The 144,179-nt window shown below is 42.8% G+C and overlaps 2 protein-coding genes across 2 annotated transcripts; both read right to left on the reverse strand.

The window, feature by feature from the left end:
- Positions 1-56,980: 56,980 nt before the first annotated feature.
- CDC5L (cell division cycle 5 like) lies at positions 56,981-102,172 on the reverse strand. The gene is made up of 16 exons (XM_063115926.1): positions 102,072-102,172; positions 97,801-97,904; positions 96,507-96,668; positions 96,068-96,195; positions 95,619-95,718; positions 95,222-95,440; positions 91,693-91,837; positions 90,698-90,886; positions 88,790-88,938; positions 85,828-85,990; positions 82,555-82,719; positions 80,380-80,460; positions 79,584-79,829; positions 78,715-78,912; positions 58,731-58,943; positions 56,981-57,927 (listed from the first exon to the last, which is right to left on the reverse strand). The coding sequence occupies exons 1-16, from the start codon at positions 102,114-102,116 to the stop codon at positions 57,823-57,825; spliced, it is 2,412 nt and encodes an 803-aa protein (XP_062971996.1). The 5' UTR covers positions 102,117-102,172; the 3' UTR covers positions 56,981-57,822.
- A 6,765-nt stretch (positions 102,173-108,937) lies between these two features.
- Positions 108,938-117,617, reverse strand: LOC134391931 (zinc finger protein 808-like). The gene is made up of 4 exons (XM_063115853.1): positions 117,535-117,617; positions 114,786-115,388; positions 110,807-113,374; positions 108,938-108,972 (listed from the first exon to the last, which is right to left on the reverse strand). The coding sequence occupies exons 1-4, from the start codon at positions 117,590-117,592 to the stop codon at positions 108,938-108,940; spliced, it is 3,264 nt and encodes a 1,087-aa protein (XP_062971923.1). The 5' UTR covers positions 117,593-117,617.
- Between the last annotated feature and the right edge of the window lie 26,562 nt (positions 117,618-144,179).

The raw sequence follows: 144,179 nt of genomic DNA on the forward strand, positions 1-144,179 counted from the left end.
AATGATTTTGAGGGAATTTGGAAAAAGTTCTTAGTATTTGTGTTTTCTAAGGGAAGCGGGAAACCACCAACAGAAGAAACTATGAGTTTCTGGAAACAGGAATGAGATCCCGAGGTGGGGGGTGCACTTTTATGTTCAGCATGAATATGTTTAATAGACTAAATTTGAATATATGATACAAATGCTATTTTATGTTTATGTATTATGTTTCTTTATTTTTGTTAACTGTTGTAAAAGTTAATAAAAAGAATTTTAAAAAAATGCCATAAAGACACCCCTCCTGTGATTTATGACTGGTTAGCTCTGCCGTAGACTGATTAATTGGTTTGTCAGGAAAATAATTCTATTGTTGGCTGTTTTGATGCTGTTGCTTCTCACCTTATGATTATTTTATGAAGTTGGGGGATACAAATGGACATAATAAATACATAATAAGTAATACCATTCTAGAAGAAGCATGCTCTACGGAAATGCAAGAGGAACAAATTAAGTGTCAAACTAGATACAATGCAAACATCTGTAACTCCCAATATCTTTTTCTTTATGTAAATGCACCTGCAGAGGAGTGGGGCAAATTTGGTTCAGGGCCACAATACTGGGAGAGTGAAACTTTCCACCCACTGATAGAATTCTGCCCCTGAAGCTTCTGTGGGGGTGATAGAATACAGTACAGGTACAATATAGATATTCTCTCTCTCACCCCCAGCTAATAGCCACTTGGGGGGAGGAGATTTCCATGAGGGAATCCTTTCCCTTCAGAAATGTAAGAAGTTGAAGTCCCCCAGCATCACCTTCTTGAACCAAACCTCCTGAGGCAACTGGAGCCACCACAATACTGTGCCTCTTAGGTCCATCCTGGTGGGGTGGTCCAGAAAGATACAATAGTTAGTTGAGAGATACTGCAGGATGGCACTCAGCCCTTTGGTCTACTGTTAAAACTATTCCACCAGGGTGTCAAGGCAATTTCAGTGCCAGCAGTACATGCCAAATGTTCGCATTAGAGCTGTTCAAGAAAAATGGCAATCAATATCTACTTGAAGTTAGTTTCTACCACCACTGCTGCAAGGTGGTTCAACTACAAAACTCACTAGCAAGCAATATAATAAATCACACTAAGGCTATATGCTCCAGGCACAGCATTTATGATGAGTTAATCCCAGACAATTGGCCTCAGTACACATTGGCAGAACTCCAACTGGCAGAACTCAGTACACATTGGCACAGGACTGCAGGTTAAACTCACATGACCACCAGGCATAGTTGAAAGGTTTATGAGCATAAAGAAATCCTAACAAACAGTGGAAGAGGGGGACATGATCCATACCTTCAGTTATTAAACCATCCGTCCACACTCTCATTAGTAGTATCCATGGAGATGCAATTGATGCTGGCTTTGTAATCATGTCAGCAACAGCTCAAAACTTTCCTATTTGCCCAGGCATTTTAAGTTGATTACCCTGTCTTATTGTATTTTTGTATGGTTGTATTTATTTTATTGTTTTTATTACATTTTTGGTAGTATGGCCATTTTTGTTTCATGTATTGGTCACTACCCTGTTATCTTTTGCATCAGGACAGTTTACAAATATCCAAATAAGTAAATAAATAAATAGTGCTTACAATAATAGGAAACATTCTAAATAAGGGGCATTGTTAGGTATTCAAAAGAGCGGAGGCACATGCTATTTGCATTTGCTAATTTATGTACGTATATGGAGATTTAGGAATAATTCCTAAGCCCGAAGGAAATTCCACAGAAGGCAAAGCACTGCGACCTGCTCCTCTACTTTGCTCTGGTCCAGAGTGGTGTTCACCAAACAGTTATGGGTGGTGGCAGTGGGAGGCCCAAGTGCCCTGGAGCCGAGCAGAGTGGAAGCAGCACCACACCGGCCCATGTTTGCACTGAGTGAGCACTGGGTTTGTAAGCAACAAGGAAAGGCCTGATAGAGCAGCTACCAGCCCTTCCCTTCTACCTCCTCTTTTGCCACCGCCTTTGACAGCGCGCCATTTCTCCCGCCAGCAGGAGTGAAAAGGCATCGCTTGGTTGGGAGCCTCTTTGCCTGGAACCATGCTTCGACGAGGCCAGGAGGAGGGGCCCTGAAGGCTAATGTCGCCTTGTAAATCTCTCCTCCAGCAAGTGGCAGCACAAAGCCCCACCAATGCAGGGGCTTGAGGAGTGTCTCCTCATTGCCCCGCTCCCATCAGCTGCAACAGTCCTCCTGTGGTCAGGCAAGCCGAACGAGGAGCAGGGCGTCAGTGTCTTCAGTGTTTAAGAAATAAATGAATAAAAATAATGTCACGACAGTAAATGTCAGTAAATGTTCGCCTTAAATAAAAATAATCAGAATCCCTGGGTACACATCCTAATGAATTGTGCTGCACATGCCTATGAATATATGTCAGCTTCCTATGTTCCTATGCACGAGACATCCTGATGCAAGTGTGAGTAGTCATTGCCAGCAATGTGCTCCTGCTTATTGTTTCTTGTTTGCCAAGGAAATGTGTTGTATCCAAGGCATAGTGCCTTTTCACCCTAAGCTCAACCCAGCCTCTAGGCCCTCCATCTTTCTCAATAATAATAATAATAATAATAATAATAATAATAATAATAATAATAATTTTATTTGTTACCTGCCTCTCCCTCTGGATTGAGGAGGGGTACAACACAAATAAAACCACCATAAAGCCCTGCAGCAGGCCTGCATTTAGGGGCCTGCCAGAGCACTGAATATAACCCTGATTAATAAACTAACACATGTGTGGAGCCTAAAGCAGTCAGTACGGTTCAACATTTCAAATACCCCTTTTCATTCTGATCTGATATGCCATCATTTGTCATCACAAACATTTCAGATTCCACTTCGGTAAGCAAGAACTATAGGAAGAACTAGTGTTTGCTTCCTTAGACCTGTAATATATATAATACGATATGTGACTTGGAAGAAAAGTAGTATTAAAAGTGCAATGTACAGTGTCTACATACTCTCCAAATCATACACATTCAAGTGTAAACATTCCATAGTCATAAGTAGCTGCTGACATTATTTCATGGGTAAAGACAAATAAGCAACTGACTTGAAAAAATATAAATGGAAGAAAAAGTGTGCCTCTCACTGGCTTCTGTCAGCTCCACCCCAGCTGAAAAAGCAACTGCAATAGCGTATGGGAGAAGAAAAATCTAGTAAACAAGACAAAACATATCTAATTGGAAACAGGTCCCAGACAGTGCTATAAGATGGAAGGTAACCAAAAGAATGGGACAGTTTGAGAGATTTTTAAAACAGTAAAAATCTGGGCAAAAGCCCAAGGGGGTTGAATAAAAACATCAGTTCGCTTACAAAAGTAAATAGTGAAGGAAGAGAGAAAGAAGTAAAGGAAAAACAGATGCAAACCCAGACAGTGGATAAGTGGAGTAAAGAAAAGGAAGCCCAAAATGACAAGAGAGAGAGAAAAACTACAATTATTTTAAAATTGTAATATATGTAAAATTGAAAGAAAAATGGCCACCTGGGCCAAAATGGTACACGGCACGGTCCCCATTGGAATTCCACATGGAATTCTTATGGGCTCAGATTTACCACCATATTCACACATGCAAATAATGCCACACTAGCTGACACGCTATATATTGCACAGCTACTTTTAAACTTTCCCCCCTTCCTCCTCCTCCTCCTCCTCCTCCTCCTCCTTTTTTCTTCTTCAAGGGGGTGAGAGGGCAGTTGCAGAAAAGGAGTGGATTCATTGGCTGAGCCTTGAGAATGTTTGTCTGCTCCATCCCTTCTACACAGGTATTTAAGCCTTCAGGCTCCAGTTTATGCTAAGATTTATCATGTGTGACAAACCAACAATAGGGAGTGGCAAGGTGGTTTGATATTTCTGATCTCTCAGTTTCAAGACTATAAGTGGAAGACCTGGAATTAATAAATACTCAATACATCCAGACTTTGATGATTCACAGTATGAAGGGTAGAAAGTTTATATTAATGTTTACATTTATCCAGCAAAGCTGTTTTTATGGAATAGTCTGGACTGGCTTCTGGAAAATATCTCATTATGCTAGCCTGGTACTGATCACCTAATATTTGGAGATTTTAATGCTCTTATAGACATGGGTTTGAAATCTGAGGGAAGCCAATTTTCTATCTGCATTGAGGACATTTTCTTCTGGGCCATTGCTCATTAGATCATAGAATCATAGAATAGCAGAGTTGGAAGGGGCCTACAGGGCCATTGAGTCCAATCCCTTGCGCAGTGCAGGAATCCACCCTCAAGCATCCCTGACAGATGCTTGTCCAGCTGCCTCTTGAATGCCTCTAGAGTGGGAGAGCCCACAACCTTAAATTCTAGTGGTTGGGAACTACTGAAGATCCTCTAGAAACATAAATTAATGGGTGTGCATGAAAGCCATCTTGATAAATCTGATAGATACTTATATTTATTTACACTATTTGAGCTCTAAGGGTGGAAGTATGGTAGAATATATTTTTAATGATACACCTATTTGTTTATTAGATATTGATTCTAAATTTTATTCTAGATTCTTATTAAACAGTTTATTAGACTGGGCAGAGGCTAATCAGATAATCCATTCAGAACAAGCTATCATTAGGAAGTGATTCAGTATAATAGATCAGTGCTTTATTTTGCAGCATCTAATTCAGAAGTCAATCTATGATTCCTAGAATTCTATTTTTGCTGCTTTTGTTGATCTTCAGTTTGGTAAACAGGCAAATTGCAAGCCACAAGGAGACTTCTTATTTTAATTGAAGCGTTTTATACCCATACAAGTATGCTGGTATGTACGGCATGTTATAATGACCTGCAAAGACCAGTCATGAGCATGCTTTAAAATGCTTGTCTGGAGATGCTTTTTGGGCACTGACAGAAAAGATCACAATTCTCAGGGAGGTAAGACAGCAATGTTCGTTAACACCTTTTAAATTCAGTTTTCTACATTAATAGCTACATTAATAGCTCTCTTCTCCCTCCTTTCTCTCCCCTGCACCCCCCAGCACTAAGTAAGATCTCTATTCTATTATACACAGACAACATGGTCTTGTTATCCCTTACACAGATAGGAATTCGTAGATTATTGAAAAAGCTGGGAACATATTGTATAACAAAATTTCACAAAATTAATTCAGATAAAACTAAAATTATGGTGTTTGCCGAAAGACCCCCAAAACATAAATGGTTCCTGGATAATCACTGTATTGCACAATGCTCATCACATTGGGTGAACATTTCTCAGAGGATCTGCTCTGGAAGGCACATAAACAGACCTTTATCCAAGTTGCTGCTAGACTGGCAAACATTTGTTATAACTTCTTCAAAACTAAGGGAGGCCAGTTCATGTACCCAGCATTGAAAATATTTGAGCAGAAGATCTTAGCACAAATTCTGTATGGTGCAGAAATTTGGGTGTGGGTAAAACATGTATCTGGAGGTTATGCAGGAGAAATTGCTAAGAGGCATTCTAGCACCTCCTCCTACCATGCCACCTGCTCTTGGTCATGCTGAAGTGGGGCAGCCCACAATGTCTGCCAGAGCAAACAAGGCCATTTTCTTTCATCTGAAAACATTGATCAACATGGCTGACCACTGATCAACCAAACTTTGCTGTTTAGAATGCAAGAACAGCAGCCATTGGTATTCTTTCTGTTGTCTCACTTGCAATAGTCCTGCGTTAAGTGGATGAACCCATTTGGCTAAAGAGCAGGGCGGAGGAAGCCTTCACAGAATGAAAACATTCTGTGTGAACTGAACCAAATTGTGTGAACTGCAAACCTGTACATTTACTTGGGAGTAAGTCCCACTGAAATCAATGCACCTTGATTATTATTATGCCACCACATAGCCGAAGCTTTCTGGGCGGTTTACAATAATTAAAACATTAAACATGAAAATCTATATACAAAATTTAAAAGCATAAAACATAAAAATAGACAACATATAAAGACAATATATATTTAAAAACAACTTTAAACTGTCAACCAGGCCTAAAGTTAGATCTGGGGTCAATTAAAAACTCAACATCTGCTGTTAAATGCCTGGGAGAAGAAAAAGGTCTTGACATGGCACTGAAAAGATAGCAATATTGGTGCCAGGCAGGCCTCATTGGAGAGATCATTCCATAATTGGGGGGGGGGGGGGGGCGGGCACTGCTGAGAAGGCCCTCTCCCTTGTTGCCATCCTCCGAGCTTATGAGTAGACATGTATAGGATTGCACTGTTAGGCTATACTATTACGTGTGGAATAACTCCTATTATATACAGCGGGACATATTTCTACATAACCATGTATTGGATCAGGCTACCCAATGGACCCAGTGGCTATTTTTGTCCCAGTTGCTTTCAACTAGCTGTAGCTGCATCAGGGTCAAAGGGTAATGTAATATACACTCTGGTGAATGTAAAATTCTCTTTAAAATAATTTTTAATTAAAATAAATTAATCGTTTTTTTCTAGATAAAAAACCTCCAGTAACTCCATACACATTTCAAATATTTCTACACTGCCCTGCATCGAAAAATTATTCCAGGGCAGTTAAAAGCAAACAATAACAATAAACAATCACAGATGTGTAAGAGAAATCAATATTAAATTGGCATTTTCAATAGAATAGTGGAAGTTTTTCTACACTCCCTTCACCAGCCTTGAACGGGGTTTTGTTCTAAAAGTATATTGCTGATATAAGCAATTAACATTATTTGTTAGGAACAGAATCTGAAGGAGCCATTCTGTGAAAAGGAAAGTTGGAATTTTCTTATAACTTATGGAGCCAAGCGGTCATGTGGTCTACTCAGAAACAGACCTCACAGAAGTGTATGCATCAATTTAGGTTCTTTTAGAAACTGGTTGTGTCTGCTACAAATCATACCCATAGCACTCCCTATTGTCCTTAGCGTGCATAACGGCTGGCCGGTCAGAGGCAGTGGCATTAGGGAATGCATAGAACCCTGCTAGCCAACCCTCAGCTGTGCACCTCTGCTAGGCTGCTGAGGCATCCCCCTTCCTCTATAACCAACCAGCTCTTGATGCCTGCCCGGGAGAACCCCCTCGCATTTAATTGCTGATCAGCACCCCCCATTCCACGCCACCCACCAGTTGCATCTCCAGAATTAAAGGCAAAAAATGAATCTCCAGGTTGCCGGTTCACACTACAGCACTCTGTACTTTCACTGCAGCACCCTTCACTCATGAAATACAACCCCACTGTGAAAGACGATTTCTTTTTAAGCATCCATTTTCTGTAGCAGCTCTCTTGAGTTGATTAGCTTTGTGAGAGGACAAGAGATGAAGGCATCCGACCACCTGAAGGGAGTTGGGGACCTGGCTTGTCTCTTGTAGTTCTGGTTGACTCTGGCGTTAAGGTCATAAAATACCCAGTTCTGTGGGAGGGAGTGGGGGTTGCTTTCAGCTGGGGCTGTGTGAAAAGTGTCACCTCTTCTTTTGAGGAGGGTCAAGGGGGAGCGCGGGAGAAAGGCACAGTGGGAGTGTATAACTTGGGGTGGGGCATTGTGCCACTGGTCTTTGCCTGCCTCAGGCAAGGAGGTGTTCATGTCCAGCATAGCTTATGAGAAAGTCCGTACTAAGGTATGCACAGGTTTTTACTTTAAGTCAGTATTGGGTTTCCAACGGTCTCGTACTTGCATTCATTTGTTTGTAACAATTCGGTTTTGTCCATCTTCTCCTCAGTTCTAGAATCCTCTTCCTTGACAGCTAAATATAACAGACAAGGAATTGCAGGTAGCCATGTTGGAGCCTGTAGAAGGATTCCAAAAGCAACAATTGTGTAATATCTTTTATTAGGAGAAACTAAAATGTCACAAAGTAGTGAGCAGACTTTGTTTCCCAGAACTACTAAAATTGCTGGTTTTGTCTGGAGTTGCAGCACATATTTCCTGAAGCAGCTGAGCTGACTTCCTTCTACACTGGGAATGCCAATGACAGATATACTAATCAGTGAACTGAACACTGATGCAGCCAATTCTCTTACTGCTATCACTATGCTTCAGACAGACTGTACGTCATGTACATTCATTTCATTGAATATTCATTCCTTGCCTTATTTCTTTAAGACACACACACAATCAACTTATAACGTTTGAAAAACTGGTCTAGAAAGGGCGGGAGGAATGGCCTTGTGACATCAAAGGAAGTCAGCCAATCAGTTCTTCACAATTAGGAAGAAGGGGTTTCCTCAGAGCATGATCATAGAATCATAGAATCATAGAATAGCAGAGTTGGAAGGGGCCTACAAGGCCATTGAGTCCAACCCCCTGCTCAATGCAGGAATCCACCCTAAAGCATCCCTGACAGATGCTTGTCCAGCTGCCTCTTGAAGGCCTCTAGTGTGGGAGAGCCCACAACCTCCCTAGGTAACTGATTCCATTGTCGCACTGCTCTAACAGTCAGGAAGTTTTTTCTTGATGTCCAGCTGGAATCTGGCTTCCTTTAACTTGAGCTCGTTATTCCGTGTCCTGCACTCTGGGAGGATTGAGAAGAGATCCTGGCCCTCCTCTGTGTGACAACCTTTTAAGTGTTTGAAGAGTGCTATCATGTCTCCCTTCAATCTTCTCTTCTTAATTACATCTGAACAATACATGAAGAGAGCCCTTCCACCCACCACCCACATCATGTACATCTGGAGACACTCATTGTTTAAATATTTGGAAGCATCAGTTTATTCAGTGCAGAACATAAATAATTAATAGAACATTAACGTTATTCGGTAATTGAGGGGGGAAAGCCGTTTCCTATTTAGTTCAGATGGCCTCTCACATATTTCTGAATAGATGTGGAAAAAACGCTGGAATGTTAAGTTGCATAGCTGAAAACTCAGCTCCCTCTTAAACAGGGTCCAAACTAGTTATGAGACCAGGGTAGCTGTCCATGAAATAAAGCGATGTTGACGTTCTGCTTATAAACACTTTCAGCAGATGTTTGGTGTTTCTGACACGGCCAGACATGGCCTGCTCATCTTTAAACTCCGCTGGAGGCTACACACTGCACTGATCTTCGTGGAAGCTGAATGCAACAGCTGCCACCGCTCGATGTCCCGTTTTGGAGGACATCCCCGGGTGTTGCTGTGATGTTTACAACTTTTCAGAGTGAAATGGCAGGTGGTTTCTCAATCAGGCAGGAGTTAACAAGTGGTTCTAAATCTGGACGACTGGATCTCTTCATATTTCCTCTTCTTAAAAAAATGCTGTGGAGGGTAGCTGCATTCGATTAGGGCTGGGCCACTGGAGAAGTGGTATTAATTGTTTCCGTTGTATTTCCCCAATTTAAACCCCCCTTTCAAGTTGATATTTGCCCCACTGGGGAAACCTTAGGCCAATCTACATGGGCAATACAATGTGGGGGGAGAGCATATCAGGGTCGTTAGGGGCACATGACGCAGCAAACCCATACCTTACCTCTCAAAATGGCGCATTTTCGCAAAGTCTTTTTAGTGCATCTATTTTCCTTAAACGCAGCTCCAGCACGATTCCACTGCAATGTACCCCGTTCCCTCAAATTCAATTCTATATACTGGGAATGCCGAGGGGGGTGTCTGCAAACTGGTCAAATGGTGGGGCCCTCCCTCCCCTATTTTTTTTCCTCCCACTGGCTGTAGCCACTTTGGACAAAGGCTTCTTTTCCCACTTAGTACTAGTAACACTTAACTTTCCTTCTTCCCTGTTTATTTTTGCTTTTGCACTATTACTCAGGGCATGGCTAGACGACTGTTTATCTTGGTGATCACTCCGGGATCATCCCTGTGCATCCACATGATGCACAGGGATCCTGGGGGCAGGGATGGATGATCCCTTCCTTGCCTCGGGGTAACGGGCACCACTTTTGTCCCTCAGAATGATCCTGAGACCGCAGGACATGTGGGCACCCATCCTGGTTTTGTCTGAGCTCCTCGTGAGTAACAGTGAGGAGCCGGGAGCCAGGCACAGAGCTCCTCAGGAGCTCCGTGCCCATCGGGGGAGGGGGGAGGGGAGCACGAGTTGGTTTTTTAAAAACAACAACAACACACACCTCACTGTTTGCACTAGAGCACTAGAGTGTTCATCTTGAATAAAATTTAAAAAAACAAACTGGCGGGCATGACGTCCTTTGTCCTCCCAGGACGTCGCGTACCATGTGTAGACTGGGGTGAGGATTTCGCGATCACCATATCGCAAGATCCTCCCCCCTCCCTCCCTCTACACCGGGCTGGTGTAGACATGCCCTCAGTCACACTGCTTTAGTACTTTGGGGCAAGTTAGAGCTGGACTGCCATTTCTATGGAGAAGAGAGGCTTCAATGTCGCTACTTCACAGTCCTGTAATAGCACTATAGTGCAATAGCACACTGGTATGATTGAGTTGCACTGAGGCAGAAATGCCATCTTCAGCATTGCAATGAGTAAGGGCTCCATCACACCAGAGATTTATTGCACACTCCCCATGCCTAGTATGCGGTTCTGCATACCCTAGAAAGGGTATAGGGTGCCCAGGCAGTTAAATTATATTATAAATGTCTCCCAGTATATTTATTTATTTTACTTTACGTGCTCCCCAAGCCTGGATCCTTGTCGAATGTACATGTGAAAGTAATGTAAATATATTTGCAAACATCAGTTGGTCATACTCAGTTGTTACATTTTTAAGTGTCCATCATAGATGTATACCTACAACACCTGATGGATGAAATGGCTGTAAGAAACAGGTGTGTGCCACTAAGGCCTATGGACGTTTATCATTCTGCCCATTTGCTCGGGAAGCGCCTTTTCAAGCCCATTGCTTCTCATGGCCTCTTCCAAAGGAAGGGAAGATGTGCACTGGGCAGGGGGGAAAAGCAAGAAAAGCTGCCCAAGCCATTTCCCATCTCAAGCAGCAGCTGAAGCTCCTCTGCCTTTGCGGTCTGCACTCTGGGATTTGTCTGTGGGAAGCCTGCAGGGGTGTTGCAACCTGCCAGGGCCAATAAACATCACTTCCAGGAGCAGAGTTGCTCTGAGCCAGCAATATGAAAAGCAGGGGGAAGAAAATGAGCAGCAAAATGTGAAGTTAATAAAAATACTTTATCCAATCAGGCTTTCAAAGCGGAGCGAGCCCAGCCCCAGCCTGGAAGCAGCAGCCCAGAGGCCCTCTGATTTTTCACTCCACTTAATGATCTAATGGCTTGCAGAGGTTCTTCATGCAGCTTTTATGACTCGCAGATTTACCCTTTTTCATTTGCAAGTTCAACTGTGGTGTCTGAGCAGCTCCAACACTCCCGGGATTGTCGAAACCTTATGGCTGCTGCTCTCATTCTAGCACCAAGCTCTGAACGAACATTTATGAATTCTTAGCTTCCAGCCTTGTTCATGCGCACACGCACACGCACACGCGCACACACACACACACACACACACACACACACACACTGTACTGCCTTCCCTCACTGCCTTCAATTCAAAGAGGTGATTTTCTCTTTCTAGGGTGGCCACACATATGAATTGCCAAAAAAGAGGAAAAGCATAACCAAAAAAGATGACAAAAGGGGACACCAATTTACATAAGCTATGCATATGCATGCAAATTTATAAATAATTGGTGTAATTGAAATAAAACCAGGTTTTATCCTGGTTGTGCTTTTTATACTGTTTTTTGTATTTGTGTTTTTAGATTGTTGGTTGTTTTATTATGTTCTTCATGGTTTTAATTTTTGTGAACCGCCCAGAGAGCTTCAGCTATTGGGCGGTATAAAAATGTAATAAATAAATAAATAAATAGCAAAACTCCTCACAATATTGTGGAAAACTGTGTTCCTGCTCAGTCTGTTGTCCAGGCATAGTTGATGATGGGCAACTTCAGGCCCAGCCGTTCCTTCTGATGGTTCTTTCTCTTTAAGATGGACTTGGATTGGACATCACCTCAAAAAAAGGATGCCTTCAAAATTGAGAACAATCCTTTGGCAGCCTTTAAATAAAGGGCTGTCCTCTGTAAAAGAGGTCACGTGATTTCAAGTTCTGCATATCTGAGTGACTGCTGCTTCTTTGCTGCGTTGCAATCTTTAAGATCAGTTGAGTATCTCCTTGGTTGTTCCACCTCCACACTATAAATTGAGGGTATGTACAGAGGGCTCCTGCATGGCCCAGTTCACCCTACTGGTGGATCACTCTTGCCACCAGCTGCATCGCTGGGTTGTTTAGCATTATGTCTGAGCTCAGACCTCTGGCTTGCCTCTCTCCCGACAAGTCAGACAGACAGCCCTACAACAAACCATGGGGCTGTAAATATCTCACTATTCACAATTGTACAAGTTCTAGCTCCAAGAAGTTTTCTTTTTTCTGCCAAAATTCAGAATTATACAAGTTTTATTCATCCGTCCAATTTATTTTAGAATATTTAGATACTGCTTCTCATTTTAAAAACCCTGAAGTGATTTACAAGAAATTAGAAAACAATACGTCATAATGTACCATGAAGCACCTGACAAGGGCAGATGCCCTTCCATTGGCTAGCTATCCGAATCAGGCCCCGTATGCAATGCAGCCCCGTAAAGGGAAAACTGTGACACTTGTACCAACTCCCCTGAAAACAATGACTGTACTTGAAGACTCTCACTTACAAAGAAGTGCCCATCAGGAGTGGGGGGTGGGGAGGGGGGTCAGTTTCCCCCCCTTACCTTTAGCGCTGGAGCACGAGTGAGCTCCTCTTCTCCTTTTTTGAAAAATGGCCACAACGTCCTTCCAGAACTTTGCACGTCCGCCTAGACACCCAGGGAGGAGCGCGGAAGACGATAAGTCCACAATCCTCCCCCTACACCCTTGTGGTATAGACATGCCCATAGTAAAAATGTATGTGGGGATCACTCCTGGACCTGGAGCAGAGTTGCCAGTAAGTATGATTAGCTTGAGTAAATCACCCATGAAGTGCCAATTTACCTACCTGCAGTCTACATCATGAAGAAGGAAAAGAAAGGAACCTCTCGTGCAAGCACTTGAGTCATTGCTGACTCCTAGAGGGACATGTGCTTTCGCTGACATTTTCTTGGCAGACTTTGCAGCGGGGTGGTTTGCCATTGCCTTCCCCAGTCGCGGTTACCTTTCCCCTAGGTAGCTGGGTACTCATTTTACCGACCTCGGAAGGATGGAAGGCTGAGTCGACCTGAGCCGGCTGCCTGACATCCAACTTCCGCTGGGATCGAACTCAGGTCGTGGAGAGAGTTTCAGTTGCAGTAACTGCCGCTTACCACTCTGTGCCACATGAGGCTCTTACATCATGAAGAAGGGGCCTCTTCTATGAAATCCTTCCATATATTTACTTCACAGTCTTTCATTCCTTCCTTTCCTCTGGTCTGAGTATGTGCCAAGAATGGCGTCAGCACAGGGTATTTTTCTGGCGATTGATGACTAGTTAGAGTTAATAATGTTTTAACAATGTATAATATGTTCTTAATTCAGTTTTATGTATTTTATATTTACTGTTGTTCCCCACCTTGATCAAAATGGAAAGGCGGGTAAGAAATAACTTTTAATTTTTTTATTATTATTATTATTATTATTATTATTATTATTATTATTATTATTATTATTATCATCAGTGTGAGCCATTAGCCCTCCCCCAAGATGGTGGTTAATTTTATTTATTTATTTATTTATTTATTTATTAAACTGATATACCGCTCCCATAGCCAGGGCTCTCTGGGCGGTTTACAGCATTTATCCCCAGCATTTATCCCTACGTCATTATTGCTGCAGTGAAAAAAATGATAAATGTTTCTCAAACTTCTATGTATACACATGCTGGAAAGGGACAGACCCTATTTTCAGTCAAAGCCATTGATAAAGATAATTCCAGCAAGTACATCATGCCAAGTCTCCTCACTCAATGACTTTCAGGTGAATGCATGAACTGACTCTTTGGAAACTGTTGCGGCAGAAGTGATATGAGCTCACCTACGGTGTTTGAAATACGACTGCTTTTTCATATCTGCATCACTTGATAAGAGCAGTCACTGTTTTTGAAGCTGTTCTATGAAAATGCAAATAAGTCAGTCAAGTGATGAATAATCCGAGTGATGTGTGAATTCAGCCATAATAATAATAATAATAATAATAATAATAATAATAATAAAAATAAATTTATTTATTTCTTACCCGCCTCTCCCTTTGGATCGAGGCAGGGAACAACATTAGTACAGGAATCAACACATCTTAAAAATTCTTGATTCTGGTTAAATTATAGGCAATTAGAACAGTGGACTAAAAAGTGGGTAAGAGATAATGGAGATTGTAGAGAATTAACAAAGTTTGAGGAACTAATAGTTAAGAAAGATAATGAAAGGGAGAAAAGAACAGTGTTAAAAGGGTTGATGAGTGAAATATATAGAATATTGGTGGAGAAAGGGACGGTGGATAATTCGGGTAAAATGGTTTGGGAGACAGATTTGAAGGTACAAATAGGACAACAGGGTTGGGAGGGATTATGGAAACAAAGAGCGTTGAGAAATATGTCAGTAAGAATAAAAGAGAATTATTTTAAAATTGTATGGAGGTGGTACCTAACTCCGGTTAGATTGAATAAGATAAACAATCAGCAATCAGAAAATTGTTGGAGAGGTTGTGGGGTTAAAGGAACGTATTTGCATATGTGGTGGGAATGTAACTATGTTCAGAAATTGTGGAAGATGGTGTTTTTGGAGATTGAAGAAATTGTGGAAATGAAGATAGAACGAACACCAAAAGTTGCATTGCTGTCACTATTTGAAGAAGACTTTAAATGTAAAAAGGAAATTAAGGAACTGATAACGAATTTGTTGACTGCAGCAAGATTGATTGTAGCTAGGAACTGGAAGATTCAAGGGGAATATTCTATTGAAGAATGGTATAAAGAAGTATGGGATATAGCTATTAATGATAAATTAACAAGTAATATTAAATGGAGAAGAGGTATAGCTAAATCAAATGATTTTGAAGGAATTTGGAAACAGTTCCTAATATTTGTGTTTTCTAAAGGAAGTGGGAAACCACCAGCAGAAGAAAGTATGAGATTCTGGAATCAGGAATGAGATCCGGAGGTGGGGGGTGCACTTGTATGTTAATTTTGATTATGTTATATAGATAAGATATTATGTATTCAATATTCAACATTATGCAGTATGTTGTTGTTGTTGTTTTTTATGTGAAATGTAAATGTGTATGTTTAAGTAATGTAGAAAAATAAATATATATATATATAAAAAAAAAAAATTCTTGATTCTACATTGATCTGGGTAGGCCTGCCGGAAAAGGCTAGTCTTCAAAGCTGCCTTAAAATCACAGAGAGAGTTAATTTCACGAACCTCCTCCGGCAGGCCATTCCATAATCCAGGGGCGACAGAAGAAAAGGTCCTCTGGGAAACTGATGTCAGTCTAGTCTTGGCTGACTGAAGTAAGTTCTCTGTGTGACTGTGCAGGGAGAAAAATCGCACCATATAACGAAAGCGCTAAAAAGAGGCAAGCTCTTGTGCTTCAGGAATCATATAAAAGTTGTTTTTTGGTTTATATCCAAATGTGCTCTGCTCAACATTTCGGACTGCTTGTCCTTCGTCAGGAGCTATAATAATTTTAAAATTATTATTTAAAATAATTTTAAAATGGGCTAATACCCTTTCTTGAATCTACCCAAATGATGGAACATATGATATTTTTTGTATTTGTACAGTTGTGGTCTGGACTTAATATAACTAATTACTATGGTATGCGTTTAGCATAAGATATGCTCTTTGTAAATCATATATTCCATTGTTTGGGTAGATTCAAGAAAGGGTATTAGCCCATTTTAAAGTGTAAAGCAACGGTTGTGCAAACAAAAAACACATACCTGACTTTGGGATAGAAATATTTAGTTATTGGCAATAACAAACTGTAATATCCACTCTGTGGTACTGACAAGGCAAAATAGCTAGAAATATTCTGTGTATTAGTCTGGAATTCCTTTTTGCATTTTCATTAACAGCAAATGTGAATATAAGAACAGGCAAGACATATAGTTTTGGCTAAAGGAATGTAATTTAATTTTCTAGTGTTGTTCCTGTTTCTATTATAACTTGTACATTTTAAAATTATTATAGCTCCTGACAAAGGACAAGCAGTCCGAAACGTTGAGCAGAGCACGTTTGGATATAAACTAATAAAACAACTTTTATATGATTCCTGAAGCACCAGAGCTTGCCTCTTTTTAGCGCTGAAGTAAGTTCTCCCCAGAGGACCTGAGTGTGCGGGGCAGACTGTATGGGAGAAGGCGATCCCGCAGGTAACCTGGACCCAAACCATTCAGGGCTTTAAAGGTAATGACCAACACTTTGTACTTTGCCCGGAAACTAATTGGCAGCCAGTGGAGTGATTTTAATGTTGGGGTAATATGCTCACCCCTAAGTGTACTGGTGACCAACCTGGCAGCCATATTGAAGTTTCTGAACTAGATACAATGGTAGCCTTATGTACAGCACATTGCAGAAGTCAAGCCTTGAGATTACCAGCGCGTGCACAACCATCTTTAGGTCTTCTGACTCTAAAAAGGGCGCAACTGGCGTATCAGCTGAAGCTGATAGTAGGCACTCCTGGCTGTTGCGTCTATCTGGGCTGTCATTTGGAGCGACGGATCCAGGAGCACCCCCAAACTGCAAACACAGTCTTTCAGGGGGAGTGTAGCCCTATTCAGAACTGGTTTACACACCTCCAAACCTAGGTCAGAGCCCTTGACAGCAAGCAACTCTGTTTTGTCTAGATTCAGCTTCAGTTTGTTTTTCCTCAACCAGCCCATTACCGCCTCCAAGCATTCATTCAGAGGAGACACACTATCCTTAGCTGATGCTGTTATTGAAGGCATAGAAAAATATATTTGTGTGTCATCGGCATACTGATAGCACCCCACCCCATGCCTCCGGATGATCTCTCCCAGCGGTTTCATGTAGATGTTAAACAGCATTGGGGATAGGATGGCGTCTTGTGGTACGCCATACAACAGCTCCTTTTTAGCACTGCCTGTCAATCTATTCAGATAACAACGTGGCAGATGTTTTATGGAGTCTCTTTCATGAATTGAATTACAACAAGCATTTCTAATATTAACAGTGATTTATACTGTATATTTCATACATTAGCAATATTTAAGATTTTGACATTTTATATGGAATCACAAGACTCTGAAATGTCGTCAGCCGTAATCTAATTGATATCCTATGTTGTTGTTGTTGTTATTATATTGATTGATTGATTTCTATTCTGCCCCATAGTCAAAACTCTCTGGTCAGTTTACAAAAGAAATGTTGAAGCAGGAATTTTCTTGGTCTTAGGTAGGACTAGCTCCATGTTTTTGTAGTCATTTGAGCAAGAAATATGCAGTGCCTTCCTGCCCCCCACCCAAGAAAGAGCAGGAGGGGATCTACACTAGTATATGAAACATTGTTTTTACAGTCATTGAACGTTTTGTTTTTGAACGATTTAAAACATAGCAGTTTTTAAAACGTTTACTTACTTTTCTCTTTCCATGGGAATGCATTCCTTTTGGCCACACTAAGAAAAGAAATCCATTTGTTCTTTTCCCCGTCTGCCAGTTTCCCCTCCCACTTCCTCTTCTCTCCGAGAATCCTCCACTTACAAACAATCCAGCAAGCAGCCTCCCAAAAGTGAAACTAAAAATGTCTGCAAAAAAGAGGCTTGAAAGAAAAAAATGGCTCCAACTTTGGGCGCAGAAATTACATAAACATGCCCCCCCGGAATGCAATTGGCTAATTAAGAACTACAGGAAACCCATTTAATACAATGAAATCGACCACATTATACCAAATAGAACAACTTATTTCAGAGAAGTTCAAACTAAAAACCGGAGAACAGACACCAATAAAACATCACAAACTGAATGTCATGTGGCAAAATACTACCAAACGCACACTTAAAAATGGTAAGACACGTTCTAACTTGACTAGTGTAAATCCCCTCCAGGTCACCAAAGGGCCCCTCTGCCACTAAGAGCACAGTGCTATCATCACTTCTGCAGTCCTTCCTTCATCCACTCTGCTGGTCCCAGGTACAGAGACAGCAGCACAGACAGTGAAGCAGAGATCATACATTGTCTAGGGCTTGGAGAACCCTTGGAACACCCCGTGGCTGCTGCCCAACCCTCACAGCTGCTGGCAGCAGCCTTGTCTGTTCTCTGTTTGCCTAACTACTTCTTAAGACAAATTCAAATTAGCATCTTGTTTGTGTTCCGCCAAGGTATGATGGCTTATGAGCTCACCACCTGATGATGCCGTCATCTTTTCAGAAAGAAAGACTAGCCAGTGCCATCTAACACACACACTATGGGGACAGCAGTCAACACCTTACAATTGGGTGGGTAGGAAATGATACTACAGTCAACATGTCCAAGAACACGAATTCTCCAGTTCCCTATAAAATGTGTTTCATTGACTATTGCAAGCTATTGCATATTCATAGGAATGGGTGATACTTCTATCTTTCCTCCAATTATTGTCCTGCTTAGAAATTTCTTACAAGATTGTGAATGAGGAAATCATCTTTAAATGTAATGAGTGATTCTCCATAGCTTCAAAACAGCATTGCTTTGATTTCAGCCCTGTAGTGCTAATAGCGGTCCAGCTTACAACATGCAGAGTTTAGGTACTTTCTTGTTTTTTTTTTATTTTTAGGGCTCTTCATATGCAAGGCTTTCTCCAGGTATGGCAGATTTGTGAGTTCCAAATGTATTCATGTCACCAAACAGGGATTGTCCATCTGCTGCTCAGTGTGCACTTATGTTTTCTCTCCTGTGCTGGCTGCCAACTCTTAACAGACTGATCAAAATGGCATAAAACAAGATTAGTATCCAAAGATCAGATGGAATTCCCTGGTGTCAGCCTTTAAGAGTTTCAGGTGGGGGATAAAGAAAAGCTTGTAACCCTATCCCTTATGATGTCCAAATTGTTATGTTGCATAGGAAATCTCCTTTCTCTCTTATAGCCCCCAGCGGACTTTCACTGATGAGTGAATGGGCCATCTGTTTAATTTCATGATTAACATATGTGGTGTATGGCCACAAACACTTTCCTCTCACTGCTGTCTGGCTGCCCATATCTAAGCAGAGCTGATTTCCATCCAAGCACAACAGCACGGCCCAATTAATAAAGGGGGAACGTTGTGATAATGATAAGTTCCACAGTTCCGCATGTGTGGCTCCCTGAAGCCTGTTGTGACTTGGGATAATGGCTAGTTTCAAACACACATCTTAAACTTATTTACACAAAGCTAAGCTATATTAAAGCTTAGCTGATGAGACTTCAAAGTGCCTTTCACCCAAGCTCTGGGCCCGGACAGTGGCAGAGTGGCCATGGGTGGCTCTGTCATGAGACAACGTGGGAGGGTTCCCCCAGGCAATAGATGGCCTTAGATTTGGGTGCTATTAAAGTTGCCCGTTATTTAATGTATTACATACTTACCATGGCAATTCCTTGGGCCAATGTTTTTTGGGCCAGCTTTGACAGAGTCATGGCATAGCACTTTGTGCACCTAATTCTATCCTAAGCACTTAAATGATGGGTTTGGGTAGTTTTAGGACTACACTCTTACATCTGCCAATTAATTTATGAAAACTATGAAGCTTTTGAGTTTCATGGTATTGAGATTTTATCCATCATCCAGCTGGCCTGTCTGTTTGTCTCTAGCAAACACATCACAAACAGAGACTATTACTATTAATTATATTTATTTATATAGCACCATCAATGTTCATGGTGGAGTCAGCTCATTATCCCTCTAGCAGTACAATGGATTTCAACTGCATTTCAAAAAAACCCAGAAGCTTACCAGGTATCACTCAGTAACAGGATCAGTAATGGCACCATGTTTCTCTGAAAACTTGGCCATCCTGGCCCAACAGGCAACTGCAGGAGAATGATGGGTGTGTTCTAGAATGCACTCTGAGTTCATACATGGGACCATGAGGCCCAACACGTTTGGTCAATGCTCCAAGAGGAGTGCATATTTGTCCAAGAATGTGTCCCATTATCCTTTTAAGCTCGTAGGGTTTAAATGTGCAGCAAATGAGCAGTCCCCAGTCGGTCACTGAACATTAGAAGTGTCTGTCAACCTAAATGAAATTGCCCACCCCCGGGCTAGAGGGATATCCTCTGGTTGAACATAAAATGGCTGCAGCTACATTGAAGTTCACACTGGCACAACTAGCTGGTGTGTGATACTCTCCCAGCTGCAAGGTAAAAAGCATAATCATTGTAGTTTTTGGTTTTGGTTTAAAAGAGTACTAGCATAATAACAACGGACACTCGCACAGACACCTTAGCAACACTATCAACACCCACCAATCACAACGTTGTTCCAGATGATGCCCATAAATTGAATCCTTTCTAATCTGGGTTCAGGCTGGGATTTGGGACATAATGAGCCTTTGCACCTTGGTGGATGACCTCCATTGGGAAAGAGGCACAGAGGGAGTGTCCCTGTTGGTTCAATTACACCCCTGTTGGTTCAATACTATTGACAATGTCATCCTTCTAGGGCATTCAACTAGTATGGGGCATGGGGGACACTATGCTGTAGTGATTCCAATCACATCTGTCTGAGTTTTCCCAGAAAGTGGTGTTGGGAGACTATTGCTCAGGCCCATGGCCACTGACCTGTGGGGTTCCACGGGACTCTGTTTTCTCCTCTATGCTTTTCAACATCAACAGGAATCTACTGGGAGATGTCATCTAGAGTGTTGGGGTCGGGTAAATATCACTATGCTGATAATACCCACCCCTAACTCTCTTCGTCAATTGATGCTGAGGCGGCTGTGGAAGTCCTAGAACCTTGTCTGAGTGCAGTGTTGGACTGGATGGAGGTCAACAAGTTGAGGCTCAATCCAGACAGGACAGAGATTCTGTTGGTCAGTAAGCAAGGTAATCTAGGATTGTCAGTACAGTCTGTTCTGGATAGGGTTGCACTCCCTCTAAAGGATCAGGTTCACAGCTCGGGGTGCACAACAGCCACCCAATCCAGCATTGCTCCTGAAGGGTTGGGTGGCTGACATGGCTAAGAGCACCTTTGACCATTTTTGACTGGTGGCCACTTGTGTCCATTCATGGAGAAGGTAGATCTGGCCACAATGCTGATGCCTTAATAACTCCCTGTTTAGATTACTGCAAGACACTCTACATGGGGCTCCCCTTAAAGAGTGTTTGGAAACTGCAACTACTGAAAAATGCAGAAAGCCATTGCTTTTTGGTGCATGCTTTGTTGACCAAATTACGTTAGTCATGCATCAACTGCACTGGCTGGCAATTTATCTCTGGGCACAATTTAAGGTGTTGGTGCCAACCTATAGAGCCCTAAAAGTTTTGGGGCCAAGATATCGGAAAGACCACCTCTTCCCTTATGAACCCTACCCATAGATTAATATCTGCTTTGGAGGCCTTTCTGTATGTCCCACAACCAGGAAAGACTAGTTTGGTGGGGACAGCAGAGAAGTCCTTTTCTTTGGTGGCATTCAACTATGGAACTCTCTCCCTGAAGAAATTAAACTGGCTCCTTCTTTGTTAAGTTTTAGCTGAAGTGTTAAAACTTTGTGTGTGTGTGTGTGTATGTGTGTTCCATTTGGCTTGTGTTAGCTTGCTTTTTGTTTTAAGAGTGTTTTTCTTCTGCTCTTAAGTTTTCTGTTTTACAGTTTTAACTTGTAAGTTTCCTTTGCAGGGGGCTCTTTCTGGGCTTAAAGGTGACTCATAAATAACAATACGTGCACGTGTGCCCTCCCCCACCCCAGAAGAAAACAAACATTTAACCTGTGCAATTCTCCCTCCTACAAGCAAAGACCCAACCAGGCTGCATAGAAGTCTTTCAACTACTGTGGGGCTCCCCACATTGGATGGGACGTAGCCAATATATGGAGCAGGTGTGGGAAACACGTGGCTCATGGGCTGCAGACACAACCCATATTTTCTGCAGCCCCACCATCCTCCAAGCTGCTGCCGCCACATTGCTGCCGAATTTTGGCAGTACAGTGGTGAAAAAAAGCTGCATTTAACTTTAAAACGAAGCATGAGGAAAACCTGTGCCTTGTTCTAATGCAAATTTGTGCTCTTCTGGGGCTTCCGAGAGATTGATTACGCATGCCTTGTTTCAAAAGGGGAAGGGCCTGGGTTGTTTTGCCTCTGCCAAACTTCAGTGGCAATTTGGCAGCAATTTTGGAGGCAGTGGGTGTGGAGCACTGGAAGTTCCCCACCCCTGGTTTAGAGGCAAGAGTTCAAATTCCCTAACAGTAGAACAGCTGCTTTGCTGGGGGAACATGCAGGGTGCATGTTCAACCAACTCCTTACCCTAATGGGGAGGAGGCGTGGATGGAGCGGCAGTGATATTCTCCTGCAGAAGGGTTCAAGTGCCCCTAATGGGAACAACATTGATGTGATGGGAACAAGCTCTTTACAAGGCGGAGGGAAAGGTGCTACTTGGACAAGCAACCCTGGAAGGAAGCGACATCAGCAAGCCCACAGGAAGAAACGTTGTGAGCAGCCCAGTAGCACAGTGGAGAAGAGCCAGTTGGACTAGGGCCTTAAGGTGCTGGACTAGGGCCTTAGCTAGATGGGGCGAAATCCTGGGGTGATCCCCAGGATCATCCCTGTGTGTTCACATGATGCACAGGGGATCCTGGGATCAGGGAGGGATGATCTCTTCCTTGCCCCGGGATCTCGCCTTGCCCTTTGAGCCTGCTTTTCCATGGTCTCGGGCTGATCCCGAGACCATGGACCGTGTATGCAGGTGTTGTGATTTGTCCAGGCTCCTCACAGTTACTCTGCACCCATTGGGGGTGGGGTGGGGGGAGTGGGGAAAGTATTTTTTAAAACAACAACACCACACCTACCTTTGAGCAGTCTTCCTGGTCAATTTTCTTGTATGTTTCAGCTGTCAAAGGAAAATGACCAGGCAGGACGGCATATAGGCTAATTTGCAAACAGTTGTGAGGGACCGGGGAGAGAAATAATAGTATGAGAAAGGTGGAACCCATTCACACAATTCATAAACACTGAAAATGGGGCACTGAGGCAACTGTACATGCTGCCCATTGGCTATAGAGCCAGGTTTAAGGTTTGGTACTAGTGTACAAAGCCTAAACAACTTGGGACCAGATATTTGAGAGAGAGCGTTCTCCTTTACAAACCTGCCTGGTCACTGAAGTTATCCGAGGGCCTGCTCCTGGCGGATCACATGGACCTATGGCCCAATTGGAGACCACCTGGAGAAGAGCCTTTAGTGTGGTGGCTCCGTCCTCTGGAACTCCCTGCCTCTGGAGCTCAGGCAGGCGCCAACACAGTGTTGTTGGTGGCACCTCCTGAAAACAGCTCTTTTACAGGAAGCCTTCCTTGGCAGAACAGCCATGGCACTCTGCTTATTTATTTTTTAAGTAATAATTATAATATTGTTATAATTAGAGTGGGAAGAAAATCTGCTCAGTGTCCTCTACCCTCTTTTAACAGTTCCCTGAATCTCCAGCTAGTCCAGAAATGGGAGTTATTAAGTCCTCAACTTCCCCTGCCCCCCTCACGTTTTGCACATCCTTTTTGGAGCAATTACTGCTGTTGTGCAAATTTCCCCTCCCTTTACTTCCCAGCCTTTAAATTTGCATAAATATTCCTGATAGTTATTTTTTTTCCCTTAGATCCACTTATTCTGTTCACTCCCCCACCCACCCATATTTTTGATGCTTTGGACTTGCGCTAATGGCGCCTTCGTTTCTCTTACTATTATTTCTCTCCCGATTCTTCACAACTGTGTGCAAATTAGCTTATATGGGGTCCTGTCTTGTCAATGTTACCTACTCCACTTCAGTGCTCCCTTTGACAAGTGAAATATACAAGGAAATTAACCAGGAAAGGCTACACATAGCAGTCAGCTGAATCCGCATTCTTGCACATTTGTGAAAGACTGACTTTTTAAAAAAAAGAGTCCATTTGCACAGTTTGTGTGTTTGTGCAATGGAAGGGTTGCAAATAGGAGATAATGTCTTCTGGACCCACCTCCCCCTAAAATTTTGTGCGATCTTCCTGCCTGTGAATGAGGTAGGGGGATTGTACAATATAAATCTCTTCTGGAAGCACCCATAAATTCTGCTCCACACTTTTTGGAAGGAAGGTGGGATCTTGCTTTTTCTGAATCCACTGCATGGACAACCAGAAGGATGTTAGTGTTTTCACTGTCTCAGCAACAATAACACTGTCTTTCTACTCTTGCAATAATACTTTGTCCAAACAACTTTTTATAATCTTGTCCAATCTCAAACTTTTTCATGCCAAGAAGACTCATTTAAGACTTTAAATATTTACTCCCTAATCCACTTCTGTTCCATTCTGAACGATGAAAACCAATCTGGAGTGAAATGGACACACCTGATAACAGGAGGGCATGTGGAATTGGGTGAAATTCGAACTGGTAGTGGATTTTTCCATGGAAATGCATTGCTTGGAATGGGGGCAAAATGGTAATAAAGTTCTTCCTATGGACCAGTATACTTGAGAAACTGCACAAAGCATTCAAAATGTTTTCCTTGAAGTAATACTGATATTCAAATAATTATTGGGCTTCCTAAAGTGCAAAATCTACAAAGTCCTAGGAGCAGCAGCTAGACTATAAGGAGGAAATGCTGGTCTCATACACATAAAGGAGCAATATATGCTTCCTGATCAGTTTCCTGGCATGTGAGCAGTGGGCACACGTCGTTAAGTGTTTGCAAACTGACAGCAACTAATCACTTACAGAACCCTCTAGTCCATCTGAAAAGAATGTGCCAAGAAAGCTCACATCCAGGGTTTCACAGACACTTCCTCAGTGCCAGAGGATGATCTTGGAACATCTGTTTCAGCTCTGCACATGAAAGAACCATAAGCGCATTAGCTTGCATATTCAGTCATCCTATCTCCAAGGGGAATCTGCTTGTCAACTGACAAACTTATCTGCAGGATGTAATCATCTGTACGGCAGCAGGTACTTGGCAAGCATTCTTGTGATGATGATCTTGGCATCGTCAACTTGCCTCGTAGAATCAACTGAGAGTGGGAAGGGAGGGATTACACGGGGCAGGGCTGCACAATTACTTTGGATCCAATTTGAATCCCAAACAAATCAGAGGTGCTTTGTAGCAAGAGGCAATCGAAGCAGGGCAGGACTGGATGGAAATGAACTGCTTGGGAAACAAAGTTCATTTGTATTTTAAAAGCTCTGTGTGTGGGGGGGGGGGGTAAGGGAAGGATCCTTTGCCTATCTCTAACTTAGTAATAATTTCCAACTGAACTCTGCAGCCTTTGACTTAAAAGGAAGATTCCAGCAGTAGTGTGCGTTTGTGTGTGCATTAGAAAGAGCATGAGAGCATGTGCAGGCCTATATATCAATGGAATAATGCCTGGTGTTGCCTAGGGCTATGCTCTGCTTCGCTTCGGTTTGGAGAAGCGATAGCGGAGCGCCCTGATTCACCTCCGACAAAGGTGGAGACGGATCCGGTTGGGGGGGGTTGCGGATCGAGGCGAAGCAGTTCACCTCGATCCAGAGCACCAGATGCAGGTAAGTGGGGGGAAGGGGGACTCACCTGGCGCTGCCGACGCAGTCCATGCAGCGACGGCTATGGAGCCAAGTAAGAAGGGAGGGGGGCTTACCTGTGTCCGTCACGGTCCATCTCGGGATTCAATTGAGGCCCGGGCTTCAAGCTGGAACAGGCCGCGGCCTTCTCTTCTGGCTTGAAGCCGGGGCCTGAATTGAAGCCCGTGACGGACTGCGATAGACACAGGTAAGGGGGCGGGGGGGGAGTTGGGCTTATCGACCCCCATTTTGTCCCCCCTTCCCCACTTACCTGCCTCCGCCATCTGCCACGGAGGCAAGTAAGTAGGGAAGAGGGGCAAAGTCCCAATCCGCTCCTCCAGATCTTGCTCCGTGGAGCAGAGCGGGGGACGGGCGGATCGGCCTGAAGCAGTTCGGGCCCAATCCAGAAGTTCCAGATCGGGCCACAAAGCGGTTCAGGGGCGTCTGTGCACAACCATAGTGTTGCCTGTAGGCTTGCAGTTCTAAGGCTGCTGTTAATTGGTTCTCTTCCTTTCATGCCCTGATCTTCCAACGAAATGATTTGAGAGGGACATTGGGATCATTTAGCTTCCATGACTCTTAAATACCCTCACCTTTGTGTTAGTAAAAGAGAGGCTTGTCTGCCTGTCCCATTTTAGCAAAGGGAAGGAGAAGAGATTTTTACAATCAATGAAGCTGGTGTGCCTTGCCTTCTTCTTCTGTGTGTGGCACAACTACCATAACTGTTCTAAAAAAATTGCAAAGCATGTCCCTATGGTGACTTCTGAATCTGCATTTGCTGTGACCTTATGCCAATTGGGCATAAATATAATTATTAAAAGAAACCTCAAATATTGGTTTAGGGGATATTGGATAACTCCTGAACCGCTGCACAAATCCATGCATGTTTTGCAGCAAAATTGCAAAAGGGCTGCATGCTGTGCAGGTGCCAGGGCAACAAATGTTTTCTTTTTTAATGCTCTGGCTTTAAAGGTGCCTGGCACAAAAATCCTTGGAACCCTCAGAAGGGGCTCCCATCGTCCTTGAAAAGTTAATTCAATTTTTTTAAAAAATATAAGGCACTGGATTTCACATTTATTTACATGGGAATATCACAAATGAAGTTGCCTTTATGAAACAAAGCAAGTCTGTAAAGTGGCAAAGAAACTAAGCACTATACATGTGTGAGGCAAGAAAACGAAGTAGCTTCTCAAACGAATGCAACCAGGCAATGACCAGATACATTTTTTCCCCATTTGGGTGCTTCTTCAGATGTTAACTTAAGGCTGCTCAGTATGGCCACAACATTATATATCTATGTTTTCATTTAGACCAGAGGCCAAGTGCCTACTCCGAGGGAAGCTCGGAGGATGGCAACAAGGGAGAGGGCCTTTTCGGTGGTGGGCCCCCGACTGTGGAATGATCTCCCCGATGAGGCTCGCCTGGCGCCAACATTGTTATCTTTCAGGCGCCAGGTCAAGACTTTTCTCTTCTCCCAGGCATTTAATGGCATTGAACAATGCTAAGATTGTTTTTAATGGACCCCAGAATTGTTGTTTTAATACTGTTTTGTTGTCTTTATGTCTCTGATGGTTTTTAAATTTTGTATACTTTTAATGTTTACTGTTTTTAGCTTTTGTAAACAGCCCAGAGAGCTTCGGCTGTGGGGTGGTATGTAAATGTAATAAATAAATAAATAAATAAATAAATAAAATAAGACATAATTTCTTAAATGAGATGGGCAGAGTCTCACATCTGCCTGGAGGTCTTTTCTTTCGACTGACCTTTAACGATTGCCTCAAATGGAAGGTTCAGCTTAAGCCCTGTTTGGGGAACTGAGAGGAGGACGGGGCTGGCATGCTGGCTCAAAGCACCCTGTTAGTACTTTTTGTGTGCTCCAGGCGTTATTACTGAAAGTCTCTGTTAAGCAACGCTCCCTTTTACATGCAGAGGAATTAAGATACGGCACAGCTTTGAGTCAAATAAAATCACAAACAACATGAAAATTGGCTACATGGTTTGTAGAAGAAATGTATGCCCTTCATTTGCCAACTTCTCCCCTTTCCAGATTAGTTTTTTTTAAAAAAAGCATATGTGAATTGTGCAAACCGCTCCCCCGTTATCCTTTCGCACGAATTGAAAGATGTGGACAAAGGGAAACCTTAGAATTCTCTGTTAATTTGCTTTAAATAAATCATAAAGTATTACTGCAGTTTGAGTATTGAGCCTCATATCTTGAGGTCTCTCAAATATCCAGCAATTATACTGCTTCCTGTCATGCAGTCCCACATTTAAATGCAATGCAGATCAGTCGGAAATACGAAGATCGTAGGAGGCCAGGAGCCACTGAAGAGCCATTCTCAATAGGAGCCAAAGTTGAGCCAATCATGAAGAAAGCTGAAGGCCCTGCTCCAAGGGTGAATTTGGGTCACAGCTTAGGGCAACAAATTCTAGACAAATGTTTCCCAAGTTATGTTTCTCCCAGGGTCTGATTTCACCAGCTTTACTCTAATGACTAGTGGGAGAAAGGGAAATGTCTCCCACTATGGTGCTCTTATCAAAGGTACTGCTGCCCCCGAGCTACAGTTCACTATGAGCCTTTCTACATGAGGCTTTTATTGTGCGCTCTGCTTCCTCTCTCAGGGTAGTCTGCAGGTCATGTATATAACATCGTCATCCTCCAGAGCCCCTCTTGTGCTTTGCAAGCATTGTCATGCCTCCCCCTCCCCAACAGGGAAAGTCTAGTATTTTTTCTCAATTGCATTTTTCAACCCTTGTGTAATTGCACAATTCTGCTATACTGCAGCATCACCTAGTGGTTGTATAATGGAACATATTGAAAACACACACAAACACACACACACACACACACACGGACAAAAACATGTGTAAAGGAGCTGATTTTAATCTGGAAAAGAATCCAGAAGCAGAAGCCTCGGTAAAGGTGTGGTTAAGAGCCTCATGCAGAAAAGCCCTATGTGAAAGCCCAGTGCCAGCATGACGTCACTTCACAATGCTGGAAAAGACAGTCAATCTAATGCGTGGTGGATGGAGAAGGGAGGGTCAAGCTGTGGGGGGGGGGTCGACTGAAGACAAACGAAAGCTAAAAGCTTAGATCTTGTGTGATATCAGTAATAACTGATTTGTTTTCTTAGGCTTACAACCCTTCATTTCTCACCACGTGATAACACAGCATTGTGCTTGAACTGGCCGAAAAGTTATGTTTGTGTTGTTTGCTCTCAGAATGCAGATTCACACATTCAAATAATGAACTGATGAACAAAGTTGTGTGAATAACACTTAGTGTTACTCAGTTGGCCACACAGGAAGGATACAAAAATAGCCGCAAATCTAGTTAGTGAAGTTAAGACAAGTCTACTTGCCTTTTTCCCTATCATGGAAAACTGGGCTGAAGGAAAACATTTTCTCTCAAAACAATGGCACATGGTTACACATATAGCCAAGAACGGTTGCATGCCTTCGTGCACCATCTGGTGGCTTGTGTTGTAGCACTGTGTCCTATCTTTATTGTAAGCAGCAGGCTCATTCATAAATGTCATTTCCTTCCTCCACCACTAAGCACAATTTCTTCATTATGACCCATACTCACTCTCAAAAACAAACCAACAACACTCTTTGTATCACTACATTGAAAGTATGGAAGAGCAGATACACCAGATACATATGTACCCAGAAAGAAGTACAGTTTCAAATTCCTTTAGTTTTCAAAACTGGACATTCTCTCGGAGGAGTTGATGTTTTGAGAGTTTTAATACTTCCTGATTTCTGCTGAGCAAGCAATGTTGCAATAACAGATTTCACACAATGGGCTGGCATGTTCAATTCAAAGACTAGCCAAAAACCCAGAGTATACAGACAGCATGAAAAGCCTACTCCTCCTCCTCCTCTTGCTAGGAAATGCCTGGAATAAAATAATTTAAAGTACATAGGGTGGGCTGTACTGATATTTCTTTTGATAGACCAGCATCTTATTCCATATCTTTGCATCTCTTCTGCAAATTACAACATTAAGCAGATTGATGTTGCATTTCACACACTCACACACATCATATTAGCTGTGCCAGTGTTGTCGTTTCTTTCCTATTGTTACCACCAAAGTATTCTTTGCAAAGTATTCCTGCATTGAGCAGGGGGTTGGACTCGATGGCCTTGTAGGCCCCTTCCAACTCTGCGATTCTATGATTCTATGAAATAAGCCCAGATTGCTTGATGTTTTCTCTCCATTCTTCTTCTGACGCATTTGGTCCTGCTGGCTGCCCGCTCGTAGGCATCACGTTTGAATAAGATGAAAGAAGGCAAAATCCAATTCATGTAAGATTAAAAATACAATCAAGGATCCTTGAACAGGAATATACTCTCTGCCATTTGGGCCTACATGCATTAGGTTTTTCAGGTTTTCACACTATTCAAACTTGACATCCATGCAAGATTATTTGCAGGACAGGCAAGCCTGATAGCCAGGCAGGGGTGATCTTGCTCCCTTGATCAGGCATTGGGAGAAAGCTGGCAAGAAAATAATGAATTATGCCATAGACTTTCAACACACTTTGATGCAGGTCAGCTAAATCTGCATTTTGAATGAAAGCTTGGGAACGGCCAGGAGATGTGGGTAATAAGGTTTTTGCTCTGGAGAAATGTAACTAGTTAATAGAACTGAACTACAAAACCTATCATTAGTGCACATAGTTATGAAGTGTGTAAACTGAGAGGGGGCCCAACCCTTTCCTGCTGCCTACTTGTGTTTATTTTAATATGATGTGGCAATTAATGTCTACATGCATGTGCCCTTCAAAAGAGATGCACAATGTTTGCATTTTCTATGCGGGTGTCTGTACTGAAAGCTATTTCAGGAGTCAGTGTGCCTACGGGCGATGCTCACAGAACTGTTCAAAGGGCTGCTCTTGGATCCATTCAAGATTACACGGCAAACAAGCATACAACTACACCACCACCACCACCACCACAACAACAACAACAGCAACGGGTGTGGGGAACATAGCTCAGTGGTAGAGATACTGACCTGAAAGCAGGAGGTCCCAGGTTCAATCCATGAGGAGGGGGCATGGCTCAGTGGTAGAGATACTGACCTGAAAGCAGGAGGTCCCAGGTTCAATCCATGAGGAGGGGGCATGGCTCAGTGGTAGAGATACTGACCTGAAAGCAGGAGGTCCCAGGTTCAATCCATGAGGAGGGGGCATGGCTCAGTGGTAGAGATACTGACCTGAAAGCAGGAGGTCCCAGGTTCAATCCATGAGGAGGGGGCATGGCTCAGTGGTAGAGATACTGACCTGAAAGCAGGAGGTCCCAGGTTCAATCCATGAGGAGGGGGCATGGCTCAGTGGTAGAGATACTGACCTGAAAGCAGAAGGTCCCAGGTTCAATCCATGAGGAGGGGGCATGGCTCAGTGGTAGAGATACTGACCTGAAAGCAGAAGGTCCCAGGTTCAATCCATGAGGAGGGGGCATGGCTCAGTGGTAGAGATACTGACCTGAAAGCAGGAGGTCCCAGGTTCAATCCATGAGGAGGGGGCATGGCTCAGTGGTAGAGATACTGACCTGAAAGCAGGAGGTCCCAGGTTCAATCCATGAGGAGGGGGCATGGCCCAGTGGTAGAGATACTGACCTGAAAGCAGGAGGTCCCAGGTTCAATCCATGAGGAGGGGGCATGGCTCAGTGGTAGAGATACTGACCTGAAAGCAGGAGGTCCCAGGTTCAATCCATGAGGAGGGGGCATGGCTCAGTGGTAGAGATACTGACCTGAAAGCAGGAGGTCCCAAGTTCAATCCATGAGGAGGGGGCATGGCTCAGTGGTAGAGATACTGACCTGAAAGCAGGAGGTCCCAGGTTCAATCCATGAGGAGGGGGCATGGCTCAGTGGTAGAGATACTGACCTGAAAGCAGGAGGTCCCAGGTTCAATCCATGAGGAGGGGGCATGGCTCAGTGGTAGAGATACTGACCTGAAAGAAGGAGGTCCCAGGTTCAATCCATGAAAAGGGGGCATGGCTCAGTGGTAGAGATGCTGACCTGAAAGCAGGAGGTCCCAGGTTCAATCCATGAGGAGGGGGCATGGCTCAGTGGTAGAGATACTGACCTGAAAGCAGGAGGTCCCAGGTTCAATCCATGAGGAGGGGGCATGGCTGAGTGGTAGAGATACTGACCTGAAAGCAGAAGGTCCCAGGTTCAATTCCCGGCATCTCCAGGTAGAGCTTGGAAGGGATCCTGGCTGAAACCCTGGAAAGCTGCTGCCAGTCAGTATTGATGGTCCTGCTCTAGATGGACCAAGGGTCTGACTCCGTATAAGGCAGCTTCCCAGGTTCCTATGTTGAAGGACTGGGTAGCAGGTGGTGGGAAAGGCCCTGCCTAGCTGAGCCAGCAGTACTTGGCTTGAGAGACAAACCTGGAATAAAAAAGCTTCCCAAGAACTCAAGAACAAACGCAACCCTCCCCCAACATTTGAAGAGCTTGCATTCGAAGAGCATTTGTCCTGGTTACTTTTATAGTAATCTGAGACGTGGGTGCTTTTGAGCAATATAACCACTAGATGTGGAAGCACCTTCCCTCTGTAAATAGCACCCCTGTGTAAATACAACAGAGTCCTTCATTCCGTGGAACTCAGTGTAGAAAACCATCAGCTTCAGCTGCCCCAGGATCTGGAAATAAATTGTTCTTGTCACATTGTGTTCTGGGTTACCACTTAGCTGATTCCCACAGATATTACCACACCCTATCAACCTATAATATTCCGAGCATTTCCATCTGCCACCAAACGTTTGGGATCCGTGTGTTAAGAGTCAGAGCCCCTCCCCCTCCACACATACACCCCATTCTCTTATTCCTAATGCTTGAAAAACAAAGGACACCACGGTCCTTGTCAGGCATGTGGATCATCCAGAGGTTGACTGTAGGCTAAAACAGCTTTAGCTGTGTGCTAAATGTGGAGAAGGGCTGAGCCAACAGGGCAAGGGACATCAACAGCAAGGAAAACCTACCCTACAACAGAAACATCAGCTTTGTGTTTCGTTTTGTTTTTTTAAAGTAGGATGCTTAAACCTGTCATGGGGCTCATCTACACCAAGCAGGATATTCCACTATGAAAGCGGTATATAAAAGGCAGGAGCCACACGACAGCTTTATAGCAGTATTGAAGTGCACTGACAACTATTGGGACCCATTGAGACATACCATATACCGCTTTCATACTGCTATATCCTGCTTGGTGCGGCTCCTGCCTTTTATATACTGCTTTCATAGTGGAATATCCTGCTTGGTGTGGATAGCCCATGGTCTCCTAGATGATCTGTGTGCCTCACATGACCAGCATAGGCAGGGAAATATACCTGCTTTTCCTAGACTCTGGCAGCCAGCTAGGTCTGTTTACTTGAAAGAAGGTCCAATAGAGTTCAGTGGGATTTAGACTGCAATCCTAATCCTATCACCGACTAGGCCACCCAGGGAAAGGAGTCTTTTGTTAATAGGAGCCCTGTGCATAGGACTATCCTGTGGAGGCGGAGCAGGGCCATGCCTCCTAGCCTCACCTCCAGGGATGTCTGCTTGCATCCTTGTGAACACACAGAGCAGCTTCATGTGACCAGAGGCCCAATTGCATGGAGGGCATACACCTCAGTAACCACTCATACATAGGCGGACACCCCTTTGCAGACACTGCTTTGCAGACAATGTACAGGCATTCCGAAACATGGAACTGGCAATGCCACTGCAGCCACTTACCCATGTGTATGGTTTTCATGGGAGTAACTTCTTAAAAGAGCTAGACTCTTTCCTCTGGGTGATCTAAACCAAGAACATCCCAAGACCAGTGTGATGTTCAGCTGCCTATTATGCATTAAATGTAAATATTTGTCAAGTTATTGGTTATATTAGGCATAACGTTCCAGAAAGTAACTCAATGTACTTACAATTTGTAGTCACAGGTTGGATTCGTAAGGATTCATTTTTGAATCCTTACGAATTCCCCTCTCTAAGTACTGCATGGATTCATTTTTTGAATGCCTAAGTGCTGATTGGATGGTGGAGGGGGAGTGGTATGATTCTGTGAAGTGAAGGGTAGAAGTGGGGTAGAGAGAGTGAATAGTTGGGTCTGTTCGCGTAAGTATCTGGCAATTTGGGATAAGAAGGAGCCACTTTGCACAATTTTACTGTATGTCTATACAATTATTATTATTATTATTATTTATTTATATAGCACCATCAATGTACATGGTGCTGTACAGATAACACAGTACATAGCAAGACCCTGCCGCGTAGGCTTACAATCTAATAAGTTGTAGTAAACAATAAAGAGGGAAGGAGAATGCAAACAGGCACAGGGAAGTGTAAACAGGCACAGGGTAGGGCAAAACCAACAGTGTAAAGTCAGAACAAACTCAATATTTGAAGGCTATAGGGAAAAGAAAAGTTTTGAGCTGAGTCTTAAAAGCAGTGATTGAGTTTGTAGTTCTCAAGTGTTCTGGAAGAGCGTTCCAGGCGTAAGGGGCAGCAGAAGAAAAAGGACGAAGCCGAGTAAGGGAAGTGGAGGTCCTTGGGCAGGCGAGAAGCATGGCATCAGAGGAGCGGAGAGCCCGAGCGGGGCGATAGTGTGAGATGAGAGAGGAGAGATAGGCAGGGGCTAGGCAGTGAAGAGCTTTGAAGGTCAGTAGGAGAAGTTTATATTGGATTCTGAAGTGAATTGGAAGCCAATGAAGAGATTTCAGAAGTGGAGTGACATGGTCGGAGCGGCGGGCCAAGAAGATGATCTTAGCGGCAGAGTGGTGGACAGAGACCAGCGGACTGATGTGAGACGAAGGAAGGCCAGAGAGAAGAAGGTTGCAGTAGTCCAACCGAGAGATAACCAGTGCGTGAACGAGAGTCTTGGCAGAAGAGACAGACAAAAATGGTCGAATCCTGGCAATATTATACAGGAAGAAACGACAGGATTTAGCTACTGCCTCGATGTGAGGAGTAAAGGAGAGCGAGGAGTCAAGTATAAAGCCAAGACTACGAGCTTCCTTGACCGGAGTAAGCGTGACATCGTTGACAGTAAGGGAGAATGAGAGGTGAGGAGAAGGTTTAGGAGGAAAAACTAGCAATTCAGTCTTTGCCATGTTAAGTTTCAAACGACGATGAAGCAGCCAGGCTGAGATATCTGAAAGACATGCCGAGATACAATCGTGAACATCAGGAGAAAGATCCGGAGATGAAAGATATAATTGTGTATCATCGGCATACAGGTGATATTGGAGGCCGTGAGATTGAATGAGCTTGCCCAAGGGCAGCATGTATAGAGAGAACAACAACGGGCCAAGCACCGAGCCTTGCGGAACCCCAACTGAAAGGGGAAAAGAGGAGGACGAGCTGCCGTTAGCCGACACGCTGAAAGAGCGACCCTCTAGATAGGAGGCGAACCAGTTATAGAGAGAGCCACAGAGTCCAAGGTCGTGGAGGGAATCTAAGAGAAGATCGTGATCAACCGTGTCAAAGGCTGCGGTTAGATCAAGGAGAATAAGAACAGAATAATGGCCTTTAGACTTGGCAGTAAGAAGATCATTGGTGATCTTGGTAAGGGCTGTTTCAGTGGAATGTAAAGGACGGAAGCCAGATTGAAAGGGATCCAGAGCAGAGTTATTAGAGAGAAAGTCAAGACAACGAGAGTAGACCAGATGTTCCAGGATCTTTGAGACAAAGGGCAAGAGGGAGACAGGTCGGTAGTTAGACAGGGATAGTCGATCAAGAGTGGGTTTTTTGAGAATGGGAGAGACTGTAGCATGTTTAAAAGCAGAAGGAAATGAACCAGAGGACAGAGAAAAATTAATGATGTGAAGCAAGGACGGGAGGATAGCGGGGATAAGATTAATAAAGACGCGAGAGGGAATCGGATCACGGGAACAAGTGGAAGGCTTCGATGAGCGCAGTATTTTAGACAGTTCATCAGCTGAGACCGAAGGGAATGCCGAGAGAGTTGAAGGAGGAACTGACAGGTGAGGGACAGGAGCTGGAAGCGGAGCAGAGTTGGCTAGATCGGAGCGTATAGTTTGGATTTTAGCATTGAAGAAAGAGGCAAAGTCGTTGGCAGACAGGGACCCCCCCCCAAAAAAACCCAATTAGAAATCAATATGGTGGCTATTTTTCAAAATGGTGGACTCTATCTTAAAAATGGCGTAGATAAGCAGTTGAGGTGTCTTTTAAAAAAAATTGGTCAAAAAATTCAATGGTACTATTTTAAAGTAGGTATTTTAATAAATTTGCTTAAAAATAAAATAATAAAAACTTTTTTATTGTAAAATTTCTTCACTAATCAAACATTTAACAGCCCCATCCAATGTTTAAAATATCTCAATATTTTTTTTAATAGGGGGGAAACAACCAAAAATATGAACTAGTAACTGTTATTACAGTATTCCTCATTTCTAAATTTAATGTGTAACATTGGTATATATTGAAGTATTCGTAAATTAAACTACATTTAAGATGGCATGAGGGTCTCCTCTCCTCTTCAGGAAGTCTGTGTGAGGGGGTGGGGGACAGAGAAAGCCAATCCAAACTCCTCAACTGGGAGGGTGGGGAGCAAGAAGAGAAAGGTGCCAGGTGCCTGAGGAACTGGGGGAAGGTTGGTAGCTCCCTCCCTCCAAGTGCTGGGGGACCCTCACAAGCAGGCTTCCCCCCCCCAACACACACACACATGGTGGTGCATCCTAGCACCAGCTCGCAGAGAGGGATGTGGACTTGGGGGCAGGGGAGAGCACAGGGGCTGGGACCTCTGAGCCCCCCCTTTTTCCCCTCATCACTTTGCTCAATGGCAGCACCCACGCAACCACCACCACCCCTCTCTCTTCTTCTCTTCTTCCCCCAACCCCCCCCCCCAGCAGCTGGCACTTTTCTGGGCTGGCAAAGGCCACCTCGTGCGCAAAGGAGCAGGGAGCGCATGTGTGCTTTCGCCAGCCAGAGATGGGTGGGCGAGCGGGGAATGAGGGGTTGGCTGGCAAGGAGAAAGGTAATTTCTAGGTACTGATGGGCTAACGTCTTGATTGAATGACTGGCATATGAAGGGTGCCTCCCACGTGTGGATGTTCCTGCACTGCAGTACAAAAAATAAATCGCTGTTGCTGCTGCAGTGTGACGCTCTATACCTAGATTTGAATCGATGAAAATTCGGGTTTATATTTAATGAGGAGCAATCTTGTTGTCGTATAGACGAGAGCCTAGAGAAGGACCCAAAGCTGCTAGTGCTATTGATGTCGCTCTAGTATAAACCAACACTTGCAGACTATCAATAGCACTTGCTAGTGCAATGGGAATTTTGGTGCTGCAAACAAGGCATACTTGGAAGCCAAACCCTGACAACGACGACAACAACGACAACGACAACAACAACTCGCATCTAGTTTGCTCTTTCAAGGAATGGACAAGAAAGGAGCAGCTCTGAACTTCTGGGTTGGCCGGGGGTGGGGGGCTTGCTTCTGGTCCTTGATTTCCTTACTTCCATTAACAATGGAGGCCCAGTATTGGGCAAAAGGCGGGATACAAATAAATATAATAATAATAATGTGCAGGGCTGGACCTCTGACCATAACTACTATTGGGGCTCCTTAGAAAGAGATGGTCTGCACAGGATGTGGGTCATTGGATGGAAAGCTGAGCACCAGCACCTGGACTTCAGTGCAGAAACAAACTTGCAGACAATGTTAATTAGTTGGTTATGTGCCATCAAGTCCCTGTTTGCGCATGGAACACAGTTGCCACGCCTCTCTTACCCTACTTTCAGCTTCCTTTGGAAGGTGGAATAAATATCTAGAGAAGTATGGATCCTTCTGGAATTAATGAGCTTAATTAGTGAATGTTATCTGGAATCTGCATAACAGCTACATTAGCACAATCATGTCTTCCTAGTGTCTGAAAATTCTTGCCCCCAAAGGACTATTTTAGTCACTGTGCTCAAACTTGGGTGCCGTTTCAGTCTTCCTTTAAAAAAACACCAATGCTGCTTCCCAGCTGTCCCTTCCTTTGTTCTCTAACACACTGGGAATATTGAGCAATGATAAAAGCAACGACTCAAATCACCTTGTCGAGTTGTAAGAGACTTTAAACAGCTGGCATGATAAAATACCCACATTTCCCTTGACAAATCTGAGCCACACCAGTAGCTTTTAGGAAAGTGATTCATGCTGAGGTAATAACTGAATGGGTTAGAAGGGAGGAGGGAAAGGGGCAGAGTTTGAGGGACCTTGGGACTTCCCATGTTTCACTCAAATCACTAAAGATAAATTTAGCCAGGAAGCTATTATCACACAGGTGCACACAGTCAACATCAGACATCTAGGAAAAATAACCAACCGAAATAGCAAGAGCAGAGTTCATGATACGTTTGGAGACCAGGCCTGCTGGAGGTGTAATCAAAGATTTTCAAAGCACAATACACATTGACTCCCTGGTTTTAATCTGACAGGGGAATCTTATTTCCTGTCAAATGGAATTCTAAACATTCATTTTCATTAGCAGACAATTCTGCACTTCCTGCAAGCTTATTAATGGGACAATTCAGCTAGCGCTCAGGTTCAATATGCCTCTAAGTCAGCGATGGCAGGGATGTGCAAAATTCCTTTTTACTTATAACCGTGTATGTGTTATAGCAGAGAGACAACCTAAGGATCATAATGATCACATTTGGTATCAATGTTCATACATTAATTTTGAACTATTTAGTTTATAATGTTTGTTTGAGGGAAGAGTTGACCGTTAAAAATAACTAAACCTATGTACAACAGACATTTTCATTATCCAGTCAGAAGTAAATTTCATTGAGTTCAATGGGGCTTATTCCCAGGTAAGTGGCTCTACAACTTCAGCCTAAATTTGTTTGTTCTATACTTCAGTCTCTTGTGACATCATTTTATAAAGTTTCTAGAAGCACAGAAGAACTGGCAGTTTTCGTTGTCTCTAGTCTCCAGTATCCTGAAGCAAACAGGAATGAAGGACTAAGGGCATCACCAGAAGGGGGTAAATCACGTTTCCCTACCGTCATTTTTCTGTCCCACAATAGGGACAAGCAGCTTCCTCTTTCTTCACACAGGGAAGAAAGAGGAAGCAAACGACGACCGCGTGGTCCGGTTCAGTGGGCGTTTTTATCCCGCGGCTTCTCCTGCACAGCAGGAAGTGGTGGCACATTTTGCTACAGCCCCAAAAGTCAGATTTTCCAGGTCTTTTTTTTTTGTGACGGGAAAATGAGCAGAAGGAGCGGGAGATGAAAAGGACCTGTGAAAATCCGTGAGTGCCCAATAATGAGCATGCTATAAAACATGCGTCTGATGAAGCTCTATAGCAGTGTTGCCAGGTTAGCCAATCCATGAAAAGTGTTCCATCTATCTGGGAAAGAAAAACACACACACAAAGAATCTACGAACGAATTGAGCTGGCCTGACATTGGGGCTACTTCCTGCCAATCATAATCACTGCATGAAAAATCTTGTCCTTAGTTGCAATTTATTCAACACTCTCTGAACACTAAAGTTGTTCAGTTTATGGAGACCTACTCACCTACCTTCCTGCCTCTCATCCATCTCATACAGAAATCTTGATTGTCATTTCAATGTGAAGAATCATTTATTTTTATTTTACTTATGACATTTTTCTGTCATTGAACTCAAGGTGGCACATGCATGGTCTCTTCCCATTTATACACTGACCTGCTTAGTTCACCATGATTCCTGCATAAGGGGTATGGACACACTGAAGAAGTCCTGCATCTGAAGTGCACGTAGTCCTGTTTTCTGGGCCCCATGATCTTCATGCACCATTGGTACATGATACCATCTACCATTTCCAATTGAATGGGCCAATTGAAAATGGTGGCTGGAGAACAGTCTTTGCTGCGCACCAGTGTATGTAAATATAATGCAGAGAAAGGAAAAAAATATTCAGTACACAAGCACTGTAAAGATATTCCTTGAATTGTTTGTTCCTCCAGCAGAACTGTTCTGACCTCTATAACAGGAAAACATTTTAAAGTGACCCCATATTTAAGCCCTAAGCACGTGTTACTTCTTTTCCAACTAACTCGAAGGTTATGTGATTCTTAGCTACTGGTAGTGTCTGCCAAAAAGCTTTCAGGGAATTTCCTCACCATGTTACAAATTTTATGAGTCATATGAAAAACTGGGAAATGATTCAACCAGCTGCCTTGTGTTGACTTGAAGATTTTTACAACACCTTTGTGCCTCATGGGAGTCAACAGAATGTGTTATTGTAACATCAGATGGTCTTGCTACAAGGATGCTTTCTGCTACAAAATAGCTGGCAATAATGTCATAAGGCAAAAACAAATGAACAACTAACACACTTTTCTTTCATAATTACTGGATGTAGTTGGACATCAAGATGCAGATGTGGATATGCTGGCTATATGAACTGGCCTGTAGCAGTAGCTCCCAACTCTAAGCATGCCCAAAATTGCACAACAGGTCAAAGCTGGTGTTCTTGGACTCACATCTGCTAAAGGAGTAAACCAACTTTTGAGGGTCATAGAACCCCTCTTCAGGACAACAGATCATGAATCAAGATTCAAACATAAAAACAGGCAATAAAAATGATTAATATATATTAATTGGCTATTGGGTGGTATAAAAATGTAATAAATAAATAAATAAATAATAACTATATCACATGGCTAAGTGAGACCCTAGGTCAAAGTCTGAGAAGCAAGATACCTAGCAGATCACCTTCCCTTATAGATGCCCAGGCAACATTTAAGATTTTCTCAGGAGGTTTTGCTGGTCATTCCAAAACGAACAGAATGTCGACATTCAGTGGGCCTCCTCTGTCATGACACCCGCCCTCTGGAAAACCAGGGGTCGTGCTGTTTGGGAGGTGGGAAATGTAGCATTCTTTAAATGCCTCCTGAAAACACAGCTTTTCACACCAGGGCTAAAACTGCTGCTGGGTTTATTTTGGTTTTACATGATATTTTTTAAACTTTTAAAGCTTTATATGTTTTGATCTGTTGTATTTTATGGTTCTAATTATGAACTGCCCAAAGAGCCTCAGCTATTGGGCAGTATAAAAATGTAATAAATAAAAACAAATGAATGATAAATGAATGCATTTGTCATGACTAATTTAAGTCAAAACTAATTTCAGTGAGTCTACTCTATGGCTAAGTTTAGATCCAACTCATATTGACATAAAAACTAGAGTGTCCATTTCCTCTGACACACACACACCTAGAAAAAGTAAAGGGGTGCACAAGGCAGGGAGGGGGGAGTGGCCAGATGCCCCCAGTAAAGAACTCCATTTACCCCCATGCAAGCAGCACGTAGACACTTTCCCAACCCTCTAGACTTGTCAGCTTCAAAGAACACCGATTGAGTTAATCCCATCAAATCCAGACCTCACATATAGGGGAAAGGTTAAGTGCAGGTATGCAGGTCAAAGGATATCTGAGAGCAGGTATTTCACACTGATGGCAGCGGCCAGATGTCCCGTCCCCCCACAGCTCCAGCGCCACCTACCTTCAGGTAAACATCGCTTAATTGCCAGGACAACACCATAGGTCAGTTTCATTTCAGTTCCAAACCTATTTATTTATTTATTTATTTATTACATTTTTATACCGCCCAATAGCCGAAGCTCTCTGGGTGGTTCACAAAAATTAAAACCACAGTAAAACACCCAACAGGTTAAAACACAATTACGAAATACAGTATAAAAAGCGCAACCAGGATAAAACCACACAGCAAAGTTGATATAAGATTAAGATACAGAGTTAAAACAGTAAAATTTAAATTTAAGTTAAAATTAAGTGTTAAAATACTGAGTGAATAAAAAGGTCTTCAGCTGGCGACGAAAGCAGTACAGTGTAGGCGCCAGGCGGACCTCTCTGGGGAGCTCGTTCCACAACCAGGGTGCCACAGCGGAGAAAGCCCTCCTCCTAGTAGCCACCTGCCTCACTTCCTTTGGCAGGGGCTCACGGAGAAGGCCCCCTGTAGATGATCTTAAGGTCCGGGTAGGTACATATGGGAGGAGGCGTTCCTTCAGATAACCTGGCCCCAAACCGTTTAGGGCTTTAAATGTCAATACCAGCACTTTGAATTGGGCCCGGACCTGGACTGGCAGCCAATGAAGCTGGAAAAGGACTGGCGTGATGTGATCTCGTCGGCCAGTCCCTGTTAATAACCTTGCTGCCCTGTTTTGCACCAGTTGAAGCTTCCGGACCGTTTTCAAAGGCAGCCCCACGTATAACGCATTGCAGTAATCCAAGTAATCCAACCTAGGACTGACCCCTAGCCACATCACCAATAAGAGAAGGGCTACAGGCGCAAAGCACACCTGGGAAAGCACATGGCAATAGCGGCCGAGTAATTTCAGCTGCAATTCCCCTCTCTAAGTACTGCATGGAAGTATATAAGCTACTGTCTTCCTCAGCACAGGGTGACTCTGAATTAACAGTGTGAGCTAGAAGAGTCACCTTATTCTTGAGAGTAAACGTTTGGAGCCCAACACCTCGTCTGTGATCTTTCACGAGTGTCTCAATATTGGACTTTGGCACACTCGGATTTTGCATAATTTATGCAACAATATTCTTTTTTAAAAAGTTGGGAAGCCCACCTGAACCACAAGCAGTGGGGCAAAGTTGACACTTGAGCCAGCATTCCATTTGCAGACGTGTACCTGTAAGGCAAAGATGGTTCACATCATTAGTGAAGAACCCATTGTAACGTTTATTAAAAGCACTGTTCCTAGGATTACTTTTATCCCAACTTTTCACTGTTAAGTAAATGCCCAAAGCAGCTAGACTCAGGCTTTCAGCCTGTAAGAGTTACATATGTATGAGTCAAACACCAAAGAGCAGGGTTAAGGTGATTTTAAAAAGCCTCTCTTGCCTTTTTCTTGCTTTGAGGGTGTTTATTTTTCCATTTTTTTCACAAAGCATAAGTAAACATGGCCAATTCTTCTGCTGGAAATAAGAACTTCACTGGCTAACCAATACAGATGGCATGCACAGTCACAGATAATTATATAAATGGAGTAGCCAGTATGCAACAGGAACACACAGGAATACATACTTGCAAAATTTAAATTCCCCCCCCCCCACCCCCCAAAAAACACCCCATTTTGTTAATAGGGCTGAGATAAACTTGCTCCAAAAGAGGCATGAATGGCATATTGGTCTGTCTTTTTGGGGAAAGGCATGAAAATATTTCAGTAGAGAGGACAGCTTGTATTTCAATGACTTGGACTCATTTGTGCCTGCAAAGTTCAAAAGGATTAAGAGTTTTGGAGAACATTTGAAAGAAGGCTGCTGTGTTTTTGCCTGTGAAAGGCATTTCGCTTGAAGAGACAGACATCTGACGCCTCATATAAGCTCATCAATGAGAAGGGAAGGATTTTAATACCTCTGCCGGTACATATACAATTAAAGAAGATCAGGCTTTTAAATTGGCGAAGAACTTTGTTTTACTAATTGCACACAATACCATGGAAAACTTCCTTCTTGCTGTCATACACCAATCACAAACTTGGCTTCCCATGGAAACACAAAACTCTGTCCAATCAACAGGTTTTAGAATATAATAATTGTTAAAATCCTCTCCTCCCCATTCACCAATCACTTGGTGAATATACCAGACCATTATGACTACATTCCAGGGTGTGTGTTTTTTTTAAAGGAAAGGGGTTGATTTAGTTGGTAGAGGAAGTAATAGCAAATAGTTTAATCAAAACCACCACCATCCTGGGCAATTAAGAATAATTTTCTCATTATGAACTATAAGATGCAGTATAATGAATGTTCAGTCATATGGCAGCTACAAAACCCCATGAAGCCAATGGAACTGAACAGCACTTTCCATTGCTGAGAAATGCTGGCATTAATATATCTAACCTCATTCTGCCTGGTTCTGGCAAACTTTTTAAAAAGGCCTCCCCATGGCTAAGCTCTCTTCCTGCCAAAAATATGGGTTGGAAGGAAGAGCCCGGGCACTGCCAGGGCCAGATCATGGGGCACAAGTTCAGGGCTCTGCAGTCCTGAGGTGACATGGTGATGGCGGCCGGTGGTGGCTCCTCTTCCTTCTCTTAGCTTGCTGGACAAAGGAAGAGCGGCAGCAGCCGGCCAGGCAAGGGTACAGCAGCCCCTCAGCCTGGTCTTTTTAAGGAAAGCTGTTTTGCCCTCTTAACTTTTAAGTAGCAGCAATCCAAACAAATCAGAACCTGCCTTTGGGGTGGCAGTCAATGAAGGCAGAGAAGGAAATGGTATAATTAATTACTGCCTGTGCACCAATCCTACCAAAAATATTTGTGTGTGAGTAAACAAACAGTTATAGGGTGCAAGTGCTGTCTCACAGGCAAAACCCATTGGACAAGCCCTGCTCTGCTGTTGTCAGTGAAGCAAAAGGAGGCCCATCATTTGCAGAGATGTTTGTTTATATTTATTTAGAAAATAATTTATATCTTGTCTTTCGGTGGGCATTCTGGATTGGCAGATTGTGTAGTCAATCTGAGCTGAAGAATGAATCCAGAATGAATCATCATTTGTTGGCTCACACATTTGAAATGGAAGGCAGAAGAAACTACAGATCCCATGCTCCCTGTCTCTCATTTCCCTCAGTTAGAAGCACCACCTGCAGTTAAGGAGAGTCTGGAAAGACCATAGCAACTAAATGGCTTTGTATCGTCTCTTAGCGCTCAGTGACGTTCAGTGGTGCCTGTTCAGTCACCTCAAAGCAATGATATCAACAGAGGGCACCTTTATTCATATTTGCTTGCCTGTGACTAAAACAAATTAGAATGTTTTCAGCGTGGATTTTTAAAGCAGCATGTTTTGGGGGAAAGGGCTCCTCTTATTGGGTTATAATACAAATCAAAGCATACAATAGTGTGTGTGTGTGCGTGTTGTATGGTGCTGGAAAATGTTATGCAGGGAAATATAAACCAAAAACCTGTTTAATGTTCTCTGTTTGCCCAATGAGGCAAAAACGACTTTCCATAAGGTCAGCTGTAGTTTATGTACACAGACATGCACACACTGCCCCATTGAATGAGTTGACAGGTATGCCGGAAGGGAGAATGCCAGCCACAAGCAGGACAGTGTTCAGTACTGACCTATTTAGCCTGCTAACAATTTTTATTAGAGAAAGACTAAAGGGAAAATTATTAGCATCCTCAAATAGCACTGAAACAAATTCTGCATTCCACATCTGCCTCAGAACTGAACACAACAAATTCTGCTGCATTTGAAATCTCCATGAGAATTCAAACACAATGATTTCTATGTATGGAGCCCCACCCCCACCCCCCGGAACCTACCTCTGAAATTCTACACCTAACTTGATTAAGGAAAGAAGTGTCATCAGTGATAAAACCAAGATACATAGGAACATAAGAACTGCCTTAGACCACATCCCCGCAAAAGTTGCATGCCTTTAAATCCTATTGATTCCAATAAGGCAATTGATCAAACGCTTAGCTCTCTACCGTTGTAACGAATGGGACTTAAAAGTGTTTCAATTTGGTTGGATTGTGCCCAAATTCCTTTATTATTCAAACAGAAGATTTGAGTACACATAGAAGCTTGCCTTCAAAGGTTACACACTTATAACAGTGAAAGCAAGGCATAAGTGTGAATGTCATCACTGTGTCACAAAGTATGCCTGTATGGTGTATTGTTGATAAGTATTCATTGTATTTCATAAGACTGTTTGTTTTTCATTATAGGCAGGATTTATAGTACTACTGCTTTGTAGCGGTATTGAAGTGCACTGACTACTGTTGGGGCCCACATACCATTTCCCAACCACTTAAATAGTGTTATATCCTTCTTGGTCTATATCTGGCCAGTCTCTGTGTACCAACTGTACGTACAGAGTGATTCATCCAATATGCTACAAGCCAGCTTTAAGAGCAAAAATATGTTCTTTTGACTGGGCGAGGGAGCTTGTTGCTGCTGCTGCTGCTACTGCTGCTGGGTTAGTTGCTACTTGCAAGTGAAGAGCTCTGTCTCTCCTGAGGGGGTGGGCCTTTGCAAAGGTGCTTCTGAAGACAGCTGTAAACTTGGTTGTGTTGGGGAGAGACCCTCCTGAGATATCTATCTATCTATCTATCTATCTATCTATCTATCTATCTATCTATCTATCTATCTTTGTGTTATCTAGTTTGTAGGGTGCTTTGAGAACCAGAACCCATAAGTTAAATCTTGAAGCCCAAAGCACTCACCTAGAATGTATACATTTGTTGCTGAGTGGAATGTGCCATATAACTGATGTTTTCTCTCTTGGTCAGGTGAGTCATACACACACCTGTTCAGGTAAGATAAATAAGCTAATTGGATGGAGCATGAATGTTTTATTTGTCTCAATTGTATTTATTTATTTTATTTATTTATGTATTACATTTCTATACCGCCCCATAGCCGGAGCTCTCTGGGCGGTTCACAAAAATTAAAAACATTCAAAGTATAAAACAACAGTATAAAACCATAATATAAAATACAATATAAAAGCTAAACCAGATAAAACAGCAGCAATGCAAAATTACAAATTTTAAAACACCAAGTTAAAATTTATTTATAGACTGTTAAAATCCTGGGAGAATAAAAAGGTCTTCACCTTGTGCCTAAAAGCATATAATGTAGGTGCCAAGCGAACCTCCTTTGGGAGCTCATTCCACAGCTGGGGTGCCACAGCAGAGAAGGCCCTCCTCCTGGTAGCCACCTGCCTTACTTCCTTTGGCAGGGGCTCGCGGAGAAGGACCCCTGAGGATGACCTTAGGGTCCGGGCAGGTAAATACAGGAGGAGGCAGGTACAATTGTATATATTGTTGCAATAAGAAATGGTTCATTGTTCTCCATAAATTTATCAGTGACTTGAATATATTTGTAAATTTATCACTGACTTGAATATTCTTGCCAGATTCTTGTAAGGCAATCATAAACTTCTGAAATTGTAGAACAGTTCCAGATTTATCCTTGAAGCATCTAGTATGCTTATTATAAATTATTCCAATTCTCCACCTTCCCTCTCAAGACACATAATCAGATAGTAATTCAATCCCAAGGAAGTTCATAGGCATTGACATCCCCAAGGAACTAAATGTGCCCACCCACTCACCCCACACCAGTAAATCTTAATCTTTGGTTGGAATCAGCTAATGGCTGGGAATCCAAGAGCCCCTTCGGTTGCACCCAGCGCTTTGAGCATGCCAGTAGTGATTTTTGATTCACCCCACCCCATGAACAGCCACACCCCCGTGACAAGTTGCAAATGGCTTTTGTTTCAAAAGCAGTTTGCCATGTGGCACAGCTGTTTGTGAAACACATGTCCAAAGTTCAAAATCTTCCTGCTTGGGCATGTGGAACTAATGATGCAGTTCTTTGAATCCTGGTCATAACGTATAAAATCTTCCTTTTAAAAAGACATTTTGACAAATTTCTTCTTGGAGAGAGGGGAAATGAGGCATGTTGTATCTTGGACAAAATAGTACAGGGCTCCCCCTCCTCCCTCATATGATATATTTTGATTTTAATCAGACGCTGCCTTGTATGGTGAGCACATGTTTTATCTTGTCAGTCTTTTAACTGTTAGCAATCCTTAATTTTAGCTGGCTATAACTTAAGGCTATTGCTTATACTGACTCGTGCATAGAACAAAATAATCTCACACCAAAGTCTCCAATATAACAGGAGTGTGTTTTTCCCTTTGATTCGACCACATCCGCCTTCTGCCAATTGTAACATAGAACTTCAGAACAGGGCATTGAAAACTGCTGTCAGAGTAGAGATGCTTGCCTTGTAAAATAATATTGCCACAATATCAGAATGTCTCATTTAAATTTGGTCCTTCTTCGCTGATCCAAATCATCTCCAGGAGACCTGAATCCTTTGGAAAGTCAGCAACACAGATAAACAAAAATGTTACTTGCAGTCATGAGATATGGGAGATACTATGTTGGTGAACCAACATCCAGAAAAAGGGGGAGTCTATAGGTATGGTTCATGTTAACACTTAGCAGTGTGTGTGCGGTGTATATGTGCCATAGCTGCACCACAAGCCTAACCTTGCCATTCACTTTTGCCAGAGACTTGGACAGGATCTAGGCGTCATCTACACTATTCATTACACCGTTGTTTAAGTGCATTGTTGCGTCCTTCCTTGCTATGTTAGGAAATGCAACTTGAGCCCAGTCAACCGAAATACCTTTTCTTCTAACGTTTTACCCCGGCACACTCTTCTTTAGAACGTTCTTCATTATGCTCATACCGTCTCTGAAGTAAACCTCCTTCTTCCTGTGACTCTGAGCTTTGCTAGACCTGCCAGGATGGCAGGGAGGCGGGGCGACGCGTAGGGACGAGGGAAGCCCTGCAGCGTTTTAAAGGGGCCACGTGCGCCCCGAAAGATAAGCGTTTTTTAAAAAAATTAAGCCTCTGTCCCCTCTTTCACCGCCCTCCCTCCCCCCTCCCCCTCGTCGCGTTGTGCCAGCTCTCCCTCCCCTCATCTAGCAAAGCCCTCACTTGTGCGCCTCTGCCTTTGGCCGTTTGCATAGCCATTCACACATATCCCCCCCCCTCTCTCTCTCTCTCTCTCTCACACACACACACACACACACACACACACACACACACAGGATCACTGGGGAGAGGCTTTAACCTCCCCACTCCAGTGATCTCAACACAGCCAAAATCACTGTTCCCAGACTGCGTGGGATCGCTGGGGGAGCAAGATTAAAGCCTCCCCAACACACAACACTCCCTCTTCAGCCAAAATTGCTGTTCACAGGAAGCAAAGACGAGACATGGCTTTGAAACACGGCTTTGAAAACAACGAAAGGTTGGGGCACATTGTTAGTATTAAAACGATTTTAACGGAAAGTGGAACGGTTTTAAAAGTCAGAAGAAACGTAACAACAACAGCATCACGTGACTGCTGACGTCATCTCTGCCAACTTGTTACGTTTCATCTAGACAAGTGTAGATTGTCTCCTACACTGCTGCTTTATAACAGTTTATACCAGTACTGATGACTGCTGGGGCCCATGACACATTCTATATACCATTTTCAAACCACTTTCAAAGTGTTATATCCTGCTTGGTGTAGATCTGGCCCCATAGTTCTTTGAAAAGGTCCAAGCTGGTGGACACTAAGAATTCTCAGCACCCTCACCAAACTACAGTGTCAATGGGTTCTCTGCAAAAAATGGAGACATGGACTGTAACGTTTCTTTCTAAAGACATCCTGAACAGATTCCTGCACAGCTTAAAAGCAAAACAAAACAAAACTCCCCTATTGTTTCACCTTGTGGTAGCTTGTTCTTTTCCTTTATTGATTATAGGATCAAACTAGACAACATGGCAGCAGACTCATACATTAGTGTCAGATCATTGTCAAATTCATATAAAGTGCGGAAGGGCTGATGGAGGGCTGGCTGGCCCAGGTCATTCTGCTGCTTGAGGCAAAGGACCAGATGGCCCTCCCTCCCAATTCTATGTACAGCAGCCAACCAGACAGGCAGCTGAACCCCATATCAACACTGGCAATGGGGCAGTGTCCATGGGACTGTGGAAGGTGGGTGACCAGAGGCGCAACCAAGGGGTCACCAGAGGCAGTACTGCCAGCAACCCAAACAACAGGACTGGGCAACGTCTGACCCTCTAGATGTTTTGGTCTACAACTCCTATCAGCCTTAGCCATCATCAGAGTTGTGGACCAAAATCTCTGGAGGGCCACAAGTTGCCCACTGTGATATATAACAACGCTTTGCATTTTGCTAAAATGCATTGCACAGGAAATGGAAACTGAGCCGTGCACATCAACATAAAGATCAGGAGTGCAAAGCCAAGGTTTTGAGGGAGGAATTTTAAAAATCAGAGGCTATAGGCCACCCTGATGTTGCGCTCTCTCTCTCTCTCTCTCTCTCTCTCTCTCTCTCTCTCTCTCTCTCTCTCTCTCTCACACACACACACACACACACACACACGTACACGTTTAAATCAATCACACACACTCAGTCACTGAGATCAAGGCTTGCTTGGATCCAGTCCTGCTCCTGAACTTCGCAAAAGGGCTCTGCTCTAGAGTAACGCTGCCCAATTTGTTTTCAGCCGGACTTCCTTTATTACTGCTGACCCACAGCACTCTAAAAATGAATCCCAGAGATTGGCTGTGGGCAGTCCCCTTAACACCTGTTTCCTGCCTTAATTCAAGGGTGAGCAATTTGTGGCTCTCCAGATATTTTGGCCTACAACTCCCATCATTCTTCACCATTGGGCTGACTAGGGCTGACGGAAGATGTAGGTGAAAAGCAGATCTACACTAAGCAGGATATAACACTTTGAAAACGTTTTGAAGACTGTATATGTAGTGTGTCCTGGGCCCTAACAGTTGTCACTATTGTTATAAACCGTTTGAAAGCAGTAGTGCAGATCCTGCCCTGGAGAGTCACAAATTGCCCACTCCTGCTTTAATGCCTTCAGCCAAAAAAGAAAAAGAAAAAGAAAAAAGGAAACCTCTGTGTGTGTGTGTGTGTGTGTGTGTGTGCATGCGCTGTGCCCGTATATGGCATTCAGGTAGTCCAGTTCAATCTTATGACCTCCCTGGATGCCTGAAGAAACCCTGTGCCTGCGTGCTGGCCACGCTTCCCTGCATGTTAGCAACTCTGCCCAGTGGTAGAGGAGGACACAAGGCGTGGGGCCGCTTTCCTCTAAAATGCACATGCTGCCCCATGCATTAAGGGAAGCAGTGACAGGGAACAGAGAGAGGACTGTCATGGCAGGAGATAGTCAGCGAGGAGAAGGAATGGAAGCTGTGTGCATGCCATGGTACACGGGGGAACAGTTTTTTGTCACCTCCCCTTCCACACTCTCCCCCCGCCAGAATTGCTTCACTCCGGCACTACTTCTATGATAGAGTTTGAAGGCTGGCTGTACCCTCCACTGAAGGAAAACATCAGAGAAGTGATTTCGGAGGGATGGCCTCCTGTTTTCGATGAATTCAGCACAACCGGAGTTGTGTTGCGTTGCTGTCATATGTTGTTTTCCATAGTTGGATTGTGGAACAATACTTAGAGCAGCAGCATTCAGAGATGTTTAGATTGCGGAACAATAGTTAGAGAAGCAATGAAGCATAAAGTATGAAGAGGTGACGTACCATAGACCAAGTCTGTGTTTTGTATACAGAATCCTTAAATCGAAACATCTACCATCCCAATATGCCTATGTTTTCCTAATCAGGGTTTCAAAGTGTTTCCTTCTGCACACACCAGAAAGCAACTCCAGTACCACAGCCCGCCGCCCCGTTCCATGCCATTCCGCCAAAGAAGGTATGGAAGCATTCCTCCCACTCCAGGCCCAACAGGGAGGTCCTGGACTTGTTACAACTAACTCAATAGATGTGGCACTGTCCTTTGTGGGGAAAGGAAGTGCAGTAGTAAAGCACTAGAGGGAAATGGAACTAGAGAACAAATATCAATCCGTATGCAACTTCCTAAGGCAAGAAATGCTTTGGAGTTTCTACTTTTCATGTCAGATGCTTCTCACTTGGCCTCCCACAAACATTCAAGAGATATTCAATGAAAAGGGGGGGGGGACACCTATGTGGTGTGAACAAGAGAACTGCTCCCCACAATCCTGGTAGAGACTTTTGCTCAACCAGCTCTAAGTCCTGGACCATGTGGTTTTTTGGGGGAGAATCATCCATCAAAGTCTCAGGTAGGTGTATGCTGAGCAAATATGTAGATATACCATTGGCAAGGAAATGGATATTTTAAAATGCAAACTCAAAATGTTTGAAACCGATTCAAACCATGTTATAAAAATAAATCACTGTAGTGCTGCGGTTCAGTCACTTGAAGCATCGAACGGCAGTCAAAGGCCATCTTTTATGAGAGGAGATGAGTTGGTCATGAATTAATCATGATCTCCTACATCACAGCTCCACACTGTGGACACACCATCTTCCGCTGGGATCTCTGCGGGATCTCAGAGAGTCTGACCTGGCGCAATCAATGCTTTGATGGAGGGACTGAAAGGAAAACCAGACTAGGACATCATGCACAAACCAACTCAGTAGGGGGCGCTCTTCTTTTCCCCCACTGAGCTACTGGAGCCATTTTGGAACATTATATAAAGAGCTACAACTTTGAGCAGAGCAGCGATTTCCCACAGGCATATGATGATGGACGTTTACTTTACCTTTACAGTAACCATTCCAGTGTCTGTCTCCTCTCCCTTTAGTGGTCATCATGCAGGACACAATTCCCCTTTGGCATGTTTGATTCGATGTGTGGCTGAAGTTGCAATAATTTCAAGAAACTTTCTTATTTCCTATAGTCGAAGTTCTTGCCTTTTTTTGTTTTTGTTTTTTTACTGATGAACTAACAGAAACTGGAAATTTTAATGGCAAATAAGTATATCAGGCTTTGGCAATAGATCATGGGATAGACAGGAATTCTTTCAATACATTCCTGGATACACAACACAAAAGTCAGGGGCAAGAGAAAGTTGTAAAATGGGGTGGAGTTCCCTTTTTAACATTTTCTTCTCCACAGTGGAACAGGTATAATTCAGAGATAGTGTCACTCCCATGGGGCGTTGTGTCCCAAACTGCAAAGTGAACATCTTTTGTCACTTTATCTTTAAAGGTAGCCCACACCACGTGTGAAAGTTCATAGATTTGTCCTCCCTGGAGATTATTATTATAGTTAGTGCTGTGCTGAAAATTTTGATGCTTCAATTTTTGTCATTTTGTGGGGGGAAATGAAAACTCTGGCAAAAGAGGCTGGGAGAAGTGAGAATTTGACCATGTGACCTTGCCCTCTCCAACAGGCATTCCGGAAGACCTCCTGGGGGAGGTGGGGGTGGTGTTGGGGGTGGTGTGTTTTTTTAAAAAATAATAGTAAGAAGATCCTCAAAACTTCCTACACTTAAAAAAGCATGTAGAAATCCTGCCCCCTCCCCAAGGAGAAAATTCCCCAAAATTTCCTTTCCTTGTGAAAGAGGCAGAAAAAAATGACGCCTCTTTCGCAGGGAGAGAGAAAAATCCTGAAAAGAGGGGGGCAGGATTCAGCACAGCAGTAATTACAGTATGACTTATTAAATGGACTATTTTTAAGTATTAGATTCTAGCTGAGTCTGCAGGCAAATAATTCACTAGGGATATGCATTGCTCTTGGACTGTGGGGAAGGCAAAGGAGGACTGATGGCACTGTGCAGCCAGCCGGTACTTTGAGGCCCCAACTGTCTCCGCCTCGCTCCTCCTCTGCAAGGGAACACGAAGGAGTGAAGTTGGCACCTTGCTGGGCTTGCTCCACTGGGGCTTTGCTCTAGCAGTTCCTCAGCCTGAGAGTATTTTCCCCTCTGATTGCTGCTTCAATCTGGGGTAGCATCAATTGGAGAAAGCCTACATGGAGTAAAGCAGTTTCTCCAACCAAATTGCTGCTGGAGCTCCAGCCAGCGCTTTGCCCAGGCACCCACCCCACCCCACCCCAATGTCATCCAAACCATGGGGGCAGGGTCTTGGGGGCAATCCAGTCCCTGTACTCAAAATGGTTCCCCATCCTTGCTGTAACGGGTGACCTGGCTGTTTCCTACACATCTGGAACTTCTAGAGGTTTGAACCATTTGGGGGACTTTAGATTTTGGTTTCCTCTTCCCAGCAGGACTGGTCTGGTGCTGCCTGGTCAGGAGACAGACTAAACACCAACGCTCTCCAAAGGCTTTCTACCCCTTTGCTCTTCATTTCTAAAATACTGCAAAAACTGGGTCATTTCCCCATCTCCAGGAACAGGGCCAAGCTGCTTATTATCCTGCTCATGTCAGTGATCACATCATCGCTAGCTTCTCTCTCCTAATTTCTTTACCCCATTCCCAGTAGCATTCAGGCTCCCCCTCCTTTGATCCCATTCTTCCTCTCTCAGCTTTCCTTAATCGACTATGGCAAGAGTTTCCAGCACTTTGGGGCTGGTGGAAGCATGTGGAATTTGGACTATCAATAGGCACCATTTCAAAATGGCTTGGGATGGGGTGGGGGTGGGGAAGGCTGTTCCTAAAATGTGGTGGACACACACACACACGCACCCCACCCACCTATTCACTCAACCATGTACAGCATTCACACAAGCCCAGACAGCCCCTCCCTTTCCTGCCACTCTCCTGCAATCCAGCCCGGGTCATTCTCCAGCTCTCTCCAACAACCCCCCCTGCAGCTTCCTCCAGTGGTTCCCAACCAACCCTGGGTCAACCTCTAGCCCTGTCTGCCACCCCCTCTGGTCACCTCACAGCCCTCTCTGACCCTACCTCGGTCACCCTGCAGCTCTTAATTGTATGTAAACATACAATTAATTATGTGAAGCATGCCTGAAAAGTAATAAACACCTTAAATAAAAAATATATAGTGCAGGCAAAGACCCTAAGCAATTCCAGATCACAAAACTAGAAAAATGACACCGATGCACTCCCTTCGGCAGTAATAATAGGGGACCATATCATTCACTTGATGCCTGCACATTGGTTTGCGACTTGGCTTTACTAGGGAAAGGGCCTGTTCAGAGGTGGTCCACACGGAATGCCCACCCGGAGAGGTTTGCTTTTGGCACCTAGAACGTCATCACATGGGGAGGGGAAATCACGGTTCCCTGCTGTTACTTTGCCGCCCCTGCTTCTGTCCCACGATACTTCCTCTTTCTATTAGAAGAAAGAGGAAGTAAACAAAGATCGCGTGACTGTTTTCATTGCACCGCTTTTCCTGCACTCAGCAGGAAATGGCAGCCCATTCTTTTCTTTTTCTTTTAAGTTGAATTAAAAGGGGCCCATTCTGAGATGGAAAGCAGGCTAGGAGCAGGAGGCGCATGGGAGGCTGACATCATCATCTCAAGGATGCCCGAACACTGTCAGTGGGCAGCAGCGAGCGTGTGATAAAATGCTCATCTGACTCTCCTAGATGCCAGTCTTTTCATTGCCAGGTGAAGACCTTTTCTAATTTACTGGACTAATTTACTCTTCAGGAGCTGTGGTGTTAGCAGGGGTTTAACAATCTGAAACAAACTGTGGGCTATGCAAGGGTTGTTTAACTTTCAATAGGCACCATTGAAAGCTATGTCAACTCCCAGTTTGGGGATGCATTCATAATTATATTACATTCATAATGGCAGCCACATGTCCCTCGGTTCCTCAAGGGTAATTTAACCCACGATGGGGTAAACCACATCATTATCTTTAATTATACAGAAATGATCTGTATAGGAAACAGCATAAAAACAGTTGCGTATGAACTGTGGAACAAGTGTTTATTGCTGCAAGTACGTGGATGGGGCAAATGTTGTGCACATGAGCTACCTGCTCTGTGTACTTGGGACATAATTTTTCCCACAGAGATGATATTGAGATAGACAAAACATCCTGCGTGAAGCAGTCTTGAGTGATTTAGGCCACTGGTTTATCTCCAATGCCTGTAATAAATGAAACCATTAGTATTGCTTGACAGTGGAATTTTCATAAACATGGTAGAGTCTCCCTACAAGACAGACTCAGCAAATATGACCATGTATTAAATGATTTTAAGTGTTACCAGAACAATGAAAATGCACCCCACATGTGCATTGGATGGAAGTGGGGTGGGGAAAGAATAGTGGAAAGAGATATAGAGTAAAAGGAACTCTTCAGGATCCCAAGAGACATTTACCTAAATCACAAATTTGGCAGGGATTCCAAACAACATATGAACTGAATAAATAAGAAATATAGCCACTACTTCCAGGCATCACAATTCATAAATGCTAGTGATGGGCAAAATGAATTTAAATAAACATTGCTGCGTCTTTTGAGGAATCTTTTAAGTAATTTAAATACATCAGAATTGTTGTTCTAACCTGCAGACATTAAAGTGATCTAATGAGGCAGGCTCTGTCTAAGCTGATATACTGAAAACTTTTGACTTAAACTTGAGAGATTTCTCCCAGAGCCCAAGCATGGCAAAGCTATAGAAAGGCTTTGGGTTGGGGGCGGGGGGCGGGGGGGAGAGAAGAAAGGAATACTCTTGCAGCACTCAGAAGTCTGGATAAACGAAATGCAGGTGATCCTCTATCAACTATTGTTCAGTGTTCAATTGAGAAGGCTGCTGGCATCTATTATGAATCACCTAATTTCATTCATCTGCAGATCTAACAAAGCACACACACACACACACACACACCACAAACCAGGACCCTTTGAATATTGTACATTGTTAACAGCAAAATGCACTGCTCATCATTTATTTATCTTGTTAAAGCAGTTGGCAAATAAATACTGTTTATTTAAGCAATTTATTAATCCTAAGACATTGTACCTGCCCAACCAAAAACTATGAACATATTAAGAGTAAAAGCTGGTATAACAATTAAGAGTGTGTGTGTGTGTGTGTGTGTGTGTGTGTGTGTGTGTGTGTGTGAGAGAGAGAGAGAGAGAGAGAGAGAGAGAGAGAGAGAGAGAGAGATGAAAAGTGATGAAGTTCGAAGGCGGGGACATGCAGTCAGCCAATCCCCAGAGTATATTCCCTTTTCTTTTCCAAACTTTTCCACACAAAGGAGATCAGTGTGGTTTGTTTCCTTTGGAAAGCACAGGGCGTATGTCCATTCTTGAGCCTTCAGTAGGAAACATAACGCAGAAACAGATGATTTCTTCAACACTAAAAACTACGTCTGAATTTTTTATTACCATATATTCATGTTGGCTTGCTAGTGTTTGAAAAAAACAACCAATGAAATAGGGGTGGGTTGGGGTGCTCTCAAGATTTAACAAGAATCCATAAATGGCAATAAAAGTATGTGAGAAGTTGCTTTTTTCTTATTTGAAAAGCTTCGTTGTTATTACCCAACATTTTGAATTCTTCTCTGCCATTTGGCAAGGGGCCGGGGAAAGGCTGCAGGACCAACTTTTTCCTTTAATGTAACCATTTTGTTTTAAATTACGATAGTATTTTCACCACTTCTCAATACAGGTGAAACATACGACTACCTAACAGTACAAACTTTCCCAGCTATCAAATGATTTCTGCCTTAGGAAAAGCATATTTAACATATGATCTGATTGAAGAGGATCTGAGATAACAATGCTATCACACTGAAACCCCATTCACAGATTAAACATTCATATTTAATCTGTTATTTAGTGGATATTTTTAGTCTTAGTGATATACAGGGGACGTCCCTTCTTAGATATATTTACCCATTATGTACCAGAGCCAAGGCTAAACCCCTCACTGGTTGTATTAGATAGTATTTCAAGAAATTTCTTCCAGGCAAGGTTTAATCAATATAACCAAATCATTCTGATGCCAACAGCTCCTTTGCTGTGCCTCTGATTGGAGTGATCTTGTGGTTTTACAGAGTTCCTCTCTAAGACCCAAGTCTACACTTAAGATTTTAACTTCTGCTCTTGTATTTGTTTCTCTACTGCACCGTATTTTCTTTAAAAATAATAATAATCTAACATGCAAACATCTGTAACATCACTGAATTTTAATGACAATTAGGAGCTCGTGTGCTTTTTGGCACAATCCTTCAGGAGGTTCTCCTGTTAAAGCCCCTTTGGAACGAACAAGAGCTGAGCACTGCCGTGCTTTCAGGGCTGCACCCTTTCATTTCACAATGGGGCTTTGCCTGCGAGAGTTTCGCATTGGCTTCCTCCCCTTTCTTGTCTCACTGGCGAGTGTCAGCTTTTGTTCTTTACATCTATAAACATTACAGCTAAGTCTCTCCAAGTCACAGTTTTAGATTCCATTCAAAGTATTGGGCACAGACACTGTAATACATTGCCTTTGCATTCCAGACTCACAGTACTTTACGGCACACAAACAGTAAGTGTACACTTTTTGTAGATGTTTACAATGGTAAATTTGAGGAACACAAGGAAACAGTAACTTCAGCAAATGGTGATGTGACTAAATAAGAGCCAGCCAATTTCTCCTTTTAATATCAAAATATCCATTTGTTAAGGGGCACACACATGTGGACCTGGTTCAGCAAGGATCAGCACGTAACCAACACCAGGTGCTGTAATTTTTAACCTGCATAGCAAACTTCAGTGCATGCAAATTATACTTGTTGGATCAGTGTGTGTGTGTGTTTAATTTCACATCTCTCTCATTCCAAAGGAAAAGGTGTATGACCTTAGCACATAGTACAACGAATCTACTTAAGACACAATATGGGTTTGGTAGCAAGTTTGTCTGTGCTTGATTTTAGACACACATGGCAAATCGTATCTACTGCGTTTGAAAAATGTTACAAGCAATGACTTAAGCAAGATGTGAGGCTTAATATTTTGACTGAAAAGTTTCCTTGTCCAGCATGAATTCTGCAAATCTCTGCTGAAGCTCCTTTTCTCTTTCCTGTTGTCGCTGAACATCTTCCTTTAGACACTGCAACAACAAATGTAACACAGTCAGCTCATAAATGCCCCAGGCATAGCAGATCCTACACATTTACACAAGCAGGGAGTTTCAAATTATGTCACAGTAAGGCCCCACAAGACACACATAGAAGCATTTCCACCATGATACGGTTGCAAACCTCTGGGGAATGTCAGAGAGGCTCAGCATAAGCACAGAGAAGGTGCAAATTGCGCAAAGCCATTATAGTAAAATGTTCCAAAATTTATCGAGAATCCAAGAAAAAGATAAAAATCAGAAAAAAAGATCCTGGATGATGTGATGAAGAGAAACAGAAGAATCTAAATAAAACGGGCACAACTAAAGGAATAGACTGTATCTTTTCCAGAGGCCACCAGTGAGGGAGGAAGCTGCAGCCAGGCCCCTCTCCATCGTGCCTGGGTCCAGCTCCAGCTGAGAGCCCCCCTTCCCTCCTGCTACCAACTGTCACTGCTGAACTTTGCAACTAAGAATCTCGTGCCTGAATTTGCTTTTCTTCCTCTCTCCTCTCAATCCCCTTTCCTTTTGTGTCATGTTTTTTTTTAGATTGTAAAATCTAATTTTTTTTTAGATTTTTAAATTTTAGCAGGGACTATCTTAAGAAATATTTTTGTAAGCCGCCTTGAGAGCCTTTTTGGCTAAAGTGCTAAAATAAGTAAATAAAATGCTGATATTCCACTTTTACAACATTCTGTAATAAAATAACAATGTTTAACACAACTTTTTACCATTCCTTTTAGAATTTTTACCATTCTGTTTAGTTGGCCAACAGTCATAGCATTTCACAACTTTACCTCCAGTCTCCTTGGGATAGCAGCATCTTCGTGCTTCTTTAATTCCTCAAATGTGCGCAATTCAAGGTGAGCTTGTTCAATTTGGTCCCACAAGTCATTTAATTGCTTTATGAGCCCCATCGCTCGAGATTGATAACCACCAAGTAAGATTTTCAGCTTTTTCTCCATTTTAGCAGCCCTCTTTGCTTCTGTCGTCATGTGACCCCTGTTGATCTGTTGAGGCAATCACAGCATGTATATTATGCATGTGTTAAGCTTATGCTAATGATTGCATTTCTGTAGCGTACTGCTGGCTTTAATACAGGAAAAGCTTGAAAAGGAAGAGGTAACATAGAGGCTGAGGTCTAAGCACAAAAAGGGCAGCAAAATAGAATGGGCAGACATTGGATAGATGCATTAAGAAAGCAGAATGTCACAGTAAGGGGGAATTGAGGCTCATTTGATTCAGAATGGCTGCTACTGGGAACGACACCTACATGACATGGCTTTAAACAGGCATTTGCACGCAGTCCATTGCCACATAGACAGAACGCTGCCATACAGTCTTCTACAAACTTCCGGTTTTCCAGCCCCTACTAAATAAAACTAACGTGATATACTTAGACTGAATGATATTTACAGAGAAGGTGGCTGACTAATAACTTTGAAGAGTAAAGATGGGGTGGGGGGTGGGGAATGATTTGGAAGTTGTTGATGAGCTTCTCCAGAAAAAGATGTATCGTGGAAACTAAATAATGGGTGAAATCCTGAAGGGAGGGTTTTTTTTTTTTGCTGAAGATAGGTTTGATTTTAAAAAACCCAATGATTAAAATAAAATCAGATTTAAAACTTTTTTTAAAAAAAAAATGTTTAAGTGTCTTTAAAAATATAATCTTAGTTAAAGTGAAATTTGGGACGGATTCAGCCATTTTAAAGTGTACATTTATAAACTCTTAAAACTAAATCCATGATTCTGTAAAAGAAATGGCCAAGAGGAGAAATATCTGACTTCTGAGATCAAGCATTAAATTAAATTGCTTCTCGACCCAAAACGGATCCATCTGAGATACTTACAAAAAGATAAACAACACTCCCAAGAAAACACCAGCAGTTAACACGATTTATTAAGTCAGTTGATCCTACAAAGCTCTCTGAAATAAAAATGTCTTGACCCAAAGCTTAAACATTAACAGAAAAGTAGCAAGGCCAGCCTCTCTGAACGTATTACAACAGTTTGCATATGTTATTTATTATTGCAGGAAATCATCGTATTGATTACACTACTGTATTAAGCAAATAGCATGGACCTTCTATGTTAGAGAAAAACACTTTTCTGCCCATTACTGCATTTCTTAACATTTCTTGGCACTAAGCCCATAATTAGGGATGTGGGAATCAATAAAACCTTAGCGTGCCAAAGTTCTCTGAATTCCATCTCAAAACTCATTTTGATTTGAGTCCGTATCAGATTGTGGGCAGTGGGTTTTTTTTACGGATGAAAATTACGTTCATATTTTCTAAAATGTAAGCATCAAGTGTGCGCATCTCTGAAATGTATACATTCTTCTCCCATTGATTAAAGTGTATTTGTGTGCATTTTTCAAAAGCATGCATTTTTTTCATGCACATTTTTTCAAATGCGAATTTGTAATTTTGTTCCGTGAATCACACTGCAATCTCAGAAATGTACAGACTTTGACTACAGATCTGTGTTCGGTCTGAAAGCTAGAAACTCAATTCATGCTGATTAAAAATGAACTGTAATGAATATCTCATACACCCCTACCCACAATTCAATACACTTAATTCTGTCTTCAGGATTCCTTGTCTTGAACTGCATGTTACAAAGAGTGAAATGGAAATCTATTAATGTCACAATTATTCATGTTGTCTTTGAATATATATTATTTCCTGCTGCAAAGGATGCAGCATGACCAGAGGTTTCGGATTACCGTATTTCTTCGATTCTAAGACACACTTCCCCCCCCACCCCCATATAAACATCTCTAAAAACGGGGTGCATCTTAGAATCGTGGGTGCATTTATTATTTCTTAGAATCAAGGCTTTTTTTCTATTGGTGGTACTGAAACTAGTGTGCACCTTACAATCAATGGCGTCTCAGAATCGAAGAAATACGGTACGTTTCTAGGAGTGTATAATTGCAAATTAAATGTGTTTCAGCAGACAGTATATACTCTTGTTCAGAAAATACATGAATTATAGAATGGAGAACTATTCTGAACCTGGTTTTAACTAAGGCAGATTTGTGTTGTTCTCTCTCTACAGGAGTAGGATAGTAACCACAATGAAAGGTAGAGTTTTTAAACAGATATTTACGCAAACTTTGAAAATCACAAAGATGAACTTATGATTGGCGTCTCTGCCCTCACACATTGACTTCCAGAGGTAACTGTATGTAATATGTCACCAACAGCACCAGGATACAGCATTCAAACTCTATGGCTCTTTACTAATAAAGACTAGGTTTTTCCAGAACTTTAAGAACCCTTAGCCTTTTAAAAGCATGAGCTTGCAATAACTAAAGCCCATTCGGGTACCAGACAAACTATAATTCTTTTAAAAGCAAATGATCAATCTTATAGGGTACCACAGGGGGGAGACAAGCTTTTTGATCACATCTGGAAATTTTAGAAACTGTCAGAGGCAGTTTTACAGAAAATGTGTAAAAAAAATTTTTAATAGGGTGCCCATGGGAAACCAACAAGCAGGACATTAGTGCAGCAGCACCCTTCCACCCATGTTCCCCAGGTACATCGGTTTACTGCCTCTGATACTGGAAGTAGCACATAGGCTTCAGGTCTAGTAGTCACTACAGTTTTCTCCTCCAGGAATTTGTCTAAACACCCCTTTAAAGCCATCCAAACTGGTGGCCTTCACCACTTGTAGTAGCAAATTCCATAGTGTGAAAAAATCCTTCCTTTATCTGTCCTGAATCGCCTATCAATCCTATCATGGGATGACCCCAGTTTCTAGTATCATTAGAGAGGGAGAAAAATACAGGACGTATGTTTTTTTCTTTCAGAAGTATTTTTACCTGTATGCAAATTAATCAGTTACATCTTTCTATATAAATCTTTCTATATAAATAAAAATGTAAATGTTCGTTTGTTCCTAATCTAAAATCTCTGAAAGTTCTTCACCGATTGCTTTGAAATTTTGACACAACTTTGCATTCGAATACGCACGTGTTTTATGTAACTATATATTATAGAAGGGGACAAAAGTGTGTCTTAGAATCGAAGAAATAGGGTATATAAAAGCCCAGAGGCCTCCTCCAAGCCACTTATGCAAATAGGAGAGAAGTCATTGTGACATCGCCAACCAGTAGGCCAATCCACTGCCTCTGCATTCTCTCCTATTTCCATGTTCTCTCCTATTTGGCGCCATCTAGCGATGTTTCTCGGAACTGCGGCCTTCTATGGAAGTTCCAAATTCTGAAGAAAGGTAACTGCCAGGAGATTCCGGCCTAGCAGAGGGGCCAAAACCCACTAAGCTCCTCACCACACCTGTGACAGGTAAAAACATTCTTTTTAATCTAAAATCTCCAAAAGTTCTTCACCGATTGCTTTGAAATTTTGACACAACATTGCATTCGAATACGCGTGTGTTTTTATATACCTATATTATATAGATGTCACACCTGTGACAGGTAAAAACATGCTTTTTTTGAAAAACAACGCCATCTGTTGGACGTAAAAGGAACACATGCTGGTCAGGCTGGAAGATACATAAGCAGCAATGAAGCTGTATGGCGAATTCTTTCATTTCCCATACATGAACGAAGTCCAGCTGTTGTTCACTTAGCAGTACATCTAGAAAATGGACAATGCATTTATTTCACAGCTGCAAATGTGCAACAAATAGCCCTGAATCCACTGGCTACAACGTTAACTGCTTTCTTCACGTTATGTCAAAATGCTTAGTTCCATGTAAAATTGCGTCGTGAACAAAATTACAACACGGGTGATCTTTTGTCGTATGTGCAATCAAATATTCCTAAGCTAATGCTTGAGCAAAATGGCATTTACGATCAAATAATGCAAACTGTCAACGGGGATGGAGACATCTTCTTCTTAGATGCGCCAGGAGGAACTGGTAAAACGTTCCTAATTACATTGATTCTGACAGCAATTCGATCCCAAAATGACATAGCCTTATCTCTTACATCGTCCGGAATAGCTGCGACATTGCTACCAGGTGGAAGAACTGCTCATTCCGCTTTGAAATTGCCATTGAACATGCAATTCATTGAAACTCCCACATGCAACATTTCCAAAGCATCCGGCATGGGAAAAGTATTGCAGAAATGCAAACTTATTGTTTGGGATGAATCCACAATGGCGCAAAAAAAAATTGCTCGAGGCTCTTGATCGATCATTGCAAGATTTGCGTGGAAACATCAGACCATTTCGGAACGTAATAATATTGCTTGCAGGAGATTTCAGGCAAACATTACCTGTAATTCCTCGATCGACACCAGTGGACGAAATAAATGCTTCCCTGAAATACTCTGTGGCGACACGTAAAGACGTTAAAATTAACTACAAATATGCGTGTCCAGCTGCAAAACGATCGATCAGCTGAGATATTCTCACGTCCATTGCTGGAAATTGGGAACGGAAAGGTGCCGCTTGATTTGACCTCAGGACAAATTTCATTGTCTCATAACTTCTGCAATTTAGTGACGTCAAAAGAAGAATTGGTTCAAAAAGTATTTCCCAATATTCAAACCAATTATAAGAATCACGATTGGCTGAGTGAACGAGCTATTCTTGCGGCCAAGAGCAAAGACATCTACGAACTTAACAATATTATTCAGTCTAACATTCAAAGCGAGGCAGTCACATACAAGTCCGTCGACACTGTTGTGGAAGCAGATGAAGCGGTTAATTCCAACAGAATTTTTGAATTCACTCGATCTGCCAGGGATGCCACCGCACGTACTGCAATTGAAAATCGGCGTGCCAATTATCATGTTGCGAAATATCAACCAGCCAAAGCTTTGCAACGGCACGTGGCTTGCAGTAAAAAAATTACTGAGCAACGTCGTAGAAGCAACAATCTTGACAGGACCTTTCAAAGGTGAAGATGTCCTCATTCCTCGCATTCCTATGATTCCAACGGATATGCCATTTCAATTTAAGAGATTGCAATTCCCAATTCGATTGGCGTTTGCAAGCACCATCAACAAAGCTCAGGGCCAATCTTTAGAATTGTGAAGTTTAGATCTAGACATGGATTGCTTCTCACATGGACAATTATATGTTGCGTGTTCTAGAGGCGGCAAACCAGACAATCTCTATATCTTCACAGACAATGGAACAACAAAAAATATTGTATACCCACAAGCATTCTGAAATTAAACATATTAGAAACGTGCGCTTTCTCTTTTCTTTCTTTTCCATTTAACCAGACTGAGCCACAGCAACGTGTGGCCGGGTACAGCTAGTCTATTAATAGAATGATATGCACAGGATTGAAGAAATTTTAATCAGTTGACAGTCCCACAAACCCCCACCCCCCAGCAGAGATGCTCAACAGGAAGGCTGCAAACAGTAATGGGCTACACACTTCTCTGGCCTGGCAAAAGAAATGTTCAAAAGTACAGTGCTATACAAACACATCATAGTCCAACCAGTCATCTGTATGCACCCAATAACAGGCTTATTGAAAAATGGTGGAAGCCACCTGAATGGTAATAACCCACAGCCGTATTGCAGCATTCTACTGGTTGAAGACCTTCGCTCTTCCAGCATGGTCAATTGATGTCTTCTTTTAAAGCCAACATGACCAAACACAGCTCAGGAGAGGTACAGAATATGACATCTCTATAAAAGGGAATATGGATTTACTTTGCTTTTAAGACTATTTTTTATAGAAAATGTTAAGATGGCTTTGTGCAAAAGTTGTCAAATTAAATGAGTAAAAGCATAACATTTCAGAAATCCGCTTTTCTACACTAAAGGATTTTTCACTGCACTTGGAATAGAAATACATTAAAAAAAACATACCGAAAAACAGAGCTGAAAGAATTTTGAGCATTAAACCTTAATTACTACGAACTTAAAGGTCCAGTGGCTACTCTACAATGATTTGTCCCCTTACATTTAGATCAAACACCCCTGGAGCCAACTTTTTTTATAATGTGAAAATGGACTACATTATGAATTAATGTTTGAAGAACTAAACGTTATATTCCTTCACTTAAAACTCTTCTAATATGCCAAATATAAAAGCATAAGCAAAACTGTAAGGCAGGGGAATAGACTAAGAAGAGAAAACAACAAGCTTTAAAATTACTACCTGGCTGGCTGGCTGGCTCTTGTGTATCTCTGTACTAACTTTAAAGTACAATTCATTAGAACAGAACATGATTTTTGAAAAATAAATGTAAATAAACATTTATCAAAAAAGATTTAAAGCCACAACTGAGGTTGTTGGGGATGCAAGTTAACATGCCCACAATTGAACGCACTGACCACAATCCAAAGGGCTGGAGGAAGGGAGCAAGGAAGGGAGGATTCAGTTTTGGAGAAGCTCTCAAAGGCTTTGTGCCAGCAGTGGGTGGGGATGAAGGCAGGGGGGGGGGGGGGAGGCAATTTAAAAAATAAATAACTAGCCTATTGTAGTTTAAAGCTCTTACGGACAGTAACTAAGCCTTAAAAGAAGCATTTCAACCTTTTACAGTGGAGGAAAACCTGGGAAACCACCGCACAATTGGTGGCTGGGAAAAGGAGGTGGGGCTGGCAAAAGGGGAGCCTTGGAGGACAGGTTTGGGACCCCAATCTGGCAGGATCTAGACACCAGTGTGGTGTAGAAGCTGGAGTGTTGGACTGGCAGTCGGGAGGTCCGGGTTCTAGTCCCCACTGGGCCATGGAAACTCACTGGGTGACTTTGGGCCAGTCACAGACTCCTAGCCCAACCTACCTCACAGGGTTGTTGTTGTGAGGATAGAAATGGAGAGGAGGAGGATTGTGTACACTGCCTTGAGTTCCTTGGAGGAAAAAAGGCTGGATATAAAGGCAGGCAATCAATCAATCAATCAATCAATCAACCAACCAACCAACCAGCTGGCCAGATTAGACCCATGGCTGGGTTTCCCCACCCTTGCCTTACCCCTACTGAAATTAATGATCTTACAAATGAACTTACTCTGTGCTTGATTGTGGCTATTTCAGAATGTACTATTTCCCCCCAAAATAGATACTTTAGGTATGAAAGCTGTCTGAAGAAGTAGTCAATTGTGATGGTAGCAAAAGACTACTTCTTGAGAGGGCGGAACATTGCTCTTTTTATAGAAATCACAATGCATATTCCATTACAAATTAAATTTAAAATAAATTCAAAAGTTGCCTCTTAGAGAGGTGGCAATGATTTCCCAAATATTCTGTTTTTCAGCCTATCAAGCAACAGACTCTACTTGTTCCTTGTTAATATGGAAGTCCTTAGAAGCGAGTGGCCTCACTACTTGTAACAATCACCACACATTAAAACTTGCTGGCACTTTAATAAACATTTTTAATAATATTATTGTAGAAGATTACTTGGTTCCGCCCTTGCCTTTGGCTATTTTTTACTCACTCTACATTCATGCCAGCTACAACAAATAATTTTAGTCTATAAAATTTTAAAGCTCAGATACCAGGCTGAAATTCCAATCACTTATATGGACATATGCTTAAACAGTAGTTTGTATCCTCTACTTAAAACATAAGAAATGTACTCCAGGAAAGGCAAGCAAGTGCTGTTCCTTTATGAACATGAAAAAATAAAAAATAGAAGAGAAAAAAAATCATTTTACATTATTTCCTACAATTCCTGAACTTTTTGAATGATTTATATGTATGTAAGCTTATTTCTGAGTAGACATGTATAGGATTGTTCTCTGAATCTTTAAGAGGACTATTTAAAACAACCAGGAAGAAATAAAAAAGAACAAAACCACACATACCATTCTAAATTAATGTTTCCAAAAGAAATAATAAAATCTGCATTTGACAAATTTATTTGACAAATTTATTCCTATGGGGAAAGTACATAACTTCTTTAACTTGAAATATAATGACTTCGTTTGTACATATTATAGAGCAGGCAAGCATAAAGCAATCTGTAAACTGTCTTGAGTGTTTTGGCAGAAAGGGGATAAATAAATGTAATAAATAAATAATAAAGGAATTTGGGGAGGAGACTGAAATGCATACAGCGCCACAAATAAAGTCAAAAGACAGGCATAGAAAAGAAGTTATAGAGAGCAGATGTTCTGACCTCTGGGAAGAGCACATAGGTTCCCTCTTGTTTATATGGGCTACCCATACATTATGGAATTAGCAGGTACCCCCATGTGGAAGAAGGAACATTTTTGGTGCATGCACATATTTATTTATTTATTACATTTTTATACCAGCCAATAGCCAAAGCTCTCTGGGCGGTTCACAAAAATTAAAAACCATGAAAAGGATAAAAACAACCAATAAATTTAAAACACACATACAAAATACAATATAAAAAGCATATGTATGATGACGGTTCATAGCAGGCACGACTGTACTCACTAATGACATAGGAGAGGATCCAACAGTGCCAGCACTGCCCGTCTCGGCGTGTACATGATCCCTACCACCACTGGCAGCAGCAAAGTAGCGCTTCAGGGGGCAAAGCCCTCAAACGACTGGAAAGTTTCATTTTGGGAAGGCGCGACCTGCCCTTTTCAGAAACGTGCACTTCTGGTCATTTGGGAGCTTGCTCTTAGAAGTGCTACATCACTGCTGCCGGTGGTAGGGGCTGCACGTGCACCAAGACTGGCGGTGCTGGCCACCAGCAGTAGGACACCGTTTGAATCTACACGCAGTGCAGAACCTTGTTGGCAGATGCTGACTTGGTTTGTATGTAAAGGCAGCAAATCATGGGTTCATTAACCTGTAATTTGCAGTGTCGCACGAGCCACTTCCACTATTTATGAACAACCTCCAGTTGTGGAATGTTGAGCGACGTGCAAGCTAGGACATTATGGGGATGTTCACACATAACAACTCTTCAGTTTAAAAGGCAATGGGTTGTCAGAGATTAGTGGATGCAGTGCCAGCAGCATACCCAGCTCTTCAACTTCACAGCACAAACCACGATCAGCTCCTTTGTAGGTGTGCAGGATGACATGCGAACCCACACCCAGTTAATTAACTCACAGTTTGCTACTACATGTGAACTGGGCCACGGCATACATGGCTTCATCCTTTGAGCACGTGTAATGTCTAACCTCTAATCTGCTTATTACCGAAACCTCAAAAGCCTTTTTTGAAATACTGAAGTATGTATAAATAAAAGCTACCAGACTTAGAAAGGCATCATTAATCTTCTTTATTCCTTATTGCAGCAGCACGCTAGAACCAAATAACTTCAAAAAACCCAAGTGTGTCCTCACTCCCAGCACCACCAACATTGAGACTTTCCAATGATGTATTGTACTGCCTTGGGATGGATCCAGAGAAACACATGAATAACAGAGCTAGCTGAAACCTTCTTCTTCCCCAACAGCCACCCACCCACCCACGCACCAAAAAGGCTCTCTCTAGGATTAGGGGACCCTGTTGAATGGGATGGATTAGGGTGTGGAGAGCTATGGGGAAAGTGAGAGGAATTCCCAAAAACTGGACAGAGGGACTTCTGGGAGGAAGAGAGGTGGGGAAGTCAGCTTCTCCTGGCCCCATAACGAATGTGTTTTTCTGGATCCAACCAATTGTTTCATAGGGTTGATAAGCGACACAATGAATGAATGTAACACAAAGCAAACTGAGCAACTGGAATGGATAAAACCAGCCAAATCCAACAGTTAACATTTTTCAAGTGACTATCTCTAAGAAGCACTTACATTTACAGGCATGCTAAAATTAGTATTCTAACAGTTTTCAATTACTTTAATATCCCCCTTAAAATCTGTATAATATCAATTATGTCATTTTAGTAGTTAAAAAATTTACATGTATTCCAATAAAAATAATTTCCAAATAAAGCCATGAATTTGCCCAAATATATTTAAACCACTAAGTTGCTGAATGTATGATTTAAAGCATTTCATTCCCTCCCCACCCCAATCAAACTCTTCATTTCAAATACTTTTGCTTACTAAGAAAAAAAAACCTGCTGAAATATTTCTATAGCATATACAACATAGCATTTTTTTGTTTACTAAATAGAAATCAAATGAAAATGCTAAATCAAGTCTCCATGAATTTAGGGCAACGGCAAATTTTCCAATTCTAAATTTTCCAGAAAATTGGCTGCCAATTAAAATTTCTTACTCACTGATGTTAACGTTGACCCTTTTAAACTGGTTGATTGACTCAGAAGTAAACCACACAAAGTTCAGTGGGACTTACTCTCAGGTAAGGTTGAATAGGAGTGCAGCCTAAATGTTTGCAACCCTAAAACTGCTGTCTGATCACTGGAAACACTACATGGGTCCCCATCATGTTGCAGTGACCTATTTATTTATTTATTACATTTATATCCCGCCTTTTTCCTCCAAGGAACCCAAGGCGGCGTACATAATCCTCCTCCTCTCCATGTTATCCTCACAACAACAACCCTGTGAGGTAGGTTGGGCTGAGAGTCTGTGACTGACCCAAAATCACCCAGTGGGTTTCCATGGCCGAGTGGGGACTAGAACAAGGATCTACGGATGCCCAGTCCAACTCCTCAGCCACTTCACCACAATGGCTCTCGTTACAAAATTAGCATGCCTGTCTATGTGAAGGCAGATGCCACTTTTTACATTTTTAAAAAATAATAATAATTACGCATGTACATTTGAACTTCTCAGGCCAAACTAGCACAGGTTGCCTCCATTCATTTAGCAGTACATTCCATGTGGTTAAACCACAGAATTTTGTATTAGAATTCTTCATTACACTATAGAGATGGGGACTTCTTAATGTACCCCGGGCACATGGTTCAAATGCAGCTAGCACTGGGGAATAATTTTTCATCCAATAAGAACGTGAATGTTGCAGAAGTCTTTTTTTTTTATCCTGCCCAAATAAGTTTACTTAGGATTTACTTAGGAATCTTAATTATTCATCAATTTACTTAGGAATCTTAATTATTCATAAAAGCCGGGCTCACACCAACATCCCCTGAGGTGCGATATTACCCAGAACGATTAGCTAAAATTGGACCAGATGTGAATGGCCTGCATTTAATTTTTTAAAAAATGGCTGGTTTGTGTTTTACATTTTGTTTAATCCAACAATCAGAAGGCCTAGGGGGTGAATTACAATTTTGCAATTTACTACATGGATTGCATTCCACTGTTTATTAACACTTGAGTTGAATGTCCCCTGAATAATGTAGCTAAACCTCAGTTTATAACTCAACAGCAAGCCAAGGTGCTGGAATAATAAATAAAGCTCCGCTATGTTTTCAACAGAACAGGCATGGCTCAATACAACAAGCGACACAGAGCAATGTCAACAATGGAAACTTTTACCCAAGCAGGTGGTCACATTCGGTGACATAATAGCTGATCGAATGGCCCTTCCCATCACCTCATGCCTTTCCAGCTTTTTGCCCACTTCTCCCCACATAGAACCCCACTTTCCCTCAGATTCAGGCCACAGCTAGACTTAAGGTTTATCCTGGGATCACCCAGGGTTCGCCCCTGCCTGAGCACTGGATCCCCTGTGTGTCACTTAGATGAGCAGGTTTGACCCCTGGACGATCCAGGGATAAACTTTAGGCCTAGCTATGGCCTCATTCATCCTTTGGTTTTCTGCTTCTAAGACTTCTCTATTCAAGTCTCTCCATTTTTCCCTTGAGGTCCAGGCTCAGAGGCAGACAGATACCAGCCAATCTGTATTTAATCCTTTCAGGATGAATGTAGCATATCACCCGCACCCCTCACAAGTACCTTTCTCTTCCAACTCTCAGTTCCCCCTGGCCCTTTTCTTTTGTCAGCCTCTATACTTGATCTCTTTCTGCCTCACCTCATCTCTACTCTTCCTTGCTGTGTTCAGCCATAGAGGCGTACAAGGTTTTCATTCTCCCAGCAATTCCTACCAGAGAAAGAGTCTCCTGGGTGGGCTCTGCAGCATGGCTGGCTGCCACGGCCTGGAAAAACTAGCAGCAGCTACACTGTAAGCCCTGAAACCAGGCAAAGGAGGAACAATATAGATAAAGACATTCACCTTCCCTGATTATGCAGACCTTATGTGTTCCCACAAAGAGATAGGAAAGGCCCACATATAGGCAGGGAAATGGCTGCCTGTGGGTCTTGTGTTCTGCAAGCTTGTCCTACAAACTTACCTTCAGATATAGTAGCTTGGCCAAGCCATATTTATGATTAAACTGCAGCAATTTGAGTGAAGCTTTTCAATTAACAGCTAAATACAAACAAAATAATCAGCTTACCACACTGTGTTCTATCATCTGAAATTACTATGTGGCCTGGAGGATTGAGAAGGAGGCACAACAGGCCCTCCTGCCTTGAAAAATGGAATCACCAGTAGAACAATTGACAATGCTGAGTGTATTTTCCTCAAACTTCTGTATTACACAAGCAGTTTGCTACACTCAGTCTGGGCCAGAGCCAGGGAAAACTCTTATGTCTCAGCAGACCACTGGAACAGTCCTAGAACCCAGGCAATAACATAGCTCGGTACTTAGGATTTGGGTGTTATAGAAATATATTGGACTGGGTTCATGGCTCTGCTGGGTTGCCATGCGTAGATAACATTTCAGCCATATCCATTTAAATTGGACTCTAAGGAAGAAATGATAGTCAGCAACATTTTAGTAAATCACTCAGCTTTGCACAAAAACAAATACCCACTCTCTTATGACATACATACAGGTTTTGTTTACTTAACAAATCTGACCTGCATGTTCTGTGGCAATATATTTGATCACGTACAGAATGGATTTGGAATACAAAATGTAACTGGGTACATTTGCAAGGCATGATGTATGTATGTTTTGAATATTTAAAGAGTAAAGCAAGCAACGGAAATGCCAAAAACCACCACAATAGTGCTTCAAGGTGATGTTTGCAGAATAACTGTATTCTAAATTCTAAAAAGGAATTAACTTGTTTTAAAAAGGAGTCACCTAAACTAGAAAGTTTTTTTTACCAGAATGCAGTATTCAGAAGCCATTATTTCCATGAAAGGAATATTAGCTTGACAGCATACATCTGAAAGACAGACTTTGAAATTCCTCATCCAAAAAGGCGGAGAAGGAATTCCTAAACTCAGTAGTTCCAGAAGACCTTGTGCACTAGTTCAAATAAACATACTGGACTCTCACAGAAGAAAAGCTTGTGGTTAAGACTGAATGCTAGAATTCTTGCAGTCTTTTTCACGTATTGATTTCCCATCTGCTGATATATGTAAGCTGCATTGAGAACTTGTTAAAAGTGGGGTAAAATGTTTTTTTTTAAAAAAAATGTACTGCTCTTTTACTGCTGTCAACAGACCAGAGATATATTCACAAAACAAAATATACACATAAATATCAATTCAAATGAACAATTATATAAAAAGCCCCATGATATCCTAAGAAAGCCCTCCAGAAGCAATCTTCCAACATCAGATAGTAACTTCTTTGTTCTCATAACTATAGACGAGGATTAATAATGAAGCTAGAACCAATACTAAGGGAAGTGTTCAAAAGCAGTGACCATGCATCACAGTCACACAGATGTTTCTTATGATGCAGTGAGGACTTATTCTTGGAAGTAAATAGGGTAAAATTACTCATGCCTAAATTCCTATAATGTACATAGCCATTTTTAAACTTTTTTTTCTCATGGCCAAACATTCTGCATGAAACCACTGGGTACTTCCAGGCTTCCTTAGACTAGGAGTCCTAAAAGAGGAGACTACATTAAGGCCTCCTTGAGGAGATTAATTAGCTCTTCATATACCGTATTTCTTCAATTGTAAGACGCCATTGGTTGTAAGATGCATACCGGCGAGGGTTGCACTCTCCCTAAAGGATCGGGTCCGTAGTTTGGGGGTGCTCTTGGATCCAGAACTGTCACTTGAGGCACAGGTGAACTCAGTGGCAAAGAGCACCTTTTATCAGCTTAGGTTGATATACCAACTACGCCCTTATCTGGACAGAGATAGCCTAGCTACAATTATCCATGCTCTGATAACCTCTCGCTTGGATTACTGCAATGCGTTATACGTGGGGCTGCCTTTGAAAACGGTCCGGAAGCTTCAGTTGGTACAAAACAGGGCAGCACGTTTACTAACAGGGACTGGCTGGCGAGATCACATCACGCCAGTCCTTTTCCAGCTTCATTGGCTGCCAGTCCAGGTCCGGGCCCAATTCAAAGTGCTGGTATTGACATTTAAAGCCCTAAATGGTTTGGGGCCAGGTTATCTGAAGGAACGCCTCCTCCCATATGTACCTACCCGGACCTTAAGATCATCTACAGGGGCCCTTCTCCGTGAGCCCCTGCCAAAGGAAGTGAGGCAGGTGGCTACTAGGAGGAGGGCTTTCTCCGCTGTGGCACCCCGGTTGTGGAATGAGCTCCCCAGAGAGGTCTGCCTGGCGCCTACACTGTACTGCTTTCGTCGCCAGCTGAAGACCTTTTTATTCACTCAGTATTTTAACACTTAATTTTAACTTAAATTTTACTGTTTTAACTCTGTATTTTAATCTTATATCAACTTTGCTGTGTGGTCTTATCCTGGTTGCGCTTTTTATACTGTATTTCGTAATTGTGTTTTAACCTGTTGGGTGTTTTACTGTGGTTTTAATTTTTGTGAACCGCCCAGAGAGCTTCGGCTATTGGGCGGTATAAAAATGTAATGAAATAAATAAATAAATAAATAAATAATTTCAGTACCACCAACAGAAAAAAAAAAACCTAAGACACAACCGTGATTCTAAGACGCACCCCATTTTTAGAGATGTTTATATGGGGAAAAAAGTGTGTCTTAGAATCGAAGAAACAGGGTACCTTAACAACGGCAGAAAGTGATCAGTGAGCAGCTGATGATCACTCTCTGCTCTGGAGCCGGTTTTAGAGTTGCAGATGGCTTGTCAACCACCCCAAGAACCCACCCTCATGTCACAAGAAGCTACGGCGTGCCCAGCCACCCTGCATTTTCAAAATGGTGGCTGCCACCATAATGAAAAGTCCCGTGGGACAAGTCACCCATGTTAGCTTCTCTATGTGCAAACCGGACCTACATCTCTGGAAGTGAAAGTATGTCTAAAATGGTTTATATTGCTGCTTCATGCATTTCTCAGCACGCCCAGAAAGATCTCTCATAGCTCACACTTACACATACACAGGTAGCCTTCTGCAGACTTCAACAAGAATTTACACAAGCAATTTCACAGAAATAAATTATATATGCTGAAATATCCTTACTGATATCTAGTGAAGGCTATATAATACCCCACTCCACTCTATCTAATAAGCATTGCACACAGTGCTAGGAACTGAAGTTTGAAAAAGCAATATATTACAATTGCCATATGGCTTTTCAGATTCCAGCAGTCAGTGGGCTCATGCACAGCCTGTCAGTAGGGGCAAACAGGGCATCGAATCACTATGATTCTATACCTAGGGAGGTTGTGGGCTCTCCCACACTAGAGGCATTCAAGAGGCAGCTGGACAACCATCTGTCGGGGATGCTTTAGGGTGGATTCCTGCATTGAGCAGGGGGTTGGACTCGATGGCCTTGTAGGCCCCTTCCAACTCTGCTATTCTATGATTCTATGATTCCCACTTACCTCCTCCAGTCTCCCAGTCCCCCACCCCAAACCAAAGTGTTACCTGAAGCCTAAAGTAGCGCTGCAGCGCTCCAGACTCTCTTCCCCTGCTTCTTCCTCTCTTGCTGGCATACATGGCTTCACATGCCTAGAATGTTCCCCAGTGCAGCCAAGAATGAGCTGGGTGGCAGCCACAGCTTACTCACATGTACAAAAGGGTTACAAAGGCTTTTCCTGGAGGGCATTCTTTGGAATGATCCTCTGAAACTGGCCTGTTTTTTTTTTTAACACTGCCAGGCTCAGCTAATCACATTAGGAACCCATCTCTCCCTATAGATGAGCTCCATGGGCATTGGCGAATGTGCACAATCAAGGAGGAGTAAAAAATAATGTGCTGTGTCGAAGGTGCTGATCTTTTGGCAGGCTCAGGAGGAAGTGGCACCGCACCAGCGATTTGTTTTGCCATGAGGTCTGACGGCCAAACTACATATTTTCTTACTCTCAAGTAAACACAGACAGTCCCAATTTGGAATGGGACAATGATGCTCCAGGAAGGGGGTAAAACCTTCCCCTGCACCTGTTTTTGTCCCAAAATTCACCTCCCCTCCATAGAATGCCTCCATTGATACCAATGGAGTTTCCCTACTTTTTTAAACTCAGGATGGGGTTTGTGTGGAATTTGGGGGCAAATATGGGTGGGGAGAAGGTTTAAGAAATGTTTTTGTAAGCCGCCGTGAGAGCCTTTTTTGGCTGAATGGTGGGATAAAAGTGCTTAAATAAATAAATAAATAAATAAACCACTTCTCCGCAGAGCCCAGTAGTCCTGATCCAAAGTGGGGCTACACATGCTTACACAAAGGTAGAGAAAGAAATCATGCATAGTTCCACTATGCGTGATTACCTGAACATATACTTTGGCCCTGATTGGATTATTTACAGAACAGAAGAAACAGGAGCCTCTCTGGACGTTTTTTCCGTCTGTGGTAACAAGTGGATCATAACGGATTTGTTGAGCAATTGAAAAGAATGAGAGAGAAAAAGACAGAAAGAGTAAGTGTGTAAGCGTGAAACCAGAGAGGAAGCAATAAGCCAAAACCAATCCAGCAGGTGTGTGTGTGTTTCTGAGGAAGCATGGAGCTGTGGCACGCTCATATTAAAGAAGAATATTTTGGACTCTCAGGACTTGCTGCCCACACTTACTCACCAGAAATCATGCCCTCCTTACTTATGAGAAGACATTAATGAGACAGATTTTGCACTGTGCTGCTTTTCACTGTTACTTCTGAAGAACCATGGGCAGGGGGTGAGCTAGGGAGGTGCTCATGAAAAAGAAGAGTATTTTGAATGTTCAGAATTTGTTGCCGGGTTTCATAGACTGCTTTTCTGAGTTACTCTGAGGATATCAATCATTGTATTATATTATTATCTCTCTTTTCTCGTGTGTGGTTTTTCTAGACAGACATGACAGGCTTTGCCAAGTCATGCTGTCTTTTACTGGTTTAGAAATTTCCTGACTATTGAACATGTTTTAAGTATTACTGTTTTCTGGATGTTGGTGTGGATGTAGTTTGGTAGGCCTAGTTTCTGAAGTGTTTATAGTTTTTTGATGTGATGCCAGTGACTGATGTGACTAACAGAATAATTGTAACCTCTTCCTGTTGCCATAGATCTTTAATTTCCATAGCCAGTGGTGTATATTTTTCTCTCTTTTCCTCTTCCATTTCTGCATTTTTGTTATTAGGTATTGCTACATCAATAAGTTAAGTGTTTTTTTTCTTTTTTGTCTATAACTGTTATGTCTTGTCAATTGCATCGTATTGTCTTGTCCATATGAATTGTACTGTCCCAGTGTATTTTATGATCTGCATTTTCCAAGATTGTTTCAGGTGAGTATGCATAGTATGGCGTAGATTGTTTGAGGTTGAATTTGATGGCCAATTGTTGGTGAATTATTTTTGCAGCTGTATTGTGCTATAGTCCATTCCTGTCAGAATTTTACATCCTCCTCTTACATGGTCTATTGCTTCTTGGAATTGATTACATTTCCTACATGAATCTGTTGTTACACTGTTATGTTGTATTTTTGGTAGTTCTTGGTTGCTATGACTTGATCCTGTATGGCTATTAAGTATCCTTTTGTTTCAGGAAACAGCTCGCCCTTCCTAAGCCATTCATATTGTTGTTCTTTGTTTATTTGTGTTTCCCGTGTAGTGCTTTTTCTGCCCTTTTTTCTCTGTGAGTGTGAGTGGTCATGTTTGGTCTTCCATTTTGTAGTGCTAGGTTGACTGGGGTGTAATTTTAATCTGCTTTTACTATGGCTTTATGAATGGGGATGTTTTCAGTGTGAAAGAGTTCTTTTAAGTGTTTTTATCTGTTTTGCAGGAATTGTGTCAATGTCCAGCAAACCTCTTCCGCCTTCTTTCCTTTTGATTCATATTCTTTCAATGCATGAATTGGGATGGAGCATGTGGTGTTTTGTGAGTTCGGTGCGACTTGAGTCTGTTTACTTCTTCGAGTTCAGTGTGTGAAAAGTGTATGATTCCGAATGAGTATGTGAGGGACGGGTATTGTGTAGGTGTTGCTGGCTATGAAAATGTTTTTAGAGTTGAATTTGGATTTTAGGATTTGTGATAGGCGCATTTTATATTGCATTCTCAGTTGAGTTTTTACTGTGGATGTATTTTGTATATTTTGAGTACTTTTTTCAGCCAACTGTGTGGGATGGAGTCAAAAGCCTTTTTATCGTCTGTTGTGGAGGTTTCTCTGTTGTTCTTCTGTTTGCTTTGTAATGAAACTGTCTTTTATTAACTGTTCTTTGCATCCTCTGGTGTTTTTACATCCTTTTTGTTCTTCTGTGAATATATTGTGTTGAGCTGAGATGTGTTGAGCTGAGATGTGTTTCAGTTTTCTATGTGAGTGTGGCAGTTATAATTTTGTAGAGTGTTGGGAGGCATGTGGGTTTTGGGTGTCTGGAGTTTTTGATTTAATGCAGGTTTTGCCTTGGTAAGGAATATAGGGAATAGGTGTGGGTGTTCTATGACTGCATTAATCTGTTAAATAAGGTAGTTGTGTGTTGATGTAAACTGTTTATATCGATATGTTTTAAGTATGACTGCTTTCTGGATGTTGGTGTGGCTGTAGTTTGGTAGGCCCAGTTTCTGAAGGTTTTCTGTATAGTTTTTTGATGTGATGCCAGTGATTGATGTGACTAATGGAATAATTGTGACCTTTTCCTATTGCTATTATTATTAGGCTGAGTGGATCCCCACCCCTGAAGTGTTTTTTTAAAAAAGAATCGGGGGTGGGGTCATGAAGGGTCTAGATTGCAGCCTTAACCTAGGGAGCCATAGGACAGATTGAATATCTTAGGCACCGTGCCAATTTCATTTATAAGAAAAATATTGTGTTGAAGTGTATGTAAGAAAGCAATTAACAGTTCATCTTTCCCTGTCATAGGAAAACATATCATGAAGTGTTCTACAGAGCAATAGTGCACTCTGCTGGCCAACGAAGAATACAAATACATCCAATACTACAAGGTTCCTTAACAGGGAAATGAGAGTCATTTTTACATTTTATCTGGAAATCGTTTAGGGTGGGGTGGCTTGATTATGGTTCAAGACTAGATAACCCGGTCACCCCTGCACATTCCCATCTCTTTAGCCCCACACACCTAACCTACATGTTACCCATTTAATGGGAGAAACATTGATATTAGTGTAGCCACGGCAAAAACCACTGCCATATAAAGTGTGAAGCAACTTTAAGATGGCAGTACACTACTATAGATGATGGGGCTGCATGTCATCGTACTCGTCTTTTTCTTTGCAAAACTCTTGTAGGGATCCCCTTCTTGGATTGCGAGTTAAGACTACAAGGCGGACAGCTGCTGAAAGCAGTTTTCCCATTGATTGAAAGCCTTCAAATGGAGCACTGCAGAGGGGAGGATTAGACTTCTTTGGACCCACTGGATCCATAGCTACCTTGTTCTCCCAGGTCTGATTCTGGCCTGTCAGCTACACCAACCCTGGAGCTGGCAGAGGGAAATTCCCTCCAGTTCTGGCTAACAGGAAGGGAATTGGGAAAATGAGAAAGAACAATGCCCCTTGACCTTCTGACTTGGCTTCATTGCTTAACCCCATCTCCCACTTCAAAATGCTCTGTAATTCTGCCACAAGATGATTGATACTTGTCTTTTAATGGAAGGATAAGTCATAAAAGCTCTGTAGAATCAGTGATATCCCCAAAAGTTATACTAACCTCTAGTCTCTTCTCAAGGGACTCAATTCTGTCCTTTTTACTGGCCAAGTTGGCTCGTGTGTAGCGATTCTGTCCGGGCAGGAATAATACCTGGCTGTAGCATTCTTCCCACACCTGGTTATAAGCTTCACTGGAAAGCTCTCCGTGCCCCATCCCTTGCTTCACTACTTCCATTTCTTGGGCCAAGAGTTCTTCAGCCTGTTTGAAATAAGGGTTTAGTTACAACTTAAGCTTTCAAATAAATGCACAACTTACAGGGGCAGCTTCTCTATACGAAGAATAGTATCATCTTTTATTTGGGCCAATATACATTCAGTATGTAGTAAGGAAAACCCTCATGGTGGCGACACTTGCCCCTGGGTTTTCACATACCTTTGCTGTACCTAATATACAAGGTGAGTACGCTAGCCCCTCCCCTGCCCCTCCAATCCCTTTTGCTTCTCTTAAAAACACACAAAGAAGTCCACACGTGCATGCACATGGCCATTTTCCCGCATGAAGACAACTTTTTGGTGTCAACTTTCATTAGAGACCCAACCTCTTTTCTTGGGACTTGTTCCAATACATTTTGGAATCACATACCAACATGAGGGAGATGAAGGTATTATCAGAGTATGGGGTGAACAATTCAAATTTTGTTTTAAAAGACTCCAATATGCAGCAATAAATACTTGCAGTAACTTCCTAATATGAAGCTGAATATTAGGGATAAGGGCTGCTTACTGAATCGACGGAACTACTGCCAAAGCAATCCCAGTTTGGCGATTTTCCGATCAGCTGGGGAGGGGAGGGCTTGAAAAGCACAAAACCATGCTACATAGCGGCAAGGCAGAGAGCACAAGTGATGCAAAGAAATGTTCTATATATACCTTCTTGAGATCTTCCTTTGAGAGCTTCTCATAAGGACTGTGTTCCAGGTAGGACATGTGTTCTGTACTGCTGGCTCCAAATCCTGGGACCTTCCCCTTTTTGCCTCCTGGGAGCTCTCCGTAAGGGTGGTGCACAAGGTCAAAGTGAAGCATAGTGATCATCTCTTTTTTAATCAGCTCCTCACTCTTCTGTAAATCCGTCAGGGGCGGCTCTACGTTTAAAGGTCTCAGGATTGTTTCATTTACCTACGCCAAAAACATACACACAGCCATTTATGGGCAGCCTCTCCTACTAATCAGCTAACACAGTTTATATTCGATTTAAGTCCACATAATTCGACATTATTTTTTCATATCTTTATTAATTTCACTTAGCTGTACTACAGCCCTGATCAGCAACTTAAGGAGCAGTACTAAGGATGTTTAGACAGAAAAAAGTCCTACAGCTCCCAGCATTTTCCAGCCAGAATGGCTGGCTGGGGGATGATAGGAATTGTAAGACTTTTTTCCTGTCTAAATATGCAGAGGGCTGTGCCCTTATTTTCCAAAGAAACTACTTCAAGAAGGAAGCAAGGGAAGATGGGCCAGCATCTCAACATACACCTTCCTACTGGCAGCGAATTCTAGAGCCACAAATGCCACTTTTCTGTACTTTAGATTTGGCCCTAGTGTTCCAGTTGCTGATTCCCATAATGCAGCTTACTAATATCTATTTCTTTGCCATCTTACTGACCGATAGCAAAATGTCTCTTGCTTTGAACGTATTATACCTTTATTAAAATTAGGAATAACTTACTTCAGAAGGTCTTGGTAGATCTTTCTGAACTGCTTTGTGTGTCCGTTTTAGCGCCTTTATACGCTCCATTTCTCGAATGGTCTAGAAAGACATTTAACATGTAAGCCAAATACTACAAAAAGCTGTTTAAGGTCTCTCAGAACACAAAGGGCAGTTATAAGGTCACAAATCTCTGCTGTAAGAGTGTCTTGATGGAAAGCAAAAAACTAAAAAAAAATGAAATTAGAGCTGCAAAGGTAGAAAAAGGTAACGTAACACCATGCCAGAATTTCGAAGCCTTATTCCATAATCCCAACTACTTTGTCCAAAGCAGAGATTGGTAAACTGCAGGAACATGCCTGTGGAGTAAGCTGAGTCATCTGCTACAAAGGGTGGGGGTGGGGGAAGGAACCAAGCTAAATCTGACTTGGGGAATATTCATTCTCAAATACAAGTCTGGCAACTGCCGGACCAACTTCTCTTCTCCCCTAGAAAATAGTTCCATGTAGTTCTACTAAGATGCTAGAATACGGTCATGAATTCTAGCTGACCTCAACCCAATGAAAAAATTGTGACAGGTTTGGGATCATGCTTGGAAAATATGCCCTACAGCAGCAGTTCGCATCAGAAATCACACAACCCCAATATATTCCGACTAGGAAGGGTAAAATGTAACATTATTTTGCTTGGTACCTGCTCCTCAGGGCTTACAACGTCTAGCAAGATTAACCGGTTGCATCTAAATTATTACTAGCTCCTTATTTTATTTATTTATTTCATTTTTATAGCGCCCAATAGCCGAAGCTCTCTGGGTGGTTCACAAAATATGAGAGGGGTTGGACCTGGACACACTGAAGGTAAGCCCACTCCTAAAGAACGGAGATTTTAATGGCTGATTACTAGTAGTCTCTTTCCTGGGCAAGGTGCTTAAACATGTAGTTGTTGTGCAATTTCAAATACTCTTGGATGAGAATGATTTTTGGCTGTATTTCATTCTGATTTCAATCTCAATTTTGGCACTGAAACAGACTGGGCCACTCTGATGGATGACCTATGCTGGGAGAAGGACAAGCGCAGTCTTCTTGGACCTCTCGGCAGCTTTCAAACCACTGATCATGGTATCATTCAGGATAGGCTTTCTAGGTTGCAGAATGGGGGCACCACCCTTCAGTGGTTCTGGCCTCACCTGAAGTGTCACCTCCAGAAGGTGGTGCTGGGAGACTACTGTTTAGCCCTGTGGTTTTTATGCCAGCAGTCCTGTAGGGTTGCATCTCATCTTCCATGCTGTTCAACATATATATGAAACGGCTGATGTCACCCAACTTTACTTAAGCCAATTCAGGTGAGGCAGAGGAAGTGCTGAACTGATGTGTTGGATTAGCAATGGACTGGATGAAGCCAATAAACTAAAGCCCAATCTTGACAAGATGAATGTGAACTGGCAAGCGCTTCCTCCCACTAGAGAGATGTTCTGGATGGGGCTGCACTCCCTCTAATCAAGTTCAGTCTGGAAGTAAGAACTGATTGAGCTTTGCCACTGCAGGACCCTGCCTTTGGAATTCTTCCCCCAAGGAGGCTTGTCTGGGGCCCACTCTTAATGGCTTTATAGCACCAGGCAAAGACTGGCTGCTGTGATGATCTTGTGTTTTATTGACTCTTACTGATCTGTTGTTTTGAAGTAAGTTTGTTTTAATTCTTTTGGATTTTTAGCTTCCTTTAGTGTGGCGCAGAGTGGTAAGCGGCAGTTACTGCAGCTGAAACTCTCCCCACGGCCTGAGTTCGATCCCAGCGGAAGCTGGTTCTCAGGCAGCCGGCTCAGGTCAACTCAGCCTTCCATCCTTCCAAGGTCGGTAAAATGAGTACCCAGCTAGCTGGGGGAAAGGTAACTGCGACTGGGGAAGGCAATGGCAAACCACCCCGCTACAAAGTCTGCCAAGAAAACGTCAGCGAAAGCAGGCGTCCCTCTAGGAGTCAGCAATGACTCAAGTGCTTGCACGAGAGGTTCCTTTCCTTTTCCCCTTTAGTGTACATTACTAAAGGAGAGGGGGACATAATTATTTTAAATAAATAGTAACATGGCAGGATGTACGGTGTCCTCCTTTTCTCATCTTGTCCAGTGTCCTATTCATTTTTAGACTCTTCTCAACCACCAAGCCCCTCTGCCAATCCTTCACACGTTCAAGAATCCATTCCTACCTGTTTGCGAGCATCTGCATCAGCTGCATCTTCTATGTATATATCATCTGCGTTATGATCCTCAAGTTCCTTTTCTGCATTTTCAGGCAGAACAATTTCAAAGTCATTCTTTGGAGCAGGAAGACCCATAAGCCCTAGGCGCAAATTTTCACGGGATTCTCTTTCCTGTGGAATGTTAAAGCAATTTAATATAGTTAATATAGTATATTCATTTTCCTTAAATCAACAATAGAGGAAAAAGTTATTTTAGTTTTCAGCCAGCCTGGTGATTTTAATTGGCTGTGGATCAGCTTCCATATTGATTTTCCTGTAAGTTCAGAAGTATGAAGTGACCCAATTATCAAAACCAATTAGAGGTTTTAAGCATACTTCTCAATTGGGCAGCCTGGGATATGAGAGATGATCTGGGTGCCTGAGATTGCTTCTGTCAGTGCCTGTGATCATACTAGGTACATAACAGAAATTGAGAGACAACAACCTCTGTGATTGCCCAATGATGTCCACGTAAGTGTGCACCCAGAAGTCAGGACTGCTTGTATGGGTAAGAAATTAATTATGTGACCTAGCTCTTATTCTTAACTTCACATGCAGCTCCTTAACTTAAAAAAATACTGAAATAACATACCCTGTAGAGTATGTAAAATGCTGTAAAATGGTTGTAAAATGGTGACCTAATGTGATTGATTCCATTACACATCACGCCTCCAGTTTTCTGGCAGTAGCTAAAAAATAAAATGTGTCATAGCGATTTAATGTCAAAGATCTGGATACTTGGTAAATTTATGTGATGTTTATATTACTAGCCAAGATTTCAATGTCCGGACTATCCTGTTCAAAAGAAACAAAAAAGATGGACCTCCAATACATGACAGGCAGAAGTAACATCGGGGCCTGCTCCTGCTGGACTCTTCCCCCACCCCACAGGGCAAACTGCCATCTTGGCCCTGTGGGGAAGAAGAAGGACCGAGGGGACAGGAGCAGGCAGAAGTAACATCGGGATCTGCTCCTGCTGGACTCTTCCCCCCCCCCACAGGGCAAACTGCCATCTTGGCCCTGTGGGGAAGAAGAAGGACTGAGGGGACAGGAGCAGGCAGAAGTAACATCGGGACCTGCTCCTGCTGGACTCTTCCCCCACCCCACAGGGCAAACTGCCATCTTGGCCCTGTGGGGAAGAAGAAAGAGCAAGGGGACAGGAGCAGGCAGAAGTAACATCGGGGCCTGCTCCTGCTGGACTCTTCCCCCACCCCCACAGGGCAAAGTGCCATCTTGGCCCTGTGGAGAAGAAGAAGGACCGAGGGGACAGGAGCAGGCAGAAGTAACATCGGGGCCTGCTCCTGCTGGACTCTCTCTCCTCCCTCCCTCCCTCCCTCCCTCCTTGACTCCTTTTCCTTGTGTGTCATGTCTTTATTAGATTGTAAGCCTGAGGGCAGGGACTGTCTTTTTTGCTAAGTGTAAGCCGCTCCGAGAGCCTTTTTTGGCTGAGGAGCGGGGTATAAGTATGATAAATAAATAAAATAAATAAATAAATGTAAGAAAGCAATCTTTAAACTTTTAACATAACATTAGGGGGAAAGCAATGTCCTTTTAAATGCTTTACAAAGCACTTTGGCTATGCTTGCCTTGAAGAGCATATCAAAAACCACAGAATATTGCAAAGAATCAAGCAGCAAATGTCCAAGAGAATACTCATATCAGGTGGTGGTGGTGGTTTTTTCACCACAGGTAACTGGGCAGCTTTAGAATCATAAAGCTGTAAGCAACCTAATCTAACTCCATGCTTGATGCAGAATCCCAAATAGACGGCTGACTAGTCCCTGCTTGAAGACCTCCAGCGAGGGTGAGCACCTCCCTCTCTCATCGGTTCCATTGTTGAACTGCCCTTACCACTGATAGAACATGGTAGCACCCCACTGAAGACACCCCTCCTGTCTGATGAGAAACCACGTATGAACACTCCTTAGTACAATTTTCCAACTAGCTGAGAATCCAGTTGACAGTATTAACATATAAGCCTGTATTTAACCAATCTGATTACCAAAATATCACAAAGAACTTTGTCAAATGTTTTCCTGAAATCAAGATAAATTATTTCCACAGCATTCCCATAAATAATGCCCACAATTATTGGTTAAGCTTAAAACCTGATTGATAAAAAAAAAGGATAGGATTAATCTGTCAGGTTTGATCCTTCACAAACCCATACACTAAAATAGTGTACTAGACAATTCGAAGGATTTAGAAATAATTTAGAACCTCAAAATTAGACTTTCCCAACCTTAGACTACAACTCTTATGGCCCCCACCCAGCCTGACCAATAGTCAGGGATGATGAAGCTGTTAATCCAACATCATCTGGGGACTCAAGATTGGGAATGCCTGTAGAATTGAACTTGTGCATAGATCATCTTTCCCCAACCTGGTGTCTCCCAGATGTTTTGGACTTCAACTCCCATCATTCCTAGCTAGCATGAATTCCTAGCTAGAATTCCTGACCATGGCCAATGGTCAGGAATTCTGGGAGTTGTGGACTAAAATATCTGGAAGGTACTAAGTTGAGGAAGACAAGCATAGAGGAAGTTCAACGGAAGGTGATGCTTCATTTTGGGAGCCAAGATGAAAAATGTCAGAAGTGAGCAAGATTAGAGAAGAGTCTCTCTTTCCTTGAGATTGAATATTTCCTATTCAATGAAGTCTCATTATGCGCTTAGGATGGTTTTGAAAACAGTTTCACTGGACATACAGAATAATACACTGCACTGATTTTCCTGTATAGATTTTGTTCCCTCTCACAATTATGTTTCTGAAGCCAGTTCCTCGAACTGTGAAGTGGGCCTCAATAAGGCAGTGTGTAAGACTGCCTGAGGGGACACAAGTGCTTGTGACTCCAACCCAGTTATTCATTGCATTTCTGGTGAGCCAAGGAAAAAAACTGCCAATCATTCCCAACAGGGCTAGAAGCAGCTGGGAGAAGGGGGATTAGACCAGGAAAATGTAGGTGAAGGGGAGGGAGAGGTTAGAGCACCACCTTTCCCTCTATCTGATCCTAATCAAAACTAGAATCCCCTCTCCTGGCTTTAACACACACACACACACACACACACACACCAATCAGAAGATCCAGTCAGAGATTTCCTGTACCATAAGTACGCTTGCAAAAGGTTCAAACTAATTTCTGTTTGGTTTGGGAAGAGTATCAAGTCACAATTTTTCATAATCCCAGGCTATGCAATACAATGGATAACATTAACAAAGTTAAAATAATTTTCTACTTACCATATGTTTTGAATATGATGGATCGCTATAATCTGCCATTCCCTCTTCAGGATTAATATTCAGTTTATCGCGCAGGGGTGTTCTGCCTGGAGTCACTCCCACCACTGGCTTTGGAGTCATCCCGCTATGAGGAGTTAGACCTTCAGCCCCATGAGTAGGAGTCCTGGAAAAAAGGGTTTTCTCACATACAACATACTTTGCGTCTATTGTGAGACCTAATTTATGCAATTGTCAGAATGCCCGTCTATTTTAGGTTTGCAGTTCTGAATCAGCGACTCACCCATTTTGTATTTCAACAACTACTATACTCCAAAAAGCACAGTGGAAAAAGTGAAGTCAGTTGGACAATTACTTGTAAATAGCATTATCTATGTATGTAGTGCTTTAAAATGAAAAGTAGTTTTTTTAAAAAATTAAGGAGTTTACAATCACATGGTCAGGGTGATAAGAGCAGCAAGGAATTTCAGCAACAGAATTCTAGATAGACCAAGATGAGACCATGGAAGATAAGGAGTAGAAAAATGCAGCTACCTAGGCAAACCATGGGACCAGAAATTTTGCGAGAAAACAGAGGAAGTGCATTTTTTGGTAATGTTATAAAGCAAGAAGCAGCTGAATTTGTGCGACAAAGGAGAGAGAAAATGAGAAAACAAAGGCTTTCTGCCTGATTAGCAGCATGTAGGATAATGTCATTAGTGGATAGTGAACGAGTGGAGGAGTACTTGAGAGGGAATTCCTCTGGTCTTGCACATATTGAACTTGAGATGATGATGAAACAACCAACCTTAGCTAGACCTAAGGTTTATCCCAGGATCGTCCTGGGGTCGTCCCTGCCTTATCACTGGATCCCCCGTGTGTCATTTACATGAACAGGGATGACCCCGGGACGATCCCAGGATAAACCTTAGGACTAGCTAAGGCCGTAGTTGGAGATCTGGGACTGGGTAAGGGAAGAAAAGCTCTGGGGTAAAGAGATACAGCTGGGTGTCATTAGCATATCAGTGGTACTCAAAGCAATGGGATGTGAGGAGGCTTAATGATCAATCATACAGATCAGAGGAGAACCAGCTAAGGGCAGAAACACAGAGACCTAGGGCAGAAAGGGAATCCAGTAGGGAAGAGTGATCCACAGTTTCAAAAGCTGCAGAGAAGTCAAGGAGAATGAGGACTGAGCAGAGTTGGATTTGGCATCAAGGAGGTCAGCAGTGGTTTCTGTAAAGGCCGTTTCAGTGGAGAGCAGGAGGCAGAAACCAAATTGGAAAGGGATGCCAAGAGCAGAGTTGAAGGCCAGGAAGTTGAGACAGCGGGAATAAGCAGAACATTCCAGACATTTAGAGAAAAAGTTTGGAATGCCAATGGAGTATAAAGAGCGGTGAAAGAGCCTGCAACGGAGAGCCCTTGGGGGAAGTGGAGGGAGGTATGTGTGTTTGTATTATAGATGAATGGGGTACATGGTTGTGAATCTGGGAATGGATGGGTGGGAGAGAGGGAGGGAGGGAGGGAGGGAGGGAGGGAGGGAGGGAGGAGATTGAGATTAGGTCCAGAGAAAATGAAAGTGAGCATTTTGGGGGATGATCCCAAGTCAGCCAGAGAGAGGTTTTTGTGTGTTGGTAGTATGGGGTGTGTGGATGTTTTATGTGTTTGGGGGGAAATGATTTGGGTGTGTGTGATCTTCCTATTTTGTGGAAATAAATCTGGGGGACTTTCAGAAGAATTTATTCAGAGATGTTGTAGGGAAACCGGCTTTCCTTTCTGTGAAACAGGTGTTTTGTTGGAGCAGAAAACTGTCGTTTCAAGAGTGTGGTTTGTCTTCTAGCTTCACCAGCTTGTCTTTCTATAAAAGCGGTGTTTTTTTGCAATATAAATTATATGACTGCCTACAACTGATCAAAGACTTTTTGTAACCTGCTTCTGTGCCAGTCATTTTGTGATGGTGCGCACAACACATTCCCAAAAATCCAGACGTGCTCATGTGCCCAAAGAGATTGGAGGCTCCTGGTCTAACCTACAGCAAGAGGATCACTACACACAGCATAGTAAGATGTTCAAGAGGAGTTTATGAAAAGCTTCTAAATTCATAATTTCTGCCTTTATGATGTACAGAGGATTAGGAAATGGACCAACTATCAGTTATATGGGTTTTAGTACTGGAGTTATAGTTACTGAGACTACCAAGAGTCATATTAGTGCCAACATGACTTTAGAACTAGCCATACACATATGTCTGGAAAACATGAAGATTTTGCCTGGGATATCAAAAGTTTTAATAATCTGTCTTTCACACCTAAAATCCTATGGCAAACAGCAGCCTGTTTTAAATTCTACTGTGAAAATGGTGGTGATCAAAAAACTAGAATCATAGAATAGCAGAGTTGGAAGGGGCCTACAAGGCAATCGAGTCCAACCCCCTGCTCAATGCAGGAATCCATCCTAAAGCATCCCTGACAGATGGCTGTCCAGCTGTCTCTTGAAGGTCTCTAGTGTGGGAGAGCCCACAACCTCTCTAGGTAACTGGTTCCAATGTTGTACTGCTCTAACAGTCAGGAAGTTGATAAATCTGTTCACCATGGCAAATGTGTCCCCAACCCTGTCATGAGCATGATGAACAGCCAGCCATGCAGGGCCAGATCAGCAAATCCCCTCCCGAAAGGCTTTCCTGAGCCTTGCAGTGCTACCCAATCAGCCACTTTCTGTCAGGAAAGGCTGGTGGGGGTGTTGGGGGCAGAGGGGTGTTGGGGAGACTTGCCAGGAGAGGGGAGCTGGTGACTATGATTTTTGGCATAGCCAGCAAAAATTTGTAGACCCTGATAATGAAGGCAATTTTTTCTGCTGTTGTACAACTACATTCATAGAGACAGTAAACCTATGAAATTTTGAGATGCAACTTTGCTCTTCCCATTCAGGAAAGGGAAGCTGAAATGCATCTTTGCCCTACCCAATAGCTCAGAGTAACTTGGCATACCTGAAAGGAGTAGAAAGTACAGTATTTGGCGTTTGAACAACTTGTCTCTGAGGTGTTACCCCAGAGAAGTCACTCTCATGAAGGGGTGTATTAAGACCACCTTTCAACGGGGTGTCAACATTTGTAAGAGCCATCAAATTCTGAGCTTCCTGTATGACAAGACATACAAAGCACACAAACATTTCCAAAATTATAACTCTACCAAAATAATAATAAAAACCAATATATCAGATATTAAAAGAAAAAATGATTAAAACACTTAGCACCACCCACTGATGAGTAGTCTTAGGAGGAAAAAACATGTTTTTCTCTTAAAACCACCAATGCCTATCTGAAAAGTGAAGATGCACTTTTCAAAAAGGATCTCAACATTGCTAAAGCATCAATTCTCAGTTTAATGAGAACCTGACATTTTGCTTCTTTAAAAGTGCATTTAGTCATGCAGACCTTCTAGTATGATTAAATGAGAGAAGCATCCTCCACTAAACTTCTTGACTGCCTTTTTTTTGCAGGGAATCATAGAATAGTGGAGTTGGAAGGGGCCTACAAGGCCATCGAGTCCAACCCCCTGCTCAGTGCAGGAATCCACCCGAAAGCATTCCTGACAGATGGCTGTCCAGCTGCCTCTTGAATGCCTGTAGTGAGAGAGGGCCCACAATCTCCCTATGTAACTGGTTCCACTGTTGTACTGCTCTAACAGTCAGGAAGTTTTCTTGACATCCGGCCGGAATTTGGCTTCCTGTAACTTGAGCCCATTATTCTGCGTCCTGCACTCTGGGAGGATCGAGAAGAGATCCTGGCCCTCCTCTGTGTGAAAACCTTTCAAGAACTTGAAGAGTGCTATCATGTCTCCCCTCAATCTTCTCTTCTCCAGGCTAAACATGCCCAGTTCTTTCAGACTCTCTTCATAGGGCTTTGTTTCCAGATCCCTGATCATCCTGGTTGCCCTCCTCCCTGGTTGCCCTCCAGCTTGTCTGCATCCTTCTTGAAGTGTGGTGCCCAGAGATGCAATACTCTAGATGAGGCCTAACCAGTGCCAAATAGAGGGGAACCAGTATCTCGCACGATTTAGAAGTTATACTTCTATCAATGCAGCCCAAAATAGCATTTGCCTTTCTTGCAGCCATATCGCACTGTTGGCTCATATTCAGCTTGCAGTCTACAACAATTCCAAGATCCTTCTCGCTTGTAGTATTGCTGAGCCAAGTATCCCCCACCTTGTGACTGTGCCTTTGGTTTCTATTTCCTAGATGTAGAACTTGGCATTTATCCCTATTAAATTTCATTCTGTTGTTTTCAGCCCAGCGCTCCAGCCTATCAAGATCACTTTGAGGTTTGCTTCTGTCTTCCAGGGCATTAGCTATCCTGCCCAATTTTCTGTTGTCTGCAAATCTGATAAGCGTTCCCTGCCCCTTCTGTCCAAATTATTTTTGAGAAGGTACCATTGATGAGCACTCTGAGTCTGATCCACCTAATAGTTGTTCCATCTAGCCCACATTTAGCTAGTTTGCTGATCAGAATGTCAGCTGGCAGCAGCAGTCTCCGCTGCCATCTGCCTGGAACTTGGCAGTGAATCTAGCGTGATCATGACTCTCTCACACAGATCTACACTCTATACTTGAGCTGTTTCTGCCATCTATCCTTCCCCCCATGCTCTGTCTGTGCTTGAATGAGAGCAGATATAGGATGACATCACTACTAGCCAGGCTATGTTTGAATCCAGAGAGGAGACATATCAAGCCCTTTTCAAAGAACTTGTACAGCAACCTGCTAGGACACCGGACACATTCTGCCTGGAGTCAGTGGGAGACTGGTTACTTTATAGAACTGTAATAAAGAATAAAAGTACAAAGGATAATAGGTTTGGGATACTAGGGTGATCTTAAAATGATGTGTTATAAAGCGTACCTGTAAAATCCTGTCCTGTGCTGCTGGTGTTTTGGGTGTTCGAAGGGCAATGCTGTTGTTGGTAACATTATATTCCGACAAGAGTGTGCTGGAAGCAGAGTTTGTGATCCCCGATTCCTCTGCTGTTTGACGTGCAATCTCACTTGCTTGGCCAACTTTTACTACTTCTTCAAGTTCTGTGTCTGAAATCTTGAAGAGGAAACAAACCTCTTAAACTGAACTGCACATAACAGAATTCTCAAAGCATTGTAAAACATCCAATAAAAGCTCAACCTTGACATCACGCATACTGGGCCCATCTGCATGTCATGCCAGCGAATAATGTGGCATGGCGTGTGCTGCTGACATTTTGAATATGCGACCTCCAATCGGAGGCTGCTCTGTGAAGTCCAAACCTAGACACTATGGGTTAATGGTGGTTAAACAAACCAGTTAATTTAACAATTAATTGTGGGTTGTTTAAGTCACAATGTTCAGGTTTGGATGTCATGGAGTTTTGGATCAATCGCTGGTTGCATATTCAAAATGGTGGTGGTACGTTACAGTTACACGCAAACCGGGTCATAATTTGCCACCGTTACATGCAAACATGGATGTTATAGCGGCATAGGAACTACCTTAATGAATATTCTAATAGCAAACAAGAACTGCCTCAACTGATTTCTCCTTCAATCCAGCTGGGGGCAAATGTTATGTGTCTAGCTGGTTTTGCAGTGCAGGGTCCAGTCCCAGCAATCTGGCAGGTTCAAGTTCAAGAATAGCAAGTTCAAGAATTCGTAGATGTAAAAAGGGAATTCACACAATACATAATGGGAAATGCGCATCAGGAAATACCCTAAGGGAAAGATGCTGGTTCGATATACACATCTGAAACTTAATTTCGAAACGGTCATTATTTGGGTGCAATATAAGCATCTACAGTCACTTAAATAAAGAATAAGCTTGATTTGCACCAAATGTCAACCATCAGACAGTGCTAGCAACATGCAATTTACCTGAGGAGCCGGAAGCACCAACTTGCTTCTTTTTTTTGTAAATTCCGACACCCCACTAGTTTGAAGAATTGCTGAAGGTAAATCAGATTCCTTTTTCCGTTTTAGTTGTTGCTTGTCCTTCTTTCGCTCTCTTCCTTCCTTTTCTCTGTTGACACAAAAGACCTTCAACTAAATACCAACAATTAATAAATTCAATTCAATAATTAATTCAGAAAGGGATGAAAGGTTTTATTTACTTAAACGTGATATTTTAAAGCATATAAAAACCCTTACTCTTATTTTTTTTAAAGAAAGATATGTAACATAGGTAGCTGGTTAAAGTGTTATTGTCATTTATAGTATTTAGGATTCATCCAGAGATAAAAGTGTCATTAACTTTCAGAGAAATAGATCTGAATTATGCCCTCTAAAGTTCCATTTCCCCACTTACTATGCCATATTGGTGAGCATGCAAACAGAAAGGGGGAGGAGGAAGTAGAAGTTATCTATAGGGGGCAATAACCCTATCGCTAGCAGAACTGACCACCAGCCCAATGAGAAAGCACTATTTCAGAAATATCTGGGAACAAGCAGAAAAACTATTTTCCCAAACATGGAAAGTGGCAAAGTTCTTGGAAAGGAGCTCCACTAACCTGCTCTGTCCCAGAAATGAGTGTTGGTGCTAATTTCCAAGGTTATTTTTGGAACTGCCACTTCCTGTTGCGCAGGAAGTGAGTTCCGCACGTTTAAGAGAACCTGCAGAGGCACCATGAGAGCATCGGATCCTGCCCAAGGTCATCTACTTTCTTTCAAAAAATGAATACTATACATTCTTTGAAAAGCAATTCATGAGTGTCTGTATCTAAAGCTTGTGGGTGGTTTGGGTTTTTTTCTTGAGATCTTTACACCCAAGTATTTCATTGTTGATAGCTTGTTTTTAAATTTGGTCTTGTCTACATCATTAGTATAGAAATTAATCTTAATTAATTTATTACTAACAGAGATTCCAGTAACTTAGTTTCTCAAATCAACGTAGCTGGTGGTTCTACACGAGGGGGAAGGCAAGATGCAGCCCGCAGACTGAATGTGCCTCCCGCTGCCTTTCGGGAGATTCCTATTGCTGCTGAAGTTTGGTAGCACAGAAATGGCAGGACAAAAAATAACATCTGTTTGGTGCTGTAATTTGGTGCGCCACAGTAGCAAAGGGAGCTATTTTGGGTGGAATCCAATGGGGCGCTTACACTTCTGGTGATTACCTTACACCCCGCCAATTCCTGTTCACAAGCAGGACACTCCACATGCAGAATTAAGATTTAGTGCTTCTGGAGCAGCCAGAAACAAGTAAAAATGCTTGAAATGGGGTAGGTTGAAGCTTACATAATGGAGGTCTGCCAACTTGCCCCAATCAAGAACAAGAATTTCCACTAATTGTAGGCCTTTGCCTAGGAAGTGCTAAATTGCTGTTGCACAAGCCATGGGTTCTGCTTGCGCAATGTAATCAGTGGGACCCACTGTATGTGCAAAAGAATCAACCAGGCGCAAGAGAATCGGAGGAGGCATAAACACCCTGTTGGATTCTGCCCCATGCATTATAACAAAGCAGGCAGGGCGTATACTCCTTGTTTTAAAGGAAAGTCACACTCCTGGAACCCTCCCAGGAACATAAAATTAATCTTTCCCCAAGCCTTATTTTAAAGCAAAACAGCTCCCCGCCCCCTGCATTTTAATGTCAATATTGGTGCAGTATCAATTTTGCCAGTAGCGGGAAGGGCTGCAGTACCCAGTGGGTTGTGGAGGGGGGATAGGATTGGACACCAGACCTCCCAAAGTTGCCCATCCATTCTAGAGCCATCACAAATAGAAATGTTGGTAGGAGGCATCCATGTCAGGGACCTTTTGATAAGGTAATAAGGAAAGGTGACATACGTCCTGTAGTCATAGCAACATGAGCTTTTGCTCTACCAATCTAAGATGCAAGGAATAGGGCTGTGTAAATTTTACATGAAAACCTGCATTTGGCACTAAGAAATTCTAATATACTTATAAAATACTCTCACTGCAAGATTTGGATTTTTTCTATGACAAGGACTAGTAAAATAAAGGGGACGCAGAGTAGCGAAGTCTTGAAAGGAGCAGGAGCAAAGGGGTAAAACATTAAGAGTTGTCAACATAAAGAATTCCCCCTGCAGCTGTTGTGTAACACACACAGCCCAAATCTGCTCCAGAGGGTTAAGGTACCCCCAGGAGCAGATGTTGGGCACGAGGGGTGCAGGTGAAAGGAAAGGTTTGTTGTGTGAGTGGAAGTCTGTTCACCCAATGTTGGATCTCGCTCTAGATATAGAGATGTGAAAACCCAGGAAAAAAATGGAAAAATTTGGTGGTGGAGGGGATATGAGTTTTTCCCATTTCCACACCCCGAGGACGGTTTTTGTTTTTTTCCTGAAAAATTGAACAGCCTTGGATAATGAAATATTTTTTTTAGAATTCAAAACTAAATATTTATATAGTGTAATGCAAATTAATTTCTAAAAACTATGTAACAATAACACTTTTATAGAAAGACTAAAGATGTAAAATGTTTGGAAATAATGAAGCCATGGGGGGGAATTTTGTTTAATCCTCTCTGTAAGATTCCCAGCATAGTTATTTCTTTCATTCCTTATTACAATAATTGATCTGTATATTTTACAGATAAGAAATTTATGCTCAATTTCCCAACAAATGAATAGAGATACCATTGTGCATTCCTGACAGTAAATGTGCATTCTTGAGTTTTATAGAGTCCTGTTTCTGATGCTGCAGCAGTAATTTAATGTACTTCTAATCTATTCAGACAATAATTACAAATTTACTGAGTTTACTTCAACAAAATTAAAATATAATGATCATTTTATGAGTTTTACCTAAAATAACTTTAGGAACAGAAAGGCTGCTTTACGTTCCTTAAACGACTCTTCCCAACCTGGTGTCCTCTGGATGTTTTGGACTACAGTGTCCAGCATTCCTGACCATTGGCCATGCAGCCCGAGGCTGATAGGTGCTGAAGTCCACAATATCTGGAGGGCACCAAGTTGGAGAAGGCTGCCTTAAAGCAACAAAGTGACTTTAATCTAAAAAATAAGCGTTGTTTGTTTTCAATTTTTTCCAAAATTTCCATTTCCCCCGGAAAAAAAAGTGGTTTTCCCCCCATGGTTACAAAATTTCCAGAAATTTTCCATCTCTATCTAGGAACAGAGCAAAGTTACTGTCCAAGGCAGCAAAATATTTCCTTCATCAGTGTGACCTTGATTTTTTTGAAAATTCAATACATATATATTTTAATTATTTTCATTCCACAAAAGTGATGCTTAGAAACTTGAGCAGCTTAATGCTTTCTTTTTATAAAAACTAAAAATATTACGTTTTGTAAGAATTTATAAGAAGTACAGCTAAGCATTAGTATCACAAAATGGCTTTAATATGCCACTCATTGGGCAACATTACACAAGCCTTTACCATGCACCTATACTGCCCCATGTGAAGACAAACTTGTAATCGAGAACCAACTTACGATCGCAGTTCTCCGTCTAAGTCTTGTTGCCTCAGCTTCCTAAAATCTGCATCTAGGGCCTGGTAGTTTTCTTCTGATGTGTCATAAAAACCTGGGGCAGGCTTCTTCTCAAATGGGATTTCAGCATTGTAGTCTACACCTCTTTTCTTCTTCCTTTTTTTCTGGATCTCAATCCCTGCAGCTCGGAGTTCCCTCCTCTTTTGCAGAGCAGCAAGGCGCCTAAAGAGATGCAATAAATTAAACCAGATTTGAAATGAATGTTACTGGCTACAGAATATAAACCATTACTGACGGAGACATTAAGAGTGGTTTACTGTGTAAAATATTAGCACAGTCCATATTGAAAATTTGAGTTCCATAAAAGTATTCCATTTTACTTGAGAGAGACTATGCCTACCTAGCTTCTTCCAACTGCTTCTCTCTTGCTTTTCTTTTGGCTTTCTTTCCCTGAGTGTTAGCCAAACGAGCTCTAGCTTCAGAAAGCATCTCAAGTTCATCTGTAAATATATACAAATATATATAAATAAATTTAATAAAGTTCTCATTTATAGCTGGCAGCAAGAAATAGATAAAAAAGGCCTCTCAAGAGTCAGGAATATCTATTGGTTAGCAAAGATGACAGGTCACCTAAACTTTATTCAATCTTATTCAAAACCTGACTTAGGTCAACAAAAGTCTCTTTTAGTAGCTTTAGTCAATATCACTTACGTTGCCTCTCTTAGGAATACAGCGATATTATACCAAGGCTCCAAGAAGAGACTAATGTTAGTCTCCAACATTATTTCAGCAACATAGAGAAAGCCACACTACCACTCAACCACCACTGTTCAATTGCTTCAAGCATACCCTCATCCATATCAATAGGATCTGGCCTGGCTGGCTTGGTTTCTGGGTTTGGGTCAATTTCTCCAGGTTTAAGTTTTCGAGGATCATCAGCGGTTTCTTCCTCATTGTCTCTCTGAGCAGCCTTATCCCTGAAAAGATGACATAAAAAACCCAGTTCAATTATCTGAAAAATACATACATGCTAAGAAAACATGACTTTATTCTAAAGAAAATACATCACACATGTCAGTTGTCCTCAGCAATCATTGCACTTGTCTTCACTACACGAGAAGAAAGATTGTCAGAGCAGAGTTTCAGGACTGGGCTTATCACTATATAGCTATAAAATGCCCTCAAGGTTTCTTCTGCAATCCTAGGTCACTTCTGTAACTAGAAAGCTTCCATAGGGCCTCCCAACATCAAAGAAGCTGTGCTTCCATTACAGAGCAGAATTACTTACAGTAGAAATTCATAGTGTTCCAAGCACTGGGCAGCTGTTCTTCCAATAATTGGTGCAATAGTCCTCCACTGCGTTGGCATAAGTTTGGCCAAATGCAATAACTTCTCTTCTTCTTCTCGCGACCATTCTGTCTTCTTGATACTTGGGTCTAGCCACTCATACCTTATTCAAAATTATGAAAAAGATAGGATTTTTGGTAACATTAAACTCTTATCAACCAGCTCCATATCAGTAAGCAGATTTCACACCAGCACTTCTTGATTCTACTGTAATATAAAAAGACCTAAATAAAACACTACATTCACAAATTTACAACTGTTATGTTTATATTTACAGTAGTTGCTAAAAGAAGGGGTAACATAACTTTCTTTGGGGATAGGAATACTTTGAGTGGACGGCATGAAGCCCACCATACTATATACTAACACTGGCATTATGTTGGTTCTGACTTCCCAGATCAGAAAATATGTGATGACTTGACAACGTTAACTTGGCTCATGGTTTAATTTGTTTTTAGCTGAGTATATTTGTTTTATATACTGTATGCTTTTATCTGTACGCCACACTGAGATCCTAATGATATAGGGTGGGATACAAATGTTTTAAAATAAATAAATACAGAATACTCATCACTGGTTATTTCTAATTACCAGAGGCCCCCCAAAATAATTAAAAGTGGTATCACATGTGTATAGCAAAGACTGCTGATATCAGAAACCATCCTACTGTATCTACATGGTTGTGCATGGTTGCTACATTCCAAGTAAGCACTGTAATGTGCACTGCAAAACTAATGCGACCCAACCCAATGAAGCTTGCTTTAAGCTGCTTTTCTCCACCAATATTAATCAGGATACAACTGAGAGCCAATACATATTACACCCGGCCACTTGTGCTCTTTTCCCCAAACTAGGGAAAGGTCCACTTGGAAGTACGCTTTTTTCTGCAGCTGAACTTTATAAGCTCCTAGCTCACAAAAGATACAACATATATAGACAAGCCACCCTTGTGAGGAAGATATATATGAATATGTGGCTAAATATCAGGCATGATTCAGCAACGACTATCATCTGCAAAAAGTTGGTCTCATACTTGGATTTTGTGAACTTTTTTTGTTGCTGTTGCTGCACAGACAGAAGTATTACATGAAAATTTGATTTCCTTGAAATAGCTTGTAAAGATTTCTGATACATACTATACACAGCCCCAGTCATAGAACTGAACTATTTCCTACCAAAAACACATCCAACGTATCCTAAATAATACACTACATTCACAAATTTTTATTACATACCATCTGGCTTTGCACTGCTTTGCTGATTTTCTGTGCAATAAAGAGGCAATACGAGACCATTGGTTTTTGCCATATTTCATTACAGCTGCTTTAAGAATTTCATCCTTAAAACAAAAAGAGTTTTTTATTGTTAGGTATTACAACATTTTCCTCAGGCAGGAAGGGAAAGGTAAGCTGCTTCTTCGAAACACTACCATAAGAGTAACACTACTGTTACTAAGAGTGGACAGAGCCCATCCAGCTTGCGCAGCAACATAGTGCGAACAGAGTTCTGATGGGATTCCTTTACTAGACTAACATTCCCTTTTTGGAGCATCCACAGATAATAAAAAGCTCCCTCCAGTTCAGTCTTTGTTTGGAAGAAATGTCACACTGGAGCACAACATAACAGCACTATCGGGTTTGTCATTAACCTGTTAGTGGTTGCTATTAGTTACTAGAAACTGTCCTAAGGTTATCATTTTCTGTAAAGAGGGCAGTTTTTTGTGCTGGTAACACCCCAGTAAATGAGAGCCAGTAGATAGTGTGCGCTCTGTAAGTGTGGTTTTTGGCTTTAGGAGAAGTTTACCTAGGGCTGTCCAACTGCCTGCCCCCCACCCCACCCCAAATTCAAGAAAAACACCACACAGTTCTTAACTGACCAGTTAAATATTGTCAAATAATAGTTAAGTATTTTAGAGCTTTAACTTAATGGACTTATGGGTGTCTTAGGCCTTGGCCACAGATTACTTCTTGTGTTTTGGTTCAGAGATGTCAGAAGTGGGTTCTCCAAAGATCTGTGCTATATATTGTGTTTATGAATTATCTGGGAATAGGAACCTATTTTGAATTGGCCTAATTTGCAATTTAAACAAAATTAATCAGAATGTTGAAAACCAAAGTGGACTGTGAAAGCTTTCCAAACATGCAACAAAATGTCAAATGACATTCAATGTAAGTCAGGTAAAGTGAAACTGCATTAGGGCTGAAAATGCTAATTTCACTTACTTGTAAGGCCTGAACTGGCTGTGACTAACCAGTCAAACTCCATGCTAATAAATATTAAGAAAGAGAGCGAAAACAAGAAAGCCTGTAACAGTGTGCCTTTATACTAATCTATTGGGTGGTTACATTTGGAATACTGTGCACAGTTCTGGTCATCCATCTCAAAAAAGAACATCCTAGAGCTGAAAAAGGTACAGGAAAGGCATCCAAAACATCATGAGGGTGAGTACTTTACTTAGGACAAAAACTAAAAAGCAACCAACTGACTAAATAGAGACAAGGACCCCATTCAGACGACACACTAAACCATGCTGCTTAACCACAAAATGGTTAACAGAATGCTTAACCCTGGTTAACGGTGTCATCTGACACACGTTTTCCCTAACCTTCTGCCCCATTAACCACATTGTGGTTTGGCTCACTAACCATGTTGTGTAACATGGTTAACGGCACTAACCACAGCTAAAAGTGTTGTCTGACACGTGTCTGTGGTTAAGGGGCCGTGGTTACGGCACAGAGCTTCCAGTACAGAGTTGCCTAGCTAGGCGGGGCCGCTCTAGCCAGCAGGCTCTATGGCTGCTCTGGACTGCTGATTGATACACTTGCTGTGGCTGCCATTTCATGTTTCGCATTAGTTTTTTGGAGCAATTTTTGCTCTTCTTAGCAGAGCATGCTTCAGTAGAGCTTTTTAAATCCCTGCTTGCAAGTTCCCCATACGAAGCATCCGTTTCTCCTACCTCGTTGAAGCGCCATTATTACTCCCCTCAAGTTCTGATTACTGTGGCGGCACTGCCTGATGCCGCAGCTAGTGCAGCTGTCCTGGAAGGCTTCCGCCTCCCCTGTGATGACTGTAGAGGTATAGCAGGCATGGCGATGCAGAAAGCAAAGGAACCTCTCACTAAACAGGGTGATGCATGCTTGTAATTGCTGATTTCATTGGTGCTCTAAAATGACACCCGTAACTGCCAGGGCTCCTAGCACTAGGGCTGCTGGGATACAGGGTGGATCAGTTGGAGGAATCAGGTGCTCCACTAACCACTTTGTGGTTAGCGTGTGGTTAAGGAAAACTTAAACACAAAAGGGTTAAAAGTGTTGTCTGCAAGCATTCCGCATTTGGTTAGCATTAACCACAGTTGAACATGGTTACGCTAACCTCACAGCCCAGAGTGTTTGTCTGAACCAGGCCAGTATAAGAGTTTTATAGAAGAATCCATGGTATGGGAAAGTGCATACAGAGACCGTTCCTCTTGCCTCTCTCCTAATATTAGAACAAGGGATTATCCATAGAAATTGATTGGCAACAGATGCAAGACAGACCATATTATTTATGATGAGCAGAAGAGGGATACTGCCATCATGCCTACTTATTGACTTCCCCATAGGCATCTGGCTGGCCACGGTGGGAAGTAGTTTGCTGCACTACATCCACCTTTAGTCTGATCCAGCAAAGCTCTGCCTACAATAAGGCTTGACTAGAAGGAGAATTACGTTTCAGTCCCCTGTGCAATTATTACAGGTAAATTATTATTTTACTAAGATCTATATCTGAATGAATGTAAGTAGTAAAATACTGTGGGTTTCTTGCCTTTATTTTCACATGAATAATGTAATGGGGGCTTAAATTTCAGCCTAACAATCTGATCTCATCCACATTTGCGTCGCAGCAATCCCAACTGAATTTAATGGGGCTCATTCCTAAATAAGCACGCATAGGATTGCAGCCAGTCTCCATCTCCTGGATTTTCATCTGCAGGCAGGTATGTTTTCCTAATGGCCACTGCTGAGCATAGAGCAAATGATCAATATGATGTTTTTTTCCTTCATGAAGGAATATACACAAAGCATTACAGAATACAAGAAAACTTGAGAACAAGGAGGTAGAAATATTTCCTATAAAATCCATATAAAATTTGCATTTTGGGCTGCTCATTCTTCCCTGACAGAAAATCATTGCAAGGGAATCAGCTTCTATCCTCTTTGAGCTTTCATCATAGAAGCAAGAGGAGATATAAGGCTAACTAGTCAGAAATGGGCACCTTGGTTTGTAATCTTATACACATGTACCTGTGGAATTCCCTGCCTCTAGAGGTCAGGCAGGCGCCAACCTTGTACTCCTTTCGGCGCCTCCTGAAAACATCTTTATTCCAAGTAGCCTTTCCTTAATATGCAGCCTTGAATCTCTGCTTTTTCTTCTTTTAAATTTTGTTTTAACTGTTTTATTCTGTTTTTATTTTCATTTTATCTTGTACACCGCTCCGAAATTTTTCAATGGGGAGCGGTATATAAATATTCTAAATAAATAAATAATAAAGCCCATTAAGCATATAGACTCATAGGATCATCATAGAGCTGGAAGGGGCCTCTGAGGCCATCGAGTCCAACCCCCTGCTCAATGCAGGGATATATATATCCCAGTCACATCCCATTCTTAAAAGGTTGTTCTTTACAATGATTGGGATAAATGTCATTCTCAAAGATGGTGTGTGGCAATTGGCTAACAGTTTCTCATATATCATATTGCATATTATTATTATTATTTTATATAGCACCATCAATGTACATGGTGCTGTACAGAGTAAAACAGTAAATCGCAAGACCCTGCCACATAGGCTTACAATCTAATAAAATCATAGTAAAGTATGATATGTGAGAAACTGTTAGCCAATTGCCACGCAGCATCTTTGAGAATGACATTTATCATATATCATGGAAATAGGATATTACAGTACCCTGTTGCAGTATACCTCTCCTCATGTACTGTTGTTTTTAAGTGGATACTGTTGTTTTTACACTGTTTTTGATGGTTTTTTAAATTTTGTATACTTTTTAATGTTCACTGTTTTTAACTTTTGTAAACCGCCCAGAGAGCTTCGGCTATGGGGCGGTATATAAATTAATTAATTAAATAAATAGTATATTGGGATAGATTTCCGAGTAAACATGCACAGGACCAGGCTACGCGTATGACACCCTTTTCAACTTCTGCCTTGATTTTTATTTATTTATTTAAGGGTTTATTTAAGCACCAGCGGTTGTGCTACAACGAAGAGCTGCTTTTTCCTCCCACAGCAAAAAAAAAAAAAAAAAAGGGGGGGGGGAAGTTCCACTTCAAGGAAAAAAAACCATCAATAACGCGCATGCGCCTTAGCCTTTGGCGCATGCGCCTTACAGGCTCGTGGCTGCCGTTGCGGGGAGGCCTCGAGAAATAGAGAGAAAAGACGCACAGAGGAAGAGCGAGGCGGCGGACGCGGGGAACGGAGCGGAGTGGGGCAGGACGGGCCACTTACCTCGGTGTTTCGCCACACGCCCCCCTTAATCATTATCCGCGGCATCTTGGCGGCGGCGGCGGCGAAGCACGTAGCTCCCAACGCCGTGCACGAGAGCGGTGTTTGGGGCACTGCGCAGGCGCAGTCTCTGGAAGCGGGCGGGCCCAGGCGCCCTTGGGATTGGAGGAGGCGGAAGCGGAAGTCTTCTCTACCAGGGAGAGACCATAGAGGTTCGACTGTCTGGCGTCGGCCGTCACGGCGCTTTTTTCTGACGTCACGAGTTAGTGGACGCCAGGTTTGGGAATGGCGGCTGTAAACGGCCCTTCTTTCTGCCTGTCATTTCCCTCTTGCTTCACCGCGTGTCTATGAAGGCTCTGCTATAACTCTTCTGGGACACGGATGTATTTGTCGTTCGTAAACACAAAATCATAGAATCATAGAGTTGGAAGGGGCCTATAAGGCCATCGAGTCCAACCCCCTGCTCAATGCAGGAATCCACCCTAAATGAGGGGAAATGCTGGAATGCCATTGAGACCCTCGCTTGTCTCGGACATAAAAATTAAGATTTTAGTTCCCTGCATAGGATGATCCCAGAATAGTTGTTTTAAATGGATATTGTTATTTCTATGCTTTTGGCGATCTTAAATTTTTTTATATTTGTTTTTAATGTTCACTATTTTTAACCTTTGTAAACCTCCCAGAGAGCTTCGGCTATGGGGCGGTATATAAATGTAATAAATAAATAAATGTATAGATGTGCATCAGAAGGAAGTTGACTCCAGCCCACGAAAGCTGATCCCATAACAAATGTATCACAATGTACACTGTTGCTTATGCTCCCAACACTACCTGCTTCCACTCCAGAAACGAATTTCTTTACACACACACACACCCAATATGGAAGAGAGTTGCCTATAGAAATTAATGTAGAAATCCTGATTTTACTGTAGCTGTGTTTGAACCACCCAGGAACAAAAAGTATCAGCAGAGACAGCAGTTCTCTGTGCAGGACTTACTTTGTACAATCAATTGTCCCGCAAAACACCCATATTATAAGTTAGGGCTGAGCGTGAGTGACTTGACAGCTTGCAACAAGCCTGCTGTTAATATTGAAGTTTAGAGGTCGGCCTGAGGTGGTTTGCATTTTGAACCAACCACCACCCGTACAAAACACCCCAGTTTAGAAACAAAGATCAATCTAGTTAAATTGCCTCCTTAGATGCCCTGCCAGCTCAAAGTCAGCACTCTATGGCATGCATAATCTACATGTTCCATTGATTGCCATGCAGAGGAATTGCTCTTTAAAATGCTTTGAAATTAAAAACAAAGTAAGAATCGGTTTTCATTTTCAAAATAACATGAAGGTAACATGATACAGCAATTAATGTCAGACTAGGACCAGTGAGCCCAGGGATCAAATCCCCATTCAGCCATGAAACTCACTGAATGAGCTTGGACCTAACAGACTACTCATCCTAACAGACCTTACAAGATTGTTGTAAGGAAAAAGTGGAGTGGGATAATTCCCCAATCTTCTTTGAGGAAGGATGGGGTAGAGATGTAATAAACAAAAAATTTACTGGGTCCAAATGATATCCAGCAAGAGTTTTTAAATAACTCAAACGTGAAATTGCCAATTTTCTAACAAAAACATGTAACTTGTTTTTTATCTGAGGTCTATAAAGTGCCCAATGTAAAAAAGGATCCAAGGGCGAAAAGTTGAATTCCATGTTAGAGTTCATTAGGAAAGGGAGCAAGAACAAAATTGCCAATATTTCAACGTCTCTATAAATCTATGGTGTGATCACACTTGGAATACTGTGTACTGTTCTAAAGATAATGTAGAGCTGGAAAAGGAGCAGAAAGGGGCAACCAAAATGATTAAGGGACTTGAGCAAGTCCCCTATGAGGAAAAATTTGGGGCTATTTAACAGTATCGGCTCCAAATTTTGGGGAGCTCCATGCTACTGTGACTACTATTTGTTGTCCTCTCTTTCTGCCCTATAGTAGCAAGCTATTTGGCATATGACAGATTTTTGCCCCAGTATTTTGTGCTGTTACTTAAGAGGTTCAGACTGGCTCGGTGTAAAGATGAGCTAGGAAGGCATGCATCTCTGGCTGAATGGGCAAAAGACCCAACAATTGAGTGCCTCCTAGGCCATTAGCATCTAGTCATATACAGAAGTAAAGTTTCAAAAACATGACTTAAGCCACACTCAAGTTGAGAGCCTCATACTGAGGCACACTGATCAGGAACTTGATGTTAATACATATCAGGCAAAGACTTGCATACCTCCAAGGTGCTGCATAATCTTCTATATAAATAAAAATGTAAATGTTCGTTTGTTCCTAATCTAAAATCTCCGAAAGTTCTTCACCGATTGCTTTGAAATTTTGACACAACGTTGCATTCAAATACACGCGTGTTTTTATGTAACTATATTATAGATGGGGACAAAAGTGTGTCTTAGAATCGAAGAAATAGGGTATATAAAAGCCCAGAGGCCTCCTCCAAGCCACTTATGCAAATAGGAGAGAAGTCATTGTGACATCACCAACCAGTAGGCCAATCCACTGCCTCTGCCTTCTCTCCTATTTCCATGTTCTCTCCTATTTGGCGCCATCTAGCGATGTTTCTCGGAACTGCGGCCTTCTATGGAAGTTCCAAGTTCTGAAGAAAGGTAACTGCCAGGAGATTCCGGCCTAGCAGAGGGGCCAAAACCCACTAACCTCCTCACCACACCTGTGACAGGTAAAAACATTCTTTTTAATCTAAAATCTCCGAAAGTTCTTCACCGATTGCTTTGAAATTTTGACACAACATTGCATTCGAATACGCACATGTTTTTATGTAACTATAATATAGATGGGGACAAAAGTGTGTCTTAGAATCGAAGAAATAGGGTATATAAAAGCCCAGAGGTCTCCTCCAAGCCACTTATGCAAATAGGAGAGAAGTCATTGTGACATCACCAACCAGTAGGCCAATCCACTGCCTCTGCCTTCTCTCCTATTTCCATGTTCTCTCCTATTTGGTGCCATCTAGCGATGTATCTCCAAAAGTTCTTCACCGATTGCTTTGAAATTTTGACACAACGTTGCATTCGAATACGCGCGTGTTTTTATATACCTATATTATATAGATGTCATACCTGTGACAGGTAAAAACATGCTTTTTTTGAAAAACATCGCCATCTGTTGGACGTAAAAGGAACACATGCTGGTCAGGCTGGAAGATACATAAGCAGCAATGAAGCTGTATGGCGAATTCTTTCATTTCCCATACATGAACGAAGTCCAGCTGTTGTTCACTTAGCAGTACATCTAGAAAATGGACAACGCGTTTATTTCACAGCTGCAAATGTGCAACAAATAGCCCTGAATCCACTGGCTACAACGTTAACTGCTTTCTTCACATTATGTCAAAATGACGCATGCTTTGTTTCATGTAGAATTGCGTCGTGAACAAAATTACAACACGGGTAATCTTTTGTCGTATGTGCAATCAAATATTCCTAAGCTAACGCTTGAGCAAAATGGCATTTACGATCAAATAATGCAAACTGTCAATAACGGGGTTGGAGACATCTTCTTCTTAGATGCGCCAGGAGGAACTGGTAAAACGTTCCTAATTACATTGATTCTGGTAGCAATTCGATCCCAAAATGACATAGCCTTAGCTCTTGCGTCGTCCGGAATAGCTGCGACATTGCTACCAGGTGGAAGAACTGCTCATTCCGCTTTGAAATTGCCATTGAACATGCAATTCATTGAAACTCCCACGTGCAACATTTCCAAAGCATCCGGCATGGGAAAAGTATTGCAGAAATGCAAACTTATTGTTTGGGATGAATCCACAATGGCGCAAAAAAATTGCTCGAGGCTCTTGATCGATCATTGCAAGATTTGCGTGGAAACATCAGACCATTTCGGAACGCAATAATATTGCTTGCAGGAGATTTCAGGCAAACATTACCTGTAATTCCTCGATCGACACCAGCGGACGAAATAAATGCTTGCCTGAAATACTCTACTTTGTGGCGACACGTAAAGACGTTAAAATTAACTACAAATATGCGTGTCCAGCTGCAAAACGATCGATCAGCTGAGATATTCTCACGTCCATTGCTGGAAATTGGGAACGGAAAGGTGCCGCTTGATCTGACCTCAGGACGAATTTCATTGCCTCATAACTTCTGCAATTTAGTGACGTCAAAAGAAGAATTGGTTCAAAAAGTATTTCCCAATATTCAAACCAATTATAAGAATCACGATTGGCTGAGTGAACGAGCTATTCTTGCGGCCAAGAACAAAGACGTCTACGAACTTAACAATATTATTCAGTCTAACATTCAAAGCGAGGCAGTCACATACAAGTCCGTCGACACTGTTGTGGAAGCAGATCAAGCGGTTAATTATCCAACAGAATTTTTGAATTCACTCGATCTGCCAGGGATGCCACCGCACGTACTGCAATTGAAAATCGCCGTGCCAATTATCATGTTGCGAAATATCAACCAGCCAAAGCTTTGCAATGGCACGCGGCTTGCAGTAAAAAAATTACTGAGCAACGTCGTAGAAGCAACAATCTTGACAGGACCTTTCAAAGGTGAAGATGTCCTCATTCCTCGCATTCCTATGATTCCAACGGATATGCCATTTCAATTTAAGAGATTGCAATTCCCAATTCGATTGGCGTTTGCAATCACCATCAACAAAGCTCAGGGCCAATCTTTAGAATTGTGCGGTTTAGATCTAGACACGGATTGCTTCTCACATGGACACGTGTGTTCTAGAGTCGGCAAACTCACATCTCACGTGAGTTCTAGTCGGCAAACCAGACAATCTCTATATCTGCACAGACAATGGAACAACAAAATTTTTTATATACCCACAAGCATTGTGAAATTAAACATATTAGAAACGTGCGCTTCCTCTTTTCTTTCTTTTCCATTTAACCAGACTGAGCCACAGCAACGCGTGGCCAAGTACAGCTAGTTACTAATAAATGTGATGGTTGGGCAGAGGGCCCCACTGTTGAGTGGAGCACCAGGGGAAGAATATGTCTTGATTAAATGTTCTAATTGGATAGAGGATTCTCCCAATTCACCATGGTGAATTTGCACAGGGACTGGCAGCTGCATGCCAGTCATAGCTATTGACAAACCCCAGTAAGCCATTCCATCTTTTTCTCCTTAATGGATTTTCCATTGTAAGAGAAAAGACAACAAACAGTGGGGAAATCATGCCATCTGAATGATGGGACATTAAAGACAAAATGAAGTACTTTTTCGGACAGTGCTTAGATGAAACTGTTTATTTACTATATTTATATACTGCTCACCATTGAAAATTTTGGAAACTATGGAACAGCAGCATTGGATCCAACCTGTGGAAGGCTCTTCTGTGAATGTAAGGAGGAGGAAGCAGTTTTCACAAATCCCCCCTTTCTTTTGCAGCCCCCCACATCACCTCCCATGCTGTTCCTGAGGATGCTGATTTTGGGGTGAGGCACAGGACTGCAAAGGGAAAGGAAAATCACTGACACACATGAATGGAAGGAGACCTTTGGATACAACCATCTGATTTTTTTCCTACCTTAAGTTAATGGGCATCATAGCAACTTGTCACTGGTTTGGATGCACTATTCGCTGTGCATTTTAAGAGACCAAGAAAACTGAAGTTATTGGGTTTTTTTTAAAAAAAAACTTGCTTTTTTCACCATCTGAAGAGTTTGTTATAGACAGAATTACAAATACTATAATGACATTATAGTATTTGTAGAGGCATTCAAGAGGCAGCTGGACAACCATCTGTCAGGGATGCTTTAGGGTGGATTCCTGCATTGAGCAGGGGGTTGGACTCGATGGCCTTGTAGGCCCCTTCCAACTCTGCTATTCTATGATTCTATGACATCAGCAACGCATTACAAATAATCATTCCAGTAGTGAGCAAGTCAGTTCAGAATTTAATGGGAGTATAAACTTGTTTACAAAAAGAGAAACAACAATTTCAGGAAGCCGATTAAAAATGACACATCATTGATTTGTCCAGTATGTCATCGTTATACAGTTGGGGTGGTGAACCTTTTTCCTTTGAAGGGCTGCTGACCAACAGGACCAACAGGAAAAATAAACTGTCAAACCACAGCTGATGATGTGTGAAGCCAGAGCCACACATAGAATCATAGAATAGCAGAGAATCCACCCATAGCAGAACTTGCACACATACACACAAAGCAGAAAGGGAAAAGATTCCCAGAGGGGGAATCCAGAGAGCAAGAGTGGGCACACAGTATCCAGAGATAGAGTATACTATACACTACCAAATCATTTGATGGTACCTTGATTCAAGATGATGTGAGAAGCCATACATTTATGCAATATATAAAACATCCACTGAATACAGCGCATTCCAAATTGTACAATTGCTATTACAGTGGAACAGTTTCCAGCTTGATTTTCAGTGGACTACATGAAATAGTCAGTTTTCTATGCCTGGAATAGCCACAAGTGCAGCACAGTTTATAAAACAGAAGCTATTTTTAATTTTTATCAATTTAATTAACATAGGCAAGCAGCAGTATTTTGTAATTTCTCTTGAATACAGTGTTTTAAAGGTCATCCAAAAACAGTATAAGCACAGTACATTAAAAAAAAATTAATGTCAGCTCTTTCATCCTCCATCCCCATTATAGGCTACAAACATTTTGAGGAACTGTAGTAGTCTTTAATTATATATTTTGTATTTTGTTCAGACAAGATTCATACATTCCGTAGTTGTTGTTTTTTACAAATGTACTTTACAAGTAATCATTACATTTTAGGAAGTCCTAGTGATATACAGAATAGGTCAAAGTGCTTTGTACGTTTTTTTGTAGAACACTCTTACTTATAAGCGTCTTTCTTCAAAGTGTACTCAGCTGCACAGGAATATATGAAAAGAACAAATACAGATTCCTTGGCATTTCTACAATAGGATGCCCTCAAATCTCTGACTCGTGAATCAAATCCCTAAAACACATTTTTGCCAAACTGAGAGCGTCAATAGTATTTTGGGATTGTATAAACTGCTTCAAATCCCGACACAATGGAGTGGCTGGATGACAATGCCAAATTCACTATCCACTTCATGTTAGCAGGTCTTCTACTTTTTTATTTCCTGTCTTCAGAAAAAGCTTAAAATAAATAGTTTTGAGTATAAAATACTCATTTTCCTAATGCTAGTCCTTTGTGGTTGGAACGCCACTCCAGAGGCGTTCAACATCACCTCCCATCAACCTTGACCACTGATCATGCTGGCTGGGGCTCATGGGAGTTATAGTCCAAAACATCTAGAGATCACCAAGCTGGGGAAGACTGAGCTAAACCATTGAGATAAGTATGGCAGCTATAAGGCTTTTCAATCCATGCCTAGACAACTGTTGATGTAATACTCATCTAACTCAGGTTCTGGTAATCTGCTGGACAACTCCCTTGCTCTTGACAAAACGTTGCTCATTGATTTGTTGGATAGAGGAGATGCAGCATGGCGGTAAGAACGGGAGAGAAAAACAGATGAACACTAAAGTTAACCAGGCCTGGAAGCTCTCTCCCCAGGAAATACAATGACCATTACAATAATGGCAACTATTACTGTAAAAATTTAATACCAATTTTGAGTGAAATGTTCAGATACATTAAACAAGCATGGTAGTTAGCACTGCCATTGTCAATTTCTTTTTTAATACCAGCAAAATTAAGTTGACAGGCATAACCATTAGAACTCAATAAAAACACACAGAGAGCCAAAGAATAGGCTACATTCTTAACCAGTTTCCTCCCTTTAAGTTAGTTGTCTAACACAGATATTACCAAGTTCATCATACATTATCAGCCACACTAACCAATACTAAAGTGACCAAACACTTTGTTTGAAGTACAGTTTGTACAACTATTGTTACAATTATTCTCACACCTACCCTTTTCCTGAAAATTAAGTTATCAGCAGGCAAGTTTTTTTAAATATCCATCTGACACTCTTTGTAAGGAGTTACCATCCTAATACCAATCAAATCTCAGATTCAGCCATGTGTATTTTAGTTTAGCAGAAAATGTTCTTCTCGGATAATACTAAGTAACTAAGCAACTTGGTTAGGGAAGTTCCTTCTTGGAAAATATACCTTTTTAGTTAGCTTCAGCACCTGCTGCCTTTAGAATTCAAATAGCCTGGCTATCGCAGAAGTGTGAATGCTGCACAAAATACCATGCTATTTTGAAACAGGGAAGTAGACTATCAATTGATGCTCTAGCCATCTTAATTTAAAAGCAAGAAGCTTGTTCAACATAGTACATTACACAAATTGTGCTTCTACTTTATTCATCATCCCTTGACTTATACTGTATGCTTTCTGGCAATATCCAAGATCCTGGCTCATTATTATGGCAATGTGAATTCTAAGGTCAGTCAATAATAATAATACATTTATTTCTTACCCGCCTCTTCCTTTGGATCAAGGCGGAAAAAAATAATAATTTCTGAAATACAATTTTAAAAAGTAAGTCAAGGCACAATTCAGAGGGGCTTTGGGGCAAAGCAAGACTGTGTGTTCTGCAGGTAGGGAGAAGAGAAATATGCTCAGGACAAATTACATGCTTTCTGGATTTTTCTAATAAGCCTCTTGTGTGTTTTTTATAGTGTTTGTTCTTGTGCACCTGTAAAAGGTGTGGTGTTGAGAACTTCTACACTTGGTGCATTTGTAAGTTGTCTTACCTTACGTGTTTTCTTCTTCTGAGTCTTACGTCTTTTCTTCTTATGAGTTTGTGCGTGCTTCTGCAGAACACACTTATTTGTGGCAGAAAACTTACATTTCTTGCACTTTAAATGAGTTCCTAAATGGCGGCTTAAGTGGCTAGATGTGCGGAAGGCAAGGCTGCAATGAGGACATTTATGCGGCTTCTCGCCAGTGTGTATCCGAAGGTGTATTTTCAAGTTTCCGTTACGGATAGTTGTGTAGTCACACTCTTCACACTTATATATTTTGACATGCCGTGAGGGAGGCTGCTTCTGACTGTGGCCACCAAGTGGTGGCTGTTTATCTCTGTGTGAAGCCAGGTGTTGTTTAAAAGACTGCCAGTTGCCCATTGCCAACCCACAGCTGTCACACTTGAGGAGCTCCAAGTTCTGATGTACAAACTTGTGACGTTTCAGGTGACTTGATGTACTAAAGTTTTTCTGGCAAACATCACAACTGTAAGGCCTTTCACCTGTGTGTATTCTTGTGTGACACTTTAGCCTGCCTAATATGTAGGTGGCATAATCACAGTGCTCACACTTGTAAACTTGAACATGGCTTTCAGGCAACACGAGTGTGCTTTTGTTTCCTCTTCCTTTAGACATATTTATTTGTTTCTCGGAGTTCTCACAGCTTGAAGATGATGATCGACATATTTTTCTTGCTGGACCCTCATCCTTGCAGGTTTCCTCATGCCGCTTAAGGTCTTCTAGAGTCGTGCCAATGAAAAGGCACTGCCTGCATTTATAATGCTTCCACAAGTGTGAGAACCTATGCCGCTTTAAGTGGCTGGAGTTTCGAAAGGACTTGTCACACTCTAGGCACTTGAACGGTTTTTCACCAGTGTGGACACTAAAATGCACCCGTAAGTTGCTGAAGGAGCTAGTGGTATAAGCACACTGGTGGCATTTGAAGAGTTTAAGAGCTGGTCCGCAAGAAGGCTGCCCCACGTGCAACCTACCATTTCTCTCAGCTTCCTGGTATTTACAAGTCACGTTCTCACTCGGTTGAGCTTGGAAGTGAGTGCCCCTGTGGTAAATCAAGAGTTCTTCTCTGCGAAACACTAAGTTACAATGGTCACAAACGTAAGTGTTTGGAACCACATCCAACATCTCACACCCTAAATTACTCGGGCAGCACTTTTTCTGCGCATGTGTCTCTTCCTGTGAGCCATCTTCCTGATATTTTTCTCGCGGCATCAATTGTTTATTTGACTGAGAAGGGTTTATTGGTTTCTCGTTGTCAGAACACAGAGCCTGAGTCTTTTGAGAACAGCTGTTCTGCTTACTCTGCTCACACTCTTTAACACAGTCATTTCGAAATGTTTTATCACTGTCCTGAACTTGTGTGTGGTATTTCTGATGACGCTGGAGATGTTTGCGTGTGTAAAACGCTATGCTGCACTGAGTACACGTGTATTTCTTTCGAGAGCTCAGTCTCTCCTTCCTAGCTATAGGCAAATTATTGCCCTTCTGCCTTTGGCTATGCATAACTGCATGTTTATTTAAGCTACTTGCACTTGTGAACCTCCCCTCACAGACAGCACACCAATAAGGCTTGGCACCTGTATGGAGGAAGCTGTGTTTTACCATGCTGCTAAAATACTGAGACAAAAAAGTACAGAAAGTGCATTTGTATAGCTTATATCCAGCATGCCAGTACAAGTGTTTGAGCACATATGAATGGTTATCAGAGGAATATTCACACCGAGGACACTGATAAGGTGGTCTGTCATTATGTTCTTTCATATGATGTGTAAAGTGTTTGGGATTGGGGGAAGCAAAGGGACATATTGTGCAACAGAAGCTCTTTGAAGGCTTTAGTTCCCTTCTCATTTCACTAAAGAACTTCTCATACTTGCTTTCCTTTTTCTTCTTAGTTGTCTTCTTCTTCATAGCTATTTTATTCTTGCTCCTTCTGTCTTCTCCAGTATTATTTCTGTTTTTTTCTCTCTTTTTTAATGATTTTATTTTCATGTGAAACATATGGTGGCGCTTAAGATCAATATAAAAGAAAAACTTTCTGTGGCAAAAGTTACATTTGTGGATTTTTTTATCCTTATGAGTAGCATAGATGTGTTCTTTTAGGCATATGGAGGATGTATGCCTCAAGTTACAAAACAAGCATTTCCAAGCCCCTCTTGTTTTGGTATGCATTTCCATGACTGAGAGCAGGAGAGTGTTGCTCTCGGGCTTATTATTTAGTAGCAATGCCTCTTTTAGTTGCTCCACCTGCAGCTGTTGGCCATCTTCTGTACTTTCACTGGAACCATTAAGGCTTTCTTGCATGTCGTACTCTTCAGAACAACCAGCTTCCAAGGGCTGAACATCATGTCCAACAACATCTGGCTCAGGATTAGCACAATCATTCACTGTCAAACTCCCAGCCTCTCTCAGAGAACGATCACCATTACTAAAAGGTAAGAGACATTTCTCATTTTCAGCCTGTTGTTCCTCCAGTTTGTGACCTAGGAGTATGTAATCCTCAAGCCCACCACTCTTTCTAAGTCCATTATCAGTTCTATTAAATCCGATCTCCAAAGGGGCAGCACCTGAAGAATTAAGAGAATAAACTCATATGATAGCCTCTTCAAATATTTCCCCACTCCCCACTCAGAAGAGTATAAGGCTTTGCTTTTTTACAGAAGTTCTCAGCTTGCTTTACTGTCAGATATAATCAAGGCATAAATTTCATTTTGTTAATTCCTATTGTACCTCTCCAAGGCAGGTTATGCTTCATAAAAGCATCAAAATTAAATTCTAATAAAATGTAATAGAGCAATTACAACCTAATACAATCTGAAAAGTTCAGCAGCAGCAATAACCAGTAAAATGACTCCTGAAGCCTCATTTCAGCCCAGAGGCTCTCAGCTTCAGAGGTCAATACTTTCTAATCCCAATAGAGCTGTGAAGGCTTGAGTGGGAAAAACTGGGGGGACATGGCAAAATTCAGGAAAAACCCATTTCTATCCCCACCCCCGCCACTTTTTCTAGATTTTTTCCAGGCCTTCGCATCTCTACATCCTACAATGAAGTATTTGACAGAGGAGAGTGCAATCTGGCTAGACCCAAAGAATCCCTGGATTCAGGGAAGCTACGATGCGCTAACATGGATAACGGAAATGGGGGGGGAATCTAGCATTGGGCAACTTGCTAAAAATTTGGCTGAATCTTAGTGACAATATATCTGAGACCAGGTTTTGGACTAGAACTCCATGGCATGACCAATGGTTAGGCATGCTCGGAGTTATAGTCCAAAGCATCTAGAGGGCAGCTAAGGTTGGAGTAAACCCAATGAAATCAATAGGACTTTAGTCATGAGTAACTTATGTCCCATTGGCTTCAATGAGTCTACTCTAAGACTAAGTCTAGGTCCAACCCAATGTAATTCACTAGTGCCTATTATTTGACAGATACTGTTTATCAAAGGCACAGATGATCAACCCAAAACTTTTGTATTTACTGTAGATTTGATCGGTATGATAGATGCTCACTCTGCCTTGCCTTTCTCTGCAAGCTTTCCAAATGTTGCTAGATCTTAACTCAAAGAGTAAGATCTGATTACAGGAAGCTAAAGAAGGTCAATCCTAACTATACAGTAAGTTACAGACTTGATTTTAAAGTCCCCCCACTACATTGATTAGCTTTGGAATGTATGAACATGTTCACTAATTTGGAGTAAAATCTGATTCAAGTCCTTCAGTTTTTTAGGAGTTCCAAAGCCCCTGACCAGTTTGGGAGCTTTTCAGCTTTCCAACAATTGAGGTTAGGAATATTCTTAAAACAGAGGGCAGCATATATTGTTTAAATCCCATCTGGTGAAGATTATATCTAAGTTGACATGCCTTGTGTGCCAGACGCTTAGATCTTTCAGGAGGCATTACTGTGTATGTGAGCATGCTTCCTCTTTGCCCCAACCATTTATCAACATCACAATATTTTCTTCTGGAAAAGGAAACTTACCTTCATCATTAGCACCTATGTGCATGCAAGCAGGCTCTGTGAGGCTCTCTCGAACAGATTCATTTGCAACTGGTTCCATTTCCTCTGCAACTGACAAAAACATCTGTATGACTCCATCTGCCACATGACCTCCTCCTTTATTCTGAGTGTTCAGACAAGGAGCTACCATTCTTTGGTGATAGTTATGATCATTCTCAAACTGATTTATTTTTACACATTCATTTCCAGTCCCATTTTGTGTCCTGCAGTCTAAGAAGCCCATTACCAAGCTTTGATCATGGTCAGCATTATCCACTGCATTCTGAAATAAGACCACTTGGACCAAATTTAGGTTTTCACATGTAAGAGGCACTTCTTCATCATCTTCCTTCATTTTTGCAACTTCAATTGGCATGGCCGGTTCTTCTCTATTATTCCCTTTAAAGCCATCACCTCTCATCTGCTCTTCCTGTTCATTTCCCATCCTTCTGACTTCTTTTGTCTGACTTTTCAGGCACCCATCTTCATTCAAAGCTGTTTGCTCTTCATCTTCTCTTTCCAAAAACTCGTCATCGCTCAATTCAAAGATAGTGATAGGGAGATCAATTTCAAACACTTCAGGCTCTGCAAATAAAATACAGAAATAATTAAGGATGTTCTCTCTGTTTTTTCCTCTTGGAAACATGGAGTATACGGAGAGCTTATTTGCAAGAGCAAAGATGGTTACTTCACATCATAGCTGTTGCAATGCTCTCTCAGCGGCCTGAGGCCATCACTGGAGCCCATTGACAGGCCAAGCCTGGAGTGTTCCTTGCCTTCCCTACCTCTCTCAAGGGTGGTGACAGCTATACCTCCCTGAAGGCAGAGTTGTTACTGAGTTGGTCAGGAGGCAAAGTACAGTTTGGTATTCATGTATCTTGCTGAGGGTGCCTGCCTGGAGTGACTTAGGCTTGGTCTCACACAGGCTTTGCCTCTTTCCCTTGCAGAACTGTGGAACTCAGCTCCACTCTTCGCTACCTCTTGGTCTTTGCCCTCCCTTATGGTGTACATGTCCAGACTGAGAAAGGCCTTGTACCTTTAAGAATTCCATAAAAGATAATTGGAAAAGAGAGAGGGCTTAATAACAGATACCAACCACAAAATATGTATGGTTCAGTGAGTATGCAGAGTAATAATGGCAGTCCACAAAAATCACCTTTGCTGGACCAGTTATAGATTTATCTTTATCACAGCTCATAAAGAACTTCACTTCTCTCATACATTGAGAATATTCAAACAATAACCCACTGGACAGTGCAACTCCACAGGGGCTGCAATTTAAATCTAAGCAGTAAATCTTGCCAATAATTTGCAGTTGATGTGTTTCATAGAAGAAAACAAGAGATGAAATTTATATTTCCAACATCTCCATTTGGCGAATGGAAGTTCCTTCCACTGTCAACCCCACTCATAATAGATTCGTGGCTGAAGGACAACATTATGAATAGTCAAGCATCTAGGCCTCAGGCTTCAAATATGTTTTACACAAAATTGGGTTTTTTAAAAAGGCAAAGATCTATTAATACAAAGGGGGGGGAACTGTGTTACAGGATTTACCCCGGCATTAGGAAGTCAATTTCTAAAGTCCAACTCAGTGGTTTACAAAGGGGGGGGGGGGGAAACCAGCCATTCAGAATTTGTAGGGATGAATTTCAGATGAACATCTTTAGGCTGTTGAACTTTGTCATTTGATATGTTATATTTATTACATTTTTATACTACCCTTCCTCACAAGTTTCAAGAAAGAACCAAATATACTGCCGTGAGCTCCCCGGAGAAAGGTTAGGCTCTAAATGCAGTACATAGATAGCTTCAGCACCCATGCTGGGAGCATCCTCATCACTGTCCTATCACCCACCCACTTGGTGACCTTCTCAATGCTTCCCAAATGCAAATTACATACACACTTGGGAGTTTTGAAAATACACACCGAGTATTGTGAACCGCCCAGAGAGCTCTGGCTATTGGGCGGTATAGAAATGTAATAAATAAATATTCATGCCTGCCTGAAACAGAACCTTGGGAATCGAAGCCCATTCTACCTGTCCCTCTTATGCCAGTGATGGAAGCCTCCATTTTTACTCTGTATGTCCTTGGCCAGAAGTCTGGGCATTGAAAACTGATTCTGGTGGGTTGAGCTCTAGAAAAATTAAGCCCCAAGTGCAAATCGGCACACTTAGGGTGACCATCTGGAAAGGAGGACAGGGCTCCTGTATCTTTATCAGTTGTACTGAAAAGGGAATTTCAGCAGGTGCCATTTGTATATATGGGGAACCTGGTGAAATTTCTTCATCATCATACCAGTTAAAGCTGCCCTCTTTTAAATCTGGTCACTCTAGTATAGCTCCTGCAGCTTTAACTGTGGCGATGAAGAGGGAATTTCACCAGGTGCTGCATGTATTCAAATGACCCCTGCTGAAATTCCCTTTCCTGTGCCACTGTTACAGATACAGGAGCCCTGTCCTCCTTCCCGTAGGGTCACCCTCGCACACTTATTTGTCTCATTCGCAACGCCCCCTTCCCGCAGGGCAGCGTCTCACAACAACCTTGTGAGGTAGGCTACCTTAACAGCGGGAGGGACAGAGATCTCTCTCCCCTGGGGTGCTGTTCTCAACCTGATAGGGAATGGGATGAGGGTGGGGGGGAACCTATGTAACTCCACGGGAGGCAGAGATCGGGCGGCGTGGAGGCGCCCGGCACCAGGCAGCCCTTTCCTTCGCCGCGCGCTCACCTTCGGGACACGGCCGGGGGGACGGCGGCCTCCTCGCCGCCACCGCCGCCGCCGCCATGACTGACAGCCACCCTGAGAGCCCCCTCGAGGGACGAAGGAGAAGCCGGTTGGAGCTGAGAACGCGGCACTGCGCCTGCGCCGCGTCGCCCGGTTTCAGCCCGCGAAGAAGGAAGAGGAGGGGCCTGCGGCCACGAGCACTCCGCACATGCGCACTAACCTGCACGAAGCACCGTCGGAGTGGCTGCCCTTACCTTTGCCCTCACTGCTCCTTCGCCTTTCAACCTCTTGAGTCCGCTCGCAAGGGATGATACTGAAGCCTAGACGGTTTTAGTGTCCCCTTTGATAGGCTGACAACAAATTGGGAGCTTAAAAATTTGTAGATGACACAAAATTGGGTGGGATAGCTCATACCCTGGGAGACAGAAACAAACTTCAAAGTGATCTTGTTGTTGTTGTTGTTGTTGTTGTTGTTATTATTATTATTATTATTATTATTATTATTATTATTATTTGTATCCCGCCTTTTGCCCAATGCTGGGCCTCAAGGCAGCCTTACAAAGTTTTTAAAACATACATGGGGGGGGGAACAAAACCATAAACATCTAAAATACACAACAAAATTATAAGACATTAACATAGATGGAAGGCTTGCTTCCAAAAGTCCATCAAGGAGGGAGCCAGCCTAGCTTCCCCGTGAAGAGAGTTCCAGAGCACTGGAGCAGCCACCGAGAAGGCCCTCTCCCATGTTCCCACCAAGCGTCCCTGTGAAGAAGGTGGGACTGAAAGAAGGGCCACTCCAGAAGATCTCAAAGCACGGGCAGGCTCATAAGGGAGAATATGTTCTTTCAAATAACCTGGACCCGAACCATATAGGGCTGGAGTGCTGGGCTGAAAACAACAGAATGATATTTAATAGGCATAAATGCCAAGTTCTACATCTAGAAAATAGAAACCAAATGCACAGTTACAAGATGGGGGATACTTGGCTCAGCAATACTACAAACGAGAAGGATCTTGGAGTTGTTGTAGATCACAAGCTGAATATGAGCCAACAGTGTGATATGGCTGCAAGAAAGGCAAATGCTATTTGGGGGACGTACTAAACCGAAGGACACCGAATGGCCATTGAAATGCATTGTGTCATTCCGAATGGCCATAGGAAATCATTGAAGGAGTTTAGGGATCATCTACAAATTAAAATACTTAAAGGAGTTAAACATTTAGTTTTCATAGAAAACCACACAGAATCGAAATACAAACTAACAAAGTGGTTTTGGGGAACAATTCCTATGACCCCCAACACAGTGGTTTCTAAGGATCATCTCCAAACATAAAAAGAAAACAATACAATAAAGAGAAGGTGACTGCAGTTTCATGCAATGCTTCATAGGCACCAGTTCAAAAAGACCAAAATAAGTGGAGGAGGGGTTGCCAAAAACTGCCACAGATCATTACCATTTTACATCTCCCTGCCCCCCCCCCCCCAGCACTCTCCTCACAACAATGCAGGCCTGCACTTCAAAGTAGCCATAGGGATACATGGGAATGATACCACAAGCCCCCGAAGAACCAGATGAAGCTGAAAATGCTTGAGGAGGTTGAAATTAGCAACCCAAGCATCCTAAGACTCTGGGCTTGATACATGTTTCATTGAACTTGCCCCTTGCACATAGCCATAATATGGGGTGTCATTCAGAATGGCCATAGGAAAGCATTAGGCTGTCACAAGCAGGCACAAAGAAAAGAGGGGGAGCCCCAAAATTCTCTTAGAGGCTTGTAATAGCACACTAAGCATCCTAAGAGTTTTTGCTGCAGGCAAGCTCCATTGGCATGGCCCCTACGCTGCGCACGGGCACATGAGGTTTCTTCAGAATGGCCATAGGAAAGCTATCTGGAGCCCCAGAAAATCAGGGGGAGCCCCAAAATTCTCGTAGACATTTGTAATGAGACCATAAGCATGCTAAGAGTTTTTGCTGCAGGCATGCTCCATTGGAATGGCCCCCACATTGCGCACAGGCACATTAGGTTTCTTCAGAATGGCCATAGGAAAGCATGGCGCTATCTGGCAGCCCCAGAAAATCAGGGGGTGCCCCAAAATTATCATAGAGGCTTGTAATAATACACTAAGCATCCTGAGAGTTTTTGCTGCAGGCGTGCTCCATTGGAATGTCCTCCACGTTGCGCACGGTCACAAGAGGTTTCTTCCAAATGGCCATAAGAAAACAATGTGCCTATCTGGCAGCCCCAGAAAATCAGGGGGAGCCCCAGAATTCTCGTGGAGGTTTTTAATAAAACCCTAAGCAGTCTAAGAGTTTTTGCAGAAGGTGTGCTCTGTTGAAATGGCCCCCACATTGCACACAGGCACGTTAGGTTTCTTCGGAATGGCCATAGCAATGCATGGGGCTAGAAAATCAGGGGGAGCCTCCAAATTCTTATGGTTGTTTTTAATAAGACCTTAAGCATTCTAAGTGTTGTCCCCACTTCAAACAACCAATAAACGGTAGGAGGTACAAAGAATATCTTGGGGTGGGGATAACAACATGTTTGAGTCAACCTCAAGAGATCTCCCCAACGCACTACAGCAGAGGTGTAAGTTTACAAGTTTTCATATGCTATATAAGCACTATATAAGTACTATATAAGCGAAATGAGATAATTCGATGGTAAACCAGAACAAAAGTGTACGTGGGATGAGGCTTTTTGTCAACAGCTCTTTTGAAATCCAAATAAGCAATATTGACTGGAGCACCCCTGTCTATCCTTTGAACAAATCCTACTGAATAATTGGACGTATTCAAAGGATAAGAGTAGTACAGGCTATTATTAATTGCCAGCTGCTTGTAGCACTGATAAACCAGATACTTAGGATAGATATTCCAGACCGTCCTCTATGCAGAATACCTAAAATGGTCGCATGACTGCTGAATTTGCTCATGAGTCTTCATTGTAGGACTTTATTGAAAGCCTTTTGGAAGTCCAAATACACAAAGTAACTGGTCTGTAATTTCCAAGATTCCTTGAATCTCTTTTTAAAATTGGTGTTACTGTGTCCATCTTCCATTCCTCTGGTACAGAGGCTGATCTTAGGGATATGATATATATTCAGGCCCCTGTCTTGACGTCCTTGGGTCTATGCCCCAAGGCCCCAGGTTCCCGAATTGGCTCACCTTCCCACCACCTGCTTGTAAAGGAGCGCCAATTCGGAGTTGCAACATATAGCTGTCCATGGGAAAATACCAGCTCTCTGAGGAAAACACCCACATTGTTGAAGGATTGTCCTTGCACTTTATTGATGGTAATAACAAAAGCCGGGATGATGGGGAACTGTCGTTTTTTTAGTGTGAAAGGTAAGACACATGAAGGTGACAAAGAGATCAGGTTTTCCAAAAGCTGAGACTATGGCCATTGCATCATGGTAACGTTTTTTCATGTGACATGGCGACCCTTGGAAATGTGAGGGCAGAATAACACTTCTGCCGATTGGAACATTTTTCGCTGCAGTGTGCGACAAAGGGTCCATAAGACCCTTGTAGCATTCCACCTTGAGCTTGGCCTGTTGTGTGCAGATGTAGTTGAGGTTGTTCGCTTCAACCTGTAAATAGGAGTCAACTGCCCACTGCTGAAACAGTTTCCCTCCATGAAGGATGGGATTGAACTCGTTAGCCCTTACAGCGGTTTGGGCTGAGGATTGTTATGTTGTTGAAGGGTTGTGCATCTCTCGGGTAGATTCGAATATCTCTCTGAAAGGGTGGCTCACCATCATCATTGATGAAAATCATAGCCACCTCATCCACAGTGGGCAGATTGAACCGCCGCCTGTCCACATTCCTGTCTCTCCTTAGAGCCATGCTGACTGTTGGAATGGAAAGGTTGCTGGTCTTAGCTTTCGCCACATCCTCCTTTTCTACCTCTCCCAGCATCTTATATGTCTTAGCGAAGACACTAATGCTGCGGATTGTTTCATCCAATAATTTCATCAGCCCTGGGTCACACCCTTTGTTGGCACTATTGCCTGTCCTCAAAGGATTGCCTTCAGCGGAGTCAACTACATACAAGTGGGTGTATTTCCTGGTCTCATCACCAGGTGGGTGCATGTGAGGGGTTCTGTGATAAAACTGTCCATGTACCCTGAAGCAATATGGACCATATATCCAGGCAGGTGTACTATTTTGGCCCCCATGGAAGCAAAAGATAAAGCATTGTTGAAACTCCGAATATTTTCTGTAAAATTTCAGCCTAATGAACTTTCAGAGTCTTCCATTAAATCTCTCAGGAGCTGAGGGTAGATTCTCCTTGGAGGCAGATCCACTTTTCCCTTGTGGCAGCAGATGGCGAACTTGCCATCCGGAGGCTTCTCTGCCTCGAAGTTCAAGGAGTGACAAAATTCGCACTCCACAGTCATGTCCCCACAGCTGTATCAATCCTCATGCCATTGCCTCTTTTTTCCATACTTTCTCTCCCTGTCAGCCTGTTTCGCCTGTTCCGTCACATGCCTATCTCTATCATCTGACAATCTTTTCATTTTTATTTCCTGATCTTCATTCCTCCCAGTTTGTCTTTTACTAGCCTTTTCTCTTTCTTTCCTGCAATTAATTTGCTCTTCTGTCTCGCACTCCTTTGCCTCCTCCCTTCGCTTTTTCTGCTGAAACTTCTGTCCCTTCTCTGTGGTTGACTTTTTTATTCACTCAGTATTTTAACACTTAATTTTAACTTAAATTTAAATTTTACTGTTTTAACTCTATATTTTAATCTTATATCAATTTTGCTGTGTGTTTTTATACTGGTTGTGCTTTTTATACTGTATTTTGTATTTGTGCTTTTAACCTGTTGGTTGTTTTATTATGGTTTTAATTTTTGTGAACCGCCCAGAGAGCTTCGGCTATTGGGCGGTATAAAAATGTAATAAATAAATAAATAAATAAATAGACTTTCTTTTATGTTTCTTGTGAACGGAGTGGAATGCAGGGCTTTCCAAAGCTGGTGTGCTGTCCGTTTCAATTTCCTCCAATACATCGAAGTGGCCCCCCGAGAGTCTTCCCGACAACTTCATTCTCCTACAAGGGAGGTCACCTGGACCTTGAGTTGCAGTTGTGTCATAGAGGGTACCATCCCTCCACACCTCAAATACAAATGGGAAGATTTCAGCAGCTGCAATCACCTCACACAGCATGCCATAGGTACCAGAAAGACCCAACTCTGCCCAATTCTCTATAGCACTCGGGTAGTTGTCCTCACCGGGAGTGCAACTCAGGATGTGGAAGACATCCCAGCTGGAGCAGACGTGGTCTACAATGGGCCCCCGCACCATTGCATGTTCTGACTCTGTACCATATATATACAGCATGAGAGGGCTCTGAACAGACAGTTCCCATCGCCAATCTCAGAGACGATATGATGGAACACAATTCCCATTTCCATAAGTAGACTCTCCATAGTAAGGGTGTAATCGAATCAAAATCCAGAATTAAATAGAAATGCCCAGTCAGTAACCAAATGAAAGCCAAGTGAAAGCCCTTAATTAAGGGATCAGCAACAGTGAAACAAAGAAGCACTCTCAATGCATTTGCCTTGCGAGAGGACGTGAAATGGAGCTCGCTGGTGGGCTGATGAAATCAGGTGCGTTATACAGCTTGTGCAGTAGCAAGAATGCGCATTGTCGGTGAGGCGCCATGTGCGTCGAGCCAGCAGCCCCCAGCTGAACCTGACGTTACTTCCTCATACAAAGTACTCCTTCTGCAATTTCAGATTTTTGGGGGGAGAAATACCTTTCGTGGAAATTTTCGGTCACCAAGTATTCCAGCACCCGTGAGGGTCAGGGGCTACCTGCATACAAACTTGCAGCTTCCTAGGCCTTCTAGTCTTTGAGAATTTTTTGTTCATTTTTTTTTGGAAACCCCCCCCCCCATTTTGCCCCCCTAGTGAATTCTTGATTCCAAACTGCCCAGGTAGGTTTTCTTAAAAGGGAGTCAATGAATACAAAGTATGAGCTCTTTACGAGAATGGAAAAGACTCCTTTTGCAATTTCAGATTTTTTTTTGGGGGGGGGAAACCCTTTCAGGGACCCCCATGGGAATTTTCGGTCACCAAGTATTCCTGCACCCTTGCGGGTCAGGGGCTACCTGCCTGCAAACGTTCAGCCTCCTAGGCCTTCTAGTCTTTGAGATATTTTGGTCTGGACAGAGGACAGAGGAGCTGGCTATTATTAGATAGGATTATTATTTAGAGAAGGTAAAAGGCTGTCCTCATTCAAAAGTTACGTGCAGGATTTAATGCATAGGCTTTATGCATGACGCTGTTATGATTAGAAAGTCTAGCCATTCTCATTTACTGAAACATTCAAAGCAGAATATGACATATAGCAGCAAATAAACCATTATATTTTTTTAAAAATATTAGAATGAGAAACTAGTTTCAGAAATGAATGGTCAATAACATTATGCACATCATAATGCAAGGACATTTAACTCATAATAATGGTTAGGACATTAAACATAATAATGGAGCAAATTGTGTAGTTCCAAAAAAGACCTGCTAGCATTCTACTTGCAAGAAACCCTTTATATGAGCTGGTGAACTGGTTTTAATTACTAAATTAAAATTCCACAATCATCAGATACATTGGTAAGAAACGTAATACATGCATTTCAGGGTACTAAGTCTACCACTTGGAGCAGTTTGAGGCTTCTTCTCATTTCTGTAGGGCTGCCTATACCAGCCTAATGCATACCGATGTCCATTCTGAAGGACTACTCATAATATAGACTTGCACAAGGAGGGGGGCCAGTTTGAAGGAGAATGCACCAAGCAGAGACCCTCAGCCAGTATAAAAAGACAATCAACCAATCAATACATCCTGAGGGTGATAATTTCAGCGTGCACAAGACTTTTGCGCCTCCCCCTGATTTTCGGGGGCTGCCAGATAGCCCCATGCTTTCCTATGGCCATTCTGAAGAAACTGAATGTGCCCGTGTGCAACGTTGGGGCCATTCCAATATAGCACGTCTCCAGCAAAAACTCTTAGCATGCTTACGGTCTTATTAAAAATCTCCATGAGAATTTTAGGGCTCCCCCTATTTTTCTAGGGATGCCAGATGGCACCATGCATTGCTATGGCCATTCCAAAGACACCTAATGTGCCTGTGCGCAATGTGGGAGCCATTCCAATGAGCACACCTTCAGCAAAAACACTTAGGATGCTAGTGGTCTTCTTACAAACCTTCCCGTGAATTTTGGGGCACCCCCTGTTTTTCTGGGGCTGCCTGACTGCCCCATACTTTGCTATGGCCATTCTGAAGAAACCTCATGTGACCGTGCGCAGCATAGGGGCCGTTCCAATGGAGCACGCCTGCAGCAAAAACTCTTAGCATGCTTAGGGTCTCATTACAAATGCCTATGAGAATTTTGGGGCTCCCCCTGATTTTCTGGGGCTGCCAGATAGCGCCACGCTTTCCTATGGCCATTCTGAAGAAACCTCATGTGCCCGTGCGCAGCATAGGGGCCGTTCCAATGGAGCACGCCTGCAGCAAAAACTCTTAGCATGCTTAGTGTGTTATTACAAGCCTCTATGAGAATTTTGGGGCACCCCCTGATTTTCTGGGGCTGCCAGATAGCGCCACGCTTTCCTATGGCCATTCTGAAGAAACCTCATGTGCCCGTGCGCAGCGTAGGGGCCATGCCAATGGAGCTTGCCTGCAGCAAAAACTCTTAGGATGCTTAGTGTGCTATTACAAGCCTCTAAGAGAATTTTGGGGCTCCCCCTCTTTTCTCTGTGCCTGCTTGTGACAGCCTAATGCTTTCCTATGGCCATTCTGAATGACACCCGATATTATGTAGGGTGATCATATTTTGGAAACCAAAAAGGAGGACAAAATGGCCACCCTCAGGAGGCATGGCCACCCCAACATGCCCACCCCCAAGGCAGAGCCAACTCAACATGTCCGGCCCCCAAGGGGGTGTGGCCTCGGTCACATTTATTTATTTATTACATTTTTATATGCATTATTATTATCATCACCATCCATTATCAGCATCACCAAGAGAAGGAGGAGCATTATTAATATTACCATCACCATCCATTATCATCATCAACAGCAAGAGAAGGAGCATTATTCATATTAGGATCATCATCCTTTATCATCATCAACAGCAACTGGAGCATTATTAACATTACCATCACCATCCATTATCATCAAGGTTATTTTTTTTCAGGGACATCTTGAAAACTTGCAAATAGCCAGTTTTAAAGTGGCTGAAGTAATGAAGCCCCCCCTCACAAGCTCTAGCCTCCCCCCTAGTCCTACGTCCAAGCCTCTCCCCCCTCCTCCTCACCACCCCCATGCCAAGTTAAGGAGGATGGTGGCCTTGCCTCGGCCTACCTTTTCCCACGTTGCAGCTGCCTCCTCCATGCGCACCTCGTGTCCTGCTGCTGCCTGGTCCGTGGCCGTTCGATGTCCTCCTCCTTCCTTCCGCTTCCGCTAGCCTGGTCCCTGTGCTGCTGACTAGAACTGGATCAGAACAAATAAATATTATAAGGGAAGCCATATTGATCAAATGTGAAGTCAATCCTATATTGTATGTCATGATTATTGCAGCATGCCAAATTCTATTTCTAGTGGATACTAAAAAATGACATGGTTAATTAATTATCTGATACCAAATTAGTCTCATTGGATCTGGCTGAGCTGGAACAAATTTATTAATTTAAGGTATTTTTTTTATCACACTCCTCAGTCAAAAAGGCTCTCTGAGCAGCTTATGTACCATCAGTAAAGCAAGACAGACTATAAAGTTAGTTCTTGTATACCAATTATAAGGTGTGCAACAAACCATGGATTGCTTAATAAATTGCCATTGAAATCTGTTGAGGGCAACAACCGTATCAAGAACTTTACTGCAAAACATTCATGTCTTAGGCAAGTTAGCTCTGATGAAACTGGTAGGCAGAGCAGAACGTTTTTTGTTTTAAAAACAAAACAAAACACAGAGACATTCACTGGCTGTTCTGTCCATGCAAAGCCTCACCTATGCCTGTGCTCAGTGGTTTTCCCAGCAGCTGCCAGATACGTAGTTAAAATAGCAGCTATACCTAAACCTCTGATCCATTACCATTATCAATTTAAAATGAGAGGAAAGCTTTAATTGTTTTCAGACTTGGCTCAAGCTTTAAGTTCATATTTACTCATTAAAGAAGATGGATAATTTTGAATTTCATCATGTTTGACGACCAAGCTGTAAATCCCAAACACATTTACTAAGAAGGAAGTCCCACTGCTGGGGCTGTTTACTCACAAGTAAGTCCCATTGGTGGGGCTTACTTGTGAGCAAATATGGTTAGGATCTAGCTGTAGCAACAAACTGTGACACTGCTTACATCCAGGCAAGCTTTCAGAAAGTGCTGTGTGCAATAAAACCAGTACTCAAAGGGCTCTCATGCTATACAATGCTAAAATCTAAGCAGATTCAGTATTGTGTATACATATATATGCATAATGACATGTGTTTGCTTATGCTACCATACAGCTGTCCTAATTAATTGTTGATAATATTTATTTATTTATTATTTATTTATTGCATTTCTATACCACCCAATAGCTGAAGCTCTCTGGGCGGTTCACAAAAAGGCTTAGCACAGGCACAACAGCCACTTAAAATCAGAACTGCACATCAAGTCTCACCATAAATTTGATCTTCTTGGTGCTTTCCAGGTGTTTTGGACTACAACTCCCAGCAGCTTGAGCCAGTGTGGCCAATGGTTAGGGATGCTGGGAGCTGTAAATCCAAAGCATCCAGAGGGCAGCACTTTGGGAAAGACAAGCCTATGAAAATGTCTTGTGGTTTTTCTCGCCCTGTTATTAACTCACAACTTGTTAGGTTATTAATCCCAGGATGTACCCCTCTAGAAGGAAACAGGGGACATACAGGGCGTTGGGGCTATTTTTACCATCCCTAACCACAAAACATGAAGGATGGGAAGGGGCACCTGCACTCCACCCAAGGATTTCTCACATTTGTTGTGGCCCCTCATGCATCTTCTCATCAGAGAAAAACCCTCCACATAGACACACACACACCTCCCCCACTCTCTCTGTGTGTATAGAGGTGGGAACCCCACCCCTGTATATCGCAGGCGGGGTGGGTGGGGGAAGAGTGCAAGGGCTGACTTGTTTGAAATAGGAATGAGTGCCTCTGAACACATGCAGAGTTCCTTCCTTTCACCACAAAGTAACCACAGCCTGACCCGCCACACAGAGTCCTCTCTTTGAAGCATCAGGCACGGAGCCCTCAGTCACCCCACCAGCCGCTGTCCAGCCCAGCAGCAGCTAGGAAGCCCCACTCACTCGCTCGCTCCTCTCCCCCTTGCCCCGCTGCCCCCCAGGGCAGGAGGGCGCCAATCCCGCCCCGCGCGACGCCTGCTCCTCCAAAGCGCGCTTCACCCCTCACCCACCTCCATGGCTGCCAGACCGCGTCCCTCCTCACTGCCTCAGACGCCGCTCCTGTCCTGCCCAGCCATAAGCCAACGTGCCGCGTGTGTTTCCCAAACAAACCCCCGGCTTAAGACCTGCCTTCCTACCTCATCCAATCGGGTCTCTCCTATGACGTCGTAGGAGAGACCCGATTGGATGAGGTAGGAAGGCGGGTCTTAAGCCGGGGTTTTTTTTTCCTTGTTTGGGAAATGCGCCGCTCTCAGGGGCTTCTATTGGAGGAGACGCTCCAATAGAAGCCCCTGAGAGCGGCGCGTTTCCCAAACAAGGAAACCCCCCCCCCGGCTTAAGACCCACCTTCCTACCTCATCCATCCAGGTCTCTCCTATGACATCGACGTCATAGGAGAGACCCGATTGGATGAGGTGGGCGGGTCTTAAAGCCGGGTGTTTCCGCGTTTGGGAAGCACGCGGCTCTGGGGGCTTCTATTGGAGCATCTCCTCCATGGAGACGCCCTAATAGAAGCCCCGAGAGTCGCGTGTTTCCCAAACGCGGAAACACCCAGCTTTAAGACCCGCCCACCTCATCCATTCGGGTCTCTCCTATGACGTCGACGTCATAGGAGAGACCCGGATGGATGAGGTGGGCGGGTCTTAAGCCGGGGGTTTCCGCATTTGGGAAACACGCGGTTTAAGGCTCCCCTGGCTTCTATTGAGGCCTCTCCTTGGTCACCATGGTGACGACGACCAAGGAGTGGCCCCAATAGAAGCTGGGGGACCCTTTTTTTTCCCTGGCAAAGGGGGGGGGGGAAAGGCCATTTCCTGCCGGATGGGGATTCCCCCCCCCATTTCCGGTCATGTCCGGACAGATCCGGATGATTAGTCACCTTATATTATGGCTATGCGCAAGGGGCAAGTTCAATGAAACATGTATCAAGCCCAGAGTCTTAGGATGCTTGGGTTGCTAATTTCAACCTCCTCAAGCATTTTCAGCTTCATCTGGTTCTTAAGGGGCTTGTGGTATCATTCCCATGTATCTCTATGGCTACTTTGAAGTTCAGGCCTGCATTGTTGTGAGGAGAGAGTGCTGGAGGGGGGGGGGGCAGATGTAAACATGGTAATAATCTGTGGCAGTTTTTGGCAACCCTTCCTCCACTTATTTTGGTCTTTTTGAACTGGTGCCTATGAAGTATTGCATGAAACTGCAGTCACCTTCTCTTTATTGTATTCTGTTTTCTTTTTATGTTTGGAGATGATCCCTAGAAACCACTGTGTTGGGGGTCATAGGAATTGTTCCCCAAAACCACTTTGTTAGTTTGTATTTTGATTCTGTGTGGTTTTCTATGAAATGTTTAACTCCTTTAAGTGTTTTAATTTGTAGATGATCCCTAAACTCCTTCAATGGTTTCCTATGGCCATTCGGAATGACACAATGCATTTCAATGGCCATTCGGTGTCCTTAGGTTTAGTACGTCCCAACACTTTGTGAAGCCCTGTTTGGTGGACTCTCATCAAACAAGTCCACCAAGCAGAGCCTTTCTTATGAGACTCTCTTGTCTCATTAGAAACAAGCTATGCAAATTATCTTCTTTAAGTCCCTAACTTGACTAGTGTATCCTCCATGGCTCAGCCTTTTGTCCCTATTTTAACGTTTGTTTGTTTTTACACCTCTCCTCCATTTTTCATTCCCATTGTCCTTATGCCATCTTACTCTGCAGAGTCTCAGATCTGTTGTTTGTCTCTCTTTGATGTTTTATCTTCTGTCCAATCTCACATACAGGTGTTCAATGCATCCTTTTCCTTTTGGATGTCCCAGTGACAAAAGCAAAAGAAGACAGTGGCCATTGCTACATCTGCCTTCCCCCACCCCCAGGATCGTCCCTGTGCATCCAAATGAGCAGACAGGGATGATCCCTCCATTTTCCTGGGATAACCCTTAGGTGTAGAAAGGGCCCCAGTGTCTCTAGACTTTTCATTAAGCAACTAAGGTGTGTTCTTCCTTTGCTTGCTAACACTTACCTACTATTGGTGGTGCACCCCCCCCATATGGTGCTCCAATATGTTGAGCAGGGCATCCATCAGGGCCCATGAGAGGGGGGTGCAGGGGGTACTTGTACCTGGGCCCAGGGTCAAAAAGGAAGGGAGCCGGAAATTTCCTGGGATCTCCGAAAATGTTTGCATATATTGTGTGAAGACTAGCATCCACATTTTGTGTAAACCTACATAGTTTTATATATTGTAATCCATAAAAATTGTGATCCATAATATTATTCATTAGACAAAGAAACTACAGTTTACAAAACAACATTAAGGCTCTACAGTTTCCAATCAAGCACCAAAAAGCAGGGGAATTGGGAATTAAGTCTCACAAGCCTTAACACCACATCCTCCGTAAGGATGCAGAAATTGCAAGTGAAATTCTCATTCTCCCAAAGCAGATAAACCATGAGGACAGGATGGAGAATAGGGTATGCAGTGGTGACTAGTCCCAGATTTGATAACCTTTCCTCATAGAGAAGTCACCACAGGCTCAGATCCCATCATTGTATTTGTGAAGTTGGGATGCTTTGCTCCAGTGTGCATCACTTTACAAATGCTTATGTATTGCCCCCAGCTCTTTAGAGCAGAGAGATTGGGAATCTGCTGGCCAGGGCCGTAGCTAGACCTAAGGTTTATCCCAGGATCATCCCGGGTTAATCCCTGCCTGAGCGCTGGATGCTCTGTGTGGCACTTAGATGAACAGGTTTGACCCCAGGACAATCCTGGGATAAACCTTAGGTCTAGCTATGGCCTAAGCCTGTTGTGACTGGGATCTAGCAGTCTGGAGTGGCTTGGTGGGGGCTTCCATTTGGGCAGGAGATTTCTCCTCAGTTTGGCCTAGAGGGCAAAGAAGTAAGAGGCCCAGAGGACCTGGCTCAGAGCACTCCTTTTTTAACAGGCCTTAACCCTTTTTAATTCAACATCCTGTGTTCGTTTCCCCCCGGATTACTTCTTTAGTTTATAGAAGAATGTAAGTTAATATTCTTTCTTGTCTGTTAAAGAAGTTGTTTAATAAAGACTGTTGAGTTTTAAGAAGAGGCTTGCATTTATTTGGCTGAGAAGGGACTATATAGAAGTATAAATTATAAATCATCTCTCCAAAATGTATTCTTACAAAGCAGGAGCCTAGAAAAGACAAGACAAGAAAGAATGAGCGGAAAATGAAAAAAGCGGTCAACAAACAAACACTCTTTCAATTTGGATTAAGTACGGCTTCAAAAAGATTTTCATTGAACTCGCCTATAGAATTGGAGCAAGAAGAAGCTTTTGGAATCCTCATTCCCAAACAAGGAGCAGTTGATTATCATGCACAGTATTTTGATGAAGGGGCAGATGCAGAAAACGAAAATGGAAAACAGAAAGAAACAGATATAAAGATGCATGTGGAAGTGAATTTAGAAGATGAGAGGAGTAATCATAATGTAGGCCTTGATATTGGATGTCAAGCTAATTAAGAATTATTTAAGGTCTACAATGTCTCAGGAATGTCTTGTGGATTTGGCCATGTAAAGTATTCAATCAAACATTGCCAGAACAATTAATTTTCATGCTGTGATAAGATTTTTTTTCACAAAAAAAGGCCAGGAAAGCTCTTTTTTAAAAATAAATAGCAAATTTATTTACCATTTTTTTTACTAATACTTATGTTTTCTGATGATCTGATCTGCATTGCAATATAAAAGGATGTTTCAATGTGAATTCTTTCTCCTTAACTGTATTGTAGCATAAACAAAGATGTTCAAATCAAATGTGCTTTCTTATCTCTAACCCTCTTTCATTTTATTAATATTTATTAATATTTTTCATTTGACCTTTCAGGCTACAGCTCATGGCATAAAAACATAGTGGATAAAAACAGAATGACTAGTGAAGAAGGGATGGGGCCCAAAAGAACCTTTGTACCCCCTGATAAAATTCCTCTCAGAGGCCCTGGTATAAACCTTTTGATTTTATTGCAGGGGCATGAGATGGCATCTATCACCCCTGTCGAATTGCAGGTTAGAAAGTCTTTGGTGATTGTTAATCTATCATTGCAGATGTTCTTAAAAGACAGAGTCTTCTTGGTGTGTTTACAATACACACAGTGCCCACAGGGATGGAATCCCTGGGGTTTGGACAAGTTCCCCAAAGTGGATTGGGTTATAGCTTTGTTGCGTTCTTAGTGTGGTCAGAATGTACCAACCAGTCTTTTAAATTCTTGGTCCTTTTATAGATTACCATCAGTCTTTTATCCAGGCCCCTTAGATCTTGTAGAATATGCCAATTTGAACGTATGTGAGTTTCAAGTTTCTTTGTTACTGAGTTGAACGGCAGCACACAGGAAATTTTGTTGATGTTTGTGTCAGATTTTGTTCTGGGTTGCAGAAGATTACCACGACTAATGCTCATGGCCTTATTCATGGCAAATTGAAGGATCCTTTCCGGGTAGCCTCTGTTACACAGCCGTCATTTTAGATCTTGTGCTTCTTTTTTATAAACTTCGTTGTTAGAGTAATTGTGCTTAAGACGAAGAAACTGACTGTATGGCAGGTTGTTTTTCAGGTGCGCAGGATGATGACTGTCACATTGTAAGAAGCTGTTTTTGTCCGTAGGCTTTTTATAAATTGTGGTAGTGAACCCTTGTGGTTGTTTCTGTATCACATTGTCCAATAAAATGTATCTCATATTTACTGAAGGTACTTTCAAAGGAGAGATTGGGATCCCTATTGTCGAACCATTGAATGAATTTTTTAAAACCCTCTTCTGTTCCTTTCCAAATTAGGAACACGTCATCAATGTAGCACAACCAGATGGTCAATTCTTGTCCAAAGACATTGTTGGCAAAGATGTGTTGTGTTTCAAATTCTTCCATATGACAATTTGTAATTTCAGGTGCCATAGGGCATCCCATTGCTATTCCTTTGGTCTGAAAATAAAACTGCTTTTTAAAAGAAAAATAGTTCTTGTCCGGGATAGGATTTCCATTATCCATAGTTTTAGGTTTGCCCACAGAAGAAGATTGTGCAGAAGGCTGTTAAATGTCAAGGCCAACCACCTGGACTTTGACAGGCCATTTTGTGGGGTGACTTGATTGCCAATTAGTGGCTAAATTGGTTGTACAGATAATCTGATATATATATATATGTCCAGTGTTTGAATGTACCTTACTTCTCTCCTGTGTATGCACTGTTGCTGTGAGTATTATGTTATGTGCCATGTATGCTGTAAATATATTTTACCAACCTAAGTTAAAACCCCAGTAAATGTTATTGAAGACTTCAAGCCTTCTGTGGTTTCTGGTTATCTTTGCTGTCTTTGGCTGTGTCTCCGCACATTAAATCTTCCAGCTCTCTTCTCTCTAACAAGAGAAACTTAGCTACCTCGACAGGGTTATGGGCCCAGTGTGTGACCAGCCGAGACGAGTGAGAAGCCAGTAGCAGACCATTGAGTTCAGTAACGCCAGCTGAGACGAACTGTGGAACTGACTGTAACCCTGGAGCGACTGGTTTGGTCGTTGAAAAGGCAAGGAAGGCTGCTTCGAGAGCCGTTTGTCTTGAACGTCAGTGTGGTAGTCTGGAAAACTGGAGGAAGAGGCTAAGTTTGCTGACTCTAACGCCAAGGTTTCTGAGGAAGGGAGCCGGTCAGACGTGGAAGAGTTGAGCGGAGCAAAGGTTGGAATTCAGCTTGAGATGATGGCACAGGTCCAAATGGGTATGCATGTTCCCATGGAGCAGTTAACAGACAGTAACTATTTGTCCTGGTCATTTAAGATGGAGATGAGTCTAAAGAAGGATGATTTGTGGTATGCAGTAGCTAATCCGCGGCCGGGGGCGCTTGAACCAGATGAACAGCGTGAGTGGGATCTTCAAGCTGAGCGTGCGAAAGCTATGATTGTGCTATGTATGCAGAATGAACAGCTGTCTTACATAGAGCACACAGACGCACCAAATGTGATTTGGAATAAAATAAGGACGGTGTATGTAAGAGAAACAGCTGGTGCACACATAAACATTACCAGACAGATTTATCGCACCAGAATGCAAGAAGGTGCAAGTGTGGCAAAACATCTTCAGTTTCTGTGTGATTGTTTTAGCCAGCTTAGCGCTGCAGGCATGAATTTTTCAGAAGAAAACAAGTGCTATGTGGTTTTGTCAAGTTTGCCAGCTTCATATGATGTACTTGTAACAACTCTTGAAAGTGCGCCTGTGCAGGACTTGTCTTTAAACTTTATTTCTGGACGTTTGCTCATTGAGGAACAGAAGCGGCTTGAGAGAAAAGCCACTGAAATCCAGGAACGGAAGCATGCTGGTGAGGAAAGAGTTAAAAGTTTGATGCAAGGAGAAGGAGCTGAAAATGCTTATGCTGTTGCCAGGAAACCGGAGCGGAAGCCGAAGCTGGAATGCTTTTGATGTGGGAAGACGGGTCACTTCAAGAAAGACTGCCGTGTTCATTTGAAACCTGACACTGCCCATGTCAAGGAAGCTCAAGACGGCAAGCATTTTTTGTTTCAGATGCAGTTCGGTGTGAAACAGACGGAATATGGCTTATAGACTCAGTGTGTAGCCGTACCATAAGCAACCAGAAAGATTTATTTGTCGGCTTGGAAAAATCTATGCTCAAGGAAGTCAGCCTAGCAGACGGAAGAATCGCCAAGGTCGTGGGCCGAGGAATCTGCACCGTATCCTCTTTGAATATGAACTTGAGTGATGTTTTGTTTGTGCCAGATCTTAAGTATTGTTTGCTAGGAATGTCAACGCTGACGGAGCTTGGATTCACTGTTCGATTTATGGACAACAGATGTTTTGTGGAGTGAGATGGAAAAGTGCACGGGACAGCTTTGAAAAAGGACGGGCTGTTCTATATGGAATCAAATGTTGAAGGGGAAAAGCCATGTGTGGCTCAAACAGGTCGTATGGCTAACAATATTCCTCCCCATAACAATTGTATGCATTTACTCCACAGAAGGATGAATCATGCTAACTTCAAAGCCTTAGCAAAAACTGTTGAGTGCTGTGAAGGTGTGAAACTGAAAAGCTGTAGCAAGTGCCTTGACTGTTCAGTTTGTAAGCTTTCAAAATCCAGAGTTGCTAACATTCCTAAAACCAGGGAATGGAGAGCAAAGCAGAGCCTGGATTTAGTGCATATGGATCTCTGCGGCCCTTTTCAAAAGAGTATAGGGGGCGCAAAGTATGCTTTGGTTCTGTTGGATGATTGTACCAGGTTTTCATGGGTTTATGTGCTCAAACAAAAGAGTGAATGTGTAACGTATTTTAAATCCTGGATAGCTTGGGTGGAAAGATCTTTCCAAAACCAGGTCAAAGCCATTCAGAGTGACTGTGGAGGAGAGTTTGTGTCTGCAGAATTTCAAAAGTTCTGCACAAGGCTTGGCATAAACCACAAGCTAATTGATCCAAAAGTTCCCTGGCAAAATGGCTTGGTGGAAAGAAGAATTGGGTTCCTGCAAAGTATAAAAGACTGTTTGTTACAAGACAGTGGAGCTTAAAAAAGTCTTTGGGATGAAGCTTTTAGAACTGCAAATGTGTTATGCAATCTGACGTGGTCCAGTGTGAAAAACAACACCCCGTATTACTTCTTGTTTGGGCGAAAGCCGAGTTTAAAACATCATAGAATCATAGAATCATAGAATAGCAGAGTTGGAAGGGGCCTACAAGGCCATCGAGTCCAACCCCCTGCTCAATGCAGGAATCTACCCTAAAGCATCCCTGACAGATGCTTGTCCAGCTGCCTCTTGAATCTTCGAACCTGGGGCAGTTACACAGCTGTAAATATTCCTCTTTGCCAAAGGCGAAGGGTGGGGGGCAGAGCTGTAACGTTAAGGTTCGTGGGCTATCAAGACACGAGCTGGAGGTTTCTGTTAAGCAATGGAAAAATTTTGGTTTCTAAGGGCCTTGCTAGACCTGCCGGCTTATGCCGGCAGGGAGGCGGGGCCGAGGCGCGCTAATGTTAGCGCGCCTCCCCCAGGCTACCACACGGCAGACGCGTAGGGACGTCGCGTCCCTGTGGCGTCCACCATTTTTTTATTATTTTTAAAGGGGCCGGGTGCGGCCCGAAGACGGCAGACAAGGTAAGTGTTTTTTATTATTATTTTTTATGGGGGGGGGGCGAAGGATGACAGGGTGGGTGGCAGGGTGGGTTGCATGGGGGGAGGGCGGGTGCGATCACGCCACGCGCCGCCCGAGCCCGGGCAATGCCTGGCATGGGGCGGCATTGCCCGGGCAAGCGCCACCCCATGCCAGGCATTGCCTGGGCGGCGCACGGTGCGATCGCACCCGCCCTCCCCCCGTGCCATCCACCCTGCCACCCACCCTGTCATCCTTCGCCCCCCCCTGCCGATGGGCACAGCACTTCTATGAGCACTGTGCCAGGTCCGCGGCTTTTCGCAAGGCGAGGAGCTGCGAAAAGCCGCGGAACTCTCCACACTTTCCCCAGCCCCAGCCTGAGGCCGGAGCTGGGGAAAAAGCGCGCCATAAGCGCATTGGCTTATGGCGCCTTGGAGGAGGCCTGTCTCCGGATTCCCCTGTGCGTCATCTGGACGCACAGCAGGGAAACTGGGTCAGAAGGCCTCATCTAGGAAGGCCCTAAGTCTAGGAAGGCCCTAGACTAAGGCCTCATCTAGGAAGGCCCTAAGTCTGCACAGTTTGAGGAACAGAATTGGGCCAAAATTCATGGAAATTCTGGCGTGTTGTTGGAGCTCAGCAGCAGCACTGAAAGAAATTCGGTTCCTCAGGAGTTAACAGAAAGTACTGTGAAAGCTGAACCTCAAGTTAGCCAGGAGCAGGAATCTGCCGCGGGGGCAGAACAGGAGGAAAGGCCGTTGCCAAGGAGATCTGAGAGGTCCACGAAAGGAATTCTGCCTGCACACTTTGCAGACGAGATTTTCCGTGTAGGCAGCGATCCTCAGTCTAATACCAAGGTCATGTCTTTGAATGCCCAAGAGAGACAACTTTGGCAGAAAGCTATGCAAGTGGAGCTTGATAGTTTTAAACAAAACCACGTGTATGTAAAAACATAGTTGCTAGAAGGAAAACGTGCCATGACTTGCAGATGGGTGTTTAAAAGAAAGCATCTGGAGTCAGGGCAGGAAAAGTTCAAAGCACATTTGGTTGCCAGAGGTTTCAATCAAGTGAAGGGGGAGAATTACGACGAAACGTTTTCTCCAACATGTAAAGCTGAATCTTTAAGAATGTTAACAGTTGCTGCCAAAAGGAAAATGAAAATTTCCCAATTTGTCTTTGAAACCGCGTATCTGAACAGTGAATTACCAGAAGAGATTTATATGAAACATCCTGAGGGGTTTAGTGGTCAACCTGGAAAAGTGTGGCTTCTAAAGAGAGCAGTCTATGGTCTTAAGCAATCAGCTAGATGCTGGAATCAATGTCTAAACCCTACATTGGTGGATGACCTAGGATTCAAAAGAAGCATAGCTGATCCATGTTTGTACACTAGAGGGAAAGGCAAGGACTACATGTTGATTTTAGCCTTTGTTGACAATCTTCTAGTGTCAGGGAGTACCACTGACCAAATTCAGAAATTTCAAATCTGTTACAAAAAAGGTACAAATTAAAGTCTTTGGTTGAAGTGAAGCACTACCTAGGGGTAGACATCACAAAGGATGATGATGGCAATTATCAACTGAGTCAAAAACAAAAAATCCTAAATCTGTTGGAAACTTGTGGGATGAAAGATTGCAAGAGTGTAAAGAGACCTCTGACTGTTGATGTTAGAAAGAATCTTCAGGGGGAGAGTTTTAATAACCCAGATCTTTACCACTCAGTAGTGGGCACGTTGCTTTATTTAGCTTTTTGGACACGCTCAGATATTGCAAACGCAATTTCAATCATAAGCAGATTTGTTGCAGCACCAACTGTGCCAGCCTGGCAAACTATCAAAAGGGTGCTAAGGGGACACTTGAAGGGGACACAGGATTTTGTTTAATGTTATCAGCAGAGCAAAATGAATAAATTCAGTGCTTCTCAGACAGCGACTGGGCAGGCTGCATTGACGATCACAAATCAACAACAGGTTTAGTAGTGCTGTATGGTAAATCTTTAATCACCTGGAGAGCCATGAAACAAGCTTTTATTTCTACTTCCTTGTGTGAAGCAGAGTATGTGGCTTTGTCAGAACTCTGTGGTGAACTGACATGGTTTTTACAGCTGCTAAAGGACTTTGATATTTCTTTTGCTTTACCGGTTCCTGTTCATTGTGATTCCCAGTCCTGCATTGCTCTGGCAAAATCTGATATGTTTAAGTCTAGAACCAAACATATTGCCATCAAATATCAGAATGTAAAAGAACATATAAACAATAAAACCATCAAGCTGGTGTACTGTGAAACAAAAAATAACATTGCTGATTTGTTCACAAAACCATTAGGGATGGTAAGACATTCAGAGTTATGTGAAACATTAGGTTTCAGGGAGAAATGTCTGAATGTGTCTGTACAATGTTAAAACTGTTGGAAAAATGTAAATGAAGGGGTGTCTGGAATAGGATTTCCATTATCCACAGTTTTAGGTTTGCCCACAGAAGAAGATTGTGCAGAAGGCTGTTAAATGTCAAGGCCAACCACCTGGACTTTGGCAGGCCATTTTGTGGGGTGACTTGATTGCCAATTAGTGGCTAAATTGGTTGTACAGATAATCTGATGTATATATATGTCCAGTGTTTGAATGTACCTTACTTCTCTCCTGTGTATGCGCTGTTGCTGTGAGTATTATGTTATGTGCCATGTATGCTGTAAATATATTTTTATCAACCTAAGTTAAAACCTCAGTAAATGTTATTGAAGAATTCAAGCCTTCTGTGGTTTCTGGTTATCTTCGCTGTCTTTGGCTGTGTCTCCGCACATTAAATCTTCCAGCTGTCTTCTCTCTAACAAGAGAAATTTAGCTACCTCGACACTTCTGCAGTGCTATTTCAGCTAGTGTGAGTAAAAAATGAGAAGGAGGCTGTCGTGTCTTTCTTTTCAGTATTTTATAAGATATAATATTCTGGGATTCTGGGATTCTTTTTGAGGAGAAATTCATATTGTGATGTGCTAATCCACTCCATGATGACGCCTTCTTCCAAGATGTTATGGACTCCGGAAAGTATATTTTTTGTTGGGTCATGGTTTATGGCAGGACAGGTGACTGCAAGGTGCCCCATGGTCCCACAGCAAAAGCAGAAACCATCTTGTCTCTGATGGTCCTCCTCCCCACTGGTCAATTTCTCCTGAGGCCTGGATTCCCAGGTGTGGGTCTAATGGTACACAAACTGCTGGCTTTCTAGCTGTCCATCTATTCTTTGGCATAAGTGAATCAAGGCCTGGAGAGCTGATGGTCTTCCTACTCGATGCCATCAGACAGGCCTTCCTGAAATTGGTTTGTTAAGGCCTGTAGCAGGTGAGCCATCAAGTTCTTCAGGAACTGCTTCAGGGCACTTCCGCCTGGGAGGTGCAGCTGCAGGCAGTTGCACAGGCAGTGGCTGAGCCTGGAGCCTATTGATATCAGCTGTCAGCTGGGCCATCTGCTTCTTTAACAGGATGGTTTCCTGAAAGAAGGAAAACATCTGCTTCTTTAACAGGATGCCAAAGAATAGATGGACAGCTAGAAAGCCAGCAGTTTGTGTACCATTAGACCCACACCTGGGAATCCAGGCCTCAGGAGAAATTGACCAGTGAGGAGAAGGACCATCAGAGACAAGATGGTCTCTGCTTTTGCTGTGGGACCATGGGGCACCTTGCAGTCACTTGTCCTGCCATAAAGCCTCCACCTCCACAAAGGCTTGAATCAAACAACCCTGCATTGGCTGTAGCAGTCGTAGTTCCAGGGCTGGCCACAAGGCCAAGCATTAACCGAAGCCAATGTTCCTGAGAGGGAAGGACTGGAGCTGTCTCCCCTGATGGCCCAGGGTCCTCCTGGTCTGGTGCCAGGGAATGTGGTGGTGTCCCCCTGGTTTGTGGAGGCTCTGAGGAGGATTGCAACAGGGCATTGCAACAGGTGATTTATTGCTGTTCAACATCAAGGTCCTCCACCAACACATCACCTGGATGGGAGAGAAGAGAAAGGGGATGTAATTATATGAGATTCGGGACATGGTAAGGAAGGAAAGGTCAGCAGAGCAATAGTAATAGCAGATGGGGTCCTTTTTATCCCTCCCTTCCTCCAAGAAGCTCAGAGTGGTGTACATGGTTCTGTCCACACCCATTTTATCTTCCCAACAATCCTGTTCGGTTAGGGTGAGAAATAGTAACTAGCCCAAGGCTAACCAGTGAGCTTTGTGACTGAATGGGAATTTGAACCTGGGCCTTTGGGAGTTGAACCTCTTAACAGTCCACCACTCTGACCTGTACACTAGATAGGATGTATTAAAATGTGGCAACATTGTTTATGGCTTGGTGCTAGCATTAAAGCTCCCAAAGTAGGTGGGAACTACTGCTTCCAAACCTGCAGTTTGGGTGTAGGGACTTTCTCAGCAAGAATGGTGCTTGCCAGATGGCATGGCCGGTGGTTCATCTAGTGTAGCCTTGGGAGAGTAATGAGCTACAGAATACAAAAATTGCAGCTAGAGGAGAGTACCTGGGTCAGAAGCTAACCAGGGATGGGTATCCACTCAAACCCTTCTGGAGTCATTGTCCAGATAGACACCCAGAAAGTTCATTCAAACTGGATTGTCCAGCTTGGATGTCTAGGCCCTTGGAGGAGGAAGGGGGGGGGGGGCTGGGATGGATACAGCAGGGTCCAAGGCCCCTGGATACTGGCACATGTCCATGGCACACCTGCAATGACTCGGAAGCATGGGAGCTGATCTGCCATGGTTCCCCATGTTCTTGATGTGGTGCACACAAGGCCAGTGCCAGACTATTTTGTGCCCTAGGCAAGGTGAGCTACTTGCACACACACCCAAATGCCAATCTGTAGTGCTTGTAATGCCATGCCAGGAGGGGGGAGGCTAGGGAAAACACAGGCCTCTCTGCTCCAGATACCAATTGTGCCTGCTAGGCCTCACCAGTTGGGAGTGCCCACTGGGTAGACAGGGTCTGGTTAGGTCTGCCCTGCTGCTCCAGCAGCGCCTACAGGCCCAGTATGGGCTGCAACGGCCAGTCCGCTGCCCTGCCTTCTTACAATTGAACTCCAAAGCGCTTGCCAGGCCACACCGGGAGGTGGGGTGGGTGCGCCCACCGGGACAAACCCCAGCTGCTCCACTCAAATGGGCCTGGGGCTAGCTAGGCCACACCGGCTGGGAGGCACCCGACAATGAACACGGGGCCCAGCAGCACCAGCCCAGATGTCCTGGCTGTGCCCGCCAGCCCAGTCCAGGCCGCATCTTCCTCCCTGCCCAAAAGTCAGGCGCCTCTCCCCGCTGTGCATCCCAGCTGCTCCTCGCCCGGTGCCTCACGCCAGCAGGGAGCGTCCCAAACGCAGCTCCACACATGCTGCTCACACCCACGCACAGTCAGGCAGGCCAAATGCTGGGCACGTGCGGGATCCTTTGGGGCGGCTCCGGTGTGACTAGCAGGGACTCAATGTAGGACTTGTGGGGGGAGGAGGGCCACGCCGAGTTCCAGAGGGTGAGGTCATGCCCCGGCATCACTGCCGCTGCATGCACCATGTACTGCTGACCTGACCCTCCCTCTGACGCCACGGCTGAAACGCCAAGCCACAAAGCTCCCCAGCAGCTAGCCAAGCCAGCCAAAAGGTCTGGGAGAGGGAGGCTGCAGTTGTTCCCAATTCTGGCTAGGCCAGGAGAGGGCTGTGACGAGGATCAGCTGCGCCCCTCTTAGGTTTGCGCCCTAGGTGGCTGCCTTGTGCGCCTAGTGGTAGTGCCTAGTGGTAGCACATGCACACGGGGTCAAGGGAGGACTGATCTGATGCATAAACATGTTTCTGACCAATCTAGACATGACCACTAGGATATTTGGGTGCACACACACTACAGCAGGGATGGACAGAAGGTAGGTTTGTATCTATTAGTAGATCTCTGGGCAATCTGTAAGGTAGACTGGCAAGGACATCTTGCAACAACAAAATATCTCCCCTTCACCCTAAATTAATCCTTCTGAAATGAAGAAAGGTTTGGGTAACCTGGAAAAGACTCTGAGCTCTGTTTAGTTGATTTCTGGCCTGAGAATGCTTTAATTCTAAGTATATGTCTTATGTACCAGTGTGTAATTGGTGGATTGCAAGGTTATAGTTTTAAAGAAGTAGATACCTTTGTGTGCTGAGAGGCTCTGGATGGCTACAGGCAACTCTTTATGGACCTGGATTTTCTGGAGCTGGCGAGAGATCTTATCCCTTACTTCCTTTGCCTGGAGAGGTGGGGGGGAAATTCCCCCAACGTCAGAAACCATTTTTAATCCCAGAAAAGGGCTGGCACTTAAAGGTGGGGTCTTCAACATGGAGCCCACGGGCACTGATTTGTTCACAGACACCTGTCTCTCTTTGGGCCCTCCAAGCTCCCTCCTGATTTTTGTTTTATTTCTTAAGATCTTTAACTCCACCTCCAGTGGGATGCTGGCAAACTGCAAAGCCAGGGGCTTCCCTCCAGCACCTCCTATATTTGGTTTCAAAGCGTTTTGGTGTTTGTTTTAAACCTCAGGCCCCACCTCTAACCTGTACTTAAGTTCTTGGGCACTTTGCCTTCTGGGAAATGAGCATTTTGTAACCATCCCCACCCACCATTTTAGCCACTTCATGATCGGTAAACAACCCCATGGTAGCCATTTTGTGTCTGGGAGAGGCACAGCACTTTCAAAATCCCAGATGTGCCCAGTGACCCAAAGGGTTTGGGGAGCCCTGCTTTGAGGCCTGCCCCCTCCCTGCCCAAGCAAGCCACACCCTGAAGCTCACCTTGTTCCCCATCAGTTGTTCTCCCCTGCCCAGGAGGGAATATACCAGGAGGAGCCCAGCTTCGGATACCCTTAGCAGGGGATGGTATACGGCAAGCAAAGCCACATTAAGGTACGATCTTCGTTGGTGTTCCGTGAAGATCCTTCCAAACACGTAAGAATAGACAATTAACATCTCTTTGGCCCTGTTCAGAAGACACCTTAAACCACAGCTTTAACCATGGTGAATAAGGCTTTTTGCCTTATTCGTCATGGTTAAAGCCATGATTTAAGATGTCTTCTGAACAGGGCCACAGTCTTTTTCTCCCACCAAAACCAAGTCAAAAGATGTCTAATTGGACTTGCATATATATTCACCTTTCCTCCTCTCTTTCAATAATTTCTTGCACACTCACAATTTAAACTGTATGTCCCAACCTGTCTCTTCTGCTCACGTTACTCTGTTAAGGGCCATGTACTTTGGTTGTACTAGGTAAAAACGTAACAAGTAATACCGTCGTCACAGGGGCAGGGGAGCCTTCTCAGAGGGACATTCTTACCTCTCCAACTCTTGCGATGTTTATATAAGAGAGCAGCATCAGTTTGTGTTGGTATTCTCTGCTCCAGAGCTCTTTGGCATTGTCCATGCTCATCCCTGACAGAGAGACACCAAGAGATAAAGCTTTATTGCTCTGAACATGGTGATCTATCACAGGGGAGGAGAACGTGTGACCCTCCAGATATTTTGAGACTGCAACTTCCATCATTCCCAGATAGCCTAACCAATGGTGAGGGATGATGGGAGTTGAAATCCGGCACCCTCTGGAGGGCCCCAGGCTGACCACTCATGATGTTTCTGGGTCTTTCTCACATAGTGGCTCTTGATGCAGGGGTTTGTGAGGGCTGCCTCCAGACTTACCTCTAAGAGGATTTCTCTGGCGCTTCTCCTGACTAATTGTCACAGTGGTCTGAGGCAAGACTGAAGTAAAGAAGGTTCAAGTCTGCCTCACAAGAGGGAATCTCACATGCTCCTGCATGCCTATTTCCCACCACTGGAATTAATTCTATGGTGAGGCCTATTAATCAGATACATATTGTACGTTTCAAAGGACTGGACAAAGGGAATACCACACCAAATAAACAAAACACTAGAAAATAAACAAAATAAAGAAGAGAAACATACATGAAGTACTCAGTGTGGACCCTAGGCCTCAGGATCCTCCAACATACCAACAAAGTTTGCTCTGATGTTCTTTCCTGATAGTGTAAACATTGGTACTCTATAGGTAGCTGCTGTGTTCAGGTCAGGTCTGACAGAAAATAACAGATTGGATCTAATCTGGTGTAAACTTATGGGATTCTAGGATATCAGCT

The sequence above is a fragment of the Elgaria multicarinata genome, chromosome 2, assembly GCF_023053635.1.
Source record: "Elgaria multicarinata webbii isolate HBS135686 ecotype San Diego chromosome 2, rElgMul1.1.pri, whole genome shotgun sequence".
Taxonomy (NCBI): domain Eukaryota; kingdom Metazoa; phylum Chordata; class Lepidosauria; order Squamata; family Anguidae; genus Elgaria; species Elgaria multicarinata.

Bases quoted from the DNA above. Each gene is read 5' to 3' on its own strand.
- CDC5L (XM_063115926.1), bottom strand. From the start codon at position 102,116: ATGCCGCGGATAATGATTAAGGGGGGCGTGTGGCGAAACACCGAG. The intron at 90,887-91,692 runs GTAAATTGCATG...TTCCTCTTCAAG, and splicing joins TGGTGCTTCCGGCTCCTCAG to ATTTCAGACACAGAACTTGA. The intron at 82,720-85,827 runs GTAAGTAGAAAA...AACATTCCACAG, and splicing joins CATCATATTCAAAACATATG to GAAAGAGAATCCCGTGAAAA.
- LOC134391931 (XM_063115853.1), bottom strand. From the start codon at position 117,592: ATGGCGGCGGCGGCGGTGGCGGCGAGGAGGCCGCCGTCCCCCCGGCCG. The intron at 113,375-114,785 runs GTAAGTTTCCTT...TTAATTCTTCAG, and splicing joins CATAGGTGCTAATGATGAAG to GTGCTGCCCCTTTGGAGATC. The intron at 108,973-110,806 runs GTAAGGTAAGAC...ATTCCTGTGCAG, and splicing joins GACTCAGAAGAAGAAAACAC to CTGAGTACACTTTGAAGAAA.